Source organism: Ictidomys tridecemlineatus, chromosome 12 (assembly GCF_052094955.1).
Source record: "Ictidomys tridecemlineatus isolate mIctTri1 chromosome 12, mIctTri1.hap1, whole genome shotgun sequence".
In the NCBI taxonomy this organism is placed as follows: Eukaryota; Metazoa; Chordata; class Mammalia; order Rodentia; family Sciuridae; genus Ictidomys; species Ictidomys tridecemlineatus.
The window spans coordinates 40,231,177-40,347,799 of NC_135488.1; the positions used below are offsets into that span (position 1 = coordinate 40,231,177).

The following is a 116,623-nucleotide window of genomic DNA, read 5'->3' on the forward strand; positions in this document are numbered from 1 at the left end:
CTAATGAGGCAGACACCATTACTTTACTAACAAGGTCGGGACTTGGTGGGGTCTTCACACTCCGTGGGGAACAGGCTTCTGTTTGAGGCACCCACAAAGCTGCACGCCGTGGCTTACTGCCCAGGGTTCAAGGCCCTCCCCACTCCCCAGACTCAAAACTGTGCAATGAAATCTCACTTTTGTAGTTTTCTGTTAGTTCTGGTGTCAGAGGACCCACTGGTCCCAGGAGGTCTCACGGAGGACATGGAAGAAGCTGCCAGAATCCCGAAGAGCCATGGCCAGGCAGCGTATCCACTTGGCTGCTCCAGGGTGAGCGTGGGCCTGGCCCCACCCTGTGCTCTCCTTAGAGCAATTATCCGGCTAATGGTTTTGATTTGGACTTGGCCCAGGTAATCGCTGCAGCTGGGGAGTGCCAGAGCCTGGACAGATGGCCGGCCAGGAGGATCCGGAAGGCCTGGGGTCTGGCTGACGGCCTCGGGAAGGGGCTGAGCTCTGTCAGCTGTGCTGCTCTGGAGGAGACGTCCTCCCGAATGCCCTCCTTCCCCTCTCTGCCCGCGTCAGCACCGTCAGACGGGAGCACCGTCAGACGGGAGCACCGTCCTGGGGTTCGCACACCTGGAGAGGAGGCTCGTGGCTGTTATCTGAGGCCACCTCGCCAGTCGGGTTCCCCAGAGATGTGCAGATATGCAAAGCCATGTAAGTGACAGTGGCTTGACTGTCACCACCACGTGACATGTTGCTAATGTGCTAAGAACAGGCTGCTTCAGTCAGAAAGGGCAGGGGGCGGCTGAGGCGGCAACTGCCCCACTGGGTCCCCACACCCACTGGGAGCTCCCGAGAACACTGGAGCCTGGCCCCTCCCTGGAGCGGACGAGCCTGGGCTGAATGACCCTCACCTGGCTCCGCGGCCAGCCAGGTGAACACTGCTGCAGAGGACGGCCAGACAGTGCATCAGAAGCAGGGCACCCGTGGGCTGGCACCATTCCTGAAGCCCCAGAAGACACAGGTGGTCCCGCCACCCTGTCTCACCCTCCAGTCTCATGCACAAGACCCGGCCCGGATCCTGGGGGTGCTTCTGCCACCTTGACCAGGGCCTGTGTCCAGCAGCAGCAGAGGCTGATCTGCTGAAAGTGCCCTTGGACTCCCTGTCTGCACTGCTGTGGGTGGCCCCAGCCTGTGATTGCTGTGGATGGCCCTGGCTTGTGGTCTGTTGTGGGTGGCCCTGGCCCGCAGCCTGCTGAGGGTGGCCCTGGCCCGCGGCCTGCTGTGGGTGGCCATAGCACACGACCTGATGTGGTGGCCCTGGCTTGTGGCCTGTTCTCGTCTCAGGCCTTTTGTACCTCGGCCCCGACTTGACATGCCCGCGGGGACCTGGGCCATCTGTGTTTCCCACAGAACATGCTGGTGACCGGATGGTCCATGGTGCCCTGCCAAGTTCAGCTGAAAGAGCCGTCAGTGCCAAGTGGGCTGGCAGCCCTGGGCGGGGTGGCACTGTGCCTGGGGGGCCCTGGAGGCCCAGGGTCCACCTCAGCTCTGTCCCAGGCTCTGTGGCCTCGTGCCCAGATGGCCTCCAGCACGAGGGGCAGAGTCTGGTGTCCCCCAGGAGGAGGAGGCACGGTGCCTGGGGCCGCGTCCTGCCCTGGCGTGTTCCCCGAATCCCCTTCCAGAGGTGACAGAGGGCTGCCAGCTGTGATGGGGCCTGGGGCGGCACCAGGTCCACACTGAGGTGCTCACAGTTTGCAGCCTGGGCCGGGTGACCCGAGGGCCTGTGAGGGGGCAGGGGCGTGGGTGGAGGGTGTCCTGGGAAGCCTCCCCAGGGTCCTGCCACCGAGGCACCAGCTGCAGTGGAACTCGCCGTTAGCAAGGGTCTGCCTGACTTGCACTCGGGAGTCGGCCAGCGAGACCCGGGCCCCCGCCTCGGGCCCCCACCTGACTGTGCCCGTCTCCAGCTCCTGTGCGCTGGCCAACTGCTGCCGCCTGCCTCAGGCCGTGGCTCCTCAGGGTCCCTCTGCCTGGGACACATTCCTCTGGATGGCACTTGGGGCTGCCCCTCAGAGAGGCCTGGAGAGCAGGGCCAGGGCTCCTCGCCTGCTTCTGTTGCTCTGTGCCACTGGCCTCCTGGCACACGTGTCCCCCGGGGTCCCACCCTGGCGATGGCACCATGAGAGACTCAGCACACCCCAGAGGGACAGGCGCAGCAGGGTCTTGAGGTGCAGGGTGGAGATGTGGCACGGAGGTTTCCACGCTCTGCTGTAGAACCACGTGGACGCCTCCTGGGGCACTGTCCTGAGGTCCCAGCTTGGAGACTCCATGCAGTGCCTGTCTATGGGAGGGACCATCTTGGGACGTCCTCTTTGGAGGACGCTGGGGTCCCAGGGAGAGGGGAGTGCATGGTTGGGATCAAGGAGGCTGGGGTTGTTCTGGCCGAGGCTGGGCACGGTGCACAGCCCGGGCCTGGGGGTGTGGAGGAGGGGTTCCTGGGGCCCGAGGTTGGAGGGGTCAGAGGGAGGGTTGGAGGGAAGCACAGCTATTTGCCTTCTACCCAGAGCCCTCTTAGAAGTCAGGCCATAACAAAGTGCCCGAGCACCCGGTACTTTATGGAGTGGAGAGGTTTACTTGCCTCACGATTCTGGTGGCTCAAGGGAACGAACAACCTGGACCAGCTTGCTGACGGTGACAGTGGCCTCTGAGTCCCAACATGGCAGAGAAGGAGACCAAGAGCCAGCCGTTTGGAGAAGGGGCTAGGGGTGTGGCCAGGCCTCAGTGACAACAGCCCCTCTGCCAAGAACCCACTGGGGGCCTGAGAGGACCCCCCTGTCCCTCCCAGGACCACCTCCAATGACCTTCCCACTCCCCCTGGATCCCACTTCTTCAAGGTCACACCACCTCAGCTTCACCACACTGGGGACCAGGCTGCCAGTACATGAAACCCTGGGGACACACGCTTGTCCCCAGCACAGCAGAGGGGGAGCCGGAGTCCCCGGGGGGGTTTGCAGAGCAGGCACGGGGACTCTGAGGTTTCTCATGGAGAACTACATCCTGTGGGGCCACCGGGGATGGGGGCTTGCCAGTGCGGGGCCGAGACAGGGCCCTGGAGACTGCCTCCCATGAGGCTCGCGGCCCCCAGGTGAAGTTCTAGCCCTGGTCACTGGGGGCCTGCGATGCCCATTTAGACTGAACATCTGGAGGAGACGCTGCTGCCCAGGCCGTGCGGTGTCTCCTGGGGACCAGTTGGTGGCAGACCTTCCTAAACTCCAGCCTTGGCGGCCAGACCGACTGCCCGTGTCTGCTGAGCCTGCCTCTCCAGCTGTGCAGCCGAGGACAGCCACTGAGTGTGTTGAACCTTGGTGTCCCCTCCCAGAGTTGACATCGGAGTCGGTGACACTGCGATCTGCGTGCACAGCACAGTTAGTGTACTTCTCACCATCGTCACTGAGACAGTGTCCATCAGTTCTCGTGGCCAGTGTCAGTGGAGACCACAGTGAGAGGTGACTTTGTGGCCTGGGGCTGGGTCAAGGTCCTTTCCAGAGACAAGCTTGCCGCACAACAGCTCGGCCTGGGGAGAGCGAGGGCTGGTTAGCACCTGAACGGGCTCCCGGCCCTGGAAAGGGACATGTTTGTTTTACAAAGCATCAGTCCCGCGCCCCTTGGAGCCCCGGGGCATCTTGCTGCTTCGCTGTGGCCTTCCCGGGGGACCCTTTGCCCCGGCCGTACCTGCCTGCACCTCGCTGAGCTCTCCCAGACCCACAGCCACGTCCTCTCCACCCTGGCCGTCTGCCCTGTCCGCGTCTCCTCTGGCCAACAGGACGTCTGATGGGCGCTGGTCCCCTGCAGGGCGTCCTCCCCTCTGTCTGTGTCGGTGTCTCGCAGCCGTGATATAGTTAGACGTCGCGGGCCCCACCATGTCCGTGGGCTGTCCCTTCCCTTTCTCTCTGTGGGTTGCTCAGCAGCCATTTGGGAGTTTGGCTCCTTCCTCTTCTGCGACAGAGGAGCCATCGGCAGACAGACCGAGTCCCCACCTGCGGTGCTTCTGGGGCAGCACCAGCTGCCGTGGCCCAGGAGGAAGGTCAGAGCCTTTGACCCCGGGGACAGTGTGGGAGGGGGTGACCTGGTAATTGGGGGACCGGGCTTCGGGCCCCGACATCTGGGCTGATGTGCTCCGCTGTGCGTCTGTGTGCTGAAGGGGTCGGCTCCAGTGTCCCTGATTGTCCTTCATTTAACCCACTTGCTGAATTTAAATTTCCATAACTCTATTGGCTGCCTCTTGAGACGGTGCTTTATTTACTTCTACTTATTATTTCTGCAGTCCTGGGACTGGACCCCCAGCACGTCTACCACTGAGCCACGTCCCCAGCCTCCTTATTATTTAATTTTGAAACAGGGTCTCAGTAAGATGCTGAGGTGGCCTCCAGCTTGCCATCCTCCTGGCTCCGTCTCCTGGATTGTGGGCTGACAGGAGTGGGTGACCAGCCACGTGCCCCCTGCTCTGGACACCCCTGGGTCCTTACTGCTGTTGCTGGGTGTCCCCCAGGGCACGCCGATAACCACAAGGGCCACCCCTGCCTCCACTCTGCCCTCTGGACAAGGCTTATCCCCAGGGGACGCCAGGGGCCTACTGGCCTCTGTTCCTTGACACTGTAGGGATACAGCCTGTGTCCCTCTAGAGGGCAGGACTCTGGGTGCTCTCAGGACACCCCTGTTGGTCACCTCCGGCCGACGGGCCCTTCCTGGGTTTCGTGGTCACTCCTGCTCTGTTTTTGGACTCTTCCTCATGGTGGCTGTCCCGTGTCCATTCTGTGACTGTGCACCCCGAGCTCCTCTTCAGGAGGTGCGTGGAGCACAGTTGGCCCCATGGCTGCCTCTGCCGGGCTGGGTGATCTCAGGCACAACACTTGCCGCCCCTGTGCCCAGTAACTCACCTGGATCAGGAACGATGGTGGCTGCTCACTATGGCTATGTTGTCACCGTGTTCGGGAGGCTCCCGCAGTGACCCGTGACAGCCCAGATCTCTGTTCACTGTCCTGGGTTGGGTCTGGACTGTCCCTCAAAGGCTCATGTCCTGGACTTGGTCCCCAGGGCAGCAGTGCCCCAAGGCCAGCTTTGGGGAGGTGGCTGGGTCGTGAGCTCTGCCCATTTCTCTATTTACCCGTTACGGCTGAATGGTGGGAGGTTGGTGGCGGAGACTGGCAGGTGGACAGGAGGGGGCCCTTGGGGACCAGCCCTGTCCCTGGCCATCGGCCTCCTGGCCCATGGGTGAGCTGCCCTGTCCCCAGGCCTTCTCTGCACGATGCCCCCTCACCCGGGCCCTCGTGGTGCCGGCTGGCCCTGGACGCAACCCTCAACCACGAGCCAGAGCCGAGTTTTCCTCCTCTAGGTCATTTTCCCTGGGCATTTGCCATGGTCACCTCCTACTTCTGGCTTCCCTGAGGGACCCTGTGTGGCCCTGAGAGGACGTCCCAGGGCGGTGGAACCTCTGTCCCTCAGGTCCACCTCTCTGTGCTGCTCTCAGCTGGAAAGTCTCTGGCCTGGGAGTGACGGGTGACTTGGCCGGCGTGTTGCCACTAAGGGAGACCGTGGTCAGGAGTCTGCAGAGGCACTGTCCCTGCTGGGATGGGGTGACTGCTGGCCCTTGTCAGCCTGTGTCCAGCACTGAGAGCAGACACCTTTCTACTCTTCGTGCATTTCCTGGTCCTGGGTGTCCTGTTACAGCAGCACAAAGGCTGAGCCCACAGACTCGGGCAGACCCTCCCCACAGGCCAAGAGGGGCACAGTCAGTGTCCAAGACTCAGCCCCCTTCCCTCTGGTGTCCACTGTGAAAACCACGCAGAGGGTGCCACTTGGACACCCAGGTCATCGGCTGGACAGAGCAACATGGCCATCAAAGTTCCATAGGAATGAAAACAGCTCATGCTCACGATGACACCTCACCCTTAGCAGAGTGGCACCTTCTGGCACAAGCTCAGCCGCTAGGAGTGGCCCACGGAGAGCCCAGGGCCGCTGCACTTCAATGTGAGCTCTCTGTGCGCCACTGCAGGGCTTCGCCGGACCCAAGCCATCAAGCTGGGAAGCTGGGAAGGATTAAAAACGGAACAGTTTTTGCATAATTAGCCAGTCAAGGGGACACGCTTCAAAATAAGACATCGGAAATGCTGGTCGTGGGCAGCTGGAAATAGAGCGACCCACCCAGCAATTAGTGGTGAAGTTGTCCAGCTCACTGCCCAGCCTGGGGACAGTTAAATGACCCCTTCCTTTCCATTGGCCTGCGGCCCAGCTGCCCAGGGCTGGGATCTCCATGAGAAGAGTCCTGCAGGTCTCTTAGTGCTGTCCAGGGCACGACTCCCACGGGTGTCCAGGGGTCACACCTGGTGATCCTAATGCCTCTCACCCTCTGCCTCTGGGCTCCTTGTGGGGGAGTCGGGGGCAGCTCTGCAGCTGTGGGGCAAGGAGCGAGCCCCTCAGGACTTACCTCACCTCTTGGTAGGGCCCCGGGACCCGTGTTCCCCAGCTGCCCTGGTTCTTATGGGAGCTGCTTCTCCCTGCTGGACGCTCATCATGTGGGCAGGGAGGAGTTGAGGGGACTGCTGGGGTGACTCTCCACTCTGCCTCTTGGAGCCTGTGTTCTCAACTGTAACCTGAAGGACATGTAGCCCACAGTGTCCAGCAGCCAGGGGCCAGCAGGGGGCAGGGGCCAGCCCCGGAAGGGCGAGGAGCTGGAGTTCCTGCACCCTGGACAGAAGGCGTCCTGACAGGGCAGAGCGGTCAGGAGAGATGCACCCAGGCAGGGAGCGAGGGTCACAGAGGCCCTGACTCTGCCTTGGCTGCCCGCCCTGGCCTCCTGGCACCTCTAACCCACCGAGCCCAGCTGGAGGGGGCCAGCCCGTGGGGCACACAAAGGGGAAGATACATCTGTGGGCAGCTGTCAGATAACCAGCTGCACCGGTGGGATGGCTGTGTGACGCTGGGGGAGGGGCCCCAGACGGAGGAGCTCAGGGGAGGGCGCAGCACCGGTCTTTGTCCACTTAGAAACGGCACCTTCCTGCCTCCGCTGCGAAGGTGGAAGAGATGCGTCCTTGCACACTCCCTGGGACTCAGTGGCAGGGAGGCGGGGCCCAGTGGTGCCCGTGGCTGGGCAGGTGGAGGGCAGAAGCCTCATCCCTGGCACACTCCAACTTCACGACCCCAGAGGTGGACGCCACTCTTCATTTCTAACTGAAAGTCAGCAGCATATTTCAGTTAACCCTGGGGCACTGACCAGGCCAGGCTGGCTCTGTAACTGGACCCCAGGGTTTCCAGTGTGTTTTCACTCCACCCCAAAATGACCCCTGGGGACCTTGGGTGGGACATCGGGTGTGAGTCAGGTGTGGTCTTCTGGGTCAGGTGTGAGCAGCAGGGGCTTCAGTGAAGGGGAGGGTGCTGACCAGCCTCCAAGAAGCGAGGTTCCATCTCTTTGCAAGCAGGGGCCAGACTGTCCCTAGACCTTGGACCAGGAGCCCTGCCAGACGGCCACAGATCAAGTACCAGGTCACTAATGGTGAGCTAATGTCTCCGTTCATCAGGCACATTTGGCACCTTGCACGCTGCTGGGGACCATGGGAGACTTTGAACCTCAGCTGCAGTGCGTGAGGGTCCTCCTTCCTGGAGCCGAGGCATGGGGACATGGCAAGTGCCCAGTGGGCAGAGCCCAGGCCTTAGGATTCTCAGCACAGGGTTAGGACCTGGTGGTCAGGCAGAGAGGTGCAGGGCAGGCATGCAGGGGGGCTGGGCTCTGGAGGGTGAGGGGCTCCTACAGGGTGACCAGGCAAACAGAGCTTCTTCAGAAGGCGCGGGCAACGACCCAGCACCTCCTGTGGAGTGGCCCCGTGCCTGGCCCTGTGGTGCTCGGGGACCGAGGCGGTGTGCAGAGTCGGCCCTGGGGTCCCATTCATGCTGCAAGGTGCTGTCCTCACCCTGGACCCCTGGCCCGCAGCTCCCCAGGCTCAGGCCTGAGTTTATTTTATATCCTTCTCTTTTCCTCAAGAGCAAAATTCAAAACCTAAATTAATGCAGCAAAATTCCATTACAGAAGCTTTGAAGCAGTAATTCTTCCAAATGTCCTGCTGAGAAGAGCCAGAGGAGGCTGCGTGGCCCACCGCAGGGCTAGATTACCTGGTTGATCTCTAGAGGGAAAAGGGGGCGCCCCACCTCTGCCTGGGCTCCGCCCCTCTGCCTGGGCTCCGCCCCTCTGCCTGGGCTCCGCCCCTCCGCCCGCCTTTCACTCCTCTCTGAAGCCGGCTTCACAAGGTGCCAGCTGACATGCTGAGATCTGGCTTCCCATTTTAGTTCCCCTCCCTCGACTTGGGGCGGGGGAGAGGCCAGGAGGAAGACAGCCAGCGGCAGAGACACGGGAGTAAATGGACAGGAGCCAGGACAGCAGCCCGGCCCAGCCTCCTAGCCCACCAGCAGGGCTTTCCGTGGATGAGCCCGGCGTCGCCTGCTCTGGGCCCTGGGATCTGGGTTGTCTGCTCAGTCGTGGCTGCTCCGGGCTCTGGCAGGCATTTCCTTGGATTTAAAGTGCTTGTCCGGGAGAAGCGCAGCGCTGTCCATTACTCCTCCATATTGACGGTGTGGAAAAGCAGAGTCTCTGGGGCCTTGCACGATCCAGTTGTTTCCATTACTGAGACACAATCCAAATGAACTGAACCATAAACGTCCCTGTAGTGGGCAGCTGGGGAACGGATGCGTGAGAATCTATCAAGAGTTTTATTTTCCATGGAAATGCAACGTGGTAAATGGAAAGCTCTCCATCCGTGGAGGGCAGCCCACAGAATAAGGGGTGGGGGCCCATCAGGGACCCTGCCAGCCCTGCAGGGAAAGGAAAGAGGCGTTTTAGGAGGGCAATATGGGTCATGTGACAAACAAACCAGGCTGCCTGTGACCCACATGAGCTCCTGCAGGTGTTCAAGGGTGCACTTAATTCTAAGATGTGAGTCACCTAGGCCCCCTTTTTAGGGAAAGTTACAGAAATCCTAACCCAGCATCATCTGGCTTAAGGAACATTAGCAGTTCCTTACCCGGCAGAGTAGGAGAGCCTGGGCCAGGGCCAGCTTCAGGTACAGGTTGATCAGGGCTCAGGAACATAGGCAGTTCTGTGCACTTGCAAGATGACTGCCTTGTCCCTGGGGCTGAATCTTTCCTCTTTTATATCCCCAAGAACAAAACAAAGCCGTTTCTTCCAGCAGCTCCTGCAGAAGCAGAAGTGGCATTTTCTTCCCCAAAGTCCTCTTTCATCAGTCAGGGATCATGTGAGACTCTCTGAACCAGTCACTGCTGTAGCCGTGGGACGGGATACAGGGCTGGCTGACCGTGGCCGCGGTGGAGTCTCTGGGTTTGAGAGGGGCCAGATCCCTTGGCAGAGAGTGGAGGGGTTTCTCCTCCAGAGACAATCAGCCCAGCTGGGGAGGGGGGAGTGGACACTCCTGTCCACTCAGCTGTCCCCTCTGCTCTGCAGGTGGCCAAGCTGCTTCCCAGAGGAGACCTGGACCTTCCTCCACATCCCTCCGGCCCTGCAGGGCCTGTTTCCAGGTTGGCCCGACCACAGCCACGTGGCGCAGCAATGTCCCCGCGAGGAGATGGGTCCTGCGGTCTTCTGCCCGAGGTGAGGCCGTGGGCAGGGCATGGATGAAGTCCTGAGGCCACCTTGGGCGCTCAGGAGCTGTGGCAACCCGACGTGGCCCATGGACACTGGCGAATCCCCCTGTGAGGACCCACATCCCCAGTCCTTGCCCAGGGCCAGAGCCGCCGGTGGAGGGAAATGTGTTTGGCAGCGGGACTTCCAGCGAGGGGCGGAGGTGACCGCCATCGTGAGGTGGCCTGCATGAGCCTGCTCCTCTTGGGAGCCTCAGAGTGGGGGCCTGTCCCTTGCCACTTAGGCAGCTGAGAGGACCCCTCCAGCCCCAGAGCGAGGTCTGCGGGAGCTCCTGGGCTCCTCTCTGGCTCCGTCTAAGGTCACTCGAGGCCTGCTCGTGTCTTTACTGCGGTCTCTCTTCTGGCTCTGGATATACTTTGGCATATTTTCCTGTCTTCATAGGATAAATCGTCGGGCATTGATTTTAAGTCTTTCTTTAATATAATTTAAGGATTTAAAGCATTGCATTTCTTCCCTAGGCACCACGGGCTGGGTATTTTCACGTGCCGTGTGGAATTTTCACTGCTTTTCACTGGTATTTGAGAGACTTCCTGTTCCCCTCCTCCCTCCTCTGTCGGGTGGTGAGGGACCCAGTCGGCCTTGTGCTAGGCCGGCCCTGTGCTGCCAGCGTGTCTCCAACTCCGGGTTTCCCTCTGCTCTGTGGACTATTAGAAATCATCTTGTTTCATTTCCAAATATTTAGATCACCCTAGATTTCTTAATGAATCTGTGTTTAACACAAATCTTTGGTGCTCAGAGAAGAATCCTTTAAGACTTCGGTCTTTATGATTCATGGCGATTTGTTTTCTGTCCTGGCGTAAAGTCCATCTCGGGACCTTCCTAGAGCGGGTGGGTGCTTTGCAGCGACTGGACGCAGTGTTTATGCCTGGGAGCTCCGTCGAGGGCTTGTCTGTCTTTTCTGTCCGTTACATCACCCTGTCAGCTGCTGAGGAAGGGCCTTATAACAGCCTGTTATTACTGTAGACTCCTCTCTTCTTCCCTGTGATTTCGTTAATTGGTGCCTGGTGAATCTTGGTGTTGGATGAATGAACATTTATGATTATGATGGCTCCTCAATGGTCAGTCCGTTGGTCATTCTGAAGTGTCCCCCTATCTTGGCAACATTCTTTATCTCGAAGTTCATTGTATGTGATGTCACACAGCCACTCCGGCTTGTGCGCCACACTCAGCGCACAGTGACGTGCCTCTCGTGTTGGTTGGAACTTCCCTTGGGGAGTGTGTGTGTGTGTGCGCGCGTGCATATGTACACACACACACACGCGTAATGCTTATATTTCCGACAACATATTGAGTCTCTTTTACCCATTCTGAAATTCTGGCTTATAAAGAGAGTAATTAATTTATGAACATGTCATGTAATTATCGATGTCATTGAATTTAGGTTTTCCGGTAATTTGTCTGTTCACGTTGGTCGCAGGCTGTCAGTGTCTCTGTCCACCTCCCTGCTCCCCTGGGAGGGTTCGACCATCCGTTAGTCTTTTGAAGATGCCTTTCCACTGTTGAGTGGCCGCCATAGTTTCTGGGGAAATCTGCAGTAATCTAAATGATTTTTCTTACCCATGTGACTGTCTTTCTTTCTTTTCACTCATTGCTTTTAAGACTTTCAGGTCAGCTCTGTTATTCAGCAGGTTGATCACTGTAGGCCTGGACGTGGTTTTCTTTGTATCTCTGCTCTTTGTGGTGGCCGACATTCTTGAGGTTGTATGTTTCTCTCTCCAAGTTGGAGAGCTGCTGGTCTTATTCCTCCAATGCTTTTCCTGCTCCTTCTCTTTCTGGTCTCCAGTTACTCATATCTTACAGCCACTTCCTGTGGCGCTATTCATTTTGTTTGCGATATTTTTTTTCTCTATTCTTTAGCGGGGGTAATTTCTATTGACCTTTTTTCAAGTTAATTGACTTTTAAACTGTTTTTCTGAGTGCATTAGAGTCATTCGTATTCCGGGGTTCACGTTGCATGTAATGTAATTGCTCTCCTTCAGTCTCCAGACTTCACTTTTCCTCCCCGCCCTCTCCTCCTCTCCCTCCCCGCCCCTCCCCTCCCCTTCCGGTTTTCAGGAACATTTATTTATTTTTGTTATTTATGTGGTACTAGGAATTGAACCCAGAGGCACTCTTCCACTGAGCCACACCCCTATCTCTTTTTATTTTTTATTTTGAGAGAGGGTCTCACTAAGTTTCTTAGGGCCTCACTAAGTTGCTGAGTTTGGCCTCGAACTTGTGATCCTCCTGCCTCAGCCTCCCGAGTCACTGGGATTACGGGCGTGCACCACCACACCCAGTTCAAACACATTTTAACCAATGAAATTTGTACAATAAAATCATACTTGAAGTGATCATACATAAAACAGAAAAAAATCCAATTCGCTCCATTTGAAGCAGATGCTAATTAATGAGCACTTTCTCTGTGTGGTCCTTCCCAGCCCTGCCCCTTCCTTGCCTCATTCCAATCCTGGCAGGATTCGAGGCATGTGTCCCCAACTCCCAGAGGTCTGAAGAGAAGACCAACTAACTAATCACTAATTAATTAACAGAATTAAATGTTTGCTGAGGCCGTACAGTACAGTGAGTTCCCCATGAGCCCACCTCCCACAGAGGACATCTCTAAGCGCTGGGCAAATGTGAAATCAGGGGAGACAGACAGACGCGTCCTCCCAGCCCTGGTTCCCAGCAGCTTCTGCAGATGAACTTCTCCCTCTGCCAACCAGGGCTCGCCCTCCCCCTGCTGTGGCTGCGGCGGTGCCCCTGGGTCTAACCCTTTGCCTGCTTCTGGCCCCACTCGCTGGTTTGGAGGAGCTTTCCACGTCGTCCTTTTGCCTTCACAACAGAATGTCTGGGTCCGTCCAAGGTCCACATGCTGCATCCTGACTCCCAGAGCCTGGGGATTTGGACCTGGGGGTCTTGAGGTTACCAGGCGATGAGGGTGGATCAGTGCCCTTGTAAGAAGAGTCTCTGGCCTCTCTCCTCTCCTTCTGCCTCTCCCGCCATCTCTGCTGGGTGACGACCCAGCGGGAAGGGCATCTACAAACCGGGAGGAGGACCGAAGCACCCTGGCACCCTATCAAGTCTCGGACTCCCACCCCAAGACCCTGAGCGTGAAATGCCTGTTGTTTGGGCTGTCCCATCTGCATTGCTGAGCGTGGCCACCCAAGATGACCAAGACAGGGTGCACTAGCCACCAGGGCCATCGAGCTCACGGTGGCTAGCAAGCCAGGCTGCCCAGGGCGTGGTGAGTCTTGTGGTGGGCAGAGTAGGTAGCCTTCCTGGCACACAGAAGCAGGTGCAGAAAACTCTGGGGTGACACTCAGGAGCCCCAGTGCTGATGGCTGCCAGGTCCTCAGGATGGACTGCTCACGGCCATCATGTCCCTTACAGACTGCCTCCCGGGACGCAGGTTTCAGAAGTCTTGATCTAGAAAGGCAGAGTGGCACCATCAGCGCAAGAGGCGCTCTCCGTCGGCCAGAGGGCTCTGCACACACCCGGGCCTGAGAGGCCCGAGTGGCCAGGTCACCTCAGACAGGCTGGTCTTAAGGAGGCTGAGGTTTCAGGGAACGCATCGGAAGTGTCCCCGCTGCCTGTTATTGGGATTGGGTATCTGGAAGTGACCGGCCCTGCCCACGTCCTCCCTCCCCAGGAGGCTGGAGTGGGATTGGAGGAGGTGGAGGTGCTGGGGAGGAAGGAGACAGCACAGTGTCTGCCCAGGTCCTGATGCTCTGGCATCGTCATCAAATGTGATTTCCAAGTGCCACCTTGTTGCTGTGGGTGCAAATGAGAGTCTTGGAATCTATGGGAAAGTCGTGTTCTGTGCCAGGCTCCTGACTCAGGGCTTCTCCCGCCCCCTGGCAGAGGGGCCAGCCTGGCACAGCACCTGGAGGGCCGGACCTTGGCTCAGACCTTCAGGGCTGGGCAGCCCGGGCTGTCTTCACCTGGGAAGCCAGGTCAGCCTTTGTGTGGATGTAGGTGGGGCCCAGGGGGAGGGGAGGAGGGTCTGGGCTCAGCACCAAGACCCCAGCCCTGGGGGCCCAGATTGGCCCCCCAGCCCACTCCGGCCCTCGGCAGGATCAGAGGTTGTCACCACCGGGGAGATCTCTAGGATAGGGGGCTGCTCAGCTTCAGGGCTGAGCTACTCCAGTGCCCACATTGCCCCGGATCCTGCACCTGGCAGGGAGTCGCCCAGTCTGACGGCTTTGTTTTCTGCATCAGCAAAGCTCCCTGAGGGCACCTTCACTCCTCCATCTCCACCGAGACCAGCAAGAGTCTTTAACAGACCAGTGAGCACGCTCCTGGAGCGGAGCACCCCTCCTGCCTCCAGACAGCCATGCTTCCCCTGTGTGCACATGTGTGCGAGTGTGTGTGAGTGTGCATGTGAGTGAGTGTGCATCTGAGTATGTGAGTCATATGTGTGTGAGTGTGCATGTGTGTGAGTATGTGAGTGGCATGTGAGTGTGTGAGTGTGCATCTGAGTATGTGAGTGGTATGTGTGTGAGTGTGCATTTGTGTGAGTGCATTTTTGTGTGTATGTGTGTATGAGTGTGCATGTGAGTGTGCCTGTGTGCATGTCTGTGGGATTCTGTGCTCCTCGTTGCTGTTGTCATTAAACAATGCACGTGCTCAGCGGTCATGGGCAGGACAGGGCTGGTGTCTGCCTGGTGGACGGCCTGGGAAGAAGGAGGGTCAGCCACAAATCGGCTACTCCCAGGGGGAAGCGCTGCTGGCCTGGCAGAGGGAAAAGCAGCCGGTGGAGGTCAGGAGAGCTCTGCACCAGGCCAGCCTTGGGGCTGTGGGCCAGCAGGGAGGCCGCCGAGCTTCCGAGCACCCGGGCTCCTTGGAGGATGATGAATGAGTGAGTAAACGCAGGAAGGGGGTTTGGCAGGGTGTCGTCCTGTCTGCTTACCCCACAGGTCCTGGCCCCGGGATGGGCACGGGGAGCACTTGGCAAATGCTGATTCGATGCAGGGGTGCGTGTGGGTGCTGCCTTGCTGTTCCAGAGGCTACGCACAGGCCTTGGGCTGCAGCTTTGGCTTCTCTGTAGGCAGCTGGCTCCTGTCACACCCATCTGAAGCTGAAGGACCCTGCCTGGGCTGAAACTGGAAGTAGATTTTCACAGGTCCTACTGTGCACACCTGTCTGTATTCCACTTCATTCTCACAGACCTGCTGGGTAATTGAGCCAGTCTAAAGGACTCACAATGAATAACAGGGTGGCAGGAATGCAGACGTTTATCTTCCAAAGTGTGAATACTTGGGAAGGTTTAGAGTCTCCAGGAGGGATTGGGGGTTTGGGAAGATTTCAGGGCAAGTTTGGTGGCCACAAGTCACAAGCAGAGAGACCTGGCTTAGGTGGCCCAGAGACCTCATGTGACCCCACCCCCGTGCTGCAGGGGTGCAGCCAGATGGGCACGAGGGCTTCCCTGCGTTTGCTTCTGACGCTGAGCTTCACCATAAAAGTCGAGGAGACTCCACCTGAGCTGATCTTCCTCCAGGCAACTTCATTGGAACAAAGTTTTATGTGGTGGATAATGAGAAAAGCAGCTGTAAAATCCTAAAGGAATGAAAAATAATTTCCGAAGAGATGCTGAGTGTCTCTTAGAATGGGAAAGTCGACTTGATTCCTTCAATTATGGAGAACATGCATCTGGAACGCACATTTTAATAGGCATTAAAGACATTTTAATGAGAAAACGATTTAAAAGTTGGTAAATGTGCCTTTTGTGGGCGCGGCGGGCGCCAGGCTCACCAGCTCAGGTTGTGTGTGAGGTGCTGCTCTGCTCGGTCTGTGTAGCAGCTGAGGCTCTGACTTGGTGCCTGCAGATTGGGGTGTGATTACAAATGGGCTTGGACGTGAGGAAGGAGCCGGAGCAGCTACCCAGAACTGGCTCATGTTGAGCTGCACACACTGCGCCAGCAGCCAGCATGGATGCCCAGGACTCGTATTTCTTCTCCAATACTCTGGGCTGGAGAAGCAGCAGAGCTGGGCTTGGCTACCACGGGAGCTCTGGCTGACAGGCGAGAAACCCCTTGTGGCCTGTTGCTGGGAGGCAGCCTGCGGCGCTGGCTCTGGAGGTCCATCACCAGTGTCCTCTCCTGGTGTGGCAGTGAGCTGCCCAGCACCGACAGGAGCACCAGCTCATGGCCCCCAATAGTGCACATTCTCAGGCCAGGACAACTGCACATGGCCTGCAGGAATTGTCCCTCTGTGCTTTCACCCAGTCCTGCTGTGTGCGGGCACTGTGCTCGGCACCTGTGTGGGCTACTGTGCACAGCCCCAGCCCCAGGATCCTCTCTCCAGGTGAGGACCCAACGCTTTCCTTCCTCACCTGCAGGAAACGAGGAGAGGACTATCGTAACAAATCCCAGCAGGCTCTTCCCGGGGCTGCAGGACCCCACCCGGCGTCCTGCCCAGCGTCACAGGGTGCTGAGAGGCCACAGGAAGTGCGCTGGACACTTCTGAAGGAACAGGAGGGCTCGCGGGACCCAGCTTCCCTGGCACCCGCAGACCTGTGCCTGTCCCTAAGCTCTGAGCCTCAAAGCCAGCCAAGCTGTCAGCGCCCCTCTGCTCCGAGCGCCCTGCTCCATGGAGCGGCTGGTGACTTCCAGGAGCTGCTCGACGCTGTCATATTTCAGAGGGACCACAGCTTCCTGACCTGCCTTCCTTGCCTCCTCCCGTCCCTACGCCGCCTAACGTCATGGGACAGAGAGGCGCATGGCGAGAATCCACAGCACCGGGCTCCGTGTCCAGCCTTGCCATGGCCCCAGGCGACCTTGCCCTCTTGTTTCTTGAGGGCACGTGCCTCTGTGATGCGCAGGCTTGGAAACCACCATCAGCAGCTGCCCGAGCAGGCCGCAGGCCCCCAGCGCCCGCGTTTCCGTCTGATCCTTCTCGGCAGACGCGGGCTCCAGCTGTGATAGATGAAGCTCAGAGCTCTGCAGAAACCCTCCTGGTTGGTGAAATAAAATCCAAAGACAGGAGCGACCAGTATTAGGTGAAATTGTCTAATATTTCAACTCCTTAATATGGCACTGGCACCTGGGGGATGCTTAAGCACCTGTAGGGACATTTCTATTACTGGAAAATCACATGCCCACGCAGCGCAGGCAGCGTGGCGTTGGGGAGGGGATTGGGTGGCCCTAGCTGCACATCAGCGATTCATACCTCCCACACCCTGCGAAGGGACACATGCAGCTAGTGGGCCCACCCTCCCTCCCACACAGAACCCGGGTTTGTTTAGGTGACACGTGACCATAGAATCTACAGCTCTCCCAGCTTCCTCTGAGAGTTCTGCTCAATGGGACCCAGATGTAAGTTACTGGACAAGACACAAGACATGCCCCCACCCCTCCATCACATGCAAAGGCTCACTGGGTGAAGCCGCTCTGCATTTCACTCTTCTCTCTTCTTCCTGCCGGAAAATAGAGAGTACTGGCTGGAGGCAGAGCAGCCGTCTTGGGGCAGTGAAGAGAGAAGCCACAGTGATCCTGGTGAGCAGAAGGTTCAGCCACTGCAGAGGTGTCCTAGGACCTGCGGCTTGGTGTGGTGCCACGTGCAGCCCAGTGGCTCCTCCTGTTCCTCACATGGGCTGACGTCACTCATCATGTCCTGCAAATAAGAAGGTCACAACTCAGAGAAGTGACAGGACATGGCTGAGGTCAGAGCCGGCAGGTGGAGACCTGGGCCTCCATTCTGCACGTTTCCAGGTGTGAAGAAGGGAAACATCCGAATGAGGGGCCGCTTCCTGCCTAGAGGACCTCCTCTGCTGACCGCGGGTTGCTCAAGTGCTGTCCATGGTGACATCCCATGGTCACGCCCCGCCCACCCCTGGAGGATCTCCCAGCCTCAAGGCCTCCCTGCCTCCCAGAGGCTTCTCTCTGGAGGATTGTTCTGCTCTATGTGAAGGCAGGTTTCGCCCCTCCCCAGGCCCTGGCCCCCTCTGCCCAGGCCTCCTGTGACCAGGCCCTCAGTGCCCCTGGGGAGGCTGCAGCAGCCTCTGGAAGTGAGCGGTGAGGGGAGCGGGGGCAGGGAAAGGAGCCGTCACCATCTGCCACCTGCTGAACCAGGGACACTGGCTGCCCAGGAGACCAAGCGGACCCGCCGTCTCCAGTGAGCAGAACACCCCGGGGATGGGCATCCCCACGTGGCACAGGAGTCCCACAGAGGGAGCAGCTGTGCTCCCGTGTGCCACTCACTGTGAAGCCTGTCACCTTTGTGTGCTGCTGAGCCGTGGCTGAGGGCTCCGTGGGAGGCAGCGAGCTCGCAGCAGGTGGCGTGGCTGCTGCAGGGTAGGTTCCCTGAGCGTGTGGCTCTGCGCTTGCTGCCCAGGCTCCCGGGGTGGCCACCGTGATGCCATTTTGGAAGTGAGGAGGAGGAGGAAAGAGCCGGGGAGGCCGAGGGCAAGCTCCAGGTGGCTCAGGGCTGTGCCTAGAGATGCTCCACAGGCCTCTTGGGTGACTCTGGGTGGGGAGAACCCAGGTGGGGCCGCTGTGAAGGGTCAGCGCTTCTTCCTAGCACTGCACCAGCTCCCCGGGGTGCTGGGGTCCAGAATCCACGAGACAGACTCGCTGGAAGGGAGGAGATGACAAACCCACCAGGAATCAGCCCAGAGGCGGTGTGTGGAGAGCTTCCGGAGCCCTCTGCTCACGGCCCGTACGTCCCGCAGTGTCACCCAGTGCGGGGCTCCTGACTTCTCCAGACCAACGACGCTCCAGGTCTTCCGATCTTCCCATAGGCCAAGCTCTCCTCAAGCGAGCGCACTCGACCCTGACGGCAACCTGGGGGGCTCTTGGGCTGTCCCCAGAGCAGGCCCTGAGTGGCCTATCCCAGAGCACTTGCTTATTTGAGAGGGTAGGAGGAAAGCAGAGGGGAACAGAGCATTTGGAAGGGACATAGCAAGACATAACCCCACAGGGGGCCCGTGGAAATGGAGCCAAATGCTGATAAGGTGGTGTACTATGATGGCCAAGAAGACGTGGTGGTGGTGAAGGTGGTGGTGGTGGGAGTGATGGTAGTAATGATGGTGGTAATGGTGATAGTGGTGATTATGGTGGTGATGGTGATGGTAGTGGTGGTGGTGGTGGTGAATGTGGTGGTGATGATGCTGATGAATGTGGTGGAGATGATGATGGGGTTGTGGTGAACATGGTGATGGTGATGACGGTGATGGTGATGGTGGTGGTGGTGGTGGTGTTGTTGATGGTGGTGGTGGTGGTAATGTTGGTGGTGATGGTGGTGGTGGTGATGGTGGTGGTGATGGTGGTGGTGGTGGTGGTGGTGATGGTGGTGATGGTGATGACGGTGATGGTAATGGTGATGGTGGTGATGATGGTGATGGTGATGACGGTGATGGTGATGGTGATGACGGTGATGGTGATGACGGTGATGGTGATGGTGATGATGGTGGTGGTGGTGGTGGTGAATGTGGTGGTGATGATGGTGATGAATGTGGTGGAGATGATGATGGGGTTGTGGTGAACATGGTGATGGTGATGATGGTGACGGTGATGGTGATGGTGATGATGGTGGTGGTGGTGGTGATGGTGGTGGTGATGATGGTGATGAATGTGGTGGAGATGATGATGGGGTTGTGGTGAACATGGTGATGGTGATGATGGTGATGGTGATGGTGATGGTGATGATGGTGGTGGTGGTGGTGATGGTGGTGGTGATGATGGTAATGGTGATGGTGGTGATGATGGTGATGATGATGATGGTGGTGGTGGTGGTGTTGATGGTGGTGGTGGTGGAGGTGGTGGTGGTGGTAATGTTGGTGGTGGTGGTAGAGGTGGTGGTGGTGGTGGAGGTGGTGGTGGTGGTAATGTTGGTGGTGGTGGTGGTGGTGGAGGTGGTGGTGGTGGTGGAGGTGGTGGTGGTGGTAATGTTGGTGGTGGTGGTAATGTTGTTGGTGGTGGTGGTGGTGGAGGTGGTGGTGGTGGTAGTGGTGGTGGGGAGGTGGTGGTGGTGGTGGTGATGATGGTGGTGGTGATGATGGTGGTGGTGGTGGTGTTGATGATGGTGGTGTTGGTGGAGGTGGTGGTGGTGGTAATGGTGGTGGTGGTGATGATGGTGATGGTGATGATGGTGATAGTGATGGTGATGTTGATGATGGTGGTGGTGGTGGTGGTAATGTAGGTGGTGGTGGTGGTGATAATGTTGGTGTTGGTGGTGGTGGTAATGCTGATGATGGTGATGGTGATAGTGATGATGGTGATGGTGGTGGTGATGGAGGTGGTGGTGGTACTAAAAATCTCTCTTGTACGAGTTAAAACATGTGGGTTTAGGTGGGACTGCTGACTCCACAGACTCAATGCTTGGCTATTGAAAGCCCAAACAAGAGACTCTGTGAAACTCTTAAAGAACTGCCAATATGAGAAGACACAAATACATCCAAAGATCGGAGCAAATGTTGGTCTTGTGGATGTCCAGCCTCCCTTGATCTACCTGCGTGAGCTCTGGGCATGTCTGAAATGTGCTGGTTTTCCCAGAGGCCAGGGTCAGAGTGAGAGATGACATGGTACCCCCAGGGGACAGGGCTTCCTGGACACAGGCCCCCTGCTCACCAGCACCTTGTGACCCTGAAACCCCTCTCCAGGGCCTTGGGGTGCTCTTTGAAGGGCCCCTGATGGAAATCTCTGCTGATACCCTATTTGCCATCTGCCTGAGGTTTCAAAGTGCCCGGGAGGGCAGTCCTCCCAGGCAGGCGTCCGTCTCCCTGGGTCTGAGTCAGTGGTCGCAGGACAGGCCGGCCAGCACTTGCTCACTGGTGGGAGCTGGGTCATGACCTGGGGCGTGAGCGAGTGTGCTGAGGACCAGGTCAATCCTGTGCTGCTCACCAGCCATGCAGCAACAAGGCCTGGCCACCTGGAGGCCAGGCCAGGCGGGGCCCAGTGTCCCCAGCCAGCCTCCGCTGCCAATGTGGAGCTACCAGTGTGCAGCCACCAGCCCTGGTCAGGGCCAAGCTCCCTGACCCGGGGGTCAAAGGGAAAACCTTCAGGGTCTCAGAGGAGATCAGCAGCAATTGCTTCAGGGAGTGCAGAGAAAAACGTCTGCGACTAATAAAGAGAAAACCAGCCGTGAGAGCCCCGGAGAGCGTTCAAGCTGCCCCCGTCTGTCTCCTGGGACCCGGGACAGTGCTGAGTCCAGGCCCATCAGCCAGGATGGTACTCCGAGGAGCAGAGGGACTTGAGACACTGGCCTGGGGGAGGGAAGTGAGGCTGAGGGAAGTGAGCTCTGGGTTTCTTGCAGAACAGGGGCATAGGCTTCCTGGACACAGGCCCTCTGCTCACCAGCACCTTGTGACCTGAAGCCCTTCTCCAGGAAGGCCTGCAGCAGAGTGACCGGCATCCTAGTGTGCCCAGTCCTCAGGGGACTTTAGGCTGTGGGACTTTCAGTTTTAAAGCTGGGGCAGTCACAGGGAAGCCCCAGGCTGCAGGACTTGGGCTACAGCCTGGAGTCCTGGGGCTCAGACAGGCTGGTGGCTGGCAGCTGGCTTTCCCCCACTGTGGCCAAGACTCCTGACGGGAGCAGCTCACAGGAGACAGGCTGACTTGGGGCTCCTGGTTTCTGAGGTCTCCCACCATGCAGGGCCACTCCACGCCGCTGGCCTGAGAGCATGGCAGAGGAAGGCCACCAGCCCCTGGCGGCAGGGAGGCGAGAGCAGGTGCCAGGGACAGGTGCCAACGCCAAAGGCCCCCAGTGACCCTCCTCCTGGGGGCACCTCTCACTCTAACTGAGGACAGAGACTGAGCTCTCCCTCTGTGGGAACACCATGTCCCCAAGTGGCTCGCCCAGCCCTGCCCATGTCACGTCCACTCGGAGTGTTTGGTTCTGCATGAGCCTGGTGAGCCCTTCGCCTGGGGCTCCGTGTTTGAATCAGCCTCCTACAGGGGGAAGGAAAAAGGCCAGGTGGACCCGCCAGAGGGTGTAAAGCAGCCCTTGCCAGGTCGCTGTGGTCCAGCGGGAGAGTGCCACGTTCCCTGGAGGAGGACCAGGGAAGGGTTCCTCTTCTGTCCCTGCCCCTTGGCCTCCCAGGAGGAAGCTTGTGCGGAGCCGTGCCCTTTGCAGGTCTTCCTGCCGGCATCTGCCTGTGGACGTGTGGGAGGGACGGCGGCCGCTGGGCTGGCCTCGGTCTGGTTTACTCAGATGTGAGACTGACAAGGAGAAGACTGAGGAGAGAACCCGTCACGCACAGAGACGCAGGCAGGGCACCTCGCATAGGGACATGCCGGGAGGGACGAGGACAGAGCCACCTGTGCTGAGGTTAAGGATCCTGTGTGGGACAGGGTTGTTTCTGTATCTGGCCTGGTACGCCCAGGACAGGTGGACCTTGGCTGTAAGTCAGCAGAGCAGGTGGGGGTGGGCTCTTGGGAAAGGCCTCCAGGGGCTCCTGGTTTCTGAGGTCTCCCATCATGCAGGGCCACTCCATTCTGCTGGCCTCAGGGCATGGCAGAGGAAGGCCACCAGCCCCTGGCGGCAGGGAGGAGAGAGCAGGTGCCAGGGACAGGTGCCATCGCCAAAGGCCTTCGCTGTCTCTAGGTATTGGCTGCCTGTAGGGCACGTCACATCAGAGAAATAGAAACCTACGATGGAGAAGAGGAAACCTGACTTGCAGACTGATGCTCACTTCCCAGTCCTGGGGCCGCACATGGCTAAGATGGCGTTATCGTGGGTTATGACGAAAAATCGGACCACCTCTAGGATAGGCTCAGAACCCTTCCGCCCTCGTGGGCAGCTCCGTCTCCCTCACTGCCTGTAGGATGGGTGTACACGTGAGCTCTCCCCACCCTGCTGACCTTTATCCTGATTGGCTCCTGGGCCTCATATTAGCTGTGTGTGCTTCCTCAATAAACGAGCTCCAGCCTTGACGGGTATCCCTGATGCGTCTGATTGTCCTCTGGCGAGGGAGGGCTGAGTGCGGGCGGTCAGTCGGCCCTCTCCTTTCTTGGCTCATCCTGGCCGGGGCGTGTTCTTCCCATCTCTCCCGCAGGTCGGGAGGGAACAAGGGCTAAAACCCCCGACATCTGGCGCCCGAACAGGGACATGGAGAAGTCGGTTCACCAAAGTGAAAGTATCGGGGAGCCAAGCCAAGCAAGTTCCGAGGTCAGGGTCTCCCTGAAGAGATGGGGAAATCTCACACTAAGCATGGTGCTCCGGCTCTTAAAGCGCTGAGATTCAGGCTCAAAAGGCGAGGTGTAGAGATCTCAGATGCCCAGGCCGAAAGGACTGGGAAACCTTGGCACACACTACACCCAGGTTGGTGGATGCCAGTCTTTTGGATTGGCCACCTGGGACCGAGCAGAACAATTGGTGAGGAAGAGGGAGATTACCTTAAAGGACCAACTAATAAAACAAAAAGGCGGAAGCAACCCCCATGAGCGACTAAGGTCAGCCATGCTTACATTATTTCAAATTTTTCCAAAGAGCAACCTCTGACTGCTTTCCAGAGACATTGGTCTAATCAGACACCTTATTTAAAGGTAGAGGTCCGATGGAGGGACCCCTTACTGGATCATAGCACGGTGCTGATCCCCTCATTAGTGTAGGGAGGGGATTTGGATGTGATTCCCGATTGGGGAGCCAAGTCCAATTTGGGTCCCCGCTAGAGATCTAAAATACTGTTTGCCAGAACAAAAGTGATTTCCCAAGAGCACCCCCTCTTGAGGTATGATTCTTTATTTTCTCATTTGAAATGAAAAGACCATTCTGGACGCTTTGCCTGGTTGTGACTGGACTCCTCATTGTCTCCCTCGTGGCATTCATGTTTGTTGGGGGATCCATGCTGTGGGGAGGCACACTTTGATGCTGTAAGTGGTGGTAAGCCAATTTGTTGGTCCTTATATGCCCCTGCCCCCAGGAAAGAATGGACCCTTAAAGGCTACTGCCATTCCTGTTTGGTGGAATATAACCTCACCTCTCCCTAGTAGATGCCCTATACTCCCACCCCACTCAGAAGTCCTTTTGCCCTTGGTGACCATGCCTAATGTCACCTGTCTCACTAGAGACAGCACTCTAGATGTGGGGACGTTGAATCCCCTCTGGTGTGGAGGCAATAGGTTTTTTGACGGATCAGTAGGTGGTATGCTCTGTCCTCCTAAGGGTACTGCCTTCCTTTGTGGGGATATGGCGCACGGTGTCCTACTGGGTAATTGGAGGGGGTCTGCACTGTGGTCCTCCTCCTGCTGACACTGGGATCCTCCCTAATGACCAGTCCCTGCCTATACTGCTGGTGATGATTCCCTTTCCAGGTCCCAAAGAGCCATTCATGCTGTTCCTTTGCTGTTGGGCCTGCGGGTGGCCACGGGGATGGGTACTGGACCTCTGGCCTCGGTACTTCTTCGCAGATGTACAATAAGCTTTCTCAGCGGATGATAGGTGACATGTACCATGTTGCAGCCCTATCTTGGACCTGCAAGCTCAACTCGACTCCTTGGCTGCAGGAGTCCTCCAAAACCATCATGGCCTGGACCTGCTTATGGCCAGAGAGGGAGGACTGTGCCTGTTCCTTCAGGAGAAGTGCTGCTTCTATGCCAGTCGCTCTGGTATTGTTCAAGATAAGATTAAAAGGTTAAAAAGACCTTGAAAACCGTCGGAATGAGCTGCAATAAAGCTTTCTGTGGACTGGGCTAAATGGGTGGCCCCCTTACCTTCTCCCCTTGGTAGGCCCCTTGGTCACTATAATGCTTGTGTTGACATTTGGACCTTGTGTAATCAACAGGCTCCTCCAGTTGCTCAAGGATCAAGCCAAAGCTGTTTAATTGATGGTGGTCCAGCAGCGATAGGCCGTCTTACGAGATACTGACTGGGAGCCCTGTGAGGTTGGCCATGGGCCCTACCAGGATGTGCAGGTGTAAGTCAGAGGCAAGAGGGTTTTCTTCATAGGCCTAAGTCACCTCCCCTCCTTGAGGTTTCCCACTGGGTCTGCCGATCCTGCAGGTGAACTGCCTGAAGAGCCAGAGTGGTAGTCAGTGACAGGTAAGAGCCCCAGAGGGGGACAACCTAAGACAGGCACACTCTCCAGTGAAAGGTAGACACTGGCCAATAAAACAAAACGGGGGAGATGTAGGGCACGTCACATCAGAGATGGGGAAGAGGAAACCTGACTTGCAGACTGATGCTCACTTCCCGGTTCTGGGGCCACACATGGCTAAGATGGCGCCTGGCCATCAGCCAGAAGGCGTTACCGTGGGTTGTGATGAAAAATCGGACCACCTCCAGGATAGGCTCAGAACCCTTCCGCCCTCGTGGGCAGCTCCGTCTCCCTCACTGCCTGTAGGATGGGTGCACACATGAACTCCCCCCACCCTGCTGACCTTTATCCTGATTGGCTCCTGGGCCTTATATTAGCTGTGTGTGCTTCCTCAATAAACGAGCTCCAGCCTTGACTGGTCTCCCTGATGCATATGATTGTCCTTCAGCCAGGGAGGGCTGGGTGTGGGCGGTCAGTCGGCCCTCTCCTTTCTGGGCTCGTCCTGGCCGGGACATGCTCTCCCCATCTCTCCCGCAGGTCGGGAGGGAACTAGGACTAAAACCCTGGCAGCCACCCTGGCAGGGGCAGCTCCCCAGGCCCCCTCCCTTCCTGGGCACAAGCTGCACTGGGGTCTGCACACGGTGGCTCATGGGGTGTGGGTAGCATTGTGCCCTGTGCCGAGGAAGACGCTGTCAGTGGGCTGTCCACAGTCATATTGCTACAAGTGGCCCCTCAGGTCTATTGTTGGTCCCTGTCCCCTGCCTGGAGTCCCCGCCAGTGACCTTCACCAAGGTCCTGGACGGGGAGTCCACCTCCCCCCCTGCTCCACCCCTTGCCATCCCACCAGAGTCGGGGTTGTGCTAAGCTGATTGACAGCTTGGTCCCCTCTGCAGAAGGGCTCCGAGTGGCCCCCAGGTTCAGGCGCTGGGAAGCAGAGCCGCTGCTTGTCGAGTAGGATCTGGGGCTGCCGGTGCCAGCAGGGACCTGGGCTGGGAGAAGCACGAGGCGCGTCCCACAGAAACAAATACCTCACTATTAGATAGATGTGGCCTTTTAAGTGCAAGGGAGTGGGACTCGTTGCTCCCGGGGATCCTGGTGTGGATGAGATGCTAATTTTTCCCAGGCTCGCTCGGTTCCTGTGCCTGGAATTGCAGATGGATGGGCTGCGTCCCGACAAAGGCACAGCAGGGCCTCCAGGGCATGGAGCACCTGAGCCACCTGAACTTCATTTCCAGGCTCCTCCATTCACCACCTCCGCAAAAGCGCAGCCTCCTGTGTGGCTGGTGCTCGCTGGTTTCTCCATAGGCGCCCCCCACCCTCGGGGAGCAGCAGGGCAGCAGCTGACACTTGTCCAGGAAGCCCAGGGACGTAGGACGTGGGCCGCTTCCCCTCCTGGCCGCATGTAGAGCCCTAGCCCTGGCCCCCCACTCCCCGCACTGCAGCCCCACCCTGGAGGAAGGAGGGGTGACCCAGGGACCCGGGGGCCATGAGTCTGCCACCTCCCTGTCCAAGGAGGCAGCTGGAGACTGGCCCCTCTCCTCTGACCACGTCTTTGCTGCTTGGGCTTCCCTCGTCCTCAGGAGCAGCTGCAGAGCCCAATGGCACCGATGGTTCTGGACGTCACAGGCCCTGTGTCTGGGAGTGGCCCCTGGTTGCCTCTCCAGTCCCCACAGAGTCCCCCAATGGTGACGTCCTCACTGCCCTCCATTGAAACAGAAACTGAGGGTAGAGGGACAACAAGGTCAATGCCAGTGGGCTGGACCCACGGGGCCAGCTCTGATCCCTTCAATGGCCCTGGCTTGGCCCTTGTCACTGGCTGGGTCACAGGAGAACAAACACAGGAGGTCAGGGCCACCCAGCTCCTTCTGAGGCCTCTGGTCCTGTCACCTGAAGAGCTGCACCCTGGGGGCCTATGAGCGGTCAAGGTCTTGTGTCTGCCAGGCGTGGTGAGGGGGCCTGGCTGCTTAGGTCACCTGGAGGGGCTTCCTGCAGCCCAAGGCCACCGTCTCCACTGACCTCCAGGCCTGTGGGCGGGCCACAGCTTCGGCCTGAGCTGGCTGCCCTGGTGGCTCTGCCTCCCAGCCCTGGAGCCCACACCCCAAAATAGCCCAGGGTGCAGGCCACTGACCAAAGGCTCGCTCTAGGGCCCCAGCCACACAGGACAGGCAGGGTGCCCTCGTGGGATCCCTCTCCACACCAGGCATTTGAAATGACTCCCGTTTCTCTCTAAGCAAAGGCCAGAATCCCCACGTGGCCAGCAGGGCCCCATAGCATGTGCCACAGCTGCTGTCACAAGCTGCCACAGGCTGAGGGACTTGAAGTCACGGGGGCTTACTTTACAGTTCTGGAGGGCGGAAGTCCCAGGACCAAAGCGTTGGCAGGGCCAGTGCCTTCTGGAGGTCCAAAGGGGACGCGCCTCCCGCCTGATCTGCAGCCCCCAAGGACACCAGCGCGTCCTCAAGGCCAGCAGTGGTGTGCCCGCGTCTCCCAGGCTGGCTCGGCTCCCATCGAGAGACCAGGAAACAGTCTCTGTCCTCAGGTGTGGTTTCTCTCTTCCTCTGCTGTGCCGGGAGGCCATCACACACACTGTCCCCTCCGCAGCTAAACCTCCCCGCCTGGGGCCAGCCGTCAGCATCGATGTCCACATGGGAGTGAGGGTCCCCCTGTGGCCATGCTGGCTTACTCCTGAGTGATGGGCACTAGGTTCTCCTAGACCATCATGGTCCAGGGCAGGGCATGGCCCACAGGCACATGGGGGACAGGGGATTTGCTCTATAGAGTCCACGAGCTGCCAGAGCCGGGGGACATCCGAAGTCCCCCAGGTGGGAGCGCCCAGAGAGGGCTCCAGGGGGTGGGGTGCTATAGCAAGGACAGAGGCAGCCTGCTCGGGGAGGCCAGCTCCAGCAGGTGGACCCAGGCTCAGGCCAACCTCCAGGGACGGATCAGCTCCCCGGGTCTCATGGGCTGAGGGCCTGAGGGTGGAGGGCTACTTCCCCCAGGGTGCCCCCCGAGGTCTGTGTGGAGGTGAGAGCAAAGGCTCATCTCTCCCACACTGCCTGGACGTTGTCACTGGGTTGGCAGATTACAGGGCATAGTGGATTCTCTGCGCCCACCAAGGTGCCCCCTCTCAGGAGGGGGCCCTGGTCCCGGAGCCTGCTGTATGCTGGACCCTCATGGGCTGTTACTTCCTATGTATAGCAAATCCCATGTTCCTGCAGGCAAGAGTGTGTGTGTGTGTGTGTGTGTGTGTGTGTGTGCATGTGCGTGTGTGTGTGCATGTGCGTGTGTGTGTGCACACATGTGCATGTAGCTCAGTCTGGAATCAGGACATGGGCAGGGCAGTCACAGACTAGAACGGTGACTACCTACATGTCACATGGCTCTGGCTGCGCAACACGAGGGTGACTTTCCCCACAAGATGGGGGTCTGCTGCTCCCTGAGCATGGCCCCACAGTGTCCCGGGCTCTGATCAAAGCCAGGTGTGGAGGACACAGTGGAGCTGGTGAGCTAGGTCTCTCCCTCCCTGACCCCGCAGAAGTGCAGTCTCTCCTGGTGGTCAGCCTGGCCAGCCCGGCCTGTGGCCTCCATCTCTGGCTCCGGCTTGGAGGGAAGAAGGGGGCTGGATGCATGTCACTCATCATGGTGCCCATGAGTGGTGGCCTGGGCTTCAGTCTGAGCAGGAAAGATAGGCAAGGAAGAGGAGGCGTGGGGGCCTGCTGTGTGTGGACCCAGGGCCAGGCAGGGGCCACAGTTGGCCAAGTGAGTGCTGCCCTGGGGTGCCGCTGGGCTGACCGACAGTAACCCCAACTCTCATTTTGCTAAGGGGTAGAGGCCAGCTGCAGAGAAGGGTCCCTTGACCCAACCAGGGTCAAACAACTTCCAGGATCGCAGGAAGGCTGGCTCCAGGGGGAGCTTCCAGGCCCGTCTGCACAGTCGTACTGCAGAGGGACGGCCAAGCCCACTGCTGTCCAGCATCGTCAGAGTGGGTCCACACCTCCGCTCCCCGGTGTCCCTCTCTGCTGCTGTCTGCAGCAGCCCCTGGCCCTCGGCACTGACTGCAGACCACAGGAGGCCCACCTGAGCTCTCACCTGCAAGGGGTGCTGCATCGCACTAGCCTTCCTGGCTTGCAGGCACAGTGGACTCTGCAGCAGCCAGTAGGCCATGTCCACACAGCAAAGTCTCAGCTCTCAGCACCTGGAACACCCGATGGCATGTGGCCCTTGGGCACACAGGAGGGCAGAGCAGGCAGCCCTGGTGTCCCTGGACTGGAGTGAGCAACTGAGGCCCAGACAGGCCCCTGAGCCTGCAGCGCCGGGAGGTCTCAGCTGGCCTCCAAGCCACATGCAGAATGCAACCTTCAGGCTCCCTCCTACGGCGGGGAGGGCGAGAGGGACAGAGAATCAAGTGCCATCGGGCGCTCCTGGCCCCCGGGGTGAGCTCCAGAACACAGCACAGACAGCCATCATTACTGTGGCAGAATCCGACCGCTGGGAGTCTGGGGCAGAGAACGGAGACAGCACTGGCCAGAGCAGACCCAGAATGGGAATGGACACGGGCGCTCTGCTTCTGCTGGCTCAGGAGCTGCTGGGGGGCTCCGTGCAGCCCGCACCCTCCCAGAGCCGCAGGCCTCCGCGCAGGGCTGCCGGGGGAAGGACCTGGTGCTGGGAGGACAGCGTGGGCCTCAGGTCCTCCAGTGGCGTGGCCGGCTTCTCCAGCTCCCTCCTCGTGCCCTTCCAGGGCTTCCGCCAGCCTTTCTCCAAGTGACGTGCTTCTCTTAAATCTGGTCCTGTTCCTCCATGGCCCCTGGTGGCTGTGCCAAGGCCCTTGGGCATCGCTTGTCTGGGGGGTGGTTTAAAGGAGGGCCTTTCTCTGTAGTCTCTTCAAGAGCTGCGAGACCTTGGTAGAACCTACCAGAACCCACTGGAACCTGCATCTCTCTCACCTTCCCTCCAAGTCCTCTCAGCAACCATCTGGACCTTTCTGTAGAATGTGGACACTGGGCCCCTCTGATGTGGGAGCCAAGGAAGAGCCTCCCTGGCCCTTACAGATGCGGCCCAGGCTGCTTCCTGTCCCCATGGAGGAGGTGACAGGCCTTTGGTGATGGCAGCACGTGGCCTGGGGGTTGAGGGGTGTTCATCTGGTAAAAGGGACCCCACATGCAAGTTGCCCGCTCGGAAGCCAAGTGCCAGCGTCAACCCGGGCCGTGACTGGAGGAGGCAGGGGCCGGTGGGAGCCAGCTGCTCTCCCAGCAGCGTGGGGACCCTTCAGTGGCCCACAGGAGAAAGGTTCCTCCTGCTGTAGCTGCTACAGCATCTTTAGGGTGGAGGGACAGGGCAACGTGTCCCCAGCCCCTGCTGTCCCCTCTCCTTTGGTGGGGGTGCAGCTTTAGATGGGAGCAGCCTGTGTCTCAGGGCAGGTGCGCCTGGGGGAGAGGCTGGGGGGCCTCCCTGGAGAACAACTCCACTTTCTGTGACTTTCCTGGACCTGAGAGACCGTCCTGTGCCTCCCATTGACAGGGTCAGTGCCGGGGAGGGACACAGCGGAGACCACGCCTTTCCCTTCCTGAGTGGAGCCTGCTGTGGGGAGCCGGTGGCAGAGGGGCATGAGCCAGCTGGAGGCCTTTGAAACATGGGCTGGAAAGGCCCCAGCAGACAGGGCCTAGCCAGGCTGTCACCGCCTGGGCAGGTGTCCTCGGGGACAGAGACGCAGCCCTTCCCCAGAGCTCACACCACAAGGGGGCTCGACAGGGAGGGACGGGGAGAGTGTGTCTGACCTTGTCTCTCGCGGTTCAGTACAGAACTAGGGATACAGGTCCCTCTGGGCTTTCTGGACAGGGCTCCAGGGCCCTGCCGTCCAATATGGTGGCCACTAGCACAAGAATTTAGATGAATGAATTAAGTCAAAATTAAACTCCTCAGCCACTCTGGTGATGCTCGGGGTTCAGTGGCCGGGTCGTCTGGCAACAGCGCTGCGTCCTAACCTTCCTCCCCACCTGCTTTACAGTCCCTGACCCCCCGCACTGCCCAGCCAGTGTTCAGAAGATTCTCTGATTTCTTCTAAATTCAGGCCTCTGCTCACACACTGATCTGGTTCTAGTTCCGTCTCTCTTTGCACAGTTCTGTGGATTCCAGTGATGAGCCCTACACACCTTTTGCTACGTCTAGTGTTATTATAAATGGTTCATTTTAGTTCATTTCCAGTAATTGCTGTAAGTTAGAGAAATGGCAGTTTTTGTATATTAGTCTTATATCTTGCAACTTTGCTGAATTTACACCTTGATTTTAGCAAATTCTCTGGGTTCTGCGTATTCCATCAATCATCTGGGCAGGAGGGCAGTTTAGCAAGACATTGCCAGTCCTCGTGCCTCGGCTTTGTGGGATGCTGTTGGCAAACCTTCACCCCTCCCCCAGGCACTGAGAGAGAAGAGGACCTCCCTGCCCAGCTGGACTTGGGCTTGGCCACGGGACCTATTCTGGCTGACAGAATAGAGTGGACCTGAGGCAAGCTGAGGCCAGAAATGCACTTGTGCAGTTAGGCCTCTGTGGTCTAGGATCTCAGGAGAAGAGCTTTGAACTTGCACCTGACCCGCAGTCTCCAGCTGCATGAAGCAGAGAAGTGGAGCCATCTCCTGGTTCCTGGCTGGGTCAGCCAGACCAGTCACCCTGTGAGGTCATGAGCTCAGGGTATGTGCTGAGCTGAGAACCCAGGGGGGTTTGTTACACAGCATTTGTGTGGCTGTTGCTGACTGATACAGCAAAGCTAGACTTGAGTCTTTAACCTATTATGTGTTTAAATGGGAGCGCCTGGTGGGAGGGCGCTGTGTGAATAAGGAGCTCAGGGGAAGAGGAGGAGGATTTAGCCCCAGGAGACCTAGAAGGGGCAGCAGGTGAGTTATGGGGCCCGCAGGCTGTGGTGCTTTCTAGTCTTAAAGAAGAAATTACTTCCTAAAGAAAAGGCACCAACTTAGGAAAGCAGAAGATCAACCTCTGCCACAGGCCTGAGCTGTGGGATGAGGCCCCAGGCTGCCGCTTGGCTCTCTGCCTCCCCCTGCCCGCGCCCCCGTGAGGCGACTGGTTCCTCTCAGCAGTGTCAAGCTCCGTGCCCTGCGCTGGAGCTAAGGACTGGGGCCTTCCGGAGCTGGTGCAGGCAAGCCAGGGTGCCGCTTGGCAGCTGGCAAGGGACACGAAATGTGGGGTTGCATCCTGTCCTGTGTCCAGCCCTCAGTGCTGCCCTGGGCAAAGCCGGGGCCTGGTCTTTGGAGGCACTCAGGCCCACCCCTGCTACCCAGAGACACCGTCACTGATGTGCCCCACCTGTGCAGCCTTCTGCTTCCAGGGGCCAAGTGCACCCTTCCCTGGGCACACAGGAGAAAGAAGTCCTCCAGCAGGACACCGAGGTCCCTCTGGGTGAGGCGGCTTGTGCCCACCCACCTCTGCTTGGCTCCCTCGGTGTTTGGAACGGCCCAGCTCTGCAGTCCCGGCTGACGAGACTGTCCATCTCTGTGCCCTGAGACCTGCCCCGTATCTTTCATGGTCCACTCCCAGAGGGGACGTGGAGGGGTCACCCACATGTTGATGGGCATCACAACAGCGTAACAAAGTGCAAGCTGGCGTGTGAGATGCCACCTGGAGACGTGGCTCCCGGGGAGTGGGAGAGCATATGGAACCAACCTCCAGGACAGGCCAGTGTGGTGGGTGGGCGGCCCTGGTGACCACGGGGGGCCTAAACTGAGCACTTCCACCTCAGGAAGGAAAGCGGCTGCTGTGGGACCCTCTGTTTCCAGCCAGACAGAGTTGTCCGACTCAGCGGGAGATAAATACCAGCCTTCACACTCCAAAGTACTAGTCCTGCTCATAACTTTTCAAACAAGGAATAAAGACGAGGAGACACATAAAAATGGTTCTGTCAATTTGGCCCAATTTCAAATTATCTAATTAGAGGAGAGCCAGAGCTTCCTATTTCTAGAAGCGTTTACTGAGGTTGTTTCCCAGCGAGAGGGTGAGATGAACAGAGGGAGGGCCGGTGGCACAGGGTGGGGACAGTCAGGACCAAGGGCCTGGGCAGCCATGGCCCAGCACGTGGAACCACCAAGGCTTGTGACGCCAGTCAGGGGTGATCTGTCCCTCTGCCAGTGAACAGCAGATGGTTGGCTGGGACGGTAACGCCCTGCTGGTCTGTTGCACTTAGACGGAACATTCTGGATACCCGGTATTCTGCAGCCTTCTTACTCTTCCACGTCACCTGGGCCACTCCCTCTCCAACTGTGCCCTTCTTGGGACAAGGTGACACATGCAGTGAGTAGGAGAGCATTCACCATGCGCAGGTGAAGGGCCTCACCCCCGTTCCCGTTAGGACCCCCTCCAGGCGCCAACCTGTGCCCCATTCCCTCCCGCCATCTTCCAGGCTCTGATTCACCCCAGAAGTTGGGGTGTTGAGGGGCGTGGGATGACAATGTGTCGGGAAGTGACAGCATCGGTCCGAAGAAGCCCCTTGTCTCAGGAGGCTGTTGGCCATGGCCTGACCACACCGGGCGGCAGGATACTGCCACGTTCCTTCTCCGGAGTCCGTCCAGGCCCACGGGGCGGTGCAGACCCAGGTGGACAAGAGCACCCCTCAGGACCTCTTCCACGGTCCGACAGCAGCTTCCACATGGCACAACTTCAGACGCCAAGGGGGTCTGTGCTTTTGGTCACCCTCCAGCTCAGGCAGAGCCCCGGCTGCCAGTCCAAGCCACGGTGTGTGCGGTGCCCATCTGTGTGCCCTCTTCCTGGCAGACAGTCCCTCTGGCCTTGGAAGAGGGACCTGAGGCTCCCGGTTGAGCCTGTATTGCTGTCTGGGGGCCCTGCTGGGGGTGGGGGCACACTCAGAAGGCTGCCCACCCAGACCAGGTCACGTTCATGTGCTGGGACAGGTGCTGAGGCAGAAGCACTGGACACAACGGTTCCAAGGACAGGCTGCTCCAGCTGGGGCGGGAGACAGGTCAGCGGTTTCCAGGGTGGGTTCCGTGTGCGGGAAGCCCTGGGCGTGTGGGAAGGCCTGGTCCCTAACAGAGCAGGTGTGGGGCTGTGCCGAGGGACAGCGGTGGCTCAGGTGGGCGGAGCAGAGGCTCCGAGAGCATGGTGGTGATGATGATGGTGGTGGTGGTGGTGATGCTGATGATGAAGATGATGGTGGTGATGATGGTGCTGGTAATGATTGTCTCAACCCCTTACCCGCAAGGAAGACGCAACTCGGGAATCTTCTTTCAGCGGTTTATTCAGGCCCTTGATATTTCTTCTACTGATCCCTCGGATGCACCTTCCAGCCTTAATATAGCATCTCAAGCCCCAATGCGAAGCTGCCACGTGGAACTTTCTCATAGGGTGCTGAAAAGCCATGAGCCAACTCTCCCAAATAAGGAGTTGTTTGTCACATACCACAGCGGAGTCAGCGCCATCTTGTAATGGCGACCATAATCTGCATAAACGGCAGAGGCGGCTCATCACAGTGGATGTCTGCCTGGCCTGCAGTGGGTTGGTCACAGGACATTCAGGAGAGATCTAGGGCACTGGGCAGTGCCCTCCATCCAGCAGGTGACCTGGCAGGAAGAGCCCTTGCAGCAGGGAAGTGGGGTGGCACTCTGTAGGTGAAAGCACAGAGCTCTCTGATGACTAGTGACTAACACAATGTGAAGCAGAAACATCCCATGAACTTCATGTTCAAGTACAAAGTTGGCTAGGATGACTGGGTGGCACTGCAATCTCCTGAAGGTCCTTCTTGGATTCATACAAAAAGAGAGAGCGAGGGACTAAGGGGCAGGAAGGAAACACAACTTTTTCAAACACTGAGATCTGGAGTCCAGCTCATGCCATGTAGTCAGTGAATGAATGGATAATAGTTGTTTTTACAGGACCATGTGACCTGGGGCTGCTTGGCTTCCTGTGGGCCCTCAGCATCCCTATGTATAAAGCAGGAGCACAGACCAAGGGTGCTGTCAGCTTTCTGTTGCTGTGACAAAGCATCTGAGAGAATCCCCTTAAAAGGAAACAGGGTTTCTTTTGGCTCATGGCTGCATAGGTCTCAGTCCATGGCACCTTAGCCCTGTTGCTTTGGGCCTGTGGCAGCACAGTATGACATCCTGGCAGCTGGAGCACATGACAGAGGAGGCTGCTCATCTCTGGGTAACTGGGAAGAGGGTGTGTAGGACTGGGCTGGGTCCCAATATCCCCCTCAAGGTCACACCCCTAATGATCTCATTCCTTCCAGGAGGCCCCACCTACTAAAGTTTCCATTATGTCCCAAGGGCCACAGGCTGGTGACCAAGCCTTTAGCACATGGGCAATGGGGACATTTGACATCCAAACCACAATACCAAGTGATCATTAGCAGGGGGCTAACCCCTGGTCACCGGGCCAACCCCTCACCACAGCCCAGGCCTGGGGAGATTGACTGCATTCTGCAGGACACCCACTGCAGGCAGCTGCCTCAGCCAACATGGAAGTCCTTAGCAGAGGCTCTTTTATTTCACGGGGGGTGTGGGGGTGGGGGGTGGTACCGGTGATTGATCTCAGGGATGCTTGACCACTGAACCCCATCCCCAGCCCAATTTTGAATTTGATTTAGGGTCAGGGGCTCACTGATTTGCTTAGTGCCTTGCCATTGCTAAGGCTGATTTTGAACTTTTTGATCCTCCTGCCTCAGCCTCCTGAGGTGCAGGGATTCCAGGAGTGCACCACTGCGTTGGCCAAGGGGCTCCTTTTTGGCAGTGGGGTTTCCTTGGAGAGAAAGCTGACCCTGTCCTGGGGTCATCCCTGATTTGCCCACACAGCAGTGCTTTGTTACTTTTTCTTTTCTCTTAGGGCAACTCAATTCATACCTAGTAAACATAGCCCCACAGGTTCTCTGATTAAGAATAGTGCAGAGCTGGGGGGCAGTGGTGCATGCCTGTAATCCCAGCCACTCTGGAGGCTGAGATGGAGGATGGCATGTTTCAAGCCAACCTTAGCCATTTAGTGAGGCTCTGAGCAACTCAGTGAGACTCTGTCTGTAATGAAGTATTTTAAAAAGGGCTGGGGATGTGGTTCAGTGGTAAAGCACCCCTTGGTTCAACCCCTGGTACCAAAAGAGAGAGAGAGAGAGAGAAGTGAAGAAATAAGGGAAATCAAAACTCAAGCTAAGATCTTAACCCTGCAAATGCAGCTGGTAGAGAAACGTGCTGACTTCAGGGCTATGAGGATTCAGCTCACCAAGACTCAGGTAGCAAATGCTCTCCACACCTGTCACCCTCAGGGCTGGGTGAGCTCCGCGGTAGAGCACTTGCCTAGCATGTGCAAGGCCCTGGGTTCAATGCCCAGTGCGGCAACAAAAAGAATTTCAAAACCCCATGTGATCCTCAGGTCCAGGGAGAGCAGTCAGAGCAGCTGTCTGCCCCTGAGACTGGGCCTGGGAGGACTCACTGGGAGGATGCCAGGGGGCTCATCAAAGGTCCGGGGAATTGCCACCAGTGCGGCCAAAGTCACTCCTAGATGGCAAAATGAAACCTGTGAGCCACGTTTTCTGTGACTCTCAGGAATCCCTTCCACACCTCTGTCCTTAAAACAGGGAAGAGTAATAATGTCACTCAGTCCCTTTGTACTGCTGGGACCACAGTGGTCTTTAGAGGAGATCTCATGGCTGCCCTGGGTCACCCCCTGCTTCACATCCCCTTGGTGACCAGCGGTCTCTTCCCACCTGAATGCTGTCCAGACCCGACTCCTGGGGTGCAAGCCTTCCCCTCCACCCTCCACCAGTGCTCACCAGCTGCCCTGGGGCATGGGAGGCTGTGACCCAGGCTTGGGTAGGGCTTCCCCCTTAGCCAGAGCCGTCCTGAGAGCCCCAGGCTGCAGCCCCAGCCTGGAAGTGGCTGCCTGGAACAGAGCAGGAGGTTGCTCCCTGTGGCCCCTCTGGTCCCTCTCTTCCTCCTGTTGAAGGAGCATGTGAGGAATGGCTTGTCCTTAACCCTGTGCAGAAGCTTCCAAAGAAACCGCTTCAAAGCCCTGGAGCAGGGGAGCCATCTGAGAAGAAATGGCAGAACTTCAGAGATGAACAAGAGAGCAGGAGTTCCAAGCCTCTTTCGATGGAGTTTCTAGCAAAACAGGATGTTGGTTGCAGGAGCCAGATGCAAGCCAGGCTCAGATGACCCCATGGAGTACCATCAGGCGACCAATGGCCACTTGAAAACTGTATCGTAAAAGATCTTCCAGTCCTGAAGCGCAAACTATGCCAGGGGCCTCCAGGCTAAGTGACAGAAGCAGGCACACAATGACACATGGCCTGTGACCTCACTCATGGAGAGTATAATACAGTTGTACCATAGAAGTAGAAAACATTATTGTGACCAATATTTTCATAATGATGATTATTAGGATGGCCTTTCATGTTGGTTGTGATAATTGACAGCTGTCATTTTACAAATAATGTTGATCAAACGCTCCCTCTGGGCCATGCTCTAGGCCAGCCACTCTACCTGCCTTGCCTACCTGATCCTCACAGTGTCCCCAAGAAGCCAACACAACAAACCAGAAAGCACAATGTCCCTGCTAGCAAGTGCAGGACCTAAGTCTTGAACCCAGACACAGAGACCAACCAAATTCAATGAAATATTTACTGGAATACTGGTAGAAATCTAGGAGAAGAGGCTGTGGGCTAGAAATGGGGAGGGTTGGCTTCAATCCTCAAAACCCAAAGCTGTCAAGATGGTTCAATTGACCATCCACGTTAGAAACTACTCTCCAACGAAATATGCCCCAAACATTGTCAAAACAGAGGGACCGATTGGGAGGAAATGGCAACCCAGTAGAACAGGAGGCACGAGGAGAAACACAGATGAGCACTATGCACGGGAGGAGGTCACTGGAACACAGCTGGCAAGAAGGTGAACACAGGCTCAAATGATGTGTTATATTTATTAATTTTTTACCAAAATTAAGGATGTTGATAATATGTGCTGGGAGGGGATAGGAAGATAAGCTTTTTTCATGCACTTTGGAGGCACATTTAACATTATCCATGAAACTTAAAAAATGCACGAATGCTATGCTCCCTACAACACAGAAATTCAGGTCTTGGGACGTGCCCTGGGAAGCTCCCAGAAGGAAGTTCATTTCAATGCCGTGTTAAATTATAAGACGTGTACAATGCAATGGCCATTGGCAGGAAGTCTGTGGCCACAGTGAATAAGGAGGCACGTGCTGACTGCAAGTTCTTAGGACCTGTGGGTGGAAAGAAGACCCTGGACCACATGTTTCAGCTGTGGGACACAGACACAGCCCTGAACATAGGCTGGTCCAGCGGCACTGTGCATCTCTCCAGATCCACACAGTGTGGAAACCGCAGCCATCACTTGGCTTTAGGGACAGTAGCTGAGGTGATTTTCTTTTCTGAGAGATAGGGGACCACGGGTGACTCCCTAATAGACAGATGACCAGAGCCACCTCTGGGGAGAGTCTGGGCCAGGAGGTGATGGGAGAAGAGGAATTCGATCATCTGTTTCCATTTTTCTGTGATTTGGTTCAAGTGGTAAAGCGGTGCTATTTATTAATTAATGGATCAAATAGGTCCATCATTGTTTTAGAGTACAATCAGGTGCCTTTAAACTTTAGGCTACATGGGCACATTTGAGAACGGTTCCAGCCATTCTCTCATCCTTTGGGTCATTCCCCTCCTATGTCCTGTGAGACATTTTCTATGTGAGGCTTTAAGAAGAAGAAGAAGAGAATATTCTGTAAAGAAAACCTTATGATCTGTGCATTATAAAATTGAATGGGTTCATTCAGAAATCAGAAGTTCTATTGAAAGCTCTTTGCATGAGGCAAATAAAACTTATTTTTAGGCATCCTGGTGAAGACAAGGTTTTATCTTTATGTCTCATGTCTGTGTTTTTCTTTTTATTTGTTAGAATGAAATCCATAGGTTGGCAGACCATTCTATCAGATGTGTACCTAGATGACATTTCAATTACCCACTTTTACATGGTAGACATTTTGTACATGAACACTGCCTGTCTGCAACTTTTTTTAAAACAGGACTGGGCTCAGGAGCCCAAATACCAATGTTAGCTGGAACATGTTCTCCAGTTTGGCCTATCTGTCAGTATTCCCTGAGGTCATCTGTTCCATGAGCTTCGTTACTCCTGCTCCCTCACCAGCTTTCATAGAAACCACATGCTGTCTATGAGTCAGAGACACCAATCTCACAACATAGCATTCTCTGAGTATCCAAAGGCCCACTTTTCACTTTGCCATGCCTGACATTGTCGGTAATATTTATCGGCAAATGTGAGATTTTCAAAGATCCAATTCTATGTGCTCCTTTCTCAAAGAGCCTTAGGCAGGGCTATAGCATACATAAATATGAAGGAAAGGCCTAGTTTTTAAAATGTCATCCATTGAATAGTTGACACATGTCTGAGATATTTTTTATTTTGGAGGAGGTATTATTTAATAGGGAATTCCAACAGCTACATGATAGTGAAATGAGAAGTCTTGCATCCATTTTATTCTTTGTGATGATTTTGATGAGTAAGGATAAGATACTTCCTTGTTCCAATGAAGATGTTGCCCACTTCTGTGAATGGATGCACCGTGTCACCCACTACTTGCATATCTGCATGTTGTGCTTGACATTACCATCGTACTCGGCAGGTGGCAGAAAGTCAATACTGAAGTTCAGCTCTGGTGTTCTAGCAGCTGTGCTGCAGATCCTTGGTGTGCCACCTTGTGCAATCCATGCTGCTCTGTTCATGTTCCTATTGACTTCCTGGTGATGAGCATCATGGTCTCCTGGTCTTGAGAATGGCCAAGCATTTCTCTGTGAATGTGGAAGGTGGGCATGTGGAAGGCTTCAGGGAGGAGGGATCATTGATCATGTACTCTAATCCATGTGCCTGTTTAATGACCTGTTTTTCTTCTTGGGTTTTAAGGGAGACACTGCCCTCAAACACTTCTGTGCAGCTGGGAATGCAGGCTTCTGCTTCACCTTGAAGGAAGCATTCATGAATCCTTTCCAGAAGACATGAGAAGAGAGAGTGAGCCTCTGGTAACATGCAGGTTCCTTGCATTGCCCATGGGCTAGAGGAGAGAAGAGTTGCTTCATGAGATTTGATCCCCTTTTTCCTGAAAAGTTCCACACGGAGGTGAGTCCCCAGCATGTTTAGGCATCATTTCAGACATCTTTGTTGATGGAAATGAATCACACCCCCTGATGATGTGGAAGAGCTAAAGATGGGTTTGCTATGAATTTTCTATTTCATTTCTCAGGGCCTGAGTCAAGCCAGCCATTGTGCTGTCAGCGCATGAGCTGCTGGTCAAATGTGAGGAAGTGGTCTTTCTTTATGCAAACACCACCTTGATTCAGTGAGCCAGAGGCAGCCTGGAGTCCCTGTTTTCCTGTAAAGGCAGATTGCTGTGGATGGCCTCTGGCCTCGTCATGCAGCCCTGCTCAGAGTAGGGGATTGAGGGTCCAGGCAGATCCCAGTTCCTTTTGACCTTTATTGCCATTGGGCCGCCCCAGGGTCCTTGGACTCTACCTGGTCTTCTGGCCTGGGTCAGGGGATGTGAGGTTTGGAATCCCCCTCTGTGGCAGGATCCCAGGCCCCCCAGCCACTTGAGGGCAGCACATCCTTCCCTAATTGTGTTAGAGGGGGAGGATATTCCCGCCCATCCTCATCCATGCTCATCCCCCATTTTGTAGCTTGACACCTGAGGACCTTTATTCATTGACTTACGCTAAGATGAGTCAATCAGCAGTCTCCCAAGGGTTTACATTGTGGTAATTGACACCGAACATCCGTTTTGTAATTAAACCATTTTGGAGGACACAGTTGAGTGGCATTAAGCATGTTCATGTTGGTGTATAGGCGTCACCACCATGCATCTCCAGAACTCACGTGGACATACTCTTGCCATCAATGCGGAATTCTAGTGCCCTTGAGGCCCAGGAAAAGAACATTGTACTTTATCTTTTTATGAACCTGATAATTGAGAATCTGAGATAAGTGAAATCCTACAAAATTTGCCTTTCTCTGGACACGATCATTTTCAAGGGATGCAGTTCACCCCCACTCGTGGGCATATCAGGTCCACTGCTAACTCTGCGGGTGTTTCAATTGCACTCTCAGTGACAGTGGTGACTGTGTGCACATGAGCTGTGTTTCCAGCTGGGATCCCAGGATCTAGGGTCTTTGGTTCCACGCAGCCTATAGGTTGCCTGTTCCTCCAGGTGTCTGCAGGCCAGTGGCACGAAGGCCCTGGGCCTGGTGGTTTCTTTAGGTGAGTGCAATACGTGTCCAGAGTGTCGTGGGACATGATGGACTATAAATAGAAGCAATGCCTGGATACTCCTGGGATCTCAGTAGGCTCAGCCTGTGTGCTGAGAATTGTTGTGACCTCCTAATTAATGGGCCCCCAGAATCCCAGAGAAAAGGGCAAGTCCAGAGCAGTGGAACCTCACTGTCTCTGAGAGAACTTTTGGGGTGGGGGGCCGGGATACATTGATGTGAGGACTCTGATGCAGAGTCACGTGCTTTGAATCCAGGTAGAGGTGCTCTGGAACAGCCTGGGCTGGCACGTGGGTTCCCCACCTGCACACCTGTGGAACATCTTGGGGCTCTGATTAGCACAGCAGCCTGACCACGTGAGGGCATCTGCTGTCTCTGTGTACAGTGAGCTGGGTTTTCTTCACGTCCCTCAACAATTCCACATAACACCAGCTCTGAACCCAGAGTCCTGGGCCCTTAGTTGAGGCTCCATCAGCTCCCACCTCTCTCTACCTGACAGAGCCCTCCTGGCTCCCTCTGCACTCATTACATTGAAGATGAAACCCTGGAGGGTGGGACTTCCCGTCATCCAGAAGTTCCCAAACACATTCCACTGTTCCCGGAACTCAAATGGTTGGGGGGGCCACAAGCACCCTGGCATCCATGTGTGGGAACCATGGTAGTATAATCAAGAAACAGGAAGGAGAGGGGTTGGACTGATCAGTACAGATGGCAGGGCCTAGTACAGAGTGGAACGGAGAGTTCTCACCCGGGGTGATTGTTGTGATGTGCACAAATGCTCTGCTGGTGCTGGGGTGCCCGCATGGTTTCTGGGGTCTTGAAAGGCTACAGATGCCCACAGAGTGTTCTCAGATGCACAGTGGGAGGCCCGTTGCAATATGTACATGTGGAAGAAGTAGGAGACCCCCTTAGTGTGGAGGTGCCATCTAGAAGGCAGCCTCACTTCTCTGAAAAAGTTGATTGGAAAAAAAGGGTTCGTACCTGTGCCCAAAGGGCCATATATGCTCCTGGAAGTTGGTGGTGGAAATAGTTCTCCATCCATTAATCACTCCCTCACTCACTAATGTCCTTGTGTCCTTGAGAAAGGCTCTCCCTTTCCTGGTTTTCCTGAATAGAAATCCTCTTGCCTCTTGGGTGAATAGGGTTATGGGTTGTGCAGAGGGTGGTGGTTTACTGAGCATCTTAGGGACTGTCCTTTATGGAGCCTAATGATCCCAACTGGGGAATGAGGCCAGGGTCCTAACTGTGGTTAGTGTGAGGACACCATGGGTTCAGAGAGGGAAAGAAGGACAAGGGAAACTCAGATGTCCCTTCATGGCCCCTGGAGTTAGAGGACTTACCCCTTTGCACCTGGGATCAGGAGACCTCATTTCCTCGAGGACACGCACACTCAGACGTTAATCTTGAGTGTGGGTTCCTTTCTGGGGTCCAGGGCTGCTGTTAGCCACCAGGAATGACAGTGTTCTCCATGCTGAGTGGAGCCAGTTTTTGCCAGGAAAGAGCCCGTGGTCACGCCTTGTGCAAAGCATCCCACGCCAGGGGCTCCCATCCCTACATTCCTGTCCTGAAAGGAAACCACTCAGAGGCAAGGTGGGTCCAACCACCTCCCATGTGTTCACTCATCACTGTGTTCCAGCATCACCCCAGTTCACAGTCCTGATGGGATTGGATGTGGCTCAGAATGTCACCTTCATGAGCTCTACCCTGCCACAGCTGCAGTTCTGCAGTGGGAGAAACTCAAAACCTCAAAACACATGCACATGAAAGAAAAGAGCAAGAGCCAGAGCCCAAACAGGGCCACACGTGGCAAGGACAGCTGGAGTGCCTAGGTTGGGACTCAGAATGATGTCAGTGGGGTGGCATTGCTGCTGACACCAGCATGATAACAGAGAGCCAGCCCTGCTCATTTTGCGGAGCAGTGTGTTGGGGAAGGCAGAAGAAATTGAGAGGCAGGATTGAGTTTGGCCCTAGGAGGAGGTTGGGTAAAAGGCCAGTGTGAGTTGGAGGGCCTGGGCAGATAGAGAGAGGCCAGGGCACACCCCAAAGCCTGGAGACTGCACTTGATGTCCAGGGTTGTGAAACACCACCTCCCCTCTTACTCACAACTGAGAGCGAGGGGCATTGATGAGTTCAGTTTGTGTGCGGCTGCATCCAAGGTGGCTCGGCTAGGCACCTCTGTTTCCTTGACTCAGGAGGCTGGGAGTCCAGGCTCCACTGAGGCTCGGCTGGGAGGATCGGACTCTGAGTTTATGCCTGTGTTCCTGGTAGGATCCATGTTGGCTGAGCCTCAGTGTTTTTGCAATGAGAGGATGGGTGACTGTCATGTCTTTATCCCAGGACACACTTGCTAAATGGATTTGTTTGCTCTGGGGAGGAAAGAGAGAGAGGGGAGTGGTGCTGGAGACAGGGATGCAGACAGGGGTCATGGACTTGGCATAACTCGGTCTTGGAGGTGATATCCCATCACCTGTACCCACTTCAATTCCCATGAATCCAGAGGCTGAGCCCCCTTGAGGTGAGGGGTGAACCGGTTCTGGGCAGCAGGATGCTGTGGTACCTCGGAGTCTCTGTGAGACCCCAACACTAGACACACTTGGCCCTTTTGAAATCTTAGGAGAAGCCTTGGGAAGTTGTATGGCAGAGGGGAGCAGCCTCTGCATCTCAGTCCCCTCCAACTTGCCATGGTGTAGAGAGGGAACTGCAGCCACGATGGGACGGACATTGGCCACGTCCCTGTGTGGGACACAGGCCTGATTGAGTTGGGGTGCATTCTTTGTCTCTCCCCTTCTTGTGATAGTCCCATCTCTACATTTGTGCTTTAGCCACCTGTGAGTCCCATCTCTGGTTTCAGAGAGAATAGAGGGTGTTATGGGCCAATAGACACAATAAACCCTAGAGATTAGATGCTACCCTACTTTCCAGAAAAGACTGGGCACACCATGAGTTGCACAATGATGGGACCAGGGTCCAAAAGCTGCTGAGAGGGAAGGACTGGTTGTGAATGCATTTTTGAAGGCTCCAAGCTGGAACTCTAGTGGCACCAAGCAGGGCAGATGCTGGTGGGGATGTTTGGGTAGTTGTTGGTGAACACCTACCTGCGCACCTGAGATGTTTAGGCATGGAGGAGAAATCAGCAGCTCATAGGGCTTTTGAAAGTGGTCTTATGTGAAAAGAGGCTCAGGTATGGGCACAGGAAATGACATCATTGCCTTGACAATGGATCAAACAGAACATGGAACCCTGGTATCCAGGCACCCACTTAACTGACCAAGCCATCCGAGCTCATTTGGTTGGAGAAACTGGAGGGAGAAGGATGTTCTCCTGTGGTTGCAAACAATGCCGAGCCTCAGGCTCCCAGGAATCTCAGGGGGGCCAACTAGCCCTTTTGTGGATGCACTGGGTGAGGCTTCATCTTAGACGCCAGAGCCTCTGGCGATTGTCCCAGAGGAGCTCAAGAGTAACAGTGAGTAGCACAGGGCAGGTGAGCCCAGCAGGCCCTCTAATCTGATCCCTGATGAATGGCCCAGGACTCCTATTCTGACTGTGTGTGTGTGTGTATGTGTGTGTGTGTGTGTTTCTACTGATGGGAACTGTCCCATTGTGCTTTGACTCTAGTGTATTGGCACAAGTCATTTTTCTGTTTGTCACCATTTCCATTTTAAACCAACATTCTTGGTCCCAACCCAGGGTGAAAATGATGAGAACACGGAGGAGCCCTTCAGGGTACAGAGCCTTGAACCTTACAGGCAGGACCAGCTTAGGAATGAGCTCCTGCCTGTCATTTGTGGGAGGAACCTACATTTCAGCAGCAACATGGGGTTAATCTCCTGGGATTCCATCCCCACCCAGCAGGTGCTGGATCTCTTGTTCCCAAGGTAAGCACCAGACCACCAAGCCCAAGTGTGTAGCCCCCTCATGCCTGGGTCTTGGGGCTGCCATGTACCTCTCAGGGACCCAAAGGTTTGTGATACCTAATGAGATAGAGGACCACACTCATAGTGGAATGTCAGTCCCAAATGGGACGAGTCCTGGAGGTGCCTGCCACAGCCTTGCAAGGGGAGTGAACTCCCCTCTCAGGCAGAGAAACCATCCTGACTCCAGCTGATCCACAGAGGTCCGTGGAGCAGTCCCCACACACTGGGCACCACAGCTCAATGGTGTGCACTGAGCTCATTCCCAGGTGGACTCAACGAGGCCAGGTGGTCTTTCTGGTGTGATATTGGCTTTGTGAAGAATGTAGATCTGTGCCAGAGGCGTCTCAAAACTCAGGCCTTGGGAAAAGCACTTTTGGGTTAATAAAGACATGTTAATTTTCATAGTGGGACAGAGCATCCTAGCTGGGACATAGCTGGACAGGGGCTTTGGACCTGGCGGCTCCCACACCCAGAGATATGTGAGAATCAGCAGTTTGGGCTCATTCACTGATGAACATGGAGAAAGCACCCACTGTGTGAAGACACGTTTCCAGTCACGTTTCATAATTCATTGAAAAATAGGGTGCAAATGACTGCCATTTTGTCCCTTTTCATGGGGGTCAGCCTCAAACCGCAGGTGCCATGAGTACATATCCTACATGTGACTGCATCCTTGACTCCATGGGGCATAAGTGCACGTTGTCCTCTTCAGTGACTATGGTGGACCCCTGGACCAACTTCAACATGGAATGGGCTTGGGGTCAAGAGGGTGGGCTCCTGTTTCCAGAATAGGGACCTGCAAGGTGATTTGACTTGGGAAGGCTGAGGAAAGACTGCTCTCCCCAGTGTAGAGTCAGAGGTTTTCTCTGGAGGCCGTGGTGAAGGCAAGGCCAGGGTTTTGCTTACTCCACACCTTCCTCCCCACAGTGCCTCACCTTCCTTCCTGGGGACCTGGGTGAACCTCTACTCCGAGGCTTCCCATCAGCCTCCAGGCTTTCTGAGTCTGCAGCAGCTGCTATCCATGTGGCTCCTGCTGGGAGGCTTGAACCTGGAACACCAAGCACACCACCTCCTGGCCGCAATTGAAGATGGCAAATCAAGCCAGGCAAAGCCTGAGAGCCAGGTGGACTGTGGTGAGTACCTAAGGGTATATGAGGAAAGGTCCGACTCTTGTCCCACTGCAGGGTGTCTGTATGCCTGGTGTTGGGCTGGAAATTAGGACAAGCCTTTGTCCATTCAGGAAGTGACCCCAGTCTGCAAAGAGGTCCTGTGTGGGCTAAGGGCCTGAGTTCTTCCTGGCAGCAGGGGTATTGTCTGTCTGTGGGAAGGTCAGGGCAAGGCAGTCATGTTGGCATCTTTTCTCCTCTAGCTACAAGCTCAGTTCCTGTCACGGCTCCTAAGCCAACCCCAGAGCCAGAGCCTTCTCCCAGGGAAGGGGCAGAGCCGGAGTCCAGGACATCAGGGGTCTCTACTCGGTCCTCCCCAAGGCCCCAATATAACAAGCGGATGAGAGGCAGGTGCCTCATTCACGTCTACCTGGAAAAGGAAAGGACAACACAGTATAGGAGCATCCTGGTGAGTCTTCGAGCAGGGGAGTCTCCTGGGAGCCCACAGTGGGGAAGACCGAGTCCACAGCAAACACTTTGGACTAGGCCTGTCTTCTTGAACTGGAGCTTCTGGAAGGTCAGGAAGGAGAGCAGAAAGTGAGCAAGAGAGAGGCGGGAGAGCAGCAGCATGCCAGGTCTGGGTGCGAGTGGGCCTGCGTGTTTTGGGGTGTGCAGGTCAGAAGTGCAGGAGTGAGTGCTGGGTTCAGAGGAGGTCAGAGAAATATCAAGGGTACAGGCCATCCTCTACTGACCTTGGTAATGAGGAGGAGTATATTGAACCGTGGAGGTTGAAGCAGAGGAGTTGGCAGTCATTTTCTTGTGTGTGGGAGGGGATATGTTGCTGGTTGAAGGGAAGGGAGCCATTGTAGAATGATTAGGGTGGGTAGGTGTGGGTCACAGAGAACTGGGGGCCTTGGAGGGGCCCATTAGTGTCCTAGTTTGCATGTATGTGAATAGAGATTTAGCGGCTCTCTCTGCAGAATTTTCCTGGGTGTGGAGTATCCATCATGAGACTCTGGTGTCCACCTCCAGGGGAGCTATGTTGAACCACTGCACCTGCTGGGTCCGAACCTCCTGACACCCTAGCAAGCACTGACACTCTCGAGCCCAGCAGCTTCCATGCCTATCATTAAAGAGTCCTAGTGTGTGTTGTGCCCTGGCTGTCAGGACCAAAGCAACTAGGGTTTGTGCCTGGTCCACACAAAAATGCAGCTGCATCCCAGACCAGAGCAGGGATATGGAAGTGCACTGGACCATTCCTCCCATCTTGATGGGACTAGAGTGTGTCTGTACAAAGCCTTTTGGTCCTTATTCCCTTGTCCCTGTAGGGCATAGCAGGTTGAAGCAAACTCTTGTACCAAGATTGGACTAGAGGCTCATAGGAAGACCCCCACATGATCACATGAAGGCCTCAGGTAGCAGGGTATCAAGATGGTGCCCTTGTGTTGAGAGCTCACTTGTCTCTGATTGTCCTTGAGCACTGTCCTCTGGGTAGCTACTCCCAAATTCCCTCTCTGATGAGCTTTCTCCAACCCTGCTCAGGTGACCTGCCAGGACAGGGCTCCAGTCATCATCCGCAGGGCCTTAGATGCACACTTGCTCCAGCAGGAGGACCCAGAAAACTATGAGCTTCTGCAAATTCTCTCGAACCATCAGAGTAAGTGGAACCATCAGAGGGTAGGGAGCAGTGAGTCACAGTGGGCTCACGATAACTGGGAGCCAAAACACAGTGTGCATTGACCCAGTGCCCAGGATGAGTATGGTAGGACTTGTGCATAAAACAAAGTGTAATGATGGGGCATAAATCTGCAGGTTCTTCATGTTCCCCAGGGGCTGTGGACCTGCCTAACATGTGTTCTTTCCTTGGCCTGAGGAGGCATTGCAAAGCTATTATCCACAAGGGGCCAAGAAGAGAGGCTTCTTTGTCTTGTGTCAAAGAAGACAGACAACCACAGGGTGCCTACTTTGGCGACCTTTCCTGACCTAGTTGAGTACATGAGAAAAGCAGTTCAATGAAGAATCATTTCTGGTTTCCAATCTTTCTATTCATTGCAAACTGAGTCCACTTAGGACCAGAGGCCATTTCTAGAGAGAAGAGTGTGGTAGAATAGAACCCTTCACAGCTTGTAAACTCTCCTTGGAGAGAGAGAGAGAGAGAGAGAGAGAGAGAGAGAGAGAGAGAGAGAGAGAGAAGAAGAAGAAGAAAGAGGAGGACGAGGAGGAGGACGAGAAGGAGGAGGACGAGGAGGAGGAGGACGAGGAGGAGGAGGACAAGGATGAGGAGGACGAGGAGAAGGAGGACATGGAGGAGGAGAAGGAGGAGTAGAAGAATGAAAATAAGTTGAAGGAGGAGACCATGAATAAGAAGGTCAAGATGACTTTAAGAAGAAGCATGAGGAGAAGATGAAGAAGAACAAGAACAAGAAGGAGAAACACAAGCCGAACAAGAAGTATAACAATAAATTGATTAAAAATGTGAATGAGAATTATACTCATGAGGAGAAAATGCAGAAGTGGGGAACTCAAGAGAAATATATATCTCTGGATGGCACAGCCCTGCTGTGGACATCCTCCACCTACGCTCAACACACCTCCAAACCATACCCCTCCAATTAGTGTAGCCCTGTATGAGTGGATGAATCCACTGGCAAGGTGGAGGCACCCACCATCAAGTGCTTTTCCCCAAACCCACCTGTGATCATTGCTGCAGTGGGGAGAAAACCTTCAACACATGAGTCTTGGGGGACCAATCTAGATACAAAGTGTAGCTGTTTGTCTTTGGTGGGTCCAGCGTGAACTAAGAGGGTCTGGGGTACAAGGGGCTATTTCCTTGAAAGGTGTTCCTGTAGGGGACCTCCTGTGCATAGAGGGTCCTCAGGGAGGAATCAGTGGGGAGTCTTTGGTGCAACAGTAGCTGGATTCGGGGGCTCTCAGGTCTGTGTGTGAGACCTGAGCTGGCAGAGGCTCTCAGTTGTGGGGGATGTTGGGTAGTGTATTCCTTGAGTGTCACCTACCACGCCTCTGCCCCTGCCTCTCCAGAGCTGAGGATCCCTGCAGATGGAAACGTATATTACGCCCTGGATGGCAGAGTGGATTATAACTTTCTTCTTCGGGAAACAGCTGCCAGCAAGTTGTTTAAAGTCAAGCCAAAGGAGGTAAACAGCCACCTTCTTCAGTCTTTACTCCTGGTGCCACTCCACATCCTCCAAGGGGACAAGAACCTCAGGTTCTGGATGGATGTTGTAGAATGCCCACAGAGCCAATGCCAGGCTGGGTGGGGTGCAGGTGCTGGGCTTTGCTGATGTTTTCATCCCCCACAGTTCTTGGAGCCTTCTGTGGCAGTGGCATCCAGGATCCCAGCAGCTGTGAGCAGCAGCTCTGCGGTGGCTGCAGGACCATTGCCCCAGGCCACCCAAACCAATGAGTGGTGCATGAGAAAAGTCACCAGTAGCAGCTCCTCACTGCTTCACTCCAGCGAGCAGGTGGAAGACAGCCGCTTTGTCCACGTCCTCCTAGAGGGACAGAGCCTGAGGGAGACAAAGCGCATCCTGGTAAGCCCGACAGCAGGGCTGCCTCCTGGGTGTCCACACAGTGGAAGGCAGGAGACACAGCTAACCCTGGGGCTGTGGTGGGAAATTAAGAAGAGAGAGGTCAGTCTTAAGGGCTTGACCTTAGAGGGGAGAGCCTCAGCATGCCCAGCTGCAGCGGTGAGTGGGCCTGTGTATTGTGGGTTTGGCAGGCCAGAAGTGCAGACGAAAGTGCTGTGGACAGATGAAGGCAGAGATATGTCCAGGGTGCAGGCTGCAGTGCCTAGAACTTGGTATTCTGAATGAGTGAGGTTGGAGCAGAGGAACTGGCAGTGACTTGTCACACGTGTAGGAGGGGGTGTGTTCCTGGTGGCAGGAAAGAGAACCTCCTTAGCATGACTAGGTGTGGAAATGTGGGGTCGGGATCACCTGGGGGGTCATGCCACAGCTTCGGAATGTCAGTCTTTGCATGTATGTAAATACAGAACTAAAGGGGTTCTTGGCAGAATTTCTATGGATGTGCAGTAGACACGCTAATGCTGCAGGTGTCCAGCTGCAGAGGAGACATGTTCAGTGACTGCCAGTGCTGAGTCAAGTACATCATTAGAACCAGACCCGCACCGAGCTTCCAGAGCCCAGGGCCTCTCCAGGCTATCATGAAGCACTCAAGTGCACACTCTTGTATCTGAGTCTGTTTTGTGTAGTGGCAGTCAGGACCGAAATTTTCAGTGCATCTGCCTCTTCCACCCACAAAGGCAGCCTGCATCCCAGAGCACACTTGGTGCACAGATCCCTGGCCCATTGCTGTCATCTCAGTGAGATGAGAGTGTGTCTGCGCATAGGCAGCTTGGTCCTTTGACATGAGTGGAATGTGGCTCCCCAGGGAGAGGGGAGATGGCAGGTACGGGCAGATATTTGTACCAGGATTGTTCTAGTAGCACGTTGCAAGAACACAGGGGGTATATGGAGGACACACTCAGGTAGCAGGATAACAAGATTGTGCCCTTGTATATGTAGCTGAGATTTCTCCTGAATGTTTGACCACAGTCTTCTGGGTAGCTCCTCTAAAAGCCATTCTCTGATGACATTTGTCCCACCCTGATCTAGGTGACGTGCCAGGAGTGGGTGACAAGCCTCATCCGCAGGGCCTTGGACCAAAATTTGTTGCAGCATGAGGATGTGGACAACTTTGAGCTGCTGAGAATGATGTCTCTGCATGACAGTAAGTAGGACAATCAGACAGTGGGGAGACATGATCCACAGTGGGCTCAGGATAACTCACAGCCAAGAGAAAGTGGGCCTTGGCCCTAAAATTGCCAGAGTGTGGTGGGCCTGGTGCAGGAAACCAAGTGCAGTGATGGGCGTGTCCAATGTGGAGGTGTTCAGTGCGGCCCCAGGGGGCTGCTGGACCTCCCTAAACGTGTTCTCCCCTGGACCTGGTCTGGCAATGCAAAGCTAATATCGATGAGGGCAAGGCAGAGAGAGGCTCAATCCATCATCAGTTTGGTTTATGGCTCACTGATAAGGATGCCTTCAAATGAAGAGGAGCAGAGCATGGGTCCTGATTGGATCAGCATTGCTATGGACGGAAGCCGCACAGGTCCCAATCCATGGCCAGGATATGAGAAGTCCTGCCTACTCAAGAATGTCAGGATTGCAGCAACTGGGAACAGGACTCAGTGAAGAGGAAGTCAAGGCCAGGGGACAGCCTGTTTGGGTTCTTTTTGGAACAATTCCAAGTCCTCTGTGCCTGGGTGCCCATCTCCTGAAGATATCAGAATGGCCAGGTTATTATTCCTTCCAGCAACAAAGAAGGGCATCTGAAGAACAGAGGCCACAATGCTGAGCTGTCCACAATGCCAGTGCTCTTTCCTTTCTTGTGAGCCCGACACTCCTAGCCTCCACCATCCCAGCCTGTCCACAGTAGAACCCACCCTCTGTCGGGCACGTAAGTGAGTTTTCCCATTTTCACACACCGCCTCATTTGAGTTGGCTCTGTCTCACACATGAGGAAGACTGAGGTGCAAGGAGCTGGGCAAGGGGCAGTGTCTGCGAATCTCAGGGACTTGGGAGGCAGTGCAGGGGGATGGGGATTTCCAAACAGCCTCAGAAACTTAGGGAGACCCTGTACCCAAGTCAAAAGGCCTGGGAATGGTCTCAGTGCTTAAGTGCCTCTGGTTTTATCCCTAGTAAAAAAATAAGCCAGTCAAAAGGAATTACCAAACCGAGAATCTACAAAGGTGATTTCAGAAACAGACTTTCAACCCAAGCATCAGTTGAGAGCAGGCTCCAGACCAGGGGAGGTTTGTGTGTAACAGACGTCAAAAGGGAGGACTACGGGGGGCCTGGAACCCACTAGGTGTGATGGCATCTATGCCTTATGGCAGGAGGGTAGCAGTGATGCTGGCCCTCTCCTAGATTTTGGAAACCTTGTTTTCATTGGGGAAGCTTTATGGAGGTGGAATCTATTTTAGCAATCCTGGTCCAGATGAGGTGCTGACTACCACAGGTAGAAGCCTATCCAGAATGCGGTGTCTGTTATTCAGTCTTTCCTGACTGTGACAATGACAAAGAAAGGAAGTCACTTGTCTTTGGTCTTGGTTTCACTCCTGGCCATTGATTGAGAACTGATTTCATCTTGGACTACTGAACAGAGGCTGCATCTGGGCAGAAGAGTGTGATAGATTTGAACTCCTCAGGACGCCCCACCATTGCCAGAGAAAGAAGGAGAAGGAGGAGGAGGAGAAAGAGACACTCCTGAGTGGGGAGAGGATCACACGATAAAGAGCAGGAGGCAGAAGAAGAAAAAGAAGGAGGTGAACAGAAGGAAGGGTGGAGGGAGATACACAAGAAGAAGAACAAGAAGGAACCATGTAAGAACAGGAAAAAGACCCAGAAAGAACTACAAGAAGATGCAGGACAGAAAGAAGAGCCAGAAGTAGAACAAGAACCAGAATAAAAGTACCAAGCAGACAGCTCATGATGAGAAACAAGGGGAAGGAGAGCGATCCTAGAAAACAATAGAGTTCTCCAGGGCACCACCCTGCTCAAGTCCTCCCATGTCCATGCCCAACACCCCTCTGATGGATACCACCTCCCCTCCGTGTATTCATCCATGAGTGGATTCATCCAGGGCAAGGGGATGAATTCCCCCACCATCCAACGCTTCCCTGAATGCCCATGTGTGAGCATGGCTGCCCTGGGGAGAAAGGCCTAAGCACAGGAGCCTTTGCCAATCCTGATGCAGATCCTAGCAGTGTCCCTTTGGCAGATCCAACCTGCACTGAGAAGTTCTGGGCCCAAGGTGCTGTTTCCATTGCCAGGTGCTCTTTTGGTTTAGAATCCTGTACATCATCTTCTCCAGGGAAGAATCACTGAGGGAGTCTTTGGTGGCACTGTAGCTGGATAGGAGGGCTCTCAATTCTGGTGCAGGCTCGCCCTGGCAGAGACTCTCAGGGGTTGTGGGTGTTTTGTGGTCTAATCCTTGAGTGCCACCTAACAATTCTCTCCACTTTGCTCTGCAGAAATCAAGGTCCCTGACCACTCACTGATGTATCTGTCCATGAATCCACAAATCAAATATTATTTCATCGTGAGGAAATGCCGCGAGGTCAAGGGAAAGGAGGTAAACACCTACCTTATTCAAGCTGTACTTGTGCTGCCATTCCACTGCCACCTGGGGAAATAAGAAGCCTGAGCACCTGGACATATGTGCTAGAAGCCCATAGAGCCAACTGACAGGCTGGGGTGGCTTTCTGTTTCTGGGTTTGCTGATGTTCCATCCCCCACAGTTCTCAGAATCAACCTGCAAGTCCTCCAGGCCGCTTTCCCACAAGCAGGTGGGAGACACCTGCTTAATTCGTGTCCACATAGAAACAAAAAGCCCAAAGATGGCCAAGACTGTTTTGGTAAGCCTGGGAGCAGGGGTGTCCCCTGGTGCTTACACCTGGGTGGGGAGCAGACACTGGCCCAATACCATGGACTACTCATGCCCTCTTGAATTTGGAGCTTCTGCATGATCAGGAGGATAGATGGGAATCAAGAAGGAAGAGGTCAGTGTGAAGGGCTGGAGCTGAGATGAGGGAGAGCAGCAGCTTGTCCACCGCCATGTCTGAGGGAGTCTGTGTGTCAGGTGGCAGCATGCAGTCCAGAAGGGCAGAGGCAGGTATGGGTGACAGATGAGAACAGGCCAGGACCTAGGTTGCAGGTTCCTCTGTATGGGATGCTGGCCTCTATGGAGCAGGACACCAGTATGAGGTTCTGCATGTTCCTTGAACAAGGAGCTGAGAGGGTCTCTCTGCAGAGTCAGTATGGATGTGGAGCAAGCACACTAAATGTCCAGGTAACCCAATGTTTACCCTTGGCGGAACAGGTGCCCTCGTACACCCCAGCCAGCACTGAGCCTCTGGAGGCCAGGAGCTCTCATGGCTATCTTTCGTCACTCCTGTGTGTGGTCACGTTCCTGGGTCTGATTTGGGCCCTGGCAATCCAGACCAAAGCCTCTAGGTTTTGTGCCTAGGCCATTCCCAATGCCGCCTGCATCCTCGGGCAGACCTAGGATCTTGGAGGCTATTGTCCCATTCCTCCCAACTTGTGGGATGAGATTGCATCTGTATGCAGGTAGTGGGGTCCTTTCACTTGGAGAGGAGTGCAGCTCCACAAAGAGCAATGGCAGGTCCAGGAAGTCCTATGTACAAGGATTGGGCTAGTAGCCTATGGGAAGAGCCCACGCGATGAGCAGGAGGTCAGCCTCAGGTAGTAGGGTCATGGATGTTGCCCTTGTATTTAGAGTGGAGGTGCCTCCAGAATGCCCCTGCCCACTGTCCTTGAGTAGTCACTTCAAGGCCCATTTCCTGAAGGCCTCTCTCCCATGCTGCTCCAGGTGACCTGCCACGATCGGGCTCCTGTCGTCATCCGCAGGGCCCTCGAGCTACACTTGCTTACTCAGGAGAAGCCGGAGGAATATGAGCTGGGCCAAATCATCTCTCACCGTCAGAGTAAGTGGGACAATCAGATGACAGAGAGCAAGGGTCAGGATGTGGACTCAGGTCAACTCTTAGCACCAAAGAGTAGTCTCTGACCCCCAAGAACACTCCAACAGGGTGTGTTGGGCTCGTGCACAAATCCAACTGAACTTCTGCTGGTGTAAGCTCTCCAGGTGTTTTGGTATACCCCAGTGGCTAGTGTGGCTCCCCACCAGGTGCCCTGCCCAGGACATGAAGACGCATGCAAAGCTGACATCATTGATGAGTGAGGAGGAAAGCCTCTTTCCGGGAGCAGTATGGTTCTGTGGTCTGAGATAGGAGTGGTTTCAGAGGAACATGAGAATGCATGGGCTAAAGATGGAACTGGCATTTTGTGGACTGAAGCAGTAGGATTGAAAGCCTTCTGTGTGACCAGAAAACCACTGCCTGGGCAGAGCATTGCCAAGATTCTAGCAAGCAGTAACAGGATGAAATTGGGAAGAAAACACAGCCTGGGAGACAGCTTGAATCATCTGTTTTTGCATAAATTCCATGGTCTTCCGTACCTGAGTCCACTAGCCAAGGAGTGATCCCAATAGCCAGGTTATGATCCCTAACTAGAGTCAGATGAGGGCTTCCTGAGCACGTAGCCACAGAGCTCATCTGATAATAATGTCAGCGCTTTTTCATTGGTTGGTTGGTTGGCTTTTGTGAGCCAAACACCTCAGCAGCCATTATCCCAGCCTATGTACGCTGAAGACCACCATCCCAATGAGTTCTAGGATCACTTGTCTCCTATCTTAACCTTCTGTTAGGTTAGTAGAGTCTATGGAAGAGGAAGTCTGTCTGAGGCCTTGGTAGCCTAAGAAATTCATAGCAGAGATCCCCACATCCAACCCAGAAGGGATGGAGAACAGGCTCTAGGTTAGAGGAGGGCAACAGGAAAGAGATGTTCAGAGGAAGGAGAAGCTGGCTGTTGTATTCCCCCACTCGGGGTCATGGCACCACTGGGCCATACACCATGTCAGAGGGAAGCAGTCCCTTTGCTGGTCTTTGGAATCATTGTTCTCAGGAGGGCAGCATTTGGAATGTGGCCTCCATTCTCAGAAGCCTGGTTCACATGGAAGCAGGCTCCACCAACGCAGAAGCGTGGCTCTAATGTGGTATCCGTGCTGGTCAGCCTGTCCTCACCGTGGCCATACTTGAGGAATCCTAGGCCTTTTCTCTGGGTTTCACAACTTTCTCTTTGGTTGTGCACTGAGGCTGTCCATAAAGCTCTAGTGTGTGGCAGTGGAGAGCTCCTCAGCCCTTGCCACAAAGGCATAGACTGGGAGAGAGAGAACAAGGCTGAGAGAGAGGGAGAGAGAGAAAGACGGAGAGGAGAAGGAGGACCTCTACTTGGAGAATGAGGATTCAGTGGAGCCAACAGGGACAAGGTACTGGTGCCCAGGGCGCACTCCTGTTTACGTCTTCCACCAAGCATGCTCAACCTTTCTTCCAGTCCCTCCCACCTCCCAGTAGTGTATTCATCTTGAATGAGAATTGCATGTTGACATCAGAGCACTCACCATCCAATGCTTCCTTCCATACCCACCTGTGAAGATGGCTCATGTGGGGTCTGAATCTTCGGCACTTTTGTGGGAGATTTCAGATGCAAACCCTAGTGGTGTGCTTTGGCAGATGCAAGAGGACCTGGGATGTTTTGGAGTCCAAAGCCTTTGGTAGGAACAGACATTAGGTCTGTTGAAGTGCTCTGCCTAGTTCTTCCTCAGGGAGGACTGTGGAGGCTGTCTTGTTGGTATTGGTACTGAATTGGAGAGCTCTCAGGTGTGTGGCTCAGTTCGTTTCTGGCACAGGCTCTCAGATGTTGGGGTGTCCCAGGGAGCACCTCCTGAGCCACCTTATTTTGTACACCCCTCTCTCCCCAGAGCTGAGGATTCCAGCGCAGGCCAACGTATTTTACGCAAAGAACCCTCACACGAAACCCAACTTCGTGCTGAGGAAAAGGAGCCTCTCCCAAAAGAATGATGAGTGGATCCAGCCTCAACCTCCCTCTCGTCCTGCAAAGAAGAAGGCTGCAGCCCTCCTGAGGATGCTTGCAAAACCATTCTGCTGCTGTGTGCCTGGGCGGGGCTGAGGCAGCCCAGGAATATTTACATTGATTACTATTTGCTTCAAAGTTTGAATCTATAGTTTGCCATTGTCTTTGACCTTGTTTAGTAACACAGTTGTTACTCTATCCTGTATTTGTTGTTCCCATTAATATATTATTATTTTAAAATATATATGTTTTTGTTACCTGATCTATTGTGATGATTTGTTACCTGATCTACTGTGATGGTTTTTGATCAAAATTGTGCATTTGATGATAATGAATGCCATGCATTTAGGAACCTGTAGACTCTAGACAATGAATGAATGTCTACTGTTGCATGGACTGGTCTGCAGAGTCCTGTAGCATTTAAGCTTGTGTGAGGGCTTCATAGGGCTTGCAAAAAGTCCGGGTCAGATGGTCCTGCATGAAGCTTAGCTCCTAGTGGTCTCCTCTACAGCATAAGGGCCAAGGAGAAACCCACTTCCACACAGAAGATGGGAAGCTACCTTATGAAGGTGATCGTAGGTGTGGGACCCTCTTGCTAGGACCCTTTTTCTATTGGGCCAAAACTGTGCTCTGAATGTGATTGCTGAGAAGAGCTTGGAATTTCCTGATTGAAACAGTTCATGCAAGCTGCTTCCACTTGCAGGAACAAAGTGTGTTCTCGTTGAGCACTTTGGGGTGTCCCAGGTTGCACTAGAGTGTGTCAGAAGCACTTGTAATGATTGGCATTCACGGTTTCACATTGAAGCCTCTGTGCCATCTCTCAACCACTGATGGCTGCAAGTGGGTACCCTGCCTTTCAATGAGTTTTCTGAAAAAGTAGGAGTTTTGAAGGACTGATCTTCTCAGCATTCCCCTTGCCTCCCCAAGTTGGGTGATGTCAATTATACAGGCTTCCTTGGGAGCACACATTTTATATTGAGCTGGAATTGGACTCTGGATGCGATTGCTGAAAATAGCTGGGGAATGGGAGAATGGAAGCTGTTTGCTGCAAGCAGTTTCAATTTGCTTTGTTGATTAACTTTGTTGTAAGTGAGCACATGCTATTTTTTTTTCCTGTGGACCTAGAAGAATTCAAAACTGCTTCTTACAGGTGACAGGCATGCTTACACATTGAAGCCTCTGTGCCATTGATAAAAAAAAAACAGTTCACTCATGTGGGCACCTGCACTTCAAGTGAATGTTGTAAATGAGTGTGACAAATGGATGTCAGTGAGACTTTGGAGAACTGATCTTCTCAGCTGGTCCTCTTTTTCACTGCACGTTGGTGATGCTAGATTCAAGAGATCTCTTTCTGGCACCCTTTGTGTTTCATGCCTGAACTGTGCTCTGAAAGTTCTTGAGGAGAACAGCTTAGAAGTGCAGAAGTGAAGCTGTTTGTTGAAGCAGCTTCAAGCGGCACAAGCTAACTTGTTCTCAGTGAGCACATGGGGATTTTCCCTGGTTGAAGCAGTGTGAATGAGAATGGCTTCTCAGAGCTGGTAGGCATGTTTGCATTTGGCAAACTTTGCCATCTGTCACCCAGAGTTCCTTGCATGAAACCTACATTTCCAGTGTTTTCAGAAAGGTGTGATGAGTGGGTTTCCATGGAATTTTGTGGAATTGATCTTTTCAGGCAGTCCTCATTGCCTTCTCAAAATTGTTGATCCTGGTGCAAGGGCTCTCTTGTCAGCCAACATTGTATTTTGGGCCTGACCTCGGCTCTGAATGTACTTGCTGTACTTCCCATCTTTCCTCTCTCTGGTCCACTCCTCAGATCCCATCCTCCTTTCAATAGGGCCTCATCCAAGAAGCCTCCCCATGTGCCTCCCACTTGATTTCAACTTCTCCAGTGCACTTATTGTCTAAGCAGGGATTCCCAGGAGAGAGGGCTCTCCATTCTGCACACTGAAATTTCTCAGCAGGGAGGACTCCTCCATGCTTGGATGGCGGGGCTGCAATCACCTGGAAGGTGGAAATAGGAGGCTGGTGGTGTTCCTAGCCAGGATGCTGGTGACTGCACTGCATTTAATCTATGGCCCTCAAGGAGGTTTATGCTGCAGATTTGTGTACTTCTGCATCTGTATGCACACAGTTCTTCATGTGGGGAAAAAGCAATGTTCTCAAAGTTTGCTTTATATTATACTCAACTGGTAATTTACAAACCCCAGTGTCCCATCTTAGCCCAGAGCCATTCCATCAGCCCAGGGCCAGTGGGTGGTCCAGCGGTCAGTACTATGCACAGCTCCCAGGTGGCTCCAGTGTGTAGCTGAATTTGAGAGCCAGTGTACTGTAGGATTTGCCCTTGAGGTTAGAATTCATTGACTTCCTCTTATGTCATTTCACTGGTTCAGGATATTCCTTGTCTCATGGACTATTCTGTGAAATCTTCAAGTTAGCCATCTCTGGTCATTTCTTCCATTTGATGGCACCTGGTTCAACAGCTTGTTGTTGGGTGGGGTCGGTCATGGGCAGTCCTGGGTCACAGAGAGGGACAGGAAGACCCTAATGTGGAATGGTGGTGTAGAGAGTAAGGGTGGGGCCAGAGCCCACACTGTGGTTAGGGTAGGGAAGGGATCTGAAGAGACTACCTTGAAAGCGAGCTCTGGCTGCAGTTAACCAGGAATCAGGGCCTGGAAATGGAAGCCATGACAGGGCTTCTGACTAGAAAGGACACATCTTTCTGGGCTCAGTTGGAGGTCCATCGAGGCAGAGGAAAAGAGAGAGGATGCAGGAGAGGGGGATGGTCTAGATCACAGAGCAGCTCCGTCATCATATCTTAGAGAATGGATTTTTTTCTTCCAGTTGTTGGTAAATGCTAATTCATTCACGTGTTACATTCACATCCACCTCGTCCATTGGAAAGGCTGCTCAACCACCACAGGCAGTGGTATCTTGGTGGATGTGTGCATTCTGGATGTGTGGAGGTGAGGTTGGCGCCAATAGAGTGTGTGGGCGCTCAGGCATTGGCAAGCTTGCTTTGGAGAGTGAATCCTCTAAATGTTATTGGGCTGTTTTTGAAAGATCGTGTGGTTTGGCTAGACCTAGAATGCTTCCACACAATTTAGCATGGTGTATATTTTAGAGAGCATGATCACTGAGGGGCAGGTTGCTGGTGTGAAGCCGTGAGCATTAACATCTATCAAGTTTCTCACCTGGAGTTGGCTACCTACAACTGGTGACAGTGTTTTGCTCCTACGGAGCAATACTGAACAAGTCTCTGGGCCAGTAATCCATTGCTGAACTCCATCACTAACAAAAAGTCCCTGAGTGAAGGTGAGGACCAGAAGAGCCCGGGAACCACCTGACAGCAGCCCTGAAGTCCTGAGCTCTGGCACATCATATGCCAACTCAACTGGGTATCAACCTCTTCCTGGGCTCATTAGAACTGTGTGCTTCAACTTTCAGAAACAAATGCAGAATGACAGAATCTTCTCTGAGGACACTTTTCTAAGTCTTGTTTGCAGCACGTGTTCTAACTCTTATTTGCAGCATGTCTTCACTGGAATGAGTAGTCATTTGGCATTCTGTTGTACTTAAAATTTCATGAGATTCTGTCGCTCCCACCTGACAGATCCCTTTCCAGAACAATCTTGGGGCCCTGCTGCAGGGACACCCAGTGAGGATGCTCGAGGAAACCTTTCTGTCCAGGAAAGCGGTGGGGCTGGTGAGGGCTGGGGTCCTAGGGTGAGCTGGCTGCGGCTTTTTACCTGAAGTTTCCCTGTCCCGCCCCTTGATGATCCTCCTGGAGTCGGGCCCCAAGTGACTTCTCCCTTGGCAGGCTTTGGGAGGCACCGAGGAACTGTCTGGTGCCCTGTCCCTGAGGGCGACAGGGCTTTCAGTGTTTGCTGACTTGAGTTGTAAGGATTTTGTAAGGAAGACTCCAGCCCTCCACCTCTACCCGCAGACATCCAATGGATGGCTAAAGGCAGAATTAGAAGGGCAGCATCTCTGCCTCAATATATGGCCCATCCATCCCCTTTGCCTGAGTCACCTTGGATTTGTTACTGGACCCTGCTGGCTGCATCAGTGCCCACCAGCACAAGGAACAGGCAAAAAAAAGAAATAAAAAGGAAAAAATAAAGAACTTTGATCAAACTGGGGAGAAGCAGCCAGAAGGCTTGGAAGAAGCCCCTGACCCACAGAAGTGGTTACAGTTTATAGAAACAAAACCCAAGTGATCTACATACGTGAATTTCCTTGGCCTGAAGAAAAGCAAAAATGGGAAAAACACAGAAAATGCCTAGGCAGATGGCCTGTGCCCAGGCTTGAGGAAGGGCGGGACCCATCTTAGCTTTCCTGGCTCCTGAGGTGGGCGTGGGGTTGCAGCCCGTCTCTATTTTCAGCAGAAGAAAGTTGCTCTTAATTCAGAATCCAGACCCCCGCCCCCATGCAGTCTGTTTCATGTCCCAGGAACAAGGTCTGATTGATGTGCATCTGAGAGCCAAAGCAGGTGACACAGCTCTCCTGACAAGGCACCACCTGGCCAATCCAGGGAAGATGGACAGACCTCAACTGGTCAGGACCACCTGCTTTGGCAGCTGTGCAAAGCCCAAGCCCTTTCCCTCATTCCCCTCTCTATAAAAGCTCCAAGTCATTGTCACCCCCTGAAGACAGGCTAAGATGTGGGTCCCCTGCCTTCCCCGTGTGGCTGCACTGATAAAAGTTCCTTTCTTGCTGGGCATGGTGGTGCATGCCTGTAATCCCAGAGATTCTCGGGAGGCTGAGGCAGGAGGATCACTTGAGGTCAACCTTGGTGATTTTGTGAGACCCTCAGCAACGTAGCAAGACCCCTTCTCAAAACAAGAATAAAAAGGATTGGGGTGTACTCAGTGGTAAGGCACCCGGGTTCAATTCCTAGTCCTTTACCTGGAGCTGAAGCTCCCTGCCTCCTTTTCTTTTGCGGGTTAAAGCTTCCCCTGTGCATTCAGTCTCATTGGGCTTGGAGTTACCATTGACCCAACTCATAAGTTCCCATCTCTGGTATCTCCACCTCCTCTTGGTACTGGGGATTGGACCAGGGGCTCTGCCACTGAGCTACATCCTCAGCCCTTTTAATTCTTTATCTTAAGACAGTGCCTCAATAAGTTGCTAAACCTGGCCTCAAACCCACAATCCTCCTGCCTCAGCCTCCTGAGTCACTCTATCACAGGTGGGTGGCACTGTGCTCGGCCTGTGGTTGCATTTGGATGCAGTCCAAGCTGCTGCAGGTTTGAGGAATGTTCTGTGGGCATCTATATAACAGTACCTGCAGGGGGCGCCAGACCCTCTCGCTGTTTTTTTCTGTGGATGTCTGCCTGGCCTGCAGTGGGTTGGTCACAGGACATTCAGGAGAGATCTAGGGCACTGGGCAGTGCCCTCCATCCAGCAGGTGACCTGGCAGGAAGAGCCCTTGCAGCAGGGAAGTGGGGTGGCACTCTGTAAGTGAAAGCACAGAGCTCTCTGATGACTAGTGACTAACACAATGTGAAGCAGAAACATCCCATGAATTTCATGTTCAAGTACAAAGCTGGCTAGTATGACTGGATGGCATTGCAATCTCCTGAAGGTCCTTCTTGGATTCATACAAAAAGAGAGAGCGAGGGACTAAGGGGCAGGAAGGAAACACAACTTTTTCAAACACTGAGATCTGGAGTCCAGCTCCTGCCATGTAGTCAGTGAATGAATAGATAATAATTGTTTTTATGGGACCATGTGACCTGGGGCTGCTCGGCTTCCTGTGGGCCCTCAGCATCCCTATGTATAAAGCAGGGGCACAGACCAAGGGTGCTGTCAGCTTTCTGCTGCTGTGACAAAGCATCTGAGAGAATCCCCTTAAAAGGAAACAGGGTTTCTTTTGGCTCATGGCTGCATAGGTCTCAGTCCATGGCACCTTAGCCCTGTTGCTTTGGGCCTGTGACAGCACAGTAGGACATCCTGGCAGCTGGAGCACATGACAGAGGAGGCTGCTCATCTCTGGGTAACTGGGAAGAGGGTGGGTAGGACTGGGCTGGGTCCCAATATCCCCCTCAAGGTCACACCCCTAATGATCTCATTCCTTCCAGGAGGCCCCACCTACTAAAGTTTCCATTATGTCCCAAGGGCCACAGGCTGGTGACCAAGCCTTTAGCACATGGGCAATGGGGACATTTGACATCCAAACCACAATACCAAGTGATCATTAGCTGGGGGCTAACCCCTGGTCTCCGGGCCAACCCCTCCTCACAGGCCAGGCCTGGGGAGATTGACTGCATTCTGCAGGACACCCACTGTAGGCAGCTGCCTCAGCCAACATGGAAGTCCTTAGCAGAGGCTCTTTTATTTCATGGGGGGTGGTACCAGTGATTGATCTCAGGGATTCTTGACCACTGAACCCCATCCCCAGCCCAATTTTGAATTTGATTTAGGCTCAGGGTCTCACTGATTTGCTTAGTGCCTTGCCATTGCTAAGGCTGATTTTGAAATTTTTGATCCTCCTGCCTCAGCCTCCTGAGGTGCAGGGATTCCAGGAGTGCACCACTGCGTTGGCCAAGGGGCTCCTTTTGGGCAGTGGGGTTTCCTTGGAGAGAAAGCTGACCCTGTCCTGGGGTCATCCCTGATTTGCCCACACAGCAGTGCTTTGTTACTTTTTCTTTTCTCTGGAGGGCAACTCAATTCATACCTAGTAAACATAGCCCCACAGGTTCTCTGATTAAGAATAGTGCAGAGCTGGGGGGCAGTGGTACATGCCTGTAATCCCAGACACTCTGGAGGCTGAGGCTGGAGGATGGCATGTTTGAAGCCAACCTTAGCCATTTAGTGAGGCTCTGAGCAACTCAGTGAGACTCTGTCTGTAATGAAGTATTTTAAAAAGGGCTGGGGATGTGGCTCAGTGGTAAAGCACCCCTTGGTTCAACCCCTGGTACCAAAAGAGAGAGAGAGAGAGAAGTGAAGAAATAAGGGAAAACAAAACTCAAGCTAAGATCTTAACCCTGCAAACGCAGCTGGTAGAGAAACGTGTTGACTTCAGGGCTATGAGGATTCACCTCACCAAGACTCAGGTAGCAAATGCTCTCCAAACCTGTCATCCTCAGGGCTGGGTGAGCTCCGTGGTAGAGCACTTGCCTAGCATGTGCAAGGCCCTGGGTTCAATGCCCAGTGCGGCAACAAAAAGAATTTCAGAACCCCATGTGATCCTCAGGTCCAGGGAGAGCAGTCAGAGCAGCTGTCTGCCCCTGAGACTGGGCCTGGGAGGACTCACTGGGAGGATGCCAGGGGGCTCATCAAAGGTCCGGGGAATTGCCACCAGTGCGGCCAAGGTCACTCCTAGATGGCAAAATGAAACCTGTGAGCCACGTTTTCTGTGACTCTCAGGAATCCCTTCCACACCTCTGTCCTTAAAACAGGGAAGAGTAATAATGTCACTCAGTCCCTTTGTAGTGCTGGGACCACAGTGGTCTTTAGAGGAGATCTCATGGCTGCCCTGGGTCACCCCCTGCTTCACATCCCCTTGGTGACCAGCGGTCTCTTCCCACCTGAATGCTGTCCAGACCCGACTCCTGGGGTGCAAGCCTTCCCCTCCTCCCTCCACCAGTGCTCACCAGCTGCCCTGGGGCATGGGAGGCTGTGACCCAGGCTTGGGTAGGGCTTCCCCCTTAGCCAGAGCCGTCCTGAGAGCCCCAGGCTGCAGCCCCAGCCTGGAAGTGGCTGCCTGGAACAGAGCAGGAGGTTGCTCCCTGTGGCCCCTCTGGCCCCTCTCTTCCTCCTGTGGAAGGAGCATGTGAGGAATGGCTTGTCCTTAACCCTGTGCAGAAGCTTCCAAAGAAACCGCTTCAAAGCCCTGGAGCAGGGGAGGGTTTTGAAAGGTTTGTGGAGCCATCTGAGAAGAAATGGCAGAACTTCAGAGATGAACAAGAGAGCAGGAGTTCCAAGCCTCTTTCGATGGAGTTTCTAGCAAAACAGGATGTTGGTTGCAGGAGCCAGATGCAAGCCAGGCTCAGATGACCCCATGGAGTACCATCAGGCGACCAATGGCCACTTGAAAACTGTATCGTAAAAGAGCTTCCAGTCCTGAAGCGTAAACTATGCCAGGGGCCTCCACGCTAAATGACAGAAGCAGGCACACAATGACACATGGCCTGTGACCTCACTCATGGAGAGTATAATACAGATGTACCATAGAAGTAGAAAACATTATTGTGACCAATATTTTCATAATGATGATTATTAGGATGGCCTTTCATGTTGGTTGTGATAATTGACAGCTGTCATTTTACAAATAATGTTGATCAAACGCTCCCTCTGGGCCATGCTCTAGGCCAGCCACTCTACCTGCCTTGCCTACCTGATTCTCACAGTGTCCCCAAGAAGCCAACACAACAAACCAGAAAGCACAATGTCCCTGCTAGCAAGTGCAGGACCTAAGTCTTGAACCCAGACACAGAGACCAACCAAATTCAATGAAATATTTACTGGAATATTGGTAGAAATCTAGGAGAAGAGGCTGTGGCCTAGAAATGGGGAGGGTTGGCTTCAATCCTCAAAACCCAAAGCTGTCAAGATGGTTCAATTGACCATCCACGTTAGAAACTACTCTCCAACGAAATATGCCCCAAACATTGTCAAAACAGAGGGACCGATTGGGAGGAAATGGCAACCCAGTAGAATAGGAGGCACGAGGAGAAACACAGATGAGCACTATGCACGGGAGGAGGTCACTGGAACACAGCTGGCAAGAAGATGAACACAGGCTCAAATGATGTGTTTTATTTATTTATTTTTTACCCAAATTAAGGATGTTGATAATATGTGCTGGGAGGGGATAGGAAGATAAGCTTTTTTCATACACTTTGGAGGCACATTTAACATTATCCATGAAACTTAAAAAATGCACGAATGCTATGCTCCCTACAACACAGAAATTCAGGTCTTGGGACGTGCCCTGGGAAGCTCCCAGAAGGAAGTTCATTTCAATGCCGTGTTAAATTATAAGACGTGTACAATGCAATGGCCATTGGCAGGAAGTCTGTGGCCACAGTGAATAAGGAGGCACGTGCTGACTGCAAGTTCTTAGGACCTGTGGGTGGAAAGAAGACCCTGGACCACATGTTTCAGCTGTGGGACACAGACACAGCCCTGAACATAGGCTGGTCCAGCGGCACTGTGCATCTCTCCAGATCCACACGGTGTGGAAACCGCAGCCATCACTTGGCTTTAGGGACAGTAGCTGAGGTGATTTTCTTTTCTGAGAGATAGGGGACCACGGGTGACTCCCTAATAGACAGATGACCAGAGCCACCTCTGGGGAGAGTCTGGGCCAGGAGGTGATGGGAGAAGAGGAATTCGATCATCTGTTTCCATTTTTCTGTGATTTGGTTCAAGTGGTAAAGCGGTGCTATTTATTAATTAATGGATCAAATAGGTTCATCATTGTTTTAGAGTACAATCAGGTGCCTTCAAACTTTAGGCTACATGGGCACATTTGAGAACGGTTCCAGCCATTCTCTCATCCTTTGGGTCATTCCCCTCCTATGTCCTGTGAGACATTTTCTATGTGAGGCTTTAAGAAGAAGAAGAAGAGAATATTCTGTAAAGAAAACCTTATGATCTGTGCATTATAAAATTGAATGGGTTCATTCAGAAATCAGAAGTTCTATTGAAAGCTCTTTGCATGAGGCAAATAAAACTTATTTTTAGGCATCCTGGTGAAGACAAGGTTTTATCTTTATGTCTCATGTCTGTGTTTTTCTTTTTATTTGTTAGAATGAAATCCATAGGTTGGCAGACCATTCTATCAGATGTGTACCTAGATGACATTTCAATTACCCACTTTTACATGGTAGACATTTTGTACATGAACACTGCCTGTCTGCAACTTTTTTTAAAACAGGACTGGGCTCAGGAGCCCAAATACCAATGTTAGCTGGAACATGTTCTCCAGTTTGGCCTATCTGTCAGTATTCCCTGAGGTCATCTGTTCCATGAGCTTCGTTACTCCTGCTCCCTCACCAGCTTTCATAGAAACCACATGCTGTCTATGAGTCAGAGACACCAATCTCACAACATAGCATTCTTTGAGTATCCAAAGTCCCACTTTTCACTTCGCCATGCCTGACATTGTCGGTAATATTTATCGGCAAATGTGAGATTTTCAAAGATCCAATTCTATGTGCTCCTTTCTCAAAGAGCCTTAGGCAGGGCTATAGCATACATAAATATGAAGGAAAGGCCTAGTTTTTAAAATGTCATCCATTGAATAGTTGACACATGTCTGAGATATTTTTTATTTTGGAGGAGGTATTATTTAATAGGGAATTCCAACAGCTACATGATAGTGAAATGGGAAGTCTTGCATCCATTTTATTCTTTGTGATGATTTTGATGAGTAAGGATAAGATACTTCCTTGTTCCAATGAAGATGTTGCCCACTTCTGTGAATGGATGCACCGTGTCACCCACTACTTGCATATCTGCATGTTGTGCTTGACATTACCATCGTACTCGGCAGGTGGCAGAAAGTCAATACTGAAGTTCAGCTCTGGTGTTCTAGCAGCTGTGCTGCAGATCCTTGGTGTGCCACCTTGTGCAATCCATGCTGCTCTGTTCATGTTCCTATTGACTTCCTGGTGATGAGCATCATGGTCTCCTGGTCTTGAGAATGGCCAAGCATTTCTCTGTGAATGTGGAAGGTGGGCATGTGGAAGGCTTCAGGGAGGAGGGATCATTGATCATGTACTCTAATCCATGTGCCTGTTTAATGACCTGTTTTTCTTCTTGGGTTTTAAGGGAGACACTGCCGTCAAACACTTCTGTGCAGCTGGGAATGCAGGCTTCTGCTTCACCTTGAAGGAAGCATTCATGAATCCTTTCCAGAAGACATGAGAAGAGAGAGTGAGCCTCTGGTAACATGCAGGTTCCTTGCATTGCCCATGGGCTAGAGGAGAGAAGAGTTGCTTCATGAGATTTGATCCCCTTTTTCCTGAAAAGTTCCACACGGAGGTGAGTCCCCAGCATGTTTAGACATCATTTCAGACATCTTTGTTGATGGAAATGAATCACACCCCCTGATGATGTGGAAGAGCTGAAGATGGGTTTGCTATGAATTTTCTATTTCATTTCTCAGGGCCTGAGTCAAGCCAGCCATTGTGCTGTCAGCGCATGAGCTGCTGGTCAAATGTGAGGAAGTGGTCTTGCTTTATGAAAACACCATCCTGAGTCAGTGAGCCAGAGGCAGCCTGCAGTCCCTGTTTTCCTGTAAAGGCAGATTGCTATGGATGGCCTCTGGCCTCATAATGCAGCCCTGCTCAGAGTAGGGGATTGAGGGTCCAGGCAGATCCCAGTTCCTTTTGACCTTTATTGCCATTGGGCCACCCCAGGGTCCTTGGACTCTACCTGGTCTTCTGGCCTGGGTCAGGGGATGTGAGGTTTGGAATCCCCCTCTGTGGCAGGATCCCAGGCCCCCCAGCCACTTGAGGGCAGCACATCCTTCCCTAATTGTGTTAGAGGGGGAGGATTCTCCCGCCCATCCTCATCCATGCTCATCCCTCATTTTGTAGCTTCGCACCTTAGGACCTTTATTCATTGACTTACGCTAAGATGAGTCAATCAGCAGTCTCCCAAGGGTTTACATTGTGGTAATTGACACCGAACATCTGTTTTGTAATTAAACCATTTTGGAGGACACAGTTGAGTGGCATTAAGCATGTTCATGTTGGTGTATAGGCGTCACCACCATGCATCTCCAGAAGTCACGTGGACATACTCTTGCCATCAATGCAGAATTCTAGTGCCCATGAGGCCCAGGAAAAGAACATTGTACTTTATCTTTTTATGAACCTGATAATTGAGAATCTGAGATAAGTGAAATCCTACAAAATTTGCCTTTCTCTGGACACGATCATTTTCAAGGGATGCAGTTCACCCCCACTCGTGGGCATATCAGGTCCACTGCTAACTCTGCGGGTGTTTCAATTGCACTCTCGGTGACAGTGGTGACTGTGTGCACATGAGCTGTGTTTCCAGCTGGGATCCCAGGATCTAGGGTCTTTGGTTCCACGCAGCCTATAGGTTGCCTGTTCCTCCAGGTGTCTGCAGGCCAGTGGCACGAAGGCCCTGGGCCTGGTGGTTTCTTTAGGTGAGTGCAATACGTGTCCACAGTGTCGTGGGACATGATGGACTATAAATAGAAGCAATGCCTGGATACTCCTGGGATCTCAGTAGGCTCAGCCTGTGTGCTGAGAATTGTTGTGACCTCCTAATTAATGGGTCCCCAGAATCCCAGAGAAAAGGGCAAGTCCAGAGCAGTGGAACCTCACTGTCTCTGAGAGAACTTTTGGGGTGGGGGGCCGGGATACATTGATGTGAGGACGCTGATGCAGAGTCACGTGCTCCGAATCCAGGTAGAGGTGCTCAGGAACAGCCTGGGCTGGCACGTGGGTTCCCCACCTGCACACCTATGGAACATCTTGGGGCTCTGATTAGCACAGCAGCCTGACCACGTGAGGGCATCTGCTGTCTCTGCGTACAGTGAGCTGGGTTTTCTTCACGTCCCTCAACAATTCCACATAACACCAGCTCTGAACCCAGAGTCCTGGGCCCTTAGTTGAGGCTCCATCAGCTCCCACCTCTCTCTACCTGACAGAGCCCTCCTGGCTCCCTCTGCACTCATTACATTGAAGATGAAACCCTGGAGGGTGGGACTTCCCGTCATCCAGAAGTTCCCAAACACATTCCACTGTTCCCGGAACTCAAATGGTTGGGGGGGCCACAAGCACCCTGGCATCCATGTGTGGGAACCATGGTAGTATAATCAAGAAACAGGAAGGAGAGGGGTTGGACTGATCAGTACAGATGGCAGGGCCTAGTACAGAGTGGAACGGAGAGTTCTCACCCGGGGTGATTGTTGTGATGTGCACAAATGCTCTGCTGGTGCTGGGGTGCCCGCATGGTTTCTGGGGTCTTGAAAGGCTACAGATGCCCACAGAGTGTTCTCAGATGCACAGTGGGAGGCCCGTTGCAATATGTACATGTGGAAGAAGTAGGAGACCCCCTTAGTGTGGAGGTGCCATCTAGAAGGCAGCCTCACTTCTCTGAAAAAGTTGATTGGAAAAAAAGGGTCCGTACCTGTGCCCAAAGGGCCATATATGCTCCTGGAAGTTGGTGGTGGAAATAGTTCTCCATCCATTAATCACTCCCTCACTCACTAATGTCCTTGTGTCCTTGAGAAAGGCTCTCCCTGTCCTGGTTTTCCTGAATAGAAATCCTCTTGCCTCTTGGGTGAATAGGGTTATGGGTTGTGCAGAGGGTGGTGGTTTACTGAGCATCTTAGAGACTGTCCTTTATGGAGCCTAATGATCCCAACTGGGGAATGAGGCCAGGGTCCTAACTGTGGTTAGTGTGAGGACACCATGGGTTCAGAGAGGGAAAGAAGGACAAGGGAATCTCAGATGTCCCTTCATGGCCCCTGGAGTTAGAGGACTTACCCCTTTGCACCTGGGATCAGGAGACCTCATTTCCTCGAGGACACGCACACTCAGACGTTAATCTTGAGTGTGGGTTCCTTTCTGGGGTCCAGGGCTGTTGTTAGCCACCAGGAATGACAGTGCTCTCCATGCTGAGTGGAACCAGTTTTTGCCAGGAAAGAGCCCGTGGTCACGCCTTGTGCAAAGCTTCCCACGCCAGGGGCTCCTATCCCTACATTCCTGTCCTGAAAGGAAACCACTCAGAGGCAAGGTGGGTCCAACCACCTCCCATGTGTTCACTCATCACTGTGTTCCAGCATCACCCCAGTTCACAGTCCTGATGGGATTGGATGTGGCTCAGAATGTCACCTTCATGAGCTCTACCCTGCCACAGCTGCAGTTCTGCAGTGGGAGAAACTCAAAACCTCAAAACACATGCACATGAAAGAAAAGAGCAAGAGCCAGAGCCCAAACAGGGCCACACGTGGCAAGGACAGCTGGAGTGCCTAGGTTGGGACTCAGAATGATGTCAGTGGGGTGGCATTGCTGCTGACACCAGCATGATAACAGAGAGCCAGCCCTGCTCATTTTGCGGAGCAGTGTGTTGGGGAAGGCAGAAGAAATTGAGAGGCAGGATTGAGTTTGGCCCTAGGAGGAGGTTGGGTAAAAGGCCAGTGTGAGTTGGAGGGCCTGGGCAGATAGAGAGAGGCCAGGGCACACCCCAAAGCCTGGAGACTGCACTTGATGTCCAGGGTTGTGAAACACCACCTCCCCTCTTACTCACAACTGAGAGCAAGGGGCATTGATGAGTTCAGTTTGTGTGTGGCTGCATCCAAGGTGGCTCGGCTAGGCACCTCTGTTTCCTTGACTCAGGAGGCTGGGAGTCCAGGCTCCACTGAGGCTGGGCTGGAAGGATTGGACTCTGAGTTTATGCCTGTGTTCCTGGTAGGATCCATGTTGGCTGAGCCTCAGTGTTTTTGCAATGAGAGGATGGGTGACTGTCATGTCTTTATCCCAGGACACACTTGCTAAATGGATTTGTTTGCTCTGGGGAGGAAAGAGAGAGAGGGGAGTGGTGCTGGAGACAGGGATGCAGACAGGGGTCATGGACTTGGCATAACTCAGTCTTGGAGGTGATATCCCATCACCTGTACCCACTTCAATTCCCATGAATCCAGAGGCTGAGCCCCCTTGAGGTGAGGGGTGAACCGGTTCTGGGCAGCAGGATGCTGTGGTACCTCGGAGTCTCTGTGAGACCCCAACACTAGACACACTTGGCCCTTTTGAAATCTTAGGAGAAGCCTTGGGAAGTTGTATGGCAGAGGGGAGCAGCCTCTGCATCTCAGTCCCCTCCAACTTGCCATGGTGTAGAGAGGGAACTGCAGCCACGATGGGACGGACATTGGCCACGTCCCTGTGTGGGACACAGGCCTGATTGAGTTGGCGTGCATTCTTTGTCTCTGCCCTTCTTGTGATTGTCCCATCTCTACATTTGTGCTTTAGCCACCTGTGAGTCCCATCTCTGGTTTCAGAGAGAATAGAGGGTGTTATGGGCCAATAGACACAATAAACCCTAGAGATTAGATGCTACCCTACTTTCCAGAAAAGACTGGGCACAGCATGAGTTGCACAATGATGGGACCAGGGTCCAAAAGCTGCTGAGAGGGAAGGACTGGTTGTGAATGCATTTTTGAAGGCTCCAAGCTGGAACTCTAGTGGCACCAAGCAGGGCAGATGCTGGTGTGGATGTTTGGGTAGTTGTTGGTGAACACCTGCGCACCTGAGATGTTTAGGCATGGAGAAGAAATCAGCAGCTCATAGGGCTTTTGAAAGTGGTCTTATGTGAAAAGAGGCTCAGGTATGGGCACAGGAAATGACATCATTGCCTTGACAATGGATCAAACAGAACATGGAACCCTGGTATCCAGGCACCCACTTAACTGACCAAGCCATCCGAGCTCATTTGGTTGGAGAAACTGGAGGGAGAAGGATGTTCTCCTGTGGTTGCAAACAATGCCGAGCCTCAGGCTCCCAGGAATCTCAGGGGGGCCAACTAGCCCTTTTGTGGATGCACTGGGTGAGGCTTCATCTTAGACGCCAGAGCCTCTGGCGATTGTCGCAGAGGAGCTCAAGAGTAACAGTGAGTAGCACAGGGCAGGTGAGCCCAGCAGGCCCTCTAATCTGATCCCTGATGAATGGCCCAGGACTCCTATTCTGACTGTGTGTGTGTGTGTGTGTGTGTGTGTGTGTGTGTGTGTTTGTACTGATGGGAACTGTCCCATTCTGCTTTGACTCTAGTGTATTGGCACAAGTCATTTTTCTGTTTGTCACCATTTCCATTTTAAACCAACATTCTTGGTCCCAACCCAGGGTGAAAATGATGAGAACACGGAGGAGCCCTTCAGGGTACAGAGCCTTGAACCTTACAGGCAGGACCAGCTTAGGAATGAGCTCCTGCCTGTCATTTGTGGGAGGAACCTACATTTCAGCAGCAACATGGGGTTAATCTCCTGGGATTCCATCCCCACCCAGCAGGTGCTGGATCTCTTGTTCCCAAGGTAAGCACCAGACCACCAAGCCCAAGTGTGTAGCCCCCTCATGCCTGGGTCTTGGGGCTGCCATGTACCTCTCAGGGACCCAAAGGTTTGTGATACCTAATGACATAGAGGACCACACTCATAGTGGAATGTCAGTCCCAAATGGGACGAGTCCTGGAGGTGCCTGCCACAGCCTTGCAAGGGGAGTGAACTCCGCTCTCAGGCAGAGAAAGCATCCTGACTCCAGCTGATCCACAGAGGTCCGTGGAGCAGTCCCCACACACTGGGCACCACTGGTGTGATATTGGCTTTGTGAAGAATGTAGATCTCTGCCAGAGGTGTCTCAAAACTCAGGCCTTGGGAAAAGCACTTTTGGGTTAATAAAGACATGTTAATTTCCATAGTGGGACAGAGCATCCTAGCTGGGACATAGCTGGACAGGGGCTTTGGACATGGCGGCTCCCACACCCAGAGATATGTGGGAATCAGCCGTTTGGGCTCATTCACTGATGAACATGGAGAAAGCACCCACTGTGTGAAGACACGTTTCCAGTCACGTTTCATAATTCATTGAAAAATAGGGTGCAAATGACTGCCATTTTGTCCCTTTTCATGGGGGTCAGCCTCAAACCGCAGGTGCCATGAGTACATATCCTACATGTGACTGCATCCCTGACTCCATGGGGCATAAGTGCACGTTGTCCTCTTCAGTGACTATGGTGGACCCCTGGACCAACTTCAACATGGAATGGGCTTGGGGTCAAGAGGGTGGGCTCCTGTTTCCAGAATAGGGACCTGCAAGGTGATTTGACTTGGGAAGGCTGAGGAAAGACTGCTCTCCCCAGTGTAGGGTCAGAGGTTTTCTCTGGAGGCCGTGGTGAAGGCAAGGCCAGGGTTTTGCTGACTCCACACCTTCCTCCCCACAGTGCCTCACCTTCCTTCCTGGGGACCTGGGTGAACCTCTACTCCGAGGCTTCCCATCAGCCTCCAGGCTTTCTGAGTCTGCAGCAGCTGCTATCCATGTGGCTCCTGCTGGGAGGCTTGAACCTGGAACACCAAGCACACCACCTCCTGGCCGCAATTGAAGATGGCAAATCAAGCCAGGCAAAGCCTGAGAGCCAGGTGGACTGTGGTGAGTACCTAAGGGTATATGAGGAAAGGTCCGACTCTTGTCCCACTGCAGGGAGTCTGTATGCCTGGTGTTGGGCTGGAAATTAGGACAAGCCTTTGTCCATTCAGGAAGTGACCCCAGTCTGCAAAGAGGTCCTGTGTGGGCCAAGGGCCTGAGTTCTTCCTGGCAGCAGAGTTATTGTCTGTCTGTGGGAAGGTCAGGGCAAGGCAGTCATGTTGGCATCTTTTCTCCTCTAGCTACAAGCTCAGTTCCTGTCACGGCTCCTAAGCCAACCCCAGAGCCAGAGCCTTCTCCCAGGGAAGGGGCAGAGCCAGAGTCCAGGACATCAGGGGTCTCTACTCGGTCTTCCCCAAGGCCCCAATATAACAAGCGGATGAGAGGCAGGTGCCTCATTCACGTCTACCTGGAAAAGGAAAGGACAACACAGTATAGGAGCATCCTGGTGAGTCTTCGAGCAGGGGAGTCTCCTGGGAGCCCACAGTGGGGAAGACCGAGTCCACAGCAAACACTTTGGACTAGGCCTGTCTTCTTGAACTGGAGCTTCTGGAAGGTCAGGAAGGAGAGCAGAAAGTGAGCAAGAGAGAGGCGGGAGAGCAGCAGCATGCCAGGTCTGGGTGCGAATGGGCCTGCGTGTTTTGGGGTGTGCAGGTCAGAAGTGCAGGAGTGCTGGGTTCAGAGGAGGTCAGAGAAATATCGAGGGTACAGGCCATCCTCTACTGACCTTGGTATTGAGGAGGAGTATATTGAACCGTGGAGGTTGAAGCACAGGAGTTGGCAGTCATTTTCTTGTGTGTGGGAGGGGATATGTTGCTGGTTGAAGGGAAGGGAGCCATTGTAGAATGATTAGGGTGGGTAGGTGTGGGTCACAGAGAACTGGGGGCCTTGGAGGGGCCCATTAGTGTCCTAGTTTGCATGTATGTGAATAGAGATTTAGCGGCTCTCTCTGCAGAATTTTCCTGGGTGTGGAGTATCCATCATGAGACTCTGGTGTCCACTTCCAGGGGAGCTATGTTGAACCACTGCACCTGCTGGGTCCGAACCTCCTGACACCCTAGCAAGCACTGACACTCTCGAGCCCAGCAGCTTCCATGCCTATCATTAAAGAGTCCTAGTGTGTGTTGTGCCCTGGCTGTCAGGACCAAAGCAACTAGGGTTTGTGCCTGGTCCATACAAAAATGCAGCTGCATCCCAGACCAGAGCAGGGATATGGAAGACCACTGGACCATTCCTCCCATCTTGATGGGACTAGAGTGTGTCTGTACAAAGCCTTTTGGTCCTTATTCCCTTGTCCCTGTAGGGCATAGCAGGTTGAAGCAAACTCTTGTACCAAGATTGGACTAGAGGCTCATAGGAAGACCCCCACATGATCACATGAAGGCCTCAGGTAGCAGGGTATCAAGATGGTGCCCTTGTGTTGAGAGCTCACTTGTCTCTGATTGTCCTTGAGCACTGTCCTCTGGGTAGCTACTCCCAAATTCCCTCTCTGATGAGCTTTCTCCAACCCTGCTCAGGTGACCTGCCAGGACAGGGCTCCAGTCATCATCCGCAGGGCCTTAGATGCATTCTTGCTCCAGCAGGAAAACCCAGAAAACTACGAGCTTCTGCAAATTCTCTTGAACCATCAGAGTAAGTGGAACCATCAGAGGGTAGGGAGCAGTGAGTCACAGTGGGCTCACGATACCTGGGAGCCAAAACACAGTGTGCATTGACCCAATGCCCAGGAAGAGTATTGTGGGACTTGTGCACAAAACAAAGTGTAATGATGGGGCATAAATCTGCAGGTTCTTCATGTTCCCCAGGGGCTGCGGACCTGCCTAACATGTGTTCTTTCCTTGGCCTGAGGAGGCATTGCAAAGCTATTATCCACAAGGGGCCAAGAAGAGAGGCTTCTTTGTCTTGTGTCAAAGAAGACAGACAACCACAGGGTGCCTACTTTGGCGACCTTTCCTGACCTAGTTGAGTACATGAGAAAAGCAGTTCAATGAAGAATCATTTCTGGTTTCCAATCTTTCTATTCATTGCAAACTGAGTCCACTTAGGACCAGAGGCCATTTCTAGAGAGAAGAGTGTGGTAGAATAGAACCCTTCACAGCTTGTAAACTCTTCTTGGAGAGAGAGAGAGGGAGAGAGAGAGAGAGAGAGAGAGAGAGAGAGAGAGAGAGAGAGAGAGAGAGAGAGGGAGAAGAAGAAGAAGAAAGAGGAGGAGGAGGAGGAAGACGAGGAGGAGGAGGACAAGGATGAGGAGGACGAGGAGAAGGAGGACATGGAGGAGGAGAAGGAGGAGTAGAAAAATGAAAATAAGTTGAAGGAGGAGACCATGAATAAGAAGGTCAAGATGACTTTAAGAAGAAGCATGAGGAGAAGATGAAGAAGAACAAGAACAAGAAGGAGAAACACAAGCCGAACAAGAAGTATAACAATAAATTGATTAAAAATGTGAATGAGAATTATACTCATGAGGAGAAAATGCAGAAGTGGGGAACTCAAGAGAAATATATATCTCTGGATGGCACAGCCCTGCTGTGGACATCCTCCACCTACACTCAACACACCTCCAAACCATACCCCTCCAATTAGTGTAGCCCTGTATGAGTGGATGAATCCACTGGCAAGGTGGAGGCACCCACCATCAAGTGCTTTTCCCCAAACCCACCTGTGATCATTGCTGCAGTGGGGAGAAAACCTTGAACACATGAGTCTTGGGGGACCAATCTATATACAAAGTGTAGCTGTTTGTCTTTGGTGGGTCCAGCGTGAACTAAGAGGGTCTGGGGTACAAGGGGCTATTTCCTTGAAAGGTGTTCCTGTAGGGGACCTCCTGTGCATAGAGGGTCCTCAGGGAGGAATCAGTGGGGAGTCTTTGGTGCAACAGTAGCTGGATTCGGGGGCTCTCAGGTCTGTGTGTGAGACCTGAGCTGGCAGAGGCTCTCAGTTGTGGGGGATGTTGGGTAGTGTATTCCTTGAGTGTCACCTACCACGCCTCTGCCCCTGCCTCTCCAGAGCTGAGGATCCCTGCAGATGGAAACGTATATTACGCCCTGGATGGCAGAGTGGATTATAACTTTCTTCTTCGGGAAACAGCTGCCAGCAAGTTGTTTAAAGTCAAGCCAAAGGAGGTAAACAGCCACCTTCTTCAGTCTTTACTCCTGGTGCCACTCCACATCCTCCAAGGGAACAAGAACCTCAGGTTCTGGATGGATGTTGTAGAATGCCCACAGGGCCAATGCCAGGCTGGGTGGGGTGCAGGTGCTGGGCTTTGCTGATGTTGTCATCCCCCACAGTTCTTGGAGCCTTCTGTGGCAGTGGCATCCAGGATCCCAGCAGCTGTGAGCAGCAGCTCTGCGGTGGCTGCAGGACCATTGCCCCAGGCCTCCCAAACCAATGAGTGGTGCATGAGAAAAGTCGCCAGTAGCAGCTTCTCACTGCTTCACTCCAGCGAGCAGGTGGAAGACAGCCGCTTTGTCCACGTCCTCCTAGAGGGACAGAGCCTGAGGGAGACAAAGCGCATCCTGGTAAGCCCGACAGCAGGGCTGCCTCCTGGGTGTCCACACAGTGGAAGGCAGGAGACACAGCTAACCCTGGGGCTGTGGTGGGAAATTAAGAAGAGAGAGGTCAGTCTTAAGGGCTTGACCTGAAGGGGGAGAGCCTCAGCATGCCCAGCTGCAGCGGTGAGTGGGCCTGTGCATTGTGGGTTTGGCAGGCCAGAAGTGCAGACGAAAGTGCTGTGGACAGATGAAGGCAGAGATATGTCCAGGGTGCAGGCTGCAGTGCCTAGAACTTGGTATTCTCAATGAGTGAGGTTGGAGCAGAGGAACTGGCAGTGACTTGTCACACGTGTAGGAGGGGGTGTGTTCCTGGTGGCAGGAAAGAGAACCTCCTTAGCATGACTAGGTGTGGAAATGTGGGGTCGGGATCACCTGGGGGGTCATGCCACAGCTTCGGAATGTCAGTCTTTGCATGTATGTAAATACAGAACTAAAGGGGTTCTTGGCAGAATTTCTATGGATGTGCAGTAGACACGCTAATGCTGCAGGTGTCCAGCTGCAGAGGAGACATGTTCAGTGACTGCCAGTGCTGAGTCAAGTACATCATTAGAACCAGACCCGCACCGAGCTTCCAGAGCCCAGGGCCTCTCCAGGCTATCATGAAGCACTCAAGTGCACACTCTTGTATCTGAGTCTGTTTTGTGTAGTGGCAGTCAGGACCAAAATTTTCAGTGCATCTGCCTCTTCCACCCACAAAGGCAGCCTGCATCCCAGAGCACACTTGGTGCACAGATCCCTGGCCCATTGCTGTCATCTCAGTGAGATGAGAGTGTGTCTGCGCATAGGCAGTTTGGTCCTTTGACCTGAGTGGAATGTGGCTCCCCAGGGAGAGGGGAGATGGCAGGTACAGGCAGATATTTGTACCAGGATTGTTCTAGTAGCACGTTGCAAGAACCCAGGCGGTATATGGAGGACACACTCAGGTAGCAGGATAACAAGATTGTGCCCTTGTATATGTAGCTGAGATTTCTCCTGAATGTTTGACCACAGTCTTCTGGGTAGCTCCTCTAAAATCCATTCTCTGATGACATTTGTCCCACCCTGATCTAGGTGACGTGTCAGGAGAGGGTGACAAGCCTCATCCGCAGGGCCTTGGACCAAAATTTGTTGCAGCATGAGGATGTGGACAACTTTGAGCTGCTGAGAATGATGTCTCTGCATGACAGTAAGTAGGACAATCAGACAGTGGGGAGACATGATCCACAGTGGGCTCAGGATAACTCACAGCCAAGAGAAAGTGGGCCTTGGCCCTAAAATAGCCAGAGTGTGGTGGGCCTGGTGCAGGAAACCAAGTGCAGTGATGGGCGTGTCCAATGTGGAGGTGTTCAGTGCGGCCCCAGGGGGCTGCTGGACCTCCCTAAACGTGTTCTCCCCTGGACCTGGTCTGGCAATGCAAAGCTAATATCGATGAGGGCAAGGCAGAGAGAGGCTCAATCCATCATCAGTTTGGTTTATGGCTCACTGATAAGGATGCCTTCAAATGAAGAGGAGCAGAGCATGGGTCCTGATTGGATCAGCATTGCTATGGACGGAAGCCGCACAGGTCCCAATCCATGGCCAGGATATGAGAAGTCCTGCCTACTCAAGAATGTCAGGATTGCAGCAACTGGGAACAGCACTCAGTGAAGAGGAAGTCAAGGCCAGGGGACAGCCTGTTTGGGTTCTTTTTGGAACAATTCCAAGTCCTCTGTGCCTGGGTGCCCATCTCCTGAAGATATCAGAATGGCCAGGTTATTATTCCTTCCAGCAACAAAGAAGGGCATCTGAAGAACAGAGGCCACAATGCTGAGCTGTCCACAATGCCAGTGCTCTTTCCTTTCTTGTGAGCCCGACACTCCTAGCCTCCACCATCCCAGCCTGTCCACAGTAGAACCCACCCTCTGTCGGGCACGTAAGTGAGTTTTCCCATTTTCACACACCGCCTCATTTGAGTTGGCTCTGTCTCACACATGAGGAAGACTGAGGTGCAAGGAGCTGGGCAAGGGGCAGTGTCTGCGAATCTCAGGGACTTGGGAGGCAGTGCAGGGGGATGGGGATTTCCAAACAGTCTCAGAAACTTAGGGAGACCCTGTACCCAAGTCAAAAGGCCTGGGAATGGTCTCAGTGCTTAAGTGACTCTGGCTTTATCCCTAGTAAAAAAATAAGCCAGTCAAAAGGAATTACCAAACCGAGAATCTACAAAGGTGATTTCAGAAACAGATTTTCAACCCAAGCATCAGTTGAGAGCAGGCTCCAGACCAGGGGAGGTTTGTGTGTAACAGACGTCAAAAGGGAGGACTACGGGGGGCCTGGAACCCATTAGGTGTGATGGCATCTATGCCTTATGGCAGGAGGGTGGCAGTGATGCTGGCCCTCTCCTAGATTTTGGAAACCTTGTTTTCATTGGGGAAGCTTTATGGAGGTGGAATCTATTTTAGCAATCCTGGTCCAGATGAGGTGCTGACTACCACAGGTAGAAGCCTATCCAGAATGCGGTGTCTGTTATTCAGTCTTTCCTGACTGTGACAATGACAAAGAAAGGAAGTCACTTGTCTTCGGTCTTGGTTTCACTCCTGGCCATTGATTGAGAACTGATTTCATCTTGGACTACTGAACGGAGGCTGCATCTGGGCAGAAGAGTGTGATAGATTTGAACTCCTCAGGACGCCCCACCATTGCCAGAGAAAGAAGGAGAAGGAGGAGGAGGAGAAAGAGACACTCCTGAGTGGGGAGAGGATCACACGATAAAGAGCAGGAGGCAGAAGAAGAAAAAGAAGGAGGTGAACAGAAGGAAGGGTGGAGGGAGATACACAAGAAGAAGAACAAGAAGGAATCATGTAAGAACAGGAAAAAGACCCAGAAAGAACTACAAGAAGATGCAGGACAGAAAGAAGAGCCAGAAGTAGAACAAGAACCAGAATAAAAGTACCAAGAAGACAGCTCATGATGAGAAACAAGGGGAAGGAGAGCGATGCTAGAAAACAATAGAGTTCTCCAGGGCACCACCCTGCTCAAGTCCTCCCATGTCCATGCCCAACACACCTCTGATGGATACCACCTCCCCTCCGTGTATTCATCCATGAGTGGATTCATCCAGGGCAAGGGGATGAATTCGCCCACCATCCAACGCTTCCCTGAATGCCCATGTGTGAGCATGGCTGCCCTGGGGAGAAAGGCCTAAGCACAGGAGCCTTTGCCAATCCTGATGCAGAGCCTAGCAGTGTCCCTTTGGCAGATCCAACCTGCACTGAGAAGTTCTGGGCCCAAGGTGCTGTTTCCATTGCCAGGTGCTCTTTTGGTTTAGAATCCTGTACATCATCTTCTCCAGGGAAGAATCACTAAGGGAGTCTTTGGTGGCACTGTAGCTGGATAGGAGGGCTCTCAATTCTGGTGCAGGCTCGCCCTGGCGGAGACTCTCAGGGGTTGTGGGTGTTTTGTGGTCTAATCCTTGAGTGCCACCTAACAATTCTCTCCACTTTGCTCTGCAGAAATCAAGGTCCCTGACCACTCACTGATGTATCTGTCCATGAATCCACAAATCAAATATTATTTCATCGTGAGGAAACGCCGCGAGGTCAAGGGAAAGGAGGTAAACACCTACCTTATTCAAGCTGTACTTGTGCTGCCATTCCACTGCCACCTGGGGAAATAAGAAGCCTGAGCACCTGGACATATGTGCTAGAAGCCCATAGAGCCAACTGACAGGCTGGGGTGGCTTTCTGTTTCTGGGTTTGCTGATGTTCCATCCCCCACAGTTCTCAGAATCAACCTGCAAGTCCTCCAGGCCGCTTTCCCACAAGCAGGTGGGAGACACCTGCTTAATTCGTGTCCACATAGAAACACAAAGCACAAAGATGGCCAAGACTGTTTTGGTAAGCCTGGGAGCAGGGGTGTCCCCTGGTGCTTACACCTGGGTGGGGAGCAGACACTGGTCCAATACCATGAACTACTCATGCCCTCTTGAATTTGGAGCTTCTGCATGATCAGGAGGATAGATGGGAATCAAGAAGGAAGAGGTCAGTGTGAAGGGCTGGAGCTGAGATGAGGGAGAGCAGCAGCTTGTCCACCGCCATGTCTGAGGGAGTCTGTGTGTCAGGTGGCAGCATGCAGTCCAGAAGGGCAGAGGCAGGTATGGGTGACAGATGAGAACAGGCCAGGACCTAGGTTGCAGGTTCCTCTGTATGGGATGCTGGCCTCTATGGAGCAGGACACCAGTATGAGGTTCTGCATGTTCCTTGAACAAGGAGCTGAGAGGGTCTCTCTGCAGAGTCAGTATGGATGTGGAGCAAGCACACTAAATGTCCAGGTAACCCAATGTTTACCCTTGGCGGAACAGGTGCCCTCGTACACCCCAGCCAGCACTGAGCCTCTGGAGGCCAGGAGCTCTCATGGCTATCTTTCGTCACTCCTGTGTGTGGTCACGTTCCTGGGTCTGATTTGGGCCCTGGCAATCCAGACCAAAGCCTCTAGGTTTTGTGCCTAGGCCATTCCCAATGCCGCCTGCATCCTCGGGCAGACCTAGGATCTTGGAGGCTATTGTCCCATCCCTCCCAACTTGTGGGATGAGATTGCATCTGTATGCAGGTAGTGGGGTCCTTTCACTTGGAGAGGAGTGCAGCTCCACAAAGAGCAATGGCAGGTCCAGGAAGTCCTATGTACAAGGATTGGGCTAGTAGCCTATGGGAAGAGCCCACGCGATGAGCAGGAGGTCAGCCTCAGGTAGTAGGGTCATGGATGTTGCCCTTGTATTTAGAGTGGAGGTGCCTCCAGAATGCCCCTGCCCACTGTCCTTGAGTTGTCACTTCAAGGCCCATTTCCTGAAGGCCTCTCTCCCATGCTGCTCCAGGTGACCTGCCACGATCGGGCTCCTGTCGTCATCCGCAGGGCCCTCGAGCTATACTTGCTTACTCAGGAGAAGCCGGAGGAATATGAGCTGGGCCAAATCATCTCTCACCGTCAGAGTAAGTGGGACAATCAGATGACAGAGAGCAAGGGTCAGGATGTGGACTCAGGTCAACTCTTAGCACCAAAGAGTAGTCTCTGACCCCCAAGAACACTCCAACAGGGTGTGTTGGGCTCGTGCACAAATCCAACTGAACTTCTGCTGGTGTAAGCTCTCCAGGTGTTTTGGTATACCCCAGTGGCTAGTGCGGCTCCCCACCAGGTGCCCTGCCCAGGACATGAAGACGCATGCAAAGCTGACATCATTGATGAGTGAGGAGGAAAGCCTCTTTCCAGGAGCAGTATGGTTCTGTGGTCTGAGATAGGAGTGGTTTCAGAGGAACATGGGAATGCATGGGCTAAAGATGGAACTGGCATTTTGTGGACTGAAGCAGTAGGATTGAAAGCCTTCTGTGTGACCAGAAAACCACTGCCTGGGCAGAGCATTGCCAAGATTCTAGCAAGCAGTAACAGGATGAAATTGGGAAGAAAACACAGCCTGGGAGACAGCTTGAATCATCTGTTTTTGCATAAATTCCATGGTCTTCCGCACCTGAGTCCACTAGCCAAGGAGTGATCCCAATAGCCAGGTTATGATCCCTAACTAGAGTCAGATGAGGGCTTCCTGAGCACGTAGCCACAGAGCTCATCTGATAATAATGTCAGCGCTTTTTCATTGGTTGGTTGGTTGGCTTTTGTGAGCCAAACACCTCAGCAGCCATTATCCCAGCCTATGTACGCTGAAGACCACCATCCCAATGAGTTCTAGGATCACTTGTCTCCTATCTTAACCTTCTGTTAGGTTAGTAGAGTCTATGGAAGAGGAAGTCTGTCTGAGGCCTTGGTAGCCTAAGAAATTCATAGCAGAGATCCCCACATCCAACCCAGAAGGGATGGAGAACAGGCTCTAGGTTAGAGGAGGGCAACAGGAAAGAGATGTTCAGAGGAAGGAGAAGCTGGCTGTTGTATTCCCCCACTCGGGGTCATGGCACCACTGGGCCATACACCATGTCAGAGGGAAGCAGTCCCTTTGCTGGTCTTTGGAATCATTGTTCTCAGGAGGGCAGCATTTGGAATGTGGCCTCCATTCTCAGAAGCCTGGTTCACATGGAAGCAGGCTCCACCAACGCAGAAGCGTGGCTCTAATGTGGTATCCGTGCTGGTCAGCCTGTCCTCACCGTGGCCATACTTGAGGAATCCTAGGCCTTTTCTCTGGGTTTCACAACTTTCTCTTTGGTTGTGCACTGAGGCTGTCCATAAAGCTCTAGTGTGTGGCAGTGGAGAGCTCCTCAGCCCTTGCCACAAAGGCATAGACTGGGAGAGAGAGAACAAGGCTGAGAGAGAGGGAGAGAGAGAAAGACGGAGAGGAGAAGGAGGACCTCTACTTGGAGAATGAGGATTCAGTGGAGCCAACAGGGACAAGGTACTGGTGCCCAGGGCGCACTCCTGTTTACGTCTTCCACCAAGCATGCTCAACCTTTCTTCCAGTCCCTCCCACCTCCCAGTAGTGTATTCATCTTGAATGAGAATTGCATGTTGACATCAGAGCACTCACCATCCAATGCTTCCTTCCATACCCACCTGTGAAGATGGCTCATGTGGGGTCTGAATCTTCGGCACTTTTGTGGGAGATTTCAGATGCAAACCCTAGTGGTGTGCTTTGGCAGATGCAAGAGGACCTGGGATGTTTTGGAGTCCAAAGCCTTTGGTAGGAACAGACATTAGGTCTGTTGAAGTGCTCTGCCTAGTTCTTCCTCAGGGAGGACTGTGGAGGCTGTCTTGTTGGTATTGGTACTGAATTGGAGAGCTCTCAGGTGTGTGGCTCAGTTCGTTTCTGGCACAGGCTCTCAGATGTTGGGGTGTCCCAGGGAGCACCTCCTGAGCCACCTTATTTTGTACACCCCTCTCTCCCCAGAGCTGAGGATTCCAGCGCAGGCCAACGTATTTTACGCAAAGAACCCTCACACGAAACCCAACTTCGTGCTGAGGAAAAGGAGCCTCTCCCAAAAGAATGATGAGTGGATCCAGCCTCAACCTCCCTCTCGTCCTGCAAAGAAGAAGGCTGCAGCCCTCCTGAGGATGCTTGCAAAACCATTCTGCTGCTGTGTGCCTGGGCGGGGCTGAGGCAGCCCAGGAATATTTACATTGATTACTATTTGCTTCAAAGTTTGAATCTATAGTTTGCCATTGTCTTTGACCTTGTTTAGTAACACAGTTGTTACTCTATCCTGTATTTGTTGTTCCCATTAATATATTATTATTTTAAAATATATATGTTTTTGTTACCTGATCTATTGTGATGATTTGTTACCTGATCTACTGTGATGGTTTTTGATCAAAATTGTGCATTTGATGATAATGAATGCCATGCATTTAGGAACCTGTAGACTCTAGACAATGAATGAATGTCTACTGTTGCATGGACTGGTCTGCAGAGTCCTGTAGCATTTAAGCTTGTGTGAGGGCTTCATAGGGCTTGCAAAAAGTCCGGGTCAGATGGTCCTGCATGAAGCTTAGCTCCTAGTGGTCTCCTCTACAGCATAAGGGCCAAGGAGAAACCCACTTCCACACAGAAGATGGGAAGCTACCTTATGAAGGTGATCGTAGGTGTGGGACCCTCTTGCTAGGACCCTTTTTCTATTGGGCCAAAACTGTGCTCTGAATGTGATTGCTGAGAAGAGCTTGGAATTTCCTGATTGAAACAGTTCATGCAAGCTGCTTCCACTTGCAGGAACAAAGTGTGTTCTCGTTGAGCACTTTGGGGTGTCCCAGGTTGCACTAGAGTGTGTCAGAAGCACTTGTAATGATTGGCATTCACGGTTTCACATTGAAGCCTCTGTGCCATCTCTCAACCACTGATGGCTGCAAGTGGGTACCCTGCCTTTCAATGAGTTTTCTGAAAAAGTAGGAGTTTTGAAGGACTGATCTTCTCAGCATTCCCCTTGCCTCCCCAAGTTGGGTGATGTCAATTATACAGGCTTCCTTGGGAGCACACATTTTATATTGAGCTGGAATTGGACTCTGGATGCGATTGCTGAAAATAGCTGGGGAATGGGAGAATGGAAGCTGTTTGCTGCAAGCAGTTTCAATTTGCTTTGTTGATTAACTTTGTTGTAAGTGAGCACATGCTATTTTTTTTTCCTGTGGACCTAGAAGAATTCAAAACTGCTTCTTACAGGTGACAGGCATGCTTACACATTGAAGCCTCTGTGCCATTGATAAAAAAAAAACAGTTCACTCATGTGGGCACCTGCACTTCAAGTGAATGTTGTAAATGAGTGTGACAAATGGATGTCAGTGAGACTTTGGAGAACTGATCTTCTCAGCTGGTCCTCTTTTTCACTGCACGTTGGTGATGCTAGATTCAAGAGATCTCTTTCTGGCACCCTTTGTGTTTCATGCCTGAACTGTGCTCTGAAAGTTCTTGAGGAGAACAGCTTAGAAGTGCAGAAGTGAAGCTGTTTGTTGAAGCAGCTTCAAGCGGCACAAGCTAACTTGTTCTCAGTGAGCACATGGGGATTTTCCCTGGTTGAAGCAGTGTGAATGAGAATGGCTTCTCAGAGCTGGTAGGCATGTTTGCATTTGGCAAACTTTGCCATCTGTCACCCAGAGTTCCTTGCATGAAACCTACATTTCCAGTGTTTTCAGAAAGGTGTGATGAGTGGGTTTCCATGGAATTTTGTGGAATTGATCTTTTCAGGCAGTCCTCATTGCCTTCTCAAAATTGTTGATCCTGGTGCAAGGGCTCTCTTGTCAGCCAACATTGTATTTTGGGCCTGACCTCGGCTCTGAATGTACTTGCTGTACTTCCCATCTTTCCTCTCTCTGGTCCACTCCTCAGATCCCATCCTCCTTTCAATAGGGCCTCATCCAAGAAGCCTCCCCATGTGCCTCCCACTTGATTTCAACTTCTCCAGTGCACTTATTGTCTAAGCAGGGATTCCCAGGAGAGAGGGCTCTCCATTCTGCACACTGAAATTTCTCAGCAGGGAGGACTCCTCCATGCTTGGATGGCGGGGCTGCAATCACCTGGAAGGTGGAAATAGGAGGCTGGTGGTGTTCCTAGCCAGGATGCTGGTGACTGCACTGCATTTAATCTATGGCCCTCAAGGAGGTTTATGCTGCAGATTTGTGTACTTCTGCATCTGTATGCACACAGTTCTTCATGTGGGGAAAAAGCAATGTTCTCAAAGTTTGCTTTATATTATACTCAACTGGTAATTTACAAACCCCAGTGTCCCATCTTAGCCCAGAGCCATTCCATCAGCCCAGGGCCAGTGGGTGGTCCAGCGGTCAGTACTATGCACAGCTCCCAGGTGGCTCCAGTGTGTAGCTGAATTTGAGAGCCAGTGTACTGTAGGATTTGCCCTTGAGGTTAGAATTCATTGACTTCCTCTTATGTCATTTCACTGGTTCAGGATATTCCTTGTCTCATGGACTATTCTGTGAAATCTTCAAGTTAGCCATCTCTGGTCATTTCTTCCATTTGATGGCACCTGGTTCAACAGCTTGTTGTTGGGTGGGGTCGGTCATGGGCAGTCCTGGGTCACAGAGAGGGACAGGAAGACCCTAATGTGGAATGGTGGTGTAGAGAGTAAGGGTGGGGCCAGAGCCCACACTGTGGTTAGGGTAGGGAAGGGATCTGAAGAGACTACCTTGAAAGCGAGCTCTGGCTGCAGTTAACCAGGAATCAGGGCCTGGAAATGGAAGCCATGACAGGGCTTCTGACTAGAAAGGACACATCTTTCTGGGCTCAGTTGGAGGTCCATCGAGGCAGAGGAAAAGAGAGAGGATGCAGGAGAGGGGGATGGTCTAGATCACAGAGCAGCTCCGTCATCATATCTTAGAGAATGGATTTTTTTCTTCCAGTTGTTGGTAAATGCTAATTCATTCACGTGTTACATTCACATCCACCTCGTCCATTGGAAAGGCTGCTCAACCACCACAGGCAGTGGTATCTTGGTGGATGTGTGCATTCTGGATGTGTGGAGGTGAGGTTGGCGCCAATAGAGTGTGTGGGCGCTCAGGCATTGGCAAGCTTGCTTTGGAGAGTGAATCCTCTAAATGTTATTGGGCTGTTTTTGAAAGATCGTGTGGTTTGGCTAGACCTAGAATGCTTCCACACAATTTAGCATGGTGTATATTTTAGAGAGCATGATCACTGAGGGGCAGGTTGCTGGTGTGAAGCCGTGAGCATTAACATCTATCAAGTTTCTCACCTGGAGTTGGCTACCTACAACTGGTGACAGTGTTTTGCTCCTACGGAGCAATACTGAACAAGTCTCTGGGCCAGTAATCCATTGCTGAACTCCATCACTAACAAAAAGTCCCTGAGTGAAGGTGAGGACCAGAAGAGCCCGGGAACCACCTGACAGCAGCCCTGAAGTCCTGAGCTCTGGCACATCATATGCCAACTCAACTGGGTATCAACCTCTTCCTGGGCTCATTAGAACTGTGTGCTTCAACTTTCAGAAACAAATGCAGAATGACAGAATCTTCTCTGAGGACACTTTTCTAAGTCTTGTTTGCAGCACGTGTTCTAACTCTTATTTGCAGCATGTCTTCACTGGAATGAGTAGTCATTTGGCATTCTGTTGTACTTAAAATTTCATGAGATTCTGTCGCTCCCACCTGACAGATCCCTTTCCAGAACAATCTTGGGGCCCTGCTGCAGGGACACCCAGTGAGGATGCTCGAGGAAACCTTTCTGTCCAGGAAAGCGGTGGGGCTGGTGAGGGCTGGGGTCCTAGGGTGAGCTGGCTGCGGCTTTTTACCTGAAGTTTCCCTGTCCCGCCCCTTGATGATCCTCCTGGAGTCGGGCCCCAAGTGACTTCTCCCTTGGCAGGCTTTGGGAGGCACCGAGGAACTGTCTGGTGCCCTGTCCCTGAGGGCGACAGGGCTTTCAGTGTTTGCTGACTTGAGTTGTAAGGATTTTGTAAGGAAGACTCCAGCCCTCCACCTCTACCCGCAGACATCCAATGGATGGCTAAAGGCAGAATTAGAAGGGCAGCATCTCTGCCTCAATATATGGCCCATCCATCCCCTTTGCCTGAGTCACCTTGGATTTGTTACTGGACCCTGCTGGCTGCATCAGTGCCCACCAGCACAAGGAACAGGCAAAAAAAAGAAATAAAAAGGAAAAAATAAAGAACTTTGATCAAACTGGGGAGAAGCAGCCAGAAGGCTTGGAAGAAGCCCCTGACCCACAGAAGTGGTTACAGTTTATAGAAACAAAACCCAAGTGATCTACATACGTGAATTTCCTTGGCCTGAAGAAAAGCAAAAATGGGAAAAACACAGAAAATGCCTAGGCAGATGGCCTGTGCCCAGGCTTGAGGAAGGGCGGGACCCATCTTAGCTTTCCTGGCTCCTGAGGTGGGCGTGGGGTTGCAGCCCGTCTCTATTTTCAGCAGAAGAAAGTTGCTCTTAATTCAGAATCCAGACCCCCGCCCCCATGCAGTCTGTTTCATGTCCCAGGAACAAGGTCTGATTGATGTGCATCTGAGAGCCAAAGCAGGTGACACAGCTCTCCTGACAAGGCACCACCTGGCCAATCCAGGGAAGATGGACAGACCTCAACTGGTCAGGACCACCTGCTTTGGCAGCTGTGCAAAGCCCAAGCCCTTTCCCTCATTCCCCTCTCTATAAAAGCTCCAAGTCATTGTCACCCCCTGAAGACAGGCTAAGATGTGGGTCCCCTGCCTTCCCCGTGTGGCTGCACTGATAAAAGTTCCTTTCTTGCTGGGCATGGTGGTGCATGCCTGTAATCCCAGAGATTCTCGGGAGGCTGAGGCAGGAGGATCACTTGAGGTCAACCTTGGTGATTTTGTGAGACCCTCAGCAACGTAGCAAGACCCCTTCTCAAAACAAGAATAAAAAGGATTGGGGTGTACTCAGTGGTAAGGCACCCGGGTTCAATTCCTAGTCCTTTACCTGGAGCTGAAGCTCCCTGCCTCCTTTTCTTTTGCGGGTTAAAGCTTCCCCTGTGCATTCAGTCTCATTGGGCTTGGAGTTACCATTGACCCAACTCATAAGTTCCCATCTCTGGTATCTCCACCTCCTCTTGGTACTGGGGATTGGACCAGGGGCTCTGCCACTGAGCTACATCCTCAGCCCTTTTAATTCTTTATCTTAAGACAGTGCCTCAATAAGTTGCTAAACCTGGCCTCAAACCCACAATCCTCCTGCCTCAGCCTCCTGAGTCACTCTATCACAGGTGGGTGGCACTGTGCTCGGCCTGTGGTTGCATTTGGATGCAGTCCAAGCTGCTGCAGGTTTGAGGAATGTTCTGTGGGCATCTATATAACAGTACCTGCAGGGGGCGCCAGACCCTCTCGCTGTTTTTTTCTGTGGATGTCTGCCTGGCCTGCAGTGGGTTGGTCACAGGACATTCAGGAGAGATCTAGGGCACTGGGCAGTGCCCTCCATCCAGCAGGTGACCTGGCAGGAAGAGCCCTTGCAGCAGGGAAGTGGGGTGGCACTCTGTAAGTGAAAGCACAGAGCTCTCTGATGACTAGTGACTAACACAATGTGAAGCAGAAACATCCCATGAATTTCATGTTCAAGTACAAAGCTGGCTAGTATGACTGGATGGCATTGCAATCTCCTGAAGGTCCTTCTTGGATTCATACAAAAAGAGAGAGCGAGGGACTAAGGGGCAGGAAGGAAACACAACTTTTTCAAACACTGAGATCTGGAGTCCAGCTCCTGCCATGTAGTCAGTGAATGAATAGATAATAATTGTTTTTATGGGACCATGTGACCTGGGGCTGCTCGGCTTCCTGTGGGCCCTCAGCATCCCTATGTATAAAGCAGGGGCACAGACCAAGGGTGCTGTCAGCTTTCTGCTGCTGTGACAAAGCATCTGAGAGAATCCCCTTAAAAGGAAACAGGGTTTCTTTTGGCTCATGGCTGCATAGGTCTCAGTCCATGGCACCTTAGCCCTGTTGCTTTGGGCCTGTGACAGCACAGTAGGACATCCTGGCAGCTGGAGCACATGACAGAGGAGGCTGCTCATCTCTGGGTAACTGGGAAGAGGGTGGGTAGGACTGGGCTGGGTCCCAATATCCCCCTCAAGGTCACACCCCTAATGATCTCATTCCTTCCAGGAGGCCCCACCTACTAAAGTTTCCATTATGTCCCAAGGGCCACAGGCTGGTGACCAAGCCTTTAGCACATGGGCAATGGGGACATTTGACATCCAAACCACAATACCAAGTGATCATTAGCTGGGGGCTAACCCCTGGTCTCCGGGCCAACCCCTCCTCACAGGCCAGGCCTGGGGAGATTGACTGCATTCTGCAGGACACCCACTGTAGGCAGCTGCCTCAGCCAACATGGAAGTCCTTAGCAGAGGCTCTTTTATTTCATGGGGGGTGGTACCAGTGATTGATCTCAGGGATTCTTGACCACTGAACCCCATCCCCAGCCCAATTTTGAATTTGATTTAGGCTCAGGGTCTCACTGATTTGCTTAGTGCCTTGCCATTGCTAAGGCTGATTTTGAAATTTTTGATCCTCCTGCCTCAGCCTCCTGAGGTGCAGGGATTCCAGGAGTGCACCACTGCGTTGGCCAAGGGGCTCCTTTTGGGCAGTGGGGTTTCCTTGGAGAGAAAGCTGACCCTGTCCTGGGGTCATCCCTGATTTGCCCACACAGCAGTGCTTTGTTACTTTTTCTTTTCTCTGGAGGGCAACTCAATTCATACCTAGTAAACATAGCCCCACAGGTTCTCTGATTAAGAATAGTGCAGAGCTGGGGGGCAGTGGTACATGCCTGTAATCCCAGACACTCTGGAGGCTGAGGCTGGAGGATGGCATGTTTGAAGCCAACCTTAGCCATTTAGTGAGGCTCTGAGCAACTCAGTGAGACTCTGTCTGTAATGAAGTATTTTAAAAAGGGCTGGGGATGTGGCTCAGTGGTAAAGCACCCCTTGGTTCAACCCCTGGTACCAAAAGAGAGAGAGAGAGAGAAGTGAAGAAATAAGGGAAAACAAAACTCAAGCTAAGATCTTAACCCTGCAAACGCAGCTGGTAGAGAAACGTGTTGACTTCAGGGCTATGAGGATTCACCTCACCAAGACTCAGGTAGCAAATGCTCTCCAAACCTGTCATCCTCAGGGCTGGGTGAGCTCCGTGGTAGAGCACTTGCCTAGCATGTGCAAGGCCCTGGGTTCAATGCCCAGTGCGGCAACAAAAAGAATTTCAGAACCCCATGTGATCCTCAGGTCCAGGGAGAGCAGTCAGAGCAGCTGTCTGCCCCTGAGACTGGGCCTGGGAGGACTCACTGGGAGGATGCCAGGGGGCTCATCAAAGGTCCGGGGAATTGCCACCAGTGCGGCCAAGGTCACTCCTAGATGGCAAAATGAAACCTGTGAGCCACGTTTTCTGTGACTCTCAGGAATCCCTTCCACACCTCTGTCCTTAAAACAGGGAAGAGTAATAATGTCACTCAGTCCCTTTGTAGTGCTGGGACCACAGTGGTCTTTAGAGGAGATCTCATGGCTGCCCTGGGTCACCCCCTGCTTCACATCCCCTTGGTGACCAGCGGTCTCTTCCCACCTGAATGCTGTCCAGACCCGACTCCTGGGGTGCAAGCCTTCCCCTCCTCCCTCCACCAGTGCTCACCAGCTGCCCTGGGGCATGGGAGGCTGTGACCCAGGCTTGGGTAGGGCTTCCCCCTTAGCCAGAGCCGTCCTGAGAGCCCCAGGCTGCAGCCCCAGCCTGGAAGTGGCTGCCTGGAACAGAGCAGGAGGTTGCTCCCTGTGGCCCCTCTGGCCCCTCTCTTCCTCCTGTGGAAGGAGCATGTGAGGAATGGCTTGTCCTTAACCCTGTGCAGAAGCTTCCAAAGAAACCGCTTCAAAGCCCTGGAGCAGGGGAGGGTTTTGAAAGGTTTGTGGAGCCATCTGAGAAGAAATGGCAGAACTTCAGAGATGAACAAGAGAGCAGGAGTTCCAAGCCTCTTTCGATGGAGTTTCTAGCAAAACAGGATGTTGGTTGCAGGAGCCAGATGCAAGCCAGGCTCAGATGACCCCATGGAGTACCATCAGGCGACCAATGGCCACTTGAAAACTGTATCGTAAAAGAGCTTCCAGTCCTGAAGCGTAAACTATGCCAGGGGCCTCCACGCTAAATGACAGAAGCAGGCACACAATGACACATGGCCTGTGACCTCACTCATGGAGAGTATAATACAGATGTACCATAGAAGTAGAAAACATTATTGTGACCAATATTTTCATAATGATGATTATTAGGATGGCCTTTCATGTTGGTTGTGATAATTGACAGCTGTCATTTTACAAATAATGTTGATCAAACGCTCCCTCTGGGCCATGCTCTAGGCCAGCCACTCTACCTGCCTTGCCTACCTGATTCTCACAGTGTCCCCAAGAAGCCAACACAACAAACCAGAAAGCACAATGTCCCTGCTAGCAAGTGCAGGACCTAAGTCTTGAACCCAGACACAGAGACCAACCAAATTCAATGAAATATTTACTGGAATATTGGTAGAAATCTAGGAGAAGAGGCTGTGGCCTAGAAATGGGGAGGGTTGGCTTCAATCCTCAAAACCCAAAGCTGTCAAGATGGTTCAATTGACCATCCACGTTAGAAACTACTCTCCAACGAAATATGCCCCAAACATTGTCAAAACAGAGGGACCGATTGGGAGGAAATGGCAACCCAGTAGAATAGGAGGCACGAGGAGAAACACAGATGAGCACTATGCACGGGAGGAGGTCACTGGAACACAGCTGGCAAGAAGATGAACACAGGCTCAAATGATGTGTTTTATTTATTTATTTTTTACCCAAATTAAGGATGTTGATAATATGTGCTGGGAGGGGATAGGAAGATAAGCTTTTTTCATACACTTTGGAGGCACATTTAACATTATCCATGAAACTTAAAAAATGCACGAATGCTATGCTCCCTACAACACAGAAATTCAGGTCTTGGGACGTGCCCTGGGAAGCTCCCAGAAGGAAGTTCATTTCAATGCCGTGTTAAATTATAAGACGTGTACAATGCAATGGCCATTGGCAGGAAGTCTGTGGCCACAGTGAATAAGGAGGCACGTGCTGACTGCAAGTTCTTAGGACCTGTGGGTGGAAAGAAGACCCTGGACCACATGTTTCAGCTGTGGGACACAGACACAGCCCTGAACATAGGCTGGTCCAGCGGCACTGTGCATCTCTCCAGATCCACACGGTGTGGAAACCGCAGCCATCACTTGGCTTTAGGGACAGTAGCTGAGGTGATTTTCTTTTCTGAGAGATAGGGGACCACGGGTGACTCCCTAATAGACAGATGACCAGAGCCACCTCTGGGGAGAGTCTGGGCCAGGAGGTGATGGGAGAAGAGGAATTCGATCATCTGTTTCCATTTTTCTGTGATTTGGTTCAAGTGGTAAAGCGGTGCTATTTATTAATTAATGGATCAAATAGGTTCATCATTGTTTTAGAGTACAATCAGGTGCCTTCAAACTTTAGGCTACATGGGCACATTTGAGAACGGTTCCAGCCATTCTCTCATCCTTTGGGTCATTCCCCTCCTATGTCCTGTGAGACATTTTCTATGTGAGGCTTTAAGAAGAAGAAGAAGAGAATATTCTGTAAAGAAAACCTTATGATCTGTGCATTATAAAATTGAATGGGTTCATTCAGAAATCAGAAGTTCTATTGAAAGCTCTTTGCATGAGGCAAATAAAACTTATTTTTAGGCATCCTGGTGAAGACAAGGTTTTATCTTTATGTCTCATGTCTGTGTTTTTCTTTTTATTTGTTAGAATGAAATCCATAGGTTGGCAGACCATTCTATCAGATGTGTACCTAGATGACATTTCAATTACCCACTTTTACATGGTAGACATTTTGTACATGAACACTGCCTGTCTGCAACTTTTTTTAAAACAGGACTGGGCTCAGGAGCCCAAATACCAATGTTAGCTGGAACATGTTCTCCAGTTTGGCCTATCTGTCAGTATTCCCTGAGGTCATCTGTTCCATGAGCTTCGTTACTCCTGCTCCCTCACCAGCTTTCATAGAAACCACATGCTGTCTATGAGTCAGAGACACCAATCTCACAACATAGCATTCTTTGAGTATCCAAAGTCCCACTTTTCACTTCGCCATGCCTGACATTGTCGGTAATATTTATCGGCAAATGTGAGATTTTCAAAGATCCAATTCTATGTGCTCCTTTCTCAAAGAGCCTTAGGCAGGGCTATAGCATACATAAATATGAAGGAAAGGCCTAGTTTTTAAAATGTCATCCATTGAATAGTTGACACATGTCTGAGATATTTTTTATTTTGGAGGAGGTATTATTTAATAGGGAATTCCAACAGCTACATGATAGTGAAATGGGAAGTCTTGCATCCATTTTATTCTTTGTGATGATTTTGATGAGTAAGGATAAGATACTTCCTTGTTCCAATGAAGATGTTGCCCACTTCTGTGAATGGATGCACCGTGTCACCCACTACTTGCATATCTGCATGTTGTGCTTGACATTACCATCGTACTCGGCAGGTGGCAGAAAGTCAATACTGAAGTTCAGCTCTGGTGTTCTAGCAGCTGTGCTGCAGATCCTTGGTGTGCCACCTTGTGCAATCCATGCTGCTCTGTTCATGTTCCTATTGACTTCCTGGTGATGAGCATCATGGTCTCCTGGTCTTGAGAATGGCCAAGCATTTCTCTGTGAATGTGGAAGGTGGGCATGTGGAAGGCTTCAGGGAGGAGGGATCATTGATCATGTACTCTAATCCATGTGCCTGTTTAATGACCTGTTTTTCTTCTTGGGTTTTAAGGGAGACACTGCCGTCAAACACTTCTGTGCAGCTGGGAATGCAGGCTTCTGCTTCACCTTGAAGGAAGCATTCATGAATCCTTTCCAGAAGACATGAGAAGAGAGAGTGAGCCTCTGGTAACATGCAGGTTCCTTGCATTGCCCATGGGCTAGAGGAGAGAAGAGTTGCTTCATGAGATTTGATCCCCTTTTTCCTGAAAAGTTCCACACGGAGGTGAGTCCCCAGCATGTTTAGACATCATTTCAGACATCTTTGTTGATGGAAATGAATCACACCCCCTGATGATGTGGAAGAGCTGAAGATGGGTTTGCTATGAATTTTCTATTTCATTTCTCAGGGCCTGAGTCAAGCCAGCCATTGTGCTGTCAGCGCATGAGCTGCTGGTCAAATGTGAGGAAGTGGTCTTGCTTTATGAAAACACCATCCTGAGTCAGTGAGCCAGAGGCAGCCTGCAGTCCCTGTTTTCCTGTAAAGGCAGATTGCTATGGATGGCCTCTGGCCTCATAATGCAGCCCTGCTCAGAGTAGGGGATTGAGGGTCCAGGCAGATCCCAGTTCCTTTTGACCTTTATTGCCATTGGGCCACCCCAGGGTCCTTGGACTCTACCTGGTCTTCTGGCCTGGGTCAGGGGATGTGAGGTTTGGAATCCCCCTCTGTGGCAGGATCCCAGGCCCCCCAGCCACTTGAGGGCAGCACATCCTTCCCTAATTGTGTTAGAGGGGGAGGATTCTCCCGCCCATCCTCATCCATGCTCATCCCTCATTTTGTAGCTTCGCACCTTAGGACCTTTATTCATTGACTTACGCTAAGATGAGTCAATCAGCAGTCTCCCAAGGGTTTACATTGTGGTAATTGACACCGAACATCTGTTTTGTAATTAAACCATTTTGGAGGACACAGTTGAGTGGCATTAAGCATGTTCATGTTGGTGTATAGGCGTCACCACCATGCATCTCCAGAAGTCACGTGGACATACTCTTGCCATCAATGCAGAATTCTAGTGCCCATGAGGCCCAGGAAAAGAACATTGTACTTTATCTTTTTATGAACCTGATAATTGAGAATCTGAGATAAGTGAAATCCTACAAAATTTGCCTTTCTCTGGACACGATCATTTTCAAGGGATGCAGTTCACCCCCACTCGTGGGCATATCAGGTCCACTGCTAACTCTGCGGGTGTTTCAATTGCACTCTCGGTGACAGTGGTGACTGTGTGCACATGAGCTGTGTTTCCAGCTGGGATCCCAGGATCTAGGGTCTTTGGTTCCACGCAGCCTATAGGTTGCCTGTTCCTCCAGGTGTCTGCAGGCCAGTGGCACGAAGGCCCTGGGCCTGGTGGTTTCTTTAGGTGAGTGCAATACGTGTCCACAGTGTCGTGGGACATGATGGACTATAAATAGAAGCAATGCCTGGATACTCCTGGGATCTCAGTAGGCTCAGCCTGTGTGCTGAGAATTGTTGTGACCTCCTAATTAATGGGTCCCCAGAATCCCAGAGAAAAGGGCAAGTCCAGAGCAGTGGAACCTCACTGTCTCTGAGAGAACTTTTGGGGTGGGGGGCCGGGATACATTGATGTGAGGACGCTGATGCAGAGTCACGTGCTCCGAATCCAGGTAGAGGTGCTCAGGAACAGCCTGGGCTGGCACGTGGGTTCCCCACCTGCACACCTATGGAACATCTTGGGGCTCTGATTAGCACAGCAGCCTGACCACGTGAGGGCATCTGCTGTCTCTGCGTACAGTGAGCTGGGTTTTCTTCACGTCCCTCAACAATTCCACATAACACCAGCTCTGAACCCAGAGTCCTGGGCCCTTAGTTGAGGCTCCATCAGCTCCCACCTCTCTCTACCTGACAGAGCCCTCCTGGCTCCCTCTGCACTCATTACATTGAAGATGAAACCCTGGAGGGTGGGACTTCCCGTCATCCAGAAGTTCCCAAACACATTCCACTGTTCCCGGAACTCAAATGGTTGGGGGGGCCACAAGCACCCTGGCATCCATGTGTGGGAACCATGGTAGTATAATCAAGAAACAGGAAGGAGAGGGGTTGGACTGATCAGTACAGATGGCAGGGCCTAGTACAGAGTGGAACGGAGAGTTCTCACCCGGGGTGATTGTTGTGATGTGCACAAATGCTCTGCTGGTGCTGGGGTGCCCGCATGGTTTCTGGGGTCTTGAAAGGCTACAGATGCCCACAGAGTGTTCTCAGATGCACAGTGGGAGGCCCGTTGCAATATGTACATGTGGAAGAAGTAGGAGACCCCCTTAGTGTGGAGGTGCCATCTAGAAGGCAGCCTCACTTCTCTGAAAAAGTTGATTGGAAAAAAAGGGTCCGTACCTGTGCCCAAAGGGCCATATATGCTCCTGGAAGTTGGTGGTGGAAATAGTTCTCCATCCATTAATCACTCCCTCACTCACTAATGTCCTTGTGTCCTTGAGAAAGGCTCTCCCTGTCCTGGTTTTCCTGAATAGAAATCCTCTTGCCTCTTGGGTGAATAGGGTTATGGGTTGTGCAGAGGGTGGTGGTTTACTGAGCATCTTAGAGACTGTCCTTTATGGAGCCTAATGATCCCAACTGGGGAATGAGGCCAGGGTCCTAACTGTGGTTAGTGTGAGGACACCATGGGTTCAGAGAGGGAAAGAAGGACAAGGGAATCTCAGATGTCCCTTCATGGCCCCTGGAGTTAGAGGACTTACCCCTTTGCACCTGGGATCAGGAGACCTCATTTCCTCGAGGACACGCACACTCAGACGTTAATCTTGAGTGTGGGTTCCTTTCTGGGGTCCAGGGCTGTTGTTAGCCACCAGGAATGACAGTGCTCTCCATGCTGAGTGGAACCAGTTTTTGCCAGGAAAGAGCCCGTGGTCACGCCTTGTGCAAAGCTTCCCACGCCAGGGGCTCCTATCCCTACATTCCTGTCCTGAAAGGAAACCACTCAGAGGCAAGGTGGGTCCAACCACCTCCCATGTGTTCACTCATCACTGTGTTCCAGCATCACCCCAGTTCACAGTCCTGATGGGATTGGATGTGGCTCAGAATGTCACCTTCATGAGCTCTACCCTGCCACAGCTGCAGTTCTGCAGTGGGAGAAACTCAAAACCTCAAAACACATGCACATGAAAGAAAAGAGCAAGAGCCAGAGCCCAAACAGGGCCACACGTGGCAAGGACAGCTGGAGTGCCTAGGTTGGGACTCAGAATGATGTCAGTGGGGTGGCATTGCTGCTGACACCAGCATGATAACAGAGAGCCAGCCCTGCTCATTTTGCGGAGCAGTGTGTTGGGGAAGGCAGAAGAAATTGAGAGGCAGGATTGAGTTTGGCCCTAGGAGGAGGTTGGGTAAAAGGCCAGTGTGAGTTGGAGGGCCTGGGCAGATAGAGAGAGGCCAGGGCACACCCCAAAGCCTGGAGACTGCACTTGATGTCCAGGGTTGTGAAACACCACCTCCCCTCTTACTCACAACTGAGAGCAAGGGGCATTGATGAGTTCAGTTTGTGTGTGGCTGCATCCAAGGTGGCTCGGCTAGGCACCTCTGTTTCCTTGACTCAGGAGGCTGGGAGTCCAGGCTCCACTGAGGCTGGGCTGGAAGGATTGGACTCTGAGTTTATGCCTGTGTTCCTGGTAGGATCCATGTTGGCTGAGCCTCAGTGTTTTTGCAATGAGAGGATGGGTGACTGTCATGTCTTTATCCCAGGACACACTTGCTAAATGGATTTGTTTGCTCTGGGGAGGAAAGAGAGAGAGGGGAGTGGTGCTGGAGACAGGGATGCAGACAGGGGTCATGGACTTGGCATAACTCAGTCTTGGAGGTGATATCCCATCACCTGTACCCACTTCAATTCCCATGAATCCAGAGGCTGAGCCCCCTTGAGGTGAGGGGTGAACCGGTTCTGGGCAGCAGGATGCTGTGGTACCTCGGAGTCTCTGTGAGACCCCAACACTAGACACACTTGGCCCTTTTGAAATCTTAGGAGAAGCCTTGGGAAGTTGTATGGCAGAGGGGAGCAGCCTCTGCATCTCAGTCCCCTCCAACTTGCCATGGTGTAGAGAGGGAACTGCAGCCACGATGGGACGGACATTGGCCACGTCCCTGTGTGGGACACAGGCCTGATTGAGTTGGCGTGCATTCTTTGTCTCTGCCCTTCTTGTGATTGTCCCATCTCTACATTTGTGCTTTAGCCACCTGTGAGTCCCATCTCTGGTTTCAGAGAGAATAGAGGGTGTTATGGGCCAATAGACACAATAAACCCTAGAGATTAGATGCTACCCTACTTTCCAGAAAAGACTGGGCACAGCATGAGTTGCACAATGATGGGACCAGGGTCCAAAAGCTGCTGAGAGGGAAGGACTGGTTGTGAATGCATTTTTGAAGGCTCCAAGCTGGAACTCTAGTGGCACCAAGCAGGGCAGATGCTGGTGTGGATGTTTGGGTAGTTGTTGGTGAACACCTGCGCACCTGAGATGTTTAGGCATGGAGAAGAAATCAGCAGCTCATAGGGCTTTTGAAAGTGGTCTTATGTGAAAAGAGGCTCAGGTATGGGCACAGGAAATGACATCATTGCCTTGACAATGGATCAAACAGAACATGGAACCCTGGTATCCAGGCACCCACTTAACTGACCAAGCCATCCGAGCTCATTTGGTTGGAGAAACTGGAGGGAGAAGGATGTTCTCCTGTGGTTGCAAACAATGCCGAGCCTCAGGCTCCCAGGAATCTCAGGGGGGCCAACTAGCCCTTTTGTGGATGCACTGGGTGAGGCTTCATCTTAGACGCCAGAGCCTCTGGCGATTGTCGCAGAGGAGCTCAAGAGTAACAGTGAGTAGCACAGGGCAGGTGAGCCCAGCAGGCCCTCTAATCTGATCCCTGATGAATGGCCCAGGACTCCTATTCTGACTGTGTGTGTGTGTGTGTGTGTGTGTGTGTGTGTGTGTGTTTGTACTGATGGGAACTGTCCCATTCTGCTTTGACTCTAGTGTATTGGCACAAGTCATTTTTCTGTTTGTCACCATTTCCATTTTAAACCAACATTCTTGGTCCCAACCCAGGGTGAAAATGATGAGAACACGGAGGAGCCCTTCAGGGTACAGAGCCTTGAACCTTACAGGCAGGACCAGCTTAGGAATGAGCTCCTGCCTGTCATTTGTGGGAGGAACCTACATTTCAGCAGCAACATGGGGTTAATCTCCTGGGATTCCATCCCCACCCAGCAGGTGCTGGATCTCTTGTTCCCAAGGTAAGCACCAGACCACCAAGCCCAAGTGTGTAGCCCCCTCATGCCTGGGTCTTGGGGCTGCCATGTACCTCTCAGGGACCCAAAGGTTTGTGATACCTAATGACATAGAGGACCACACTCATAGTGGAATGTCAGTCCCAAATGGGACGAGTCCTGGAGGTGCCTGCCACAGCCTTGCAAGGGGAGTGAACTCCGCTCTCAGGCAGAGAAAGCATCCTGACTCCAGCTGATCCACAGAGGTCCGTGGAGCAGTCCCCACACACTGGGCACCACTGGTGTGATATTGGCTTTGTGAAGAATGTAGATCTCTGCCAGAGGTGTCTCAAAACTCAGGCCTTGGGAAAAGCACTTTTGGGTTAATAAAGACATGTTAATTTCCATAGTGGGACAGAGCATCCTAGCTGGGACATAGCTGGACAGGGGCTTTGGACATGGCGGCTCCCACACCCAGAGATATGTGGGAATCAGCCGTTTGGGCTCATTCACTGATGAACATGGAGAAAGCACCCACTGTGTGAAGACACGTTTCCAGTCACGTTTCATAATTCATTGAAAAATAGGGTGCAAATGACTGCCATTTTGTCCCTTTTCATGGGGGTCAGCCTCAAACCGCAGGTGCCATGAGTACATATCCTACATGTGACTGCATCCCTGACTCCATGGGGCATAAGTGCACGTTGTCCTCTTCAGTGACTATGGTGGACCCCTGGACCAACTTCAACATGGAATGGGCTTGGGGTCAAGAGGGTGGGCTCCTGTTTCCAGAATAGGGACCTGCAAGGTGATTTGACTTGGGAAGGCTGAGGAAAGACTGCTCTCCCCAGTGTAGGGTCAGAGGTTTTCTCTGGAGGCCGTGGTGAAGGCAAGGCCAGGGTTTTGCTGACTCCACACCTTCCTCCCCACAGTGCCTCACCTTCCTTCCTGGGGACCTGGGTGAACCTCTACTCCGAGGCTTCCCATCAGCCTCCAGGCTTTCTGAGTCTGCAGCAGCTGCTATCCATGTGGCTCCTGCTGGGAGGCTTGAACCTGGAACACCAAGCACACCACCTCCTGGCCGCAATTGAAGATGGCAAATCAAGCCAGGCAAAGCCTGAGAGCCAGGTGGACTGTGGTGAGTACCTAAGGGTATATGAGGAAAGGTCCGACTCTTGTCCCACTGCAGGGAGTCTGTATGCCTGGTGTTGGGCTGGAAATTAGGACAAGCCTTTGTCCATTCAGGAAGTGACCCCAGTCTGCAAAGAGGTCCTGTGTGGGCCAAGGGCCTGAGTTCTTCCTGGCAGCAGAGTTATTGTCTGTCTGTGGGAAGGTCAGGGCAAGGCAGTCATGTTGGCATCTTTTCTCCTCTAGCTACAAGCTCAGTTCCTGTCACGGCTCCTAAGCCAACCCCAGAGCCAGAGCCTTCTCCCAGGGAAGGGGCAGAGCCAGAGTCCAGGACATCAGGGGTCTCTACTCGGTCTTCCCCAAGGCCCCAATATAACAAGCGGATGAGAGGCAGGTGCCTCATTCACGTCTACCTGGAAAAGGAAAGGACAACACAGTATAGGAGCATCCTGGTGAGTCTTCGAGCAGGGGAGTCTCCTGGGAGCCCACAGTGGGGAAGACCGAGTCCACAGCAAACACTTTGGACTAGGCCTGTCTTCTTGAACTGGAGCTTCTGGAAGGTCAGGAAGGAGAGCAGAAAGTGAGCAAGAGAGAGGCGGGAGAGCAGCAGCATGCCAGGTCTGGGTGCGAATGGGCCTGCGTGTTTTGGGGTGTGCAGGTCAGAAGTGCAGGAGTGCTGGGTTCAGAGGAGGTCAGAGAAATATCGAGGGTACAGGCCATCCTCTACTGACCTTGGTATTGAGGAGGAGTATATTGAACCGTGGAGGTTGAAGCACAGGAGTTGGCAGTCATTTTCTTGTGTGTGGGAGGGGATATGTTGCTGGTTGAAGGGAAGGGAGCCATTGTAGAATGATTAGGGTGGGTAGGTGTGGGTCACAGAGAACTGGGGGCCTTGGAGGGGCCCATTAGTGTCCTAGTTTGCATGTATGTGAATAGAGATTTAGCGGCTCTCTCTGCAGAATTTTCCTGGGTGTGGAGTATCCATCATGAGACTCTGGTGTCCACTTCCAGGGGAGCTATGTTGAACCACTGCACCTGCTGGGTCCGAACCTCCTGACACCCTAGCAAGCACTGACACTCTCGAGCCCAGCAGCTTCCATGCCTATCATTAAAGAGTCCTAGTGTGTGTTGTGCCCTGGCTGTCAGGACCAAAGCAACTAGGGTTTGTGCCTGGTCCATACAAAAATGCAGCTGCATCCCAGACCAGAGCAGGGATATGGAAGACCACTGGACCATTCCTCCCATCTTGATGGGACTAGAGTGTGTCTGTACAAAGCCTTTTGGTCCTTATTCCCTTGTCCCTGTAGGGCATAGCAGGTTGAAGCAAACTCTTGTACCAAGATTGGACTAGAGGCTCATAGGAAGACCCCCACATGATCACATGAAGGCCTCAGGTAGCAGGGTATCAAGATGGTGCCCTTGTGTTGAGAGCTCACTTGTCTCTGATTGTCCTTGAGCACTGTCCTCTGGGTAGCTACTCCCAAATTCCCTCTCTGATGAGCTTTCTCCAACCCTGCTCAGGTGACCTGCCAGGACAGGGCTCCAGTCATCATCCGCAGGGCCTTAGATGCATTCTTGCTCCAGCAGGAAAACCCAGAAAACTACGAGCTTCTGCAAATTCTCTTGAACCATCAGAGTAAGTGGAACCATCAGAGGGTAGGGAGCAGTGAGTCACAGTGGGCTCACGATACCTGGGAGCCAAAACACAGTGTGCATTGACCCAATGCCCAGGAAGAGTATTGTGGGACTTGTGCACAAAACAAAGTGTAATGATGGGGCATAAATCTGCAGGTTCTTCATGTTCCCCAGGGGCTGCGGACCTGCCTAACATGTGTTCTTTCCTTGGCCTGAGGAGGCATTGCAAAGCTATTATCCACAAGGGGCCAAGAAGAGAGGCTTCTTTGTCTTGTGTCAAAGAAGACAGACAACCACAGGGTGCCTACTTTGGCGACCTTTCCTGACCTAGTTGAGTACATGAGAAAAGCAGTTCAATGAAGAATCATTTCTGGTTTCCAATCTTTCTATTCATTGCAAACTGAGTCCACTTAGGACCAGAGGCCATTTCTAGAGAGAAGAGTGTGGTAGAATAGAACCCTTCACAGCTTGTAAACTCTTCTTGGAGAGAGAGAGAGGGAGAGAGAGAGAGAGAGAGAGAGAGAGAGAGAGAGAGAGAGAGAGAGAGAGAGAGGGAGAAGAAGAAGAAGAAAGAGGAGGAGGAGGAGGAAGACGAGGAGGAGGAGGACAAGGATGAGGAGGACGAGGAGAAGGAGGACATGGAGGAGGAGAAGGAGGAGTAGAAAAATGAAAATAAGTTGAAGGAGGAGACCATGAATAAGAAGGTCAAGATGACTTTAAGAAGAAGCATGAGGAGAAGATGAAGAAGAACAAGAACAAGAAGGAGAAACACAAGCCGAACAAGAAGTATAACAATAAATTGATTAAAAATGTGAATGAGAATTATACTCATGAGGAGAAAATGCAGAAGTGGGGAACTCAAGAGAAATATATATCTCTGGATGGCACAGCCCTGCTGTGGACATCCTCCACCTACACTCAACACACCTCCAAACCATACCCCTCCAATTAGTGTAGCCCTGTATGAGTGGATGAATCCACTGGCAAGGTGGAGGCACCCACCATCAAGTGCTTTTCCCCAAACCCACCTGTGATCATTGCTGCAGTGGGGAGAAAACCTTGAACACATGAGTCTTGGGGGACCAATCTATATACAAAGTGTAGCTGTTTGTCTTTGGTGGGTCCAGCGTGAACTAAGAGGGTCTGGGGTACAAGGGGCTATTTCCTTGAAAGGTGTTCCTGTAGGGGACCTCCTGTGCATAGAGGGTCCTCAGGGAGGAATCAGTGGGGAGTCTTTGGTGCAACAGTAGCTGGATTCGGGGGCTCTCAGGTCTGTGTGTGAGACCTGAGCTGGCAGAGGCTCTCAGTTGTGGGGGATGTTGGGTAGTGTATTCCTTGAGTGTCACCTACCACGCCTCTGCCCCTGCCTCTCCAGAGCTGAGGATCCCTGCAGATGGAAACGTATATTACGCCCTGGATGGCAGAGTGGATTATAACTTTCTTCTTCGGGAAACAGCTGCCAGCAAGTTGTTTAAAGTCAAGCCAAAGGAGGTAAACAGCCACCTTCTTCAGTCTTTACTCCTGGTGCCACTCCACATCCTCCAAGGGAACAAGAACCTCAGGTTCTGGATGGATGTTGTAGAATGCCCACAGGGCCAATGCCAGGCTGGGTGGGGTGCAGGTGCTGGGCTTTGCTGATGTTGTCATCCCCCACAGTTCTTGGAGCCTTCTGTGGCAGTGGCATCCAGGATCCCAGCAGCTGTGAGCAGCAGCTCTGCGGTGGCTGCAGGACCATTGCCCCAGGCCTCCCAAACCAATGAGTGGTGCATGAGAAAAGTCGCCAGTAGCAGCTTCTCACTGCTTCACTCCAGCGAGCAGGTGGAAGACAGCCGCTTTGTCCACGTCCTCCTAGAGGGACAGAGCCTGAGGGAGACAAAGCGCATCCTGGTAAGCCCGACAGCAGGGCTGCCTCCTGGGTGTCCACACAGTGGAAGGCAGGAGACACAGCTAACCCTGGGGCTGTGGTGGGAAATTAAGAAGAGAGAGGTCAGTCTTAAGGGCTTGACCTGAAGGGGGAGAGCCTCAGCATGCCCAGCTGCAGCGGTGAGTGGGCCTGTGCATTGTGGGTTTGGCAGGCCAGAAGTGCAGACGAAAGTGCTGTGGACAGATGAAGGCAGAGATATGTCCAGGGTGCAGGCTGCAGTGCCTAGAACTTGGTATTCTCAATGAGTGAGGTTGGAGCAGAGGAACTGGCAGTGACTTGTCACACGTGTAGGAGGGGGTGTGTTCCTGGTGGCAGGAAAGAGAACCTCCTTAGCATGACTAGGTGTGGAAATGTGGGGTCGGGATCACCTGGGGGGTCATGCCACAGCTTCGGAATGTCAGTCTTTGCATGTATGTAAATACAGAACTAAAGGGGTTCTTGGCAGAATTTCTATGGATGTGCAGTAGACACGCTAATGCTGCAGGTGTCCAGCTGCAGAGGAGACATGTTCAGTGACTGCCAGTGCTGAGTCAAGTACATCATTAGAACCAGACCCGCACCGAGCTTCCAGAGCCCAGGGCCTCTCCAGGCTATCATGAAGCACTCAAGTGCACACTCTTGTATCTGAGTCTGTTTTGTGTAGTGGCAGTCAGGACCAAAATTTTCAGTGCATCTGCCTCTTCCACCCACAAAGGCAGCCTGCATCCCAGAGCACACTTGGTGCACAGATCCCTGGCCCATTGCTGTCATCTCAGTGAGATGAGAGTGTGTCTGCGCATAGGCAGTTTGGTCCTTTGACCTGAGTGGAATGTGGCTCCCCAGGGAGAGGGGAGATGGCAGGTACAGGCAGATATTTGTACCAGGATTGTTCTAGTAGCACGTTGCAAGAACCCAGGCGGTATATGGAGGACACACTCAGGTAGCAGGATAACAAGATTGTGCCCTTGTATATGTAGCTGAGATTTCTCCTGAATGTTTGACCACAGTCTTCTGGGTAGCTCCTCTAAAATCCATTCTCTGATGACATTTGTCCCACCCTGATCTAGGTGACGTGTCAGGAGAGGGTGACAAGCCTCATCCGCAGGGCCTTGGACCAAAATTTGTTGCAGCATGAGGATGTGGACAACTTTGAGCTGCTGAGAATGATGTCTCTGCATGACAGTAAGTAGGACAATCAGACAGTGGGGAGACATGATCCACAGTGGGCTCAGGATAACTCACAGCCAAGAGAAAGTGGGCCTTGGCCCTAAAATAGCCAGAGTGTGGTGGGCCTGGTGCAGGAAACCAAGTGCAGTGATGGGCGTGTCCAATGTGGAGGTGTTCAGTGCGGCCCCAGGGGGCTGCTGGACCTCCCTAAACGTGTTCTCCCCTGGACCTGGTCTGGCAATGCAAAGCTAATATCGATGAGGGCAAGGCAGAGAGAGGCTCAATCCATCATCAGTTTGGTTTATGGCTCACTGATAAGGATGCCTTCAAATGAAGAGGAGCAGAGCATGGGTCCTGATTGGATCAGCATTGCTATGGACGGAAGCCGCACAGGTCCCAATCCATGGCCAGGATATGAGAAGTCCTGCCTACTCAAGAATGTCAGGATTGCAGCAACTGGGAACAGCACTCAGTGAAGAGGAAGTCAAGGCCAGGGGACAGCCTGTTTGGGTTCTTTTTGGAACAATTCCAAGTCCTCTGTGCCTGGGTGCCCATCTCCTGAAGATATCAGAATGGCCAGGTTATTATTCCTTCCAGCAACAAAGAAGGGCATCTGAAGAACAGAGGCCACAATGCTGAGCTGTCCACAATGCCAGTGCTCTTTCCTTTCTTGTGAGCCCGACACTCCTAGCCTCCACCATCCCAGCCTGTCCACAGTAGAACCCACCCTCTGTCGGGCACGTAAGTGAGTTTTCCCATTTTCACACACCGCCTCATTTGAGTTGGCTCTGTCTCACACATGAGGAAGACTGAGGTGCAAGGAGCTGGGCAAGGGGCAGTGTCTGCGAATCTCAGGGACTTGGGAGGCAGTGCAGGGGGATGGGGATTTCCAAACAGTCTCAGAAACTTAGGGAGACCCTGTACCCAAGTCAAAAGGCCTGGGAATGGTCTCAGTGCTTAAGTGACTCTGGCTTTATCCCTAGTAAAAAAATAAGCCAGTCAAAAGGAATTACCAAACCGAGAATCTACAAAGGTGATTTCAGAAACAGATTTTCAACCCAAGCATCAGTTGAGAGCAGGCTCCAGACCAGGGGAGGTTTGTGTGTAACAGACGTCAAAAGGGAGGACTACGGGGGGCCTGGAACCCATTAGGTGTGATGGCATCTATGCCTTATGGCAGGAGGGTGGCAGTGATGCTGGCCCTCTCCTAGATTTTGGAAACCTTGTTTTCATTGGGGAAGCTTTATGGAGGTGGAATCTATTTTAGCAATCCTGGTCCAGATGAGGTGCTGACTACCACAGGTAGAAGCCTATCCAGAATGCGGTGTCTGTTATTCAGTCTTTCCTGACTGTGACAATGACAAAGAAAGGAAGTCACTTGTCTTCGGTCTTGGTTTCACTCCTGGCCATTGATTGAGAACTGATTTCATCTTGGACTACTGAACGGAGGCTGCATCTGGGCAGAAGAGTGTGATAGATTTGAACTCCTCAGGACGCCCCACCATTGCCAGAGAAAGAAGGAGAAGGAGGAGGAGGAGAAAGAGACACTCCTGAGTGGGGAGAGGATCACACGATAAAGAGCAGGAGGCAGAAGAAGAAAAAGAAGGAGGTGAACAGAAGGAAGGGTGGAGGGAGATACACAAGAAGAAGAACAAGAAGGAATCATGTAAGAACAGGAAAAAGACCCAGAAAGAACTACAAGAAGATGCAGGACAGAAAGAAGAGCCAGAAGTAGAACAAGAACCAGAATAAAAGTACCAAGAAGACAGCTCATGATGAGAAACAAGGGGAAGGAGAGCGATGCTAGAAAACAATAGAGTTCTCCAGGGCACCACCCTGCTCAAGTCCTCCCATGTCCATGCCCAACACACCTCTGATGGATACCACCTCCCCTCCGTGTATTCATCCATGAGTGGATTCATCCAGGGCAAGGGGATGAATTCGCCCACCATCCAACGCTTCCCTGAATGCCCATGTGTGAGCATGGCTGCCCTGGGGAGAAAGGCCTAAGCACAGGAGCCTTTGCCAATCCTGATGCAGAGCCTAGCAGTGTCCCTTTGGCAGATCCAACCTGCACTGAGAAGTTCTGGGCCCAAGGTGCTGTTTCCATTGCCAGGTGCTCTTTTGGTTTAGAATCCTGTACATCATCTTCTCCAGGGAAGAATCACTAAGGGAGTCTTTGGTGGCACTGTAGCTGGATAGGAGGGCTCTCAATTCTGGTGCAGGCTCGCCCTGGCGGAGACTCTCAGGGGTTGTGGGTGTTTTGTGGTCTAATCCTTGAGTGCCACCTAACAATTCTCTCCACTTTGCTCTGCAGAAATCAAGGTCCCTGACCACTCACTGATGTATCTGTCCATGAATCCACAAATCAAATATTATTTCATCGTGAGGAAACGCCGCGAGGTCAAGGGAAAGGAGGTAAACACCTACCTTATTCAAGCTGTACTTGTGCTGCCATTCCACTGCCACCTGGGGAAATAAGAAGCCTGAGCACCTGGACATATGTGCTAGAAGCCCATAGAGCCAACTGACAGGCTGGGGTGGCTTTCTGTTTCTGGGTTTGCTGATGTTCCATCCCCCACAGTTCTCAGAATCAACCTGCAAGTCCTCCAGGCCGCTTTCCCACAAGCAGGTGGGAGACACCTGCTTAATTCGTGTCCACATAGAAACACAAAGCACAAAGATGGCCAAGACTGTTTTGGTAAGCCTGGGAGCAGGGGTGTCCCCTGGTGCTTACACCTGGGTGGGGAGCAGACACTGGTCCAATACCATGAACTACTCATGCCCTCTTGAATTTGGAGCTTCTGCATGATCAGGAGGATAGATGGGAATCAAGAAGGAAGAGGTCAGTGTGAAGGGCTGGAGCTGAGATGAGGGAGAGCAGCAGCTTGTCCACCGCCATGTCTGAGGGAGTCTGTGTGTCAGGTGGCAGCATGCAGTCCAGAAGGGCAGAGGCAGGTATGGGTGACAGATGAGAACAGGCCAGGACCTAGGTTGCAGGTTCCTCTGTATGGGATGCTGGCCTCTATGGAGCAGGACACCAGTATGAGGTTCTGCATGTTCCTTGAACAAGGAGCTGAGAGGGTCTCTCTGCAGAGTCAGTATGGATGTGGAGCAAGCACACTAAATGTCCAGGTAACCCAATGTTTACCCTTGGCGGAACAGGTGCCCTCGTACACCCCAGCCAGCACTGAGCCTCTGGAGGCCAGGAGCTCTCATGGCTATCTTTCGTCACTCCTGTGTGTGGTCACGTTCCTGGGTCTGATTTGGGCCCTGGCAATCCAGACCAAAGCCTCTAGGTTTTGTGCCTAGGCCATTCCCAATGCCGCCTGCATCCTCGGGCAGACCTAGGATCTTGGAGGCTATTGTCCCATCCCTCCCAACTTGTGGGATGAGATTGCATCTGTATGCAGGTAGTGGGGTCCTTTCACTTGGAGAGGAGTGCAGCTCCACAAAGAGCAATGGCAGGTCCAGGAAGTCCTATGTACAAGGATTGGGCTAGTAGCCTATGGGAAGAGCCCACGCGATGAGCAGGAGGTCAGCCTCAGGTAGTAGGGTCATGGATGTTGCCCTTGTATTTAGAGTGGAGGTGCCTCCAGAATGCCCCTGCCCACTGTCCTTGAGTTGTCACTTCAAGGCCCATTTCCTGAAGGCCTCTCTCCCATGCTGCTCCAGGTGACCTGCCACGATCGGGCTCCTGTCGTCATCCGCAGGGCCCTCGAGCTATACTTGCTTACTCAGGAGAAGCCGGAGGAATATGAGCTGGGCCAAATCATCTCTCACCGTCAGAGTAAGTGGGACAATCAGATGACAGAGAGCAAGGGTCAGGATGTGGACTCAGGTCAACTCTTAGCACCAAAGAGTAGTCTCTGACCCCCAAGAACACTCCAACAGGGTGTGTTGGGCTCGTGCACAAATCCAACTGAACTTCTGCTGGTGTAAGCTCTCCAGGTGTTTTGGTATACCCCAGTGGCTAGTGCGGCTCCCCACCAGGTGCCCTGCCCAGGACATGAAGACGCATGCAAAGCTGACATCATTGATGAGTGAGGAGGAAAGCCTCTTTCCAGGAGCAGTATGGTTCTGTGGTCTGAGATAGGAGTGGTTTCAGAGGAACATGGGAATGCATGGGCTAAAGATGGAACTGGCATTTTGTGGACTGAAGCAGTAGGATTGAAAGCCTTCTGTGTGACCAGAAAACCACTGCCTGGGCAGAGCATTGCCAAGATTCTAGCAAGCAGTAACAGGATGAAATTGGGAAGAAAACACAGCCTGGGAGACAGCTTGAATCATCTGTTTTTGCATAAATTCCATGGTCTTCCGCACCTGAGTCCACTAGCCAAGGAGTGATCCCAATAGCCAGGTTATGATCCCTAACTAGAGTCAGATGAGGGCTTCCTGAGCACGTAGCCACAGAGCTCATCTGATAATAATGTCAGCGCTTTTTCATTGGTTGGTTGGTTGGCTTTTGTGAGCCAAACACCTCAGCAGCCATTATCCCAGCCTATGTACGCTGAAGACCACCATCCCAATGAGTTCTAGGATCACTTGTCTCCTATCTTAACCTTCTGTTAGGTTAGTAGAGTCTATGGAAGAGGAAGTCTGTCTGAGGCCTTGGTAGCCTAAGAAATTCATAGCAGAGATCCCCACATCCAACCCAGAAGGGATGGAGAACAGGCTCTAGGTTAGAGGAGGGCAACAGGAAAGAGATGTTCAGAGGAAGGAGAAGCTGGCTGTTGTATTCCCCCACTCGGGGTCATGGCACCACTGGGCCATACACCATGTCAGAGGGAAGCAGTCCCTTTGCTGGTCTTTGGAATCATTGTTCTCAGGAGGGCAGCATTTGGAATGTGGCCTCCATTCTCAGAAGCCTGGTTCACATGGAAGCAGGCTCCACCAACGCAGAAGCGTGGCTCTAATGTGGTATCCGTGCTGGTCAGCCTGTCCTCACCGTGGCCATACTTGAGGAATCCTAGGCCTTTTCTCTGGGTTTCACAACTTTCTCTTTGGTTGTGCACTGAGGCTGTCCATAAAGCTCTAGTGTGTGGCAGTGGAGAGCTCCTCAGCCCTTGCCACAAAGGCATAGACTGGGAGAGAGAGAACAAGGCTGAGAGAGAGGGAGAGAGAGAAAGACGGAGAGGAGAAGGAGGACCTCTACTTGGAGAATGAGGATTCAGTGGAGCCAACAGGGACAAGGTACTGGTGCCCAGGGCGCACTCCTGTTTACGTCTTCCACCAAGCATGCTCAACCTTTCTTCCAGTCCCTCCCACCTCCCAGTAGTGTATTCATCTTGAATGAGAATTGCATGTTGACATCAGAGCACTCACCATCCAATGCTTCCTTCCATACCCACCTGTGAAGATGGCTCATGTGGGGTCTGAATCTTCGGCACTTTTGTGGGAGATTTCAGATGCAAACCCTAGTGGTGTGCTTTGGCAGACGCAAGAGGACCTGGGATGTTTTGGAGTCCAAAGCCTTTGGTAGGAACAGACATTAGGTCTGTTGAAGTGCTCTGCCTAGTTCTTCCTCAGGGAGGACTGTGGAGGCTGTCTTGTTGGTATTGGTACTGAATTGGAGAGCTCTCAGGTGTGTGGCTCAGTTCGTTTCTGGCACAGGCTCTCAGATGTTGGGGTGTCCCAGGGAGCACCTCCTGAGCCACCTTATTTTGTACACCCCTCTCTCCCCAGAGCTGAGGATTCCAGCGCAGGCCAACGTATTTTACGCAAAGAACCCTCACACGAAACCCAACTTCGTGCTGAGGAAAAGGAGCCTCTCCCAAAAGAATGATGAGTGGATCCAGCCTCAACCTCCCTCTCGTCCTGCAAAGAAGAAGGCTGCAGCCCTCCTGAGGATGCTTGCAAAACCATTCTGCTGCTGTGTGCCTGGGCGGGGCTGAGGCAGCCCAGGAATATTTACATTGATTACTATTTGCTTCAAAGTTTGAATCTATAGTTTGCCATTGTCTTTGACCTTGTTTAGTAACACAGTTGTTACTCTATCCTGTATTTGTTGTTCCCATTAATATATTATTATTTTAAACTATATATGTTTTTGTTACCTGATCTACTGTGATGATTTGTTACCTAATCTACTGTGATGGTTTTTGATCAAAATTGTGCATTTGATGATAATGAATGCCATGCATTTAGGAACCTGTAGACTCTAGACAATGAATGAATGTCTACTGTTGCATGGACTGGTCTGCAGAGTCCTATAGCATTTGAGCATGTGTGAGGGCTTCATAGGGCTTGCAAAAAGTCCAGGTCAGATGGTCCTGCGTGAAGCTTAGCTCCTAGTGGTCTCCTCTACAGCATAAGGGCCAAGGAGAAACCCACTTCCACACAGAAGATGGGAAGCTACCTTATGAAGGTGATCGTAGGTGTGGGACCCTCTTGCTAGGACCCTTTTTCTATTGGGCCAAAACTGTGCTCTGAATGTGCTTGCTGAGAAGAGCTTGGAATTTCCTGATTGAAACAGTTCATGCAAGCTGCTTCCACTTGCAGGAACAAAGTGTGTTCTCGTTGAGCACTTTGGGGTGTCCCAGGTTGCACTAGAGTGTGTCAGAAGCACTTGTAATGATTGGCATTCACGGTTTCACATTGAAGCCTCTGTGCCATCTCTCAACCACTGATGGCTGCAAGTGGGTACCCTGCCTTTCAATGAGTTTTCTGAAAAAGCAGGAGTTTTGAAGAACTGATCTTCTCAGCATTCCCCTTGCCTCCCCAAGTTGGGTGATGTCAATTATACAGGCTTCCTTGGGAGCACACATTTTATATTGAGCTGGAATTGGACCCTGGATGCGATTGCTGAAAATAGCTGGGGAATGGGAGAATGGAAGCTGTTTGCTGCAAGCAGTTTCAATTTGCTTTGTTGATTAACTTTGTTGTGAGCACATGCTATTTTTTTTCCTGTGGACCTAGAAGAATTCAAAACTGCTTCTTACAGGTGACAGGCATGCTTACACATTGAAGCCTCTGTGCCATTGATAAAAAAAAAAAAAAACAATTCACTCATGTGGGCACCTGCACTTCAAGTGAATGTTGTAAACAAGTGTGACAAATGGATGTCAGTGAGACTTTGGAGAACTGATCTTCTCAGCTGGTCCTCTTTTCCCCTGAAAGTTGGTGATGCTAGATTCAAGAGAACTCTTTGTGGCACCCTTCGTGTTTCATGCCTGAACTGTGCTCTGAAAGTTCTTGAGGAGAACAGCTTAGAAGTGCAGAAGTGAAGCTGTTTGTTGAAGCAGCTTCAAGTGGCACAAGCTAACTTGTTCTCAGTGAACACGTGGGGATTTTCCCTGGTTGAAGCAGTGTGAATGAGAATGGCTTCTCAGAGCTGGTAGGCATGTTTGCATTTGGCAAACTTTGCCATCTGTCACCCAGAGTTCCTTGCATGAAACCTACATTTCCAGTGTTTTCAGAAAGGTGTGATGAGTGGGTTTCCATGGAATTTTGTGGAACTGATCTTTTCAGGCAGTCCTCATTGCCTTCTCAAAATTGTTGATCCTGGTGCAAGGGCTCTCTTATCAGCCAACATTGTATTTTGGGCCTGATCTCGGCTCTGAATGTACTTGCTGTACTTCCCATCTTTCCTCTCTCTGGTCCACTCCTCAGATCCCATCCTCCTTTCAATAGGGCCTCATCCAGGAAGCCTGCCCATGTGCCTCCCACTTGATTTCAACTTTCCAGTGCACTTATTGTCAAAGCAGGGACTCCCAGGAGAGAGGGCTCTCCATTCTGCAAACTGAAATTTCTCAGCAGGGAGGACTCCTCCATGCTTGGATGGCAGGGCTGCAATCACCTGGAAGGTGGAAATAGGAGGCTGGTGGTGTTCCTAGCCAGGATGCTGGTGACTGCAGTGCATTTAATCTATGGCCCTCAAGGAGGTATATGCTGTAGATTTGTGTACTTCTGCATCTGCATGCACACAGTTCTTCATGTGGGGAAAAAAGCAATGTTCTCAAAGTTTGCTTTATATTATACTCAACTGGTAATTTACAATCCCCAGTGTCCCATCTTAGCCCAGAGCCATTCCATCAGCCCAGGGCCAGTGGGTGGTCCAGCGGTCAGTACTATGCACAGCTCCCAGGTGGCTCCAGTGTGTAGCTGAATTTGAGAGCCAGTGTACTGTAGGATTTGCCCTTGAGGTTAGAATTCATTGACTTCCTCTTATGTCATTTCACTGGTTCAGGATATTCCTTGTCTCATGACCTATTCTGTGAAATCTTCAAGTTAGCCATCTCTGGTCATTTCTACCCCTGATAGCACGTGGTTCAACAGCTTGTTGTTGGGTGGGGTCAGTCATGGGCAGTCCTGGGTCACAGAGAGGGACAGGAAGACCATAATGTGGAATGGTGGTGTAGAGAGTAAGGGTGGGGCCAGAGCCCACACTGTGGTTAGGGTAGGGAAAGGATCTGAAGAGACTACCTTGAAAGCGAGCTCTGGCTGCAGTTAACCAGGAATCAGGGCCTGGAAATGGACGCCATGACAGGGCTTCTGACTAGAAAGGAGACATCCTTCTGGGCTGAGGTGAAGGTCCAGCCAGACAGAGGAAAAGAGAGAGGATGCAGGAGAGGCGGATGATCTAGATCACAGAGCAGCTCCGTCATCATATCTTAGAGAGTGAATTTTTTCTTCCAGTATTTTTGGTAAGTTTATTCACGTGCATCTGAAAACACCTTGTTTGTTGGAGAGGCCTGCGCAACCACCACAGGCGATGATATCTTGGTGGATGTGCATTGTAAAAGGAGGTGAGGTTGGTGCCAATAGAGTGTGTGGGCACTCAGGCATTGGCAAGCTTGCTTTGGAGAGAGAATCCTCTAAATGTTATTGGGCTGGCTTTTGCAAGCTCTTGTGGTTTTGCTAGATGTAGAATTCTTCCACACAATTTAGCATGAGTATATTTTAGACAGCATGGTTGCTGGGGGGGGCAGATTGGGGGCAAGTGCTGGGGGTCCATGTAGATCATGCTACTACTGGAGTTGGCTACCTATAATGGCAACAGAGTTTTGCTACTGCTGAGGAATATTGAACAAGTCTCTGGCCCAGTAATCCATTGCTGAACTCCATCACCAACAAAAAGACATTGAGTGAGGGTGAGGACCAGAAGAGCCCGGGAACCACTTTACAGCAGCCTTGAAGTCCTAAACTCTGGTACATATGCCCCTACTTGGTAAGTTGTGTGAAAGAGACTTGTCCTGAATTCTTTTTACATGCCAAAATACAGCTTGTCTTTTCTCCTAAACCTATCAGGGCAGTCAGAGCAGCCAAGGAGAACCAACAACAGGGGTAAAATGGCCAGATAGACTGAGATCACGGCAAACATTTCTAGAACCTTCTTTTGTGCTCTGCCTTCCCTGAGGTTAAAGTGTAGAGAACCGGCGATCCAGATTTGTTAGCAAGTAGTTTTCTTGGGAGGTGATGCTAGAAAACTCCAGGTGGGAACAGGAAGTGATTAGGAACTGGAAGACAGGGTGTACCAGCCAGTTGTTGTCACTGAGTGACTAAGCACAGTCCTGCTAAGGAGTGCTGGGGGTCCATGTAGATCATGCTACTAATAGAAGCCCTCCTACAGGGTGAGAGAGCTGGTGTGTTCTCTACCCATTCCTGCCAGCCATGACGGGAAGCTGCTGCTGGCCTTCATTGTAGGCAAATAGGCCATGGTGTTGGGGGCTGGAGGTCAGCTGGGGTGTGAAGAAATGGCATAGTGCTGGACAATGTCATCCAGCTTTGAATCCCCTGGGATCTTTAGCAGGGCAAGGTCAGAGACTGTGCTCAGTGCAGCGTCTACTTCTCAGCATAGTGCCAGGCACACAGCAGAACTTCATCAATACCCGTGGAATGCTCTGGCTCGCCCCAGCACTTCTCTAGGCCTCTCTGCTGGGCTCTCTCTGCTGGTCCTGTCTGTTCTAGTATATTCAGCTCTTGCTTCTTCATATTTCGCTTTCCTGAATTGTGTCCTCTTTCTCCACACTCCTGTGGTCACTCTTTCTCCACACTCCTGTGGTCACTCTTTCTCCACACTCCTGTGGTCCCAAATGGCTGTGTGGCGGGGCTGTGGCAGAGAGATCTCATTACTACCAGAGATGGAGTTTTTAAGCCAAATAAGACACATGCTCTGCTGCTAAGGATGGTCTTCAGAATAATGTGAGGTAGAAGGTTTGAAATTAGGATTGTCCTCCCAATCTTAAGGCATGTCATCCCTGTGTGCAGACCAGGAAGTGCCCTGGGAAGAAAGGCAGGTATGGGTTTGGAATCAGACCAGCATGAGAAGAACACTTTCACTGCTTACTGGACAATGACCTTGGGCATGTTCTGTAACCTCTTGGGACCTCAGTGTTTACATATCTGAAATGTGGATAGTTGTATGACTGATTTCAAGAGGTGGGTAGAGAGAATCCTAGAAGTAGAGAAAGAATACACACAGCATCTGTGAAGCACCCGCCCCCACCTTTAGTCTTTCCATGATTTTCTAAGTGTGTGTTGATTGACTGTTGGTTACAGCATGCCTGTAGATCTACCTGAGGTCCCGTCTAATTTTGCCCAGTATCCACATTTGCAAGGACACCTTCTAATAGAATTGGATCTAGGAAGCTGGGGTCCCTTTGCAGAACATACAGGATCCACAGCAAAGTTCAAGCCCCTGAGACAGAGGGCTTCTGCTGGTGTCCTCATGTCCTCATGGGCACTGCAATGCCTTTTTCCACC

At 52.6% G+C, this 116,623-nt stretch overlaps 3 protein-coding genes across 7 annotated transcripts; all 3 read left to right on the top strand.

Annotated features, from left to right (window-relative positions):
• The first annotated feature begins 36,694 nt into the window (after positions 1-36,694).
• LOC144369275 (uncharacterized) lies at positions 36,695-67,416 on the top strand. 4 transcript variants are annotated; one of them, XM_078028596.1, is made up of 13 exons: positions 36,703-39,480; positions 39,578-39,790; positions 44,621-44,808; positions 45,775-45,980; positions 46,217-46,422; positions 47,496-47,610; positions 48,993-49,108; positions 49,274-49,504; positions 50,588-50,702; positions 53,005-53,105; positions 53,272-53,388; positions 54,363-54,477; positions 56,373-56,747. In XM_078028596.1, exons 2-13 carry the CDS (start codon positions 39,749-39,751, stop codon positions 56,579-56,581), a joined length of 1,761 nt encoding a protein of 586 aa, XP_077884722.1. In that variant the 5' UTR covers positions 36,703-39,480; positions 39,578-39,748; the 3' UTR covers positions 56,582-56,747. The 4 variants fall into 4 exon arrangements, with proteins under 4 accessions (XP_077884723.1, XP_077884722.1, XP_077884721.1 ...); XM_078028597.1 differs by lacking the exon at positions 56,373-56,747 and adding an exon at positions 67,265-67,416 and having other exon boundaries at positions 36,695-39,790; XM_078028595.1 differs by having other exon boundaries at positions 36,703-39,790.
• On the top strand, positions 67,342-95,032 carry LOC144369277 (uncharacterized). Of its 2 annotated transcripts, none has more exons than XM_078028602.1 (12): positions 67,342-67,477; positions 72,310-72,497; positions 73,403-73,608; positions 73,845-74,050; positions 75,120-75,234; positions 76,609-76,724; positions 76,890-77,120; positions 78,204-78,318; positions 80,621-80,721; positions 80,888-81,004; positions 81,979-82,093; positions 94,881-95,032. In XM_078028602.1, the coding sequence occupies exons 1-12, from the start codon at positions 67,436-67,438 to the stop codon at positions 95,030-95,032; spliced, it is 1,704 nt and encodes a 567-aa protein (XP_077884728.1). In that variant the 5' UTR covers positions 67,342-67,435. The 2 variants fall into 2 exon arrangements, with proteins under 2 accessions (XP_077884728.1, XP_077884727.1); XM_078028601.1 differs by lacking the exon at positions 94,881-95,032 and adding an exon at positions 83,989-84,363.
• On the top strand, positions 94,958-111,979 carry LOC144369276 (uncharacterized). Its single transcript, XM_078028600.1, has 12 exons — positions 94,958-95,093; positions 99,926-100,113; positions 101,019-101,224; positions 101,461-101,666; positions 102,736-102,850; positions 104,225-104,340; positions 104,506-104,736; positions 105,820-105,934; positions 108,237-108,337; positions 108,504-108,620; positions 109,595-109,709; positions 111,605-111,979. Exons 1-12 carry the CDS (start codon positions 95,052-95,054, stop codon positions 111,811-111,813), a joined length of 1,761 nt encoding a protein of 586 aa, XP_077884726.1. The 5' UTR covers positions 94,958-95,051; the 3' UTR covers positions 111,814-111,979.
• The last annotated feature ends 4,644 nt before the right edge of the window (positions 111,980-116,623 follow it).

Excerpts from the sequence above, each read along its gene's own strand:
- LOC144369275 (XM_078028595.1), top strand. The coding sequence starts at position 39,749 with ATGAGATTTGATCCCCTTTTTCCTGAAAAGTTCCACACGGAG. Across the intron at positions 39,791-44,620 it reads CTGAAAAGTTCCACACGGAG|GGTGAAAATGATGAGAACAC; the intron begins GTGAGTCCCCAG and ends GTCCCAACCCAG. Across the intron at positions 46,423-47,495 it reads CACAGTATAGGAGCATCCTG|GTGACCTGCCAGGACAGGGC; the intron begins GTGAGTCTTCGA and ends AACCCTGCTCAG.
- LOC144369277 (XM_078028601.1), top strand. The coding sequence starts at position 67,436 with ATGAGATTTGATCCCCTTTTTCCTGAAAAGTTCCACACGGAG. Across the intron at positions 73,609-73,844 it reads TGAGAGCCAGGTGGACTGTG|CTACAAGCTCAGTTCCTGTC; the intron begins GTGAGTACCTAA and ends TTTCTCCTCTAG. Across the intron at positions 75,235-76,608 it reads AATTCTCTTGAACCATCAGA|AGCTGAGGATCCCTGCAGAT; the intron begins GTAAGTGGAACC and ends CTGCCTCTCCAG.
- LOC144369276 (XM_078028600.1), top strand. The coding sequence starts at position 95,052 with ATGAGATTTGATCCCCTTTTTCCTGAAAAGTTCCACACGGAG. Across the intron at positions 104,737-105,819 it reads GGGAGACAAAGCGCATCCTG|GTGACGTGTCAGGAGAGGGT; the intron begins GTAAGCCCGACA and ends ACCCTGATCTAG. Across the intron at positions 108,338-108,503 it reads GCGAGGTCAAGGGAAAGGAG|TTCTCAGAATCAACCTGCAA; the intron begins GTAAACACCTAC and ends CATCCCCCACAG.